Source organism: Phoenix dactylifera, chromosome 7 (assembly GCF_051530095.1).
Source record: "Phoenix dactylifera cultivar Ajwa chromosome 7, Ajwa_hap1_PhDact_Kaust_v1.1, whole genome shotgun sequence".
Classification (NCBI taxonomy): Eukaryota; Viridiplantae; Streptophyta; class Magnoliopsida; order Arecales; family Arecaceae; genus Phoenix; species Phoenix dactylifera.
This window is the reverse complement of record NC_143196.1, coordinates 29706680-29847462: the sequence shown is the minus strand read 5'-3', so window position 1 is coordinate 29847462 and position 140783 is coordinate 29706680. Positions and strand designations below refer to the sequence as shown.

Sequence of the window (140783 nt, the reverse complement as noted above, 5' to 3'; positions counted from 1 at the left end):
ACTTTGCAAAATTACTTGAAAAAAGCAATCCATCTAATGGGATATTGGAATAGCATTAATGGAGAAAACTTTCGACATTTTGTACATTTAACTTGAAGATTAGCCAATGGTTTGTATGTTTAAGATCATGTGGATAAGCAGATTAGCCAACAAAAGCCCAATTTTTCCCAAATAAAAAAACCATAGCAGTACAATATATTGCATGAAACCAAAGCCTTACGTTTGCACAACCTTTTTTTTACCTCGATTTGCAAAATATATGGTGGTGTGTATGCATTATCTGAAATGTCATCCTCCCACATCTCTTCCTTTGATAAAATTCCTATGCATAAACAACTTCAAGAAATGTTTTCTCCAAGCCTCAACTTGCTTTCAAAGCACCAATGAAATATATATCTTTAGTGCCCCCAAGACCCAATTCACTTGTAACTGGAAGCTTTGCCTTACAAACCTTTCTACTTGTCATTTTCAATTTCTTCATTTTCCTTTCCTTTTGTACTGCAAGACCCTTCAACATAATTTTTCCTTACCCACATTCACATGCGTATACCTTACTTTCAGAAGCTCCTAGAACTTCTCAAGATAACATTAAACAAAATGGTTGACTAAACTTGTATATGCATTCCTCCAAATTGAAGGCATAAAGACAAGATAATAACACAAAGTATGCGTATCTGCTCAAAATAGAACCCAGTGACTAGAGGGGCTCAAGTTTGTTCTATAGAAACAAGAATGAAGTGGCAAGCTTAAAATAAAAAGTTGAAATCTGCGACAAGGCTTTACAAAAGCATTTAACAATATCGAATGTAGCAATTAATAGGAATAAATGGTCGAAATTACTCATAAAGACAAATTTAATTACTTAAGGCTTGATGGCAATCATATATGCTCTATTTGTGTATAAGAGATAAGGTATAGAGTTCTATTTAAATGCAGTAAAGAAAAATTGGTTGTTGAGCTAGACATGAGATGCTATATATGACCGAATTAAGTTGCAAAGATTCAGTCAATACAAAAAATAGGCACTGGCTGCATGTTGATGGGGGGAATACATTTTGATCTTAAAGGCTCACCTAAAGGGATAAAAGACTACTGGGAAGGCCACTGCTCCATGACATCCGTATACTACTGGGAGAGTGTGGCTCCTATCAAGCCACGCATGTTTACAGGAAAGCAAACAGTGCTGCAGACTGGGTTGCCTCCTTTGCGGCTCACCACTCTGGAGACTTTCTTTGGGCCAACCACAAGTCTGTGCCCGAGCCATTGTGTGACCTTTTTTCTGATTTTATTGGCCACATTCACACCCATTGTGTGTAAGCCACCATTGTACCAAAAAAAAGAGATAAAAAAGAAGAGAGGTAGAAGCAATAGAGGAATAGGTATAAGTCCTTAACAAGAAATTTGAGGAAGTCTATTATAATGGACAACATGGCTATAGATAAGTGGATAAGCAGGAATCTTGGAGCTAACATAGGCTAGCTAACTATGGTTATGGCATCAAGCATCGAAAAGAGTATACATATATATTCAAGCTTGGTGTGGCAGCATGATTGCTTGGATATGAGATGTGCGACCTAGGAACATAACGAAAACATAGTACACTTGGTGCCAATCAAAACTGCAATAATCAATGTTGCCTACCAAGAGCCAAAATTTATGAGATTAACTGAGAGAGTTTTCACTGAAAAATATAGATTCACATGAAGCTTTGCAACATATGATAATTAAGTCACAAGCCAACACTAAGCTAAAGCATGTAAGCTTTGATCCTCTAGAATTGATGATTATATCAAATAAATAAATAAAAACTCAGCAATAGTAAAGAAAAGCATCTCCTGCACCCAATAGTATACTATAATTTCAGACTAATTGTTGCATTGGGTGCTTTTGTTTGATTGGACTCTTTGGCACATAGTTTTCACCCTAGAAATGAATGTGATTCCTTATATCAAAACTTGTCATCTAGCTCTATATGCTGTCTTTTCATGTCTAAGGGAGTTTGGAGGCTTTCTCCATATTGCATGTGTTTAAACCACAATCAATAAAGTAACTCTTCTCTGATTGTCAAACAGCATTTTAGGTTTCATAGCAGTCTCCTCTCTTGAAGTTGTGTTAGACAAGAATTGAGCACTAATTCTTGGGAAGTTGTCAGCTTGAGTTGTAGTCATGAAAATTTGTTCAGGACTCAAGTCTTCCGCAAAACCTGCTTGACATAGATGTTGCTCCGTTGTTGGCCCCATTTAGGTGGGAAAACACTCGGTATTGATGACGATAATGATTTTCAAAAAAGATAACAAAAACTATCCATCATGAGCAAATTACTTAATCTTTAAGGATATTATGTGATCAAAACATTGTTGAAAGGCAGCAATTTAATCAGATGCTTATGTTTATAGAAGAATAGAAGAAACAACCACTACAACATTCTAATAAGATATGACCATTATCGATGGATATCGAATCTAAAATACAAGCAGATAAGAGAAAAAAATATGCACTTTGGGGAAGCAGAGTCCTCCAAAACTGCCTGCTTTGAGGAGGGTAAAAACTTCCTAAGCTAAGCACATTTCAAATAGTTCTTCCATTCACTCCTACTATAACTCCTACTAACTAAAAATAGCTGGAATTAACAACCAATAGCTACCTAGAATCACTATAATTAATTTATTTTACTTCTCATAAGAACCGAGGTTCAAACTCTTCAAGAAGAAGCAATATTGGAGCCACCATCATGCATGCAAATGCTGTCAAGAAAAAAGTTGGCCGCCTTAGCAGGGGTCTTTCTGCCAACCTTTTATCTTCACAAGGCTCATTCTTTCATTAAACCGACAACGTTTGGCCTAAGAAGTGCTCTGTTACCAATTGACATATGTCCATTAAAAAATAAAATATAAAATAGATAAAAAGGAAGAAGTGCCCACTTTGGAGGGGAATGGATCCTCCAAAAGTGGCTAAAATTGAGGAGGGAAAATAATATCCAACAAGCCAGTCCTGATTCTAGACTATTTCATTCCCTACCAAGTCATAAAATGTCAATGCAAAGAGTATAACAAATGACCAAACATAAGTGGTCGAGACTGAAGAGAAAAAATACCACTCATATTCAACAAATAACTAATTTGCTTAGTTCTAGGAGTAGAAGGTGAGCCTTGGCGTAACAACAAGGTTACTCCATTGTGATCTGGAGATCAGAGGTTCGAAATATAGAAACAGCCTCTCTGCATGTGGAGGTAAAGATGCTTACATCTGACCCTCCCCAGACCCTGCAATAGCGGGAGCCACATGCCCAAGGCTGTTCTTTTTTTCTAGGAGTTACCAATATTTGCTGAAATTGAGAAGCTCACAAATTAAAATAAAAAGTATAATTGAGGAAGACAAAATAGTTCATGCTTTTAAAAAAAAGTACCTCGAACGAGCCAACCCCATTTCAGGCTAGACTTTTCTACCAGGTCGTGCAGCATTTACTATATGTCGAATTTCCATACAAGAAATAACAGGAAACAAGTGACTCTAACTACAAATAACTGTAGATACCTAATTTCTTCAATCATGCAAATAACCAGTGCGATATTATAAGGAAATAGGGCAGTGTCAGCTTTCTAAAATTCTACTCCAGTAGGTTCGAAAGTACCAAGCAGTTTCAAATCCTTAAAAGAATGTTCGTCTCAATAGTGAGAGGAAACATAGAACCGCTAGGAAACAATAGAAAAGAATTTATAATTCAGCAATCCACCATGAAATCAATGAAGTTTCCTGATCTCCGATTCCTATAAAAATCTACAGACCCTAATAGATCCAACAGACAAACTAGTTACCAATTAAAACCAGAAAACATTGAAACAAAGCATACAAATCAATACGGAATTGGAAAGTCTCGCGAGAGAAATGGATGAATCGGACAGGGGAACAAACCGAACCTATAGAGTTCCTCGAAGCTGAGGCCGCTGGCGTTGTGATTATATATCTCATGGATCGCGTGCTCCAAGATCTTCCAGGTCTTCTCGGCGTACTTGGGATCGACCTCGACCCGGTGCTTGAAGGCCTCGATCTTAAAGTTCCGCTTCTTCTGGGCGCTCATCGTCCCCGGCCGCCGGAGCCAATCCTCCCCCAAGTCGGGCGTCCGAGACCGCCTCAGGTGGCGCCGTAGCCAATTCTTCCGACCAAACCGGTCGCGAAGATAGGGCGGGAGCGGCGAAGGCCGCGTCGGATCGAGGGAGGGGGAGTTAGGGTTTCGGGAGATGGCGGGCGTGCGAGGAGGGAAGAGAATAGAAGAGAGGCGAGAGAGACGGGGTGGAAATTGGATAAAACCAAATGATCTCTTGTTTTAGTATTGTCCCCTGGCTTCTTTTGCTTCCATTCTTTCCTTTCTTGCGCTGCTCCCTTCCGCTCCGGTTTACTTCGCGGACGGGGTTTTCGTTCGGTTGGATTTGGTTCGGCGAGCGGCTCCAATCATGATGGGCCATGAATCGGATTCCGATTATCAGAGAGTTTAAAGACGAGCATGACTGATCAAGACCGTTTATTTGATCAAGGAATGATTTTCGGTGTAATTCGATGTCTGATAAATATTTGCATAAAATTTTTCTTTAAGCGTGAGTGTTCATTGATCAATTTATTTAATTTTTTGGTAATACAAGCACATGCAACACATATTTAGAAAGATATATAAAAGTTAAAGTGTATATTTAGAAAGTGCAAGCCGCCAAAGTTATTTACCGGCTTGTAGTTGGAAAATCTATGACAACTAAAGACACCTATGACTCCTCAGCATCAACTACATCCTAGATAATCTTTTTCACTTAGGGCTTGTTTGGTTCGCGAGAAGTATTTTCCTCCCTAGAAATATAATTTCTAGAAAAAAGATTTCGAGGAAGAGGATGTCTAGAAAAATACTTTTGGCATATTTGGTTGACCATCGGAAAGTGACAAAGTTCTAAAATGCTTATGTTTGGTTGATCATCCACTTTTATGGGAAAGTTATGTATGTTTTCTATTATACCCTTAATAAAAATTAGGTCTTTAGTGCCTCTTTAATGCTTATTTAATGCTGAAGGACCTTTTTGGAAAAAAATAAAACTAGAATAATTCCCGCCTCATGGAAAAGTTAAATGTGGAAATCATATTCCCATGGGAATACAACTTTCTCATCTCTCTCCTTTGAAAACTCCAACCAAACAAGAGGCATCTCATTACTTTTCTGTTGACCACACTTTCCTCCTTTCTTTTCTCGCGAACCAAACGAGCCCTTAGAAGCATCCACCCTCGTTCCTCAAAGAAAACTTTGTTAGTAGCAGAGAAGGTGCAAATTTTGTGATCACATGCTCTGATTCTAGATTTATTGCTGGAAGATTTCAGTTATGCAAAGTTCATCCTTAGAGCTGACTGTATTCATATTAAGGGCGACTCAAATAGATTTTGAGGCGGCCCCAACTTGTGTATGGGCCTCTTTTACTAATAGATGTCTTTAAGATCGCTACGAGTTGCACTATATTTTGAGTTATTTGTATCTATCCAGAGATGAATAGTATTATGGATTGGGTAGTTTTCTACGCGGCCAAGCACTCTGGTAACACTCTTGGATTGATTTTGTATCCATTCATTCTCTATTTTGCGATATATTTTTTTTCCGATTTTATAGGTTGCATGCATACTATAATAGTATTATATTTCCATTCTACCAAAAAAAAGTACAATTATGAATCCTTAAAATATATTTATATAGATTGAAATTAAAAATAAAAAATGAAAAATAGAAACATGCAATGCATGTTTAAATAGTTAAAAATAAATTGAGAACGCGAATTAAGTTACTTTGTAATTTCTTCTTTCCATGGGGCCAATTTCTCACATTTTCCCTCATTTTTTTGCCATTGAATTATTATAAACAAAATTATTTAAAGTACATAAGTTGAATATATAAAATCTAAAATCAAAATAAAATAAGAAAGAGAAAGAGAAGGGAGGACTGGAAGTTGAAGAGAAAGAGAGTTGGGGCATCTCTAATGTGATAGAGCAAGTTAATATTTTGTTAAAGGTGAAGATAAAAGATATAAAACTAAATTTTGGTTTCGAGATAAGAGATAAATATATGTAAAGTCGTACTTCTTCTAAGATACAGCATAGTCTTCTTTCATTCCATAACATATATATGTTATGGACCTTCTAGTCGCCTAAATTCTAATACTATGTAGCATTATACTTAAAGAGGAAATTGATATTTATGCATATTGGTGCACAAAGATATATGTGGGCTCTTTATGATTCTTGCATGTAAATTTTATCCTGTAGTATTGAATTCAATTAATGTGCAAAATTTATATCAAGGTGCCTCAAATATGTTTTTATCAACTTTTGTTATGGTATAATTACAAATTCTTATCAGAATTTATCTGTATATCATGAGCCCAAACATCAAAAGGAAGTGGCCTAGAGAGGCTGCAAATTACATGAGAGGGGAGGGGTAAAAATATACGACCAAGTGGAAAGATAGGATACAATGAAGTAAAGTTTTAAAACAACCATATAAAATTCAACATGGATGACACAATGCTATGCATATAATGAAGTAAAGTTTTCCATGAGAATCTTTTGTTAATTAGAAATGACTTCAGTCTTCAAAGCAACCATATAAAATGATCGTTTAAATTGTGAGTATATTAAAAGATGGTTGAAGTTTGTAATAAGGAACTTTCAAATCTGCTTGCATATGTGGAAGCCATGAAAAATACTAAAGTTTATGTCGCAAAAAATGAGTCTCAATGTATTGACCAGAAGCAAGCTTAAATGTATCCATTAATTTTCAATTGATTCCAATAGAATAATTTCTTATGTAGTTAAGCATGATTTAGATCATTGATAAATTACTCTTAACTTTTCTAAGTGCGCCATTAATGCTCTAACCAATGCTATTTTCTACATTAAAGAGAAAAATTATTTTCCTCAAGATCTCATCTGAAGTCATGAGCTATCTTTATAGAGGCAAGGGAAATATTTTATTAAATTGAATGAGTTATTTATTCTCTATGGCCCATCTACATCTCTTTTTTTTTTTAAAGAAGGAAAAGATATGTGCGAGCTATGAGAATTGAAATGACCTATCGAATTAATACATATTTATCATGACTTTTTTTAATGCAAGAATGTTGTCACATCCACTTACATGCTTTTACATGATGACTCTCAGTTCATGAACAAGTAAAACCTTCTAAAATGCATGCCCATCGCATATCAATGATAAAGCATCCTAAAACTCATGTTTTGCCACGTTAGTGTATAATACGGGATGCACACACATGTACATGTTATTATACATATCACTAGCATCAGTTATGAAAATAATTTCAGTAAATAAGCAATTTATTTTTCATATATATCTTAAATTAGTTATTAGCATTTTGTTTGCCACCATCAAAGTGGCACAAGGGAAGCGTGGTGGGCCCATAACCCATAGTCCCAAGGGCGAAACCTGGCACTCGTAGAGAAGCTTCCATAATTTTGTTAATCTTATGATATTCTTTCAATCTTATTTTTACATTATTTTTTTCTTCTCAATCTTATTTCTAATAATATTTTATTTCTTTATTACGATCCTCCCCCACTACATTCTTCTTGCCCTTCCCACCCTATTTTATTCCTTCATCTCTCCCTTCCCAACCCGCTGAAACCCTCCGTTCTGATATTACAGGGTAAAAGCTTTCTTTTATTTCAGTTTTTCTCGAATTAAAATTTTTCTTCCAATTTTTTACCTTTTCCCCTAAAATCTTACTTCTTCAATTACACCATCACACTAATTCCTGCCTTGAATTGGTTCTCCCTCTTTCTCTTCTTAGATTATAGATATTTCTTGCTGTTTTATTTCGAAAAATCGAACCATCTAACGTAAATTAGTAATAAATCACTTATTTTACTCTACCAAGACAAATTAAAAGTCTGATTTTTAGAGTTGCTTGTTCTTTACACAGTGTTAAAGAACATGACTTTTTTTTAATCTTATTTTATTCTTTTAATCTTATTTTTATATTCTTTTTTCCTCCCAGTCTTATTTTTAATAATATTTTATTCCTATCCTCCCCCACACCATTCTTCTTGCCCTTCCCACCCCATTTTATTCCTTCATCTCTCCCTTTCCACCCCGCTGAAACCCTCCGTTCCGACATTGTACGGTAAAAACTCTCCCTTATTTCAATTTTTTTCAAATTAAAATTTCTCTTCCAATTTTTTACCTTCACAATCTTCTTCTAAAATCTCACTCGTCCAGTTACACCATCACACTGATTCCTGCCATGAACTGCTTCTCCTTCTTTCTTCTCTTAGACTATAAATATTTCTCGCTGTTTTATTTGAAAAAATCAATCCATCTAATGTAAATTAGTAATAAATCACTTATTTTACTCCACCAAGACAAATCAAAAGCCTAACTTTTAGAGTTGCTTGTTCGGTACGCAGTGTTAAAGAACATTACTTTTTTTAATCTTATTTTTATATTTTTTTCTCAATCTTATTTTTAATAATATTTTTATTCTTTTATTTCGATCCTTCCCCACTCCATTCTTCTCGCCCTTCCCACCCTATTTTATTCCTTATCTCTCCCTTCCCACCCTGCTGAAACCCTCCGTCATGTTATCACACGGTAAAAGCTCTCTCTTATTTTAATCTTTCTCAAATTAAAATTTCTCTTCCAATTTTTTACCTTCACTATCTTCCCCTAAAATCTCACTTTGTCAATTATACCATCACACTGATTCCTGCCTTAAATTAGTTCTTCCTCTTTCTTCTCTTAGATTGTAGATATTTCTTGCTGTTTTATTTAGAGAAATCGGACCATCTAACTTAAATTAGTCATAAATTACTTATTTTACTCCACCAAGTTAAATCAAAACCTAATTTTTAGAGTTGCTTGTTCTGTAAACAGTGTAGGACCTCTGTTTTGATATCATATTGAAATCACCACTTATCCTAAAAACTTAAGCTAATAGGATGAGATAAATTTATTTATATATTTTATATTTTCTTACACGTTTCGACATCACATAATGAAAGCTCTTCCTTATTTTAATTTTTCTCGAATTAAAATTTCTTTTCCAATTTTTTACCTTCACTATCTTCCCCTAAAATCTCATTTGTTCAGTTACACCATTACATTAATTCCTGCCATGAATTGGTTCTCCCTCTTTCTTCTCTTAGATAATAAATATTTCTCGCTGTTTTATTTGGTGAAATCAAACCATCTAACATAAATTAGTAATAAACTACTTATTTTACTCTACCAAGACAAATTAAAGCCTGATTTTTAGAGTTGTTTGTTCCGTACCTAGTGTTAAAGAGCATAACTTTTTTTAATTTTATTTTATTCTTTCATTCTTATTTTTATATTCTTTTTTCCTCCCAATCTTATTTTTAATAATATTTTATTTCTTTATTTCAATCCTCCCCCACTCCATTCTTCTCGCCCTTTCCACCCCGCTAAAACCTTCCATTCCGACATTACACGGTAAAAACTCTTCCTTATTTCTTTTTTTTTCGAATTAAAATTTCTCTTCCAATTTTTACCTTAACTTTCTTCTCCTAATATCTCACTTGTTCAGTTGCACCCTCACACTGATTCCTGCCTTCAATTGGTTCTCCCTCTTTCTTCTCTTAGATGATAGATATTTCTTGCTGTTTATTTAGAAAAATCGAACCATCTAATGTAAATTAGTAATAAATCACTTATTTTACTCCACCAAGATAAATTTGGACCCGTTCTATTTTTTCGGATTGGATTCGTGCCAACCCAATCTCGAATTGATCTGGACCCGACCAACCTATTTTTTTGGATTAATTTTGAATTATTTACTAAAAATCCTGATCCGGCTCGATCCGAGTCGGGATTACTTTTTAGACCCGCAGGCCCACAGCCTGTAGCCTTAGGCTCGCAGCCCGCAAGGGGAAAAAAATCAGCTTAGTTGAGAGGGCGTCTTATCAATCAGCCCACAAGGGAAAAAATCAGCCCGTCTATTTCATCGCACCCAAGATACCGAGAGATTTTCTGTTGTTGCTGTGGTGTTCGATTTTAATTTTGGTTTCGATTTGGGGCCGTCTCTGATCTCTTTTAGTCACCATCTTATTCTATATCTTGTCTCCTCTTCTCTAGGGGTTCGCTTCTTTTCGCTTATCCTCTCTATTCCTCCACCAAATATAGCGAGATAGAGGGAGAAAGAAGGGGAAAAAGGAACCACCGAGGTGGTAGCGTAGACGGAACGGGGCTTTGTTTATACCGGTGTGGCCCAGGTTTGAAACGTGCGGATGTTGATTAAATATGGGAATTGGATGCCCTCCACCTGAATGCACTTGATGGGAGCATTTCTGGTTCGTTGGTACTGAGGTGGTGCTGGGGTGACATACTCACACATGAGTAAAGGCCCTGTTTGGGGAAGCTGTTGGCAGTAGAGCTGTTGGAAGTAGAGCTATCTGAAGTAGAGCTTTTATAAAAAGCTGTTTGCTGTTTGGTAACTATATTTCTAAAGTGCTGTGGCACTTTAACATGTATTTGGTAAACAAACTGAGAAAATACTTTTATATAACAAAATTACCATAAAGAACATTGCATAGTATTATACAACAGAGCATAATAAAATATAATATATATTAATATATAATATACGATATAGTATAATATTACTGCAATATAAAATAATATTATTATAATATAGTAATATGACATTGTATAGCATAGCATAATAGTAATATAATTATTAGAGTAAATTAATTTTTTATAATATAACATAATATTAAATTATTCAACATAACATATTCATGTATTATTATATAATATAATATATATTATATTTATAGTATAATACAATAATAAAGGTTTAAAATATTATAATTATTAGTGTAAATTAATTTTTAACCCTTCTAATGACCATTTATCTCTTTAACAAATTTTCTACCTAGGTGATAAAATTGGTTAAATGATTACTAATATTTTTATTTATTTATTATTTTATCTCATTTAAATATATTTATTTATTATCTTATTTATTTATTTATTTATTCGTTCACTTATATACATATTTATTTATGCATTTATTTATTAATTTTTTCTTTTTTTCCTTTTTTTCCCTTTTTTTTTCCTTTCTTTTTTTTTCCTTTCCCTTTTTTCTTTTTCTTTCCTTTTTTTCTTCTTTCGCGAGGCCGGCGGCGCCGGAAGGGGGCTGGGACGGCGGGCCATGGCGGCCGCGGAAGGGGGCCAGGACGGGGACGCAGCGGCCATGGCTGCCTTTTCCTCCCCTTCCTCCTTTTTTTTTTGTTTGTTAACCTCCCACCGCCCGACGGCTGGGGTGCATCGCAGCGGCGAGCCGGACGTCGGTGCCGGCTCGCCAGAGCGACAGGCCATAGCAGCGGCCAGGAAGGCGGCCCCGGGTGGTGGCTGCCTCCCAAAATGTAGAAAAAAAAAAAACATGGGCTGCAGCGTTGAGAAGAAGGAGATAGAGAGGGGGAGAGAGAGAGGGAACAATGAGGGAGAGGAAGAGGCGTAGGATGAAAGATTTTGGGAAGAAAAATAGATTTTTAAATAAGGGTATTTTGGTTAAAAAATAGATTTCCGATAAAGCTAAAAACAGTATTTTTGGAAAGCTCCAAAATGGAGCTTCTTCCAGAAAGCTGTTTTTAGCTTTGTCAGAAAGCTGTAACAGCTTTCCGAAATTTTTACCAAATATATTTTTTCATCCAAAAATACTTTTAGAGGGCGAGAAAGTACTTTTTGGCCCTCCAAAAGCTCCCCAAACAGGACCTAATTACGGATTGGAGAGAGTATGAGTGTATTGTCCCTCCATATCAGATATTCCTTGGTGGAAAGGAGGCTAGTAGGGGCTGTTATGCAGGTGAGGTTGAAAAGAAAAGAAAAGAAAAGAAAAGAAAAGAAAAGAAAAGAAAATGAAAGTCTGTCCGTACGGTTATCCAATCAGACGCCTCCTTGCCTCTCTCTTGTTGAAGTCCTTATCCGAACTCCCCAAATACCGCCAAGCCCCTATGTCTTCTATCCTCTTCTCGCTTTCTCTATTCCTCCGCCTCTAATCTCTATCCTCCGCAACCGTTTCTTTTCAATTATATCTTTTTGGGTGGTGATATTTTCTCTCTCCGGATAAAGACCGGGCCGATTGAGCTGTGGAAACCCTAGACATCGCACGGTAAAAACTCTCCCTTATTTCATTTTTTCTCGAATTAAAATTTCTCTTCCAATTTTTTACCTTCACTATCTTCCCCTAAAATCTCACTTGTTCAGTTACACCATCACACTGATTCCTGCCATGATTTGGTTCTCCCTCTTTCTTTTCTTAGATGGTAGATATTTCTTGCTGTTTTATTTGAAAAAATCGAACCATCTTACTCCACCAAGACCAATCAAAAAGCCTGATTTTTAGAGTGGCTTGTTTTGTACGCAGTGTTAAAGAACATAATATTACCTTTTCTCCCATCCGTTTAGTATTTACTATTTATCTTTCAATTAGTTACTTCAGTACCACGAATTCAAGTAAAACTTCTTTTTAGTAGGTTGATTTTATTGTGTTTACTGTTGTAGTGGTTGTTTTATTTTGGGCTCATCTTGAAGCACTTGTATTATTTTGTTACATTTTGCCCAAATGATTTTTCTTTTGTATCTGGTTAATTGCACCACTGACAATCATAGCCTAACTGTGATTGTCGAGCCCGTGTACTGACTAGTTGAATTTGGCTTTAGATTATATATTCACCGATTATTCCTATTAAGGATCATATCTGATGTATCTATGGAAATCTTTTCACAAAGATTTGAGATTTTCTTTTTACCGTGGCCTCCTCAGATTTGTCGTACATACCCATGCCATCCCTGTTAGTTCTCTATATTCAATTGTTTTTCTTCCTCCAAAAAGCTTTTACTTTTGAATTTAGTTTACAGCAATTTTCTCATCCAACAAGAAATCATTTTCACTGAAATGGGTTCCAATTGCCTTCAAATTTCTAGAATCATCATTAGGCAACCGTTTTATGATTTCTTGCTGAATATTCTAGTGATTTGGATTCCCGAAGAAGGGAGTTTGTAAGAAAATAGGTGGTGAAATGCCTGGAGATGATTGCTTAGTGCGGCCCTTATTTGGAGGTGCTATAACTAGTTGCTTCCCTCCAAGGTTTCAGGTAGTTCCTCATCTTCTTTTCTTTCAATTGTAACAATTTTGGGTTTTAGTTAATCCAAATATAATAATAGAAGTGGGGGAACTAATATACGGCTTTGCTTCGGACAGGATGTAAGCAACATACGAGAAGTTCCCGATCATCAGGTTCACTAATAGTTTTGTTGCTAAGCTTTGATATTTCTTTTTTCAATTTGATGAAGTTTGGGTTTGTTGACACAATTCTTGTGTTCTTGAATCTATATAGGAGGTCTTTGCGGATCCTAGCCGTGATGAGAGCCTGATTTTTGAGCTGTTAGATTTGAAACATGAGGTTGGAGATGATGGAAGTGCTGTCTGGTTTTTACGTGACCTTGCCAATGAACAAGATGCTGCAGAAACCATGGTAACTTGTTTTCCCATTACTGTTTTGCTAATCTTGATTATGCTTAAGGCACGGAGCTGTGTTTAAGAAAACAAACTGCCATGCTTGATGGTGTTTTAACTTCATTAGTGTCAAGGGTCTTGAAGTTGCATTATGACTGTGATGTAGTTTCACAAGGCCCAAAGTGCATTTTGTTACTAAAAGATTACATGGTAGTTTCTACAAGGCCAAACTGCATTTCAAAACATAAAGGCTTGTAACTGTATGCTTATATGACAACCTGATAGAGGCAGACCTTTTAAAAATTATTGGCACAACAAGATAATGATACATGAGGACTCTCTCTCTCTCTCTCTCGCGCGCGCGCATATCCTCTCGTTTTGGTGGTGGTGATGGGGGAGAGGGCGGAGTGTTTTGTAGTTTAAATTTTAAGCCAGCTTCTTCCCACCCCCGCCCCCGTGAGGTCATGTTTGGTTTAGGAATAAACCAGAATAAAATATCTCAGCCTGACTTGATTCCTCCAAGCAGACATTTTTTCCTCCGGAACAGCATTGTAGGGGCAATATGGAGATTTACGAAAAAGCTTCTACTCATTTTTCCTAACCTGAATAAATATATTTAGACAGAAATAGTACAATAGATATTTTCTGGTTAGCATCTGCCCATCCTTTTTGATCTAAAATAATTCCTCTTATTATTTTTGACCCAGATAAAATTAGTCCTGAGCCAAACTGGAAGAGCTAATATTTATCAACAGCTGATTTTCTGAAGGTAAACTGTAACTATTTTATAAATCTAGCATAAGGGAAGGCCAGGGCAGACTCTGACCAGGTTTCTCTATATCTTTCTTCTATTGGGGCTGTAAATATGTTAATTGCTCTATTAATATTGTCGGTAACAGAGCTCATATATGGTCTGTGTAGCAAATTAGCAATTACTTTTCAGGGTGTAGCTGTGGACATTTTGTATCATTCGCTGCTGATTCTGACTCTTATAGTGATGATGAATAGCCATGCAACGGATAGTGAAGCCTTGAGAGATATTTAGGCCTCTTTATAATCTTCTCAAGGTTCTTTAATCAGCAATCAGATCCCTTTTTATTTTCACAGATGGTATTTGAAGTAGAACTTGTTGGTTAATACATGAATGAAGACACTTTTTGTGGTATTTAAAACATTGATATGTATTGTTTGTTAGCCATTTGATGTCTTCTGTTGAAAGTCTGTCTAATAGAAGCAGTAGGCTTTGATGTTATTTGATTATAAAAACTGCGGGCAAAGTTATTAACTAATTGATTTTTTTGTTTGCTTGTTAAATAACCAGGTCCTAGAGCATTCTGGCACTCTCGAGGCAGTTGGTTTAGGTTATGGAGGTGGACCTACAATAGTTAAAATGGCTGTTGGTCAAATGGTGATATATTATTCAACATTTATGTTCACATGTTACTTTGATTACTTAATTTATTACTATTATTATTATTATTATTGGTTTCTTGTTTCTGGTGTTATTTATGTGAATTCTTCATTGCTATTTTTGTGCGATCTTATTATGCATATTGTGGTGGGAATGGTTCCAAAATTTGGATCTTGGGATCGGATTGTTAATGCCAAAAAATTCACTTCCCAGGTGGTTTTTTTTTTTGTTTTTTTTGGGGGGGGGGGGGGTGGTTGTCAACTCGAAAAAACTGGTGCAAGTTATAACAATTTTTGACTTAGACAATGAATAAAAGGTTGGATTATTTCATTTAATCAAGCAATTAATGTTCAACTAGTATTACTAATATCCAAATACAAAAAATACCTAAATATCCTCATATATTTTGTGTTGTCTATATAAAGGGGAACTAAGATTAATGCAATCTTTAGATCCGATCATTCTTCTATCTTTTGAATTTCGAACATCATAGGGTTGTGAGATTTTAAGTGGAAACTTTATGATATTATTTTAATAGTTTTGAAGATGTATATGCACCACTTCTGCATTTAGTTGTTAGTGAAAAAGGCTGTTGCAGTGTTCCAAGTGCCAGCTTTTGCCGCTCTTTGTTGGTCATCATGTACTGTGCTGGTCAGTATTTGCACAAGACATGGCTCAGCAGGCTTCTATTGAATCTTTTTAATATTTTTTTAATTAGAAAAAGAGATTTTAAGTCGTTTTATGGGGCATGGAGTGACACATTTGCTGGTATGCATGGTATGCATAAGGATTTTAGGCCTTTTACGCTTGTCCCCTACAATTTGTCGCAACTTCTTTTGTGGCAGCATGCACATATTGGAAACTGAAATCCCTAGATCTTTACGGTGAAGGAGGCAATCTGAATTATTGAGTAATATGTTTGCTGAAATATAGGAGACAACAATGTTGATTTTGTTTATGGATGTAATGTTAACAAATAGGACTGGACTATGGGTGAATGTCAAATTGAGTCTTAGAGGAGAGTTATATATGCTATTAAACCAAATTAAGTATGTAGGATGGAATTCTGGGAATACATTATGAAATGAGGTTCTAGTCAAACTTTATGGCCTTGAGATACCATAATTTTAGAGTGGCAAAAATTGAACCAATCCAATACCCTGATCCTAACTTGACCTGATGTGAGCTAGATTGAGGCCATGGTTATTTTATTTTGAGTTGAGTTTGGATTAATTGACTGCTTGCTCAGTGTTGGTCTTTGCTATTGCATGGTTTGCAATATTAAAGGGATCTCATTTAAGGCATTTGCCTGATAAGTTACATGCCCACCAAGCAACTACTGCAAATAATTGGGCTTCAACTAACTTACATTCTGAAACTTGTATATAAGAATACCATCTACTAATTACTTGTTAAAAAGGTGGTGAGCTTTATAGATTTTACCACCAGTGTAGAACATTTTCCAAGTCATGTATTTGTTTGAGGAAACTTTCTGCTTTTTAATGTTGTTACATGATAACCATTGACAACGAGCCTTTTCTATTTGTATTGCATCTTTTCTCTTTTGCAATATCTCTTCACCTTGCGTGGTGATTGAATCTGGTAAACCATCTCCGTCAGGCCCTCCTTCCCTCTCTCGAACCTTTTTATATACTCAAAATAGGTTCCGTTTTTCTTTTAGCTTCCCCCTCTCATTTCCAACAAGCAAAATTAGCAAATACTTGACAGGATCACAACGAGCAGAAAAAAATTAGCAACGTAGTTTTTGGGATTTTACTTGTACTTGCTGTTTTTAATTTTGAGAATTGCTGAATGCATTCTGAAACATTTGGATTTTTCTCTCTCTCTTTTTTTGTTTGTTTTATGGATCTCGTCAGATCACATGCTCTACATGCTGGCAGGTATGGTCACAGGACCAGCAGGTCAGTTCTGGTTTAGTCAAGTCTGATTATAGGAGGCTGACCTGGTCAGAGCTGACTTGACTATTGTTACATGTTCTGTTCTTATCTTGGATATGTTGGACATGAAAATTGAGAGATTTTTGAGGACATAAAAAATTCTTAACTGGAACATTCATTTCATAATTAGACCCATGTTTTGAAAAACTTGCTGATGGTACTTGATTGTTGGGAAACTTAAATAAATGTGAACACTCCGCATGACATCTTATGGCCTTGGAATCATACCCAACAACCACTAACATGCCATGAGACAGCCTAATATTAGCCACATCACAATGAATATATCTTCTTTCTTGCAGCTCAAAACTTCAGATTGTGAGAACTTCCCATGGTGCTAGAGTGCACATATGGTAGAGTTACATAACTTGATGTGGATTTCAAATTGGTGGTTTGATGGGTCTGCAAGCATGAGAAAACTATTGGAGTATGTAAAATTATCCTAACTAGAGTCAGAAGAAAGTTTCCATCCTCAGGGAATTGGGCACACGAGGAGGAGTTAAACTGCAGTTGGAAGCTGAGGGGTCTGATGAGTTTCTTGTTGTGTATGTGTCTGCAAAACCTACATGATATCACATATGCCTTAGAGCTCTACTTTTATGCACTGCTAAATGTATGAAGACATTCCCAGCGGGATTGTTGAACGCTTCATGTAGTGACTTTTACATGATTTAGCCTATTTTGAATTCAAACATAGAGCACATTATTAACAACACTATTATAAAAGCAGACTTTGATTGGGGGTTGGGTGGCACTGAATGATTTTGTCATGCCCAGACTTCAAGGCATGAGCCAATTGCATGGCAGACAGCCGCACATCCTTAAGGTTAAATTCCTACATGTAAGGCTTGCCTTATATATATATATATATATTATAAACTCAAAATCCAGGTAGTCGTATTATTACAACAAAACACTTCTAGCATAACGAAATTTAGAATGATTGTCTGGACAATTCTAAAGTAAAAACATACAATTGTCTATCAATTCATTAACTTAAGAATTTTACATATAAAGTCAACTAAATTCTAATTTTTCTTTCCGCTCAGAAGGAAACTACCTCTGAAACCACATGAAAAACATGCTTGCAACCACACATGCTGGTGATTGCCCCACCAACATGGCCCAGATGGGAACTAACTCTTGACTACAATATGTCGTCAATAGCATCATTAGTGATTGCCCAATTGGAGGTCTAGAAGGAGACTAGATCCTCTGATCCAAGTGGGTTCGGAACTCCTTATTCATATCTTATGTGGTGCGGCTGCAGGTAGGTGGGTCTACCCTAGGGTTTCACAAGCACTCGAGGAGTAGGCGCGCGCGCGAGAGAGAGAGAGAGAGAGAGGGGCAAGAGAGAGAAAGAGAAATAGAGGAGTGAGAGCATGAGAGTGTGGGTGGAGGGACAGGTTCAACCTATCCGTGGGAAATAGAAGGAGAGAGAGGGGATGCCGGTGGTCGGGCCTTTGGCTCCCAGCCGTTGAGAAGGAGAAAAGGAGGCCAGGAAGGGCCCTTGGGTGGTGAAACAGGGATGGCCCTCTATCGTCCTTTCTATGGTCGAACAAGAAGGAAAGAAGAATAGGAGGATGAAGAAGAAAGGAAGGAAGACTTACTGGTCGAAAGCTCAAGCTGAGACTGTGGTTGGAAGGATTGGTAGGCTTTCGTGATGGCAAAATGACGATCCGCGAGGTGAGACACAAGGTCTTTGTAGGATGGAAGAAGTAAATGGTAAGGAAGAGAATGGAACGTTGGTGGAGGTGGGGGGAGGGGGGTGATCCATTTAAATAGGGAGCAATGGTGGTGAGGGAAGGTAGTGGCTTTCCAGGGGGCAGTAGAGAAGGGAGGCGATTGCTGCTGACCAATGGCGAGTCCCAAGGTTGACGCCACTATTTATGGCATATGCTGCACTCCTTGGTGGGCATCACACTCTTTGGTGGTGCTACATTCTTTTTTTTTTTTTTGCTAATTTTGAATTGATATTTGCAAATCATTTGCCGATCTCCCTTTGGGTGAAGTTGGCAAATCACCTGCAGACTTTTGCCGAAGTCGGCAATTAATTTGCCGACTTTGGCTGAAGACCAAGTTAGAGCTGGTTTCATTGGACCGGCTCTCACAGGTTTTATAGCATGTGAGTAAGGCTGTGACTGAAATATATAACACATATGATGAGTGTGAGAAGTATGAAATTAGTTCTGAGCTTCATGTGACGTAGATATCATCCACATGTTTTTTGAGTATCTCTTTTGTTTTTATTTCTCTCAAATACTCTCCTACTTATGAAACCACCATAATAGTTCTCTGGAGGCTTTTGTCCTGAAGACTTTTAGACATTTCAAGATATGCCATTGCTGGTAACCATTTGTGTTGCACTTGTATTTCAATTTTCTGAGCACTTTGAGTTAGTGCAAAAAATTACGCTGTCAATGCGCCAGGAAAACTATTTTCTGCAATGCCAATTTCTGAAGATGCAAAACTTATTTATAAACTTAACCACTGAGTATTCTGACGATACATAATTACTGATTATCCTTATTTCATGAAATTGAATTCTTATACATGACAATTCTTCAAGTCCTCATGTATCCTTTTTTTCCAAAATCATTTGAATTGATGAATTCATTTGACTACTGCAGGGGAATATATATATATATATATATATATATATATATATATATATATACATATATATATATATATATATATATATATATTTATATATATTTATATATCCTGTCATTTGTAAAATTCTATACTTCTCTTTTCAGTTCTATACATAAGTAGCTATGACACGAATTGTTATCGGAAACTTTTTCTGATTACGTGGGTCTTGATATGCAACATGTTTGACAAAAACAACATTTGGAGATCTACTGCGTAATGCTATTATATTAATGACTTGAGATACTACCTGAGAAAATAAGACAGAAAAGTGATACAATATCTGATGCTTCTATTCATTCAGTAATATTGATACACTGGTTGGTAAGTGTTGCTCTTTTAAGACCATTTACAAAATAAGCGCCTGCTTCTTATGGTTCTGTTCGTGTTGGAACTCCAGTACCTCTGTCCATTAACAATGGCATTTTTCATCATCTCCTTGATAGGCCATATCGAAAGGAAGACAAGGAAGGGAGGCGCAGAATCTTGTGCGGGTAAGTGCACTTTTTGGTTCTATCACTATGCTTGCAAATGATGATACATGGTGTCTTGAACTGTTGCTTGAGTTCAGGTATATCTGGCAAATTTGCGTCTGAAGGAAGTTTCTACTGATGTGCTGATTACTGCACACGAGCCGATATTGATCAAGTAAGTGCCAAGCATAACTTTGTAGGTCAAATGTCAAATTTATATAAGGTCTATTTCGTGGATTTAGATATGCTCCACCCTATATTAGAACTGAACAGCCTGCTTGTTATAGTCGATTGCCAGCCTTTGACATTCAATTGAAGTTCTCAGATTTGAACTTAAACTATGCTATAGCCAGCAGTATATCCGTGGTTATTAAATAGCTTTATTCATGTGCATGTAGGGATGTGTTCTAGTGCACCATACTTCTGCACAATTGCCTTGTAACTCCATGCTTTCTTTGGCCGATTGATGCCTTGTAACTCCATGCTTTCTTTGGCTGGTTGATTCTACGTTTTGTAAATTGTTGATGGTTTTCTGTTTGCAATTGTTTTTCGGTGATGCAACATGTAAATTCTTGAGCAGGAAAGGAACAATCAGTGCTTATGTTTAAAATTTTAGTGATAGAGTTCCCCATTTCTGTACTTTTTTCTTTATCGCTGTGGCATTACGCCCAGGGGCTTGCCAGGCAAAAAGTAAACCTTTCGCTGCCAATATCCTGAAATACTCAAGTTGATAGCAAAAATTAGTTTGACAGATGGCGATCAAACATTGCTTTATAAACAAGAGTGTGAACTGATGCTATAGTTTCATACGATAATGGTCTGGCATCTAGAATTTAGACTACGCCTGAAAAGCATGCTTTCTACTCCCTTAATGAATTTTCTTTTAATCTTTTGAGAAGTTAGACCATATTTTTAATCCTGGAGTCTGTTGGATGAATGAAAATAATATACTAGATTTCTGGAAGACGATAAAGCTGGTTCTGCGGGTACTTTTCTTTTTCCCCAGTCTTTATATAATTTGATGAGAGGGGTTTAGAGCTAAATCAAGGAAAAAGTTAAGGGGTTCTGAATTTGGATATGAGGAAGATAAAAACTTTATTTATTTATCTATTTTTGGTTGGGGGAGGGGTAGGGGCGAGGAGGGGGAGGGAGATTGCATGCTGTGTCTCATGCTGGTGGTGGAATCTTGCGATAAAGAAGTGATCCTATATAATTTGGATACAAGGATGATTATCAGAACCATACTGGTTTTACTAACCTGCAACAAGTAACACCGAGCGTGCGCGAGACCTATTCACAAAGACATGTAGATGTGGTTGGATCTTGCTACAAGGTCTGGAAGCTATGTCAGGGAAGCACATGTAATGCATAAGATTTGGGAGATTGTGCCTCACAGCTCATGTTACTTTAATACACATGCTATTGAAGATGGGTGCAGTGCCCCAGTGACATTCATAGCCTCAACAGCTTTCTTGGAGGAACCTTTTTTTGTGTGTCAATTTTCACGAAGAGCTCATGGATGATGCACACATGTTTTGTAGATAAAAATGCCTATAACTTGTAATTAAACAACTTGCTTTTTCTTCTAAAATTCATCTATCAGTTATGTGGCTTAAATGGCTGATCTGTTGATGTATTTTGTTGTCCGAAATCTGCATGACCAACAGCTGACCTGTGCCGTGTTTTTGAAGTGCAATAACTAACATCACATCAGCATGCATGATCATGCTGGGCCTATTGGCATGCATGTTGGCCTTGTTAGAATGTGCGTTTGATTCTATTATCTCTATGCAGTGTAAAATCTCTCTATTTTTTACTATTATCTGGTACTATGTCTGATATCTTCTCGGTATACAAAATTTCTCTCACCTATGCATGCAAGTGATTTTTTCCTCTTTTATTGATCCTCCTTTTGGGGCTTTCTAGGTATATTTTTTATTTTAAAGGCTGTATCTTTTCTGTTATGATTTCAGCCCTTTGAGTGAAAGTGCTAGGACTGTAGGAGCTGGGCCAGCTGTCGCTGCTGCACAATCTGGATGTCTGCCGGTAGCTGAGGTCTTCAAGCTCGCTGTCACCAACTTTAAGGTCCATGACTGGAGTCTTTTTGGGTCAGGGGCGTGAGAAAATAAAAGCAGATAGGTATGTGGGTTATGTTATCAAAAAAACGTAACCATCTCTTCTACCCCATGAGATTTCTTCTAGAAATGGGCTAAATGTCTGTGCATTGTGTGAAGCATATCTTGATCATCTTGTAGAACCATTGAAAGACTGAAGGTATGTGCGAGTTGGTCAGGATTTATTCTAAACAGGGCCCGTGTTTCCAATAATCCACAGTGACTAATGCATATTTTAAACTGCCGAAGGATCTCAGCATTCAGGAATGGTCCAAGCCACATTCATGCAGTGCCTATGAATTTTCCTAGATGCATGTCTATAGTAAGAAGAGGGTATTCAGCAAAAGGGAAGAAATTACGGTCAGGTGCGGAGTCTAGTTCCAGTTCTAACAGGTCGCGTGCTGACAATGGGCCAGACTCTCCATATAAATTGATTCCTTATTCATCCTTGTTTTCTTAAACTTTGGATCATCTCTATTATCAGTTATAACTGTTGTGGTAGCAGGCACCGTCAGCAAACTAGGTTTCTGAAAAGTTGATTGGAATTTTACACTTTAACTAAGTTTTAGACATTGTTGCTCTTTGCTGCACCTGAAAGAGGAAATTTACAATGGGAATCTTTAGCTAAATCCATGAGATAGAAACCCAGTTCTAACAGCTGGAAAGAAGAGTTCTCACAGAAGAGGAAGTTAGAGGATTCCTTTTTTTTTTTTTTTAAAGTCTCTTGACATCAAAACCAGCAGGGTACTTGTTTGGCTTATTTCCATATTCATCAATTTGTTGTCGAGGTTTTCTTAACCTTGCTGTCCTCAATCAATTCCCAAATGCTAGTTAAAAAGTTACCGAGGGTTTTCCTGATCTATGCATCACCTTTTTCCCGTTCCCAAATTAGCAGGCACGACACTTATCAATTTTTGTGATCTAACTGCCGACACAAATCTCAGGACGTCTCTTGGAAGGCCTTGCATGATTTATACTGTGTTCTCTCTTTTACAGGCACATCACTTCGTCTGATGGTTACAGTTGCTGATGATGACCAAATCACCCAGGTAGATGAGAACATTGCCTGAATGTCGTTTTGAGGCTACAAATCTCTCCACTAGTTTTGAACCTTGGCTCTCAATTAGAAAGGTTGTTTGGTACGTCATATCGTTGGCTTCTTACCATTATTTTTGCTGTCACTGCTGTCTATTATCACTTACCAGTGCTGCTGCTGCCGCCGATCGCATTACTCTGTTCGCTAATGACATCAAAATTACTTCAGAGCTCCATGGCCGATTGGGTTCAAAGTGGTAGGCCCTATCTCTTGTCGGCTGCGAACTTTCGTCAGCCTCGCACCCGATCAATATGAGTGGTGGGCTCCATTGCTGCATCTGAGCTGGTTCCTCTTGTATATGTTAAAAGATGGCATCAATTTATCTTGCTCGCTACCAATAATTATAGTAACATGTGGGCCATGGTAGGTTGGAGCTTCACTCAAAAAAATATAAAAAAATAAAAAATGATTACAGTCAATCTCTACCGTACATATGATGATCCACAGATTGATCTGCGTCGCGGTGGCATCTATGGATGCGAGCTCGTCCGCCAAGTGGCTAAATATGGACCGTCAGGATGTTGAGTGCAGCAGGTACACCTGAGAGTCCGTTTTATTGGATGGTTGCAGGTATCATCGGATCAGGGCGGTTTCTGCAGTATGGGCCTTGGCCATTTTTGGGTAAAAACTCATGGGCTCAAGCACTGTTTTGGGCAGGAGGATGGGACCCACATTGGACGACAAGCAGGAAAGTAGCACGTGTCCTCTTTCAGCTTTGCACAGTTTGCCTCCTCCAATCCGAGGGTGGACTTTAGCGGTCGGAGAGTTGGATTCTGGTCACCCGAGGGTGAACGTTAGGCAGCTGCGGCCCAGCTCTCCCTCTCCCTTCAATTTAGCTACTCTCCTGTGTTAAGCCCATATTGGGAAGACATGTGGGGCCCTGAGACCGTGATCAGGGGGCTAAGACGTGAGTTTGCTCCTTTTCACCTCTTGTTGCAGGCAGTGAGTGGGATCTGTCAGGAAAATGGACTGCAGAAACTCCTAGTTCCTGATGGGAACAGGCCAACTCAAACTTGACCCGTTTTAGCTCAGATAGAGCCATTGATTAGTGCTAAATTAGGAATCACGACTTGTGCCGGACTCTACCTGACCGATTTGAACTCAGCTAGACCCATCTTAAATTGATGAGTGCTAAAAATGACTTGACTCAACTTTATTAGGATCAAAATATCAGTGTTGAGCATGTTGTAGTGAAGGTGGAAATAAGGATCAACAATTGATCTTTTGAGAGGGAGATCTGCGGATGTATCATTCAAGAATTCAAACCAAAGCCTTTAACTGCTAAGTAGAGAGGTGCGGCCGCTTGAACAAAATTTTGTTTCAAAAATAATACTTGAAATTGGAAGTTGCTAACTAATGTCCTTCCTCTTTTTTTTTGTTCTTTTGGCTTGTTGCACTTTATTTTCCATCGTTCCTATAATGATAGAGCATTGAAGGCGCTCCTCTTGAAGTATGGGGCATGTATGGGATCAGAATGTGAAATGGGGTTTGAATCTCAAGAACCTCTCGATTCAAAAAGTCTTTTGTATTATAGCTGCGAGGACAGATGTTAGTACTCCAATATAAATAATAATTAAACATTTTCCAGCAAATCGGTCGCTAAAGATACCCGACCCAGCTCAATCATAAAAGGCCACCTTTATAACTTGAATCAGGTTCTAAAAAGAAAAAGTAAAACTTGAATCAAGTCAAAGCTCCCATTCAACCAGAGTCTATTTCAAAATTTCGGGAAAAGCTCTTCACCTGAACAGTCGAACCCAACCAACATAGGTTAAAACATCCAAACCCAGGCCTGGCTCAAATAGTACCACGTTAGGTCAGTTTTGGTCACCCTTTGGCTAAGCTCCTCTTTATGCCGGCCATGCATGAATGCATGCACATCACAAGCATTTATCTGCCAAGACTTTTATCCTTTTTTTTTTTTTTAAATCCGCCGAGACTTTTATCCTTTTATCCTTTGGACACCAGGACATGCGCTTAATTATAGGAACTCTCTTCCTCTCTCTTGATGTTGATGGAGGCATGGAGGTGAGAGCACCGGATCCGTGGCTGGACCCGGAAAACCTTATCATTAGTGCTGGCGGGCAGCCAGTTATAGTCCGGAATACACGGGCGGGCCCCACGTGGCGGATGTGACTGAACTCGGCGTGCCAGTTTTTGTGAGGGCGGGTGACGTGAGCCCTAGGGATCCAGCCAGGAAGATTCCAACTGTCTGATGACGTGGCGTCCCAAGGCCACCCACCACGGGCCGTGCCTCCGAGAAGGACATTCCCTACCTAGCTGGACCCTGGGCCCCACCTCTGCGCTGTCCCCTTTTAGATGTATAGGCAGTGTAGCTCGGCTTCTTTGGCTTTTAGACCTCGTGGCTCATCATTACACTTTGTTTACAACTTGTTAAGTTGGCAATAATTATGATTTTGGTGAGGGTTTGTGACATGATTTTGTTTTTTTATTTTTTGTTTTTTTGTATATAAGTATGTTTTCAAGAAGGGCTCGGCATGTGGGGCCTAGTGACCTTGATGTATCTATGCCGGTCTTGGTAGTTTTTATTTTGGCACTGCTAGTGAGTTGACATTGGAGAGAATAACTGTCGCCCTAGTGTATTATTTGAGGCAAATGTCTCTCACTGACAAATTTGATATTTACATTTGAAGTAATGATTAGTTTGTATGTTGCTCGCCAAGTTACACTTAGACGTATGCCATGCTAAGAAATATTAAATTGGAGACTAATGTTTTGAATGCTTGAGGAGGTGCTAGCATCAAAGATGACACCTTTGAATAAGAAAATAAAGAAATCTAACTAGAAATGGAGATACCACTGTATTCAAATTATATGTCTGCAGCATTTTTGTTAAGTGTAATTATACTTAATTTTGTTAAAGTTTGTTTGCATTTGAAATGTTTCCATTAGCTGGTTATAGGAAAAAAAAAATCGGTATGGAGGATCGACAAGAGAGCATGCTAGCATTTATATTACTGCATTGCTTGAACATGCAACACCTAAATCAACACCAACATCTACGATGTGAATTATTATTGCATTTTTTCTAATTTTTTAGAAATATTGTGGTCAAAGGATACATAGTACCCATCACGTAGAGGCATGTCTAGACACTCCACATTCAATTGGAACAGTAGGACGAACGTTGCTTTCAAGCTTGCATCAAGTCTGCTTTCGATCCTTATATGGTGAAATGCAACTTCCTATGTCAATGAAATGTTCTCACTAAACTTTTAACCTTTTGCATATAACTTCAGATGATAGAAAAAGCTTTCCTGAAATTGACTATTTTTCTTTGCATGATAATTTAAAAGGGAAAAAGATTGGGGTGGAAAGGGTTTACACATATGTTACTTGTATGTTTTGATTTCCTATTTATACATGTGTAGGATCCTTCAAGCACCCTCATCCATATATGCAATAGTTTATACAAGGCATTATATATATCACCCATGCCTTTATGCATGCCTGGCTCATGGATCCTTTAATTCAGGCAATGCAACTGCATAATTTCAATGTGAATCCTATGTATGTCATGCACAAGTTCAACTTTAGTGTAATATTTATGGCCATGGTAAACCTGAGGTTTCTATGGAAGAATGTTAACTAGACGGCCTATGTTGCTAGAGATCTGTTGATAACGATCTAATGAGGCAGACGATCACCATCTACTCTACTTTTTTTTTCTTTTTTAATACAGATGGAAGCTAGAAGCCTTTTAATCAGATCCAACACTTGCTCCTTATGGGGCGATGCATTGCTTGTAGCTTTTTCTAAATTGTTCAACTATCAGATTCAAACTAATTTTGTTGAGGATTATCTTATCTAATAGTCGTTAGGATTTCACATTGATATTTACAAGTCTTTCATTGATCAATTGGCTAAACCATCGCGAATTCTGGATATATCTTTTTTAAATTATATATGACTAACATACAAGTCTGAGCTCATATAGAAGGAAAACCTAAAACAAAAGTCTCAGCTCATGCCATTCAATATTACTTTAATTATATAAAAACTTGTACCATAAACAGCTTTGCTTATTAAACAATTGGTGTATCATTGTTTGTTAGTTTTTCTCAATCATTAGTTATGAGAAAACTTCCATGATGTATTCTTTATACTTACCAAATTTCTTGACGTTTTGGACATTTATGTGGGGGCTAGCACAGTTTATGACATTTCAAATCATGTCATTATTCTACATGATTAATGCAATCTTGTTATTTCTTGCTTGCTTGTTGAGCCCCATTGGAGGAATCTTCTTATATTTGATTTCCTCTTGCCTCGGTTGAACTTGGAGTGTTGGCTACTAAACATCCACACCCTTTTCCATTCCCTCTAATTCCCCTACCATCCCCATGCTCCCTTAAATTCTGGTTCTTGTCCCCCTTAAGACCCCAATCAATTGCCCCATCTCTTTGTAAGGGAGGGATAGGAGCATAGGAAGGCTATGTATAAATTTAAGTTTTAAAGCTAAAATATAGATTGCCATCTTTCCTCCCTTTTTTCTATCCTTTTAAAAATCTTGTAATTATCTTAAGACCAATTAGTCTTTAGCAACTAGTACCATAACCTTTAAAGGAGAAAAAAAAATAATAATTAGCGATAGACTGAGCACTTGGAACATTGTTACTGCCCAACTAACAATCATTTTTTTGTTTTCTCTCCATTGGTTTTGATTCTATTGCTACAAAAGTTGCGGACTTCCTTATTTAACACCCTTAAGTAAATTACTAATGATAGCACAAGGGAATACTAATGTTTTGCATAAGGTCCTTAAATAAAGGAGTATGTTTATTACAGATTACGTGCTATATTGGAAGGATAGACTTATGCTACATAGAGGATGAGTACTTCTCGTGTTTATTAGGATATTTCATGCTACGGTACCAATAGCGAAATTACATATTGTATGGGAAGGACTGACTTATGCCACATAGAGGTGGAGTACTTCTCATATTTATTTAGAGGCGGATTTCTTGATGGTTGTTAGATGATTTTTGGATCCACCTCTTGCTGATGCCAGACTCCATCCACTTTTACATGATTGCTAATGAAGGATATGTATCTTGCTCTTTATTAAGATTTTATGTGTTTACATGACAGCTAATAGTGCTGCAGACCGATGATAAGCTATGTGGCAAATCATATTGGAACTACACTTTGGGATTCTTCAACGCACCTTCTGCCTTAATTTTTGAATATTTCGTTCTCTGATTTCTGCGAATGTGTCTACACTCATATTATTTAATTTATCCGACTTACCAAAAAGAAAGAAGCATGTTTCATTAAAAAAGCATTGTTTGGGGCCCTACCAACATCAACTTGTTCCCACAGAGTATAATTGAACCACCTTTGGCACAAGTCCATCAAGTAATGGACAGTGCACAGTTTGGACATGGATTATTGGACGTGGTAGGAGACATGTTATTGAATTTCATTTATCACCATAATAGTCCCATTTGATGACCAACATTTATGTTTCCGTAACCCCTCTCCAATTTGGCACCAAAAAAAGAAAAAACCTTGGGGTGACATGTTCTAATTCATATGGTTGAAGGGCTACAGATGTATTGGAAGAAAGCCTTCCTGCAGAAAGTGGACCACAATTCATTAATTAGAAAACAGCAAGCGTCACAAAAAGAAAAGGCGGGCATTCCTTCCATCTATTCTCCCACCTCTCTCCAATGGTAGAACAGCTCCCGCTACATCTAAGCCAATGGCCGCAGCACATAACCATCAAGACGATGGCCAAACCCAAAAAGAGAGCACTACAAGGAATACAAGGATAGGAGGAGGAAGCCAAGATTTAACACATCAAAAAGTTGGATGGTTCTGAAGTAGTCTTGTAGCTCATGGTTTTGGCAACTTAATTTGTCAAACATGGGTCTTATATATATATATATATATATATAGGACGTTAACCAATAAAATTTAAGGTCTGAGATCTTATGACAATGTGACCCTAGGGTCCATGTAGTATCTTTTTGAGCAATTAGAGTCCATGTAATATCATTCCACTTGCCACTACAAGCATTTACAATTGACTCCATCCAGAGTTATCCTCCTCCCGTTCGCATGGAGTTCTTATATATTGACCCCACGCACTACTTGAGCCTTAGCTAAAAGAGGCTTAGGAACCACAATCCCAGCCAAGGGGAGTTTGGAAGGATCTCATCCTGGGATCCCCGGCCATGGTTAGGAAAACAAAGGCAAAGGCAAAGGCAAAGGCTAACGGGGAGAAGGCAGCAGAATGATTACTGATATGGAGGGGGACCCACCAAATTATCTTTTCTTTGCAGTCTCTCGTTTTTTTGACTTGGTAAAGGGGCCCACCACGGCCACTACTGTCTTTATGGATTGAATGATAAAGAGCACCGCACGTGGAGTCTGAGCCAAGTGACTGCCCCGCCACAGTAAAAGGATTGCGGAAAAAAAAAAAAAGAGAGGAAAAAGAGAAAGACCTGAAAGAAAAGAGGAGGGAAGGAGGGGAAAACAAAAAAAAGCTTGGTAAAGCGAACATTTCCCCCAAAACCATTGCTTTCCATGCCACCATATAATTTCCACTCATTGTATTTGTTGCTTAAAGTTTTCCTTCTCCTCCCTTATCCTCTCAAGCCCCTTCTCCTTCTCTCTTTAGAAGCATGTAAAGAACGGAGCTGTTAACTCTCTTCTCTATCTATTCCTTATTCTATCTGTACTGGCTTAAATTTGAACTGGGTGTCCTACAATCTCCCCAGAATAGTTGGCTCTCTCTCTATCTCTCTCTTCATCTACTATCAATTAATCATCCTTCTTTCTCCGCACGTCAAAAACTTGAACTTGGGTGTCCTTCAGGCTCTCTCTCTCTGCTCTCTCCCTCTCGCCCCCCTCCCCCCACCAATCGATCTATTTTTCCCTCTCTACACAGATCACACGCTTGGGTGGAATAGCTTGATTCTACTTGTTTGTATTGACAGATTCTTCTTTCTCTACTTGTTTGATCGATTTTCCCCATACCATAGTTTGATCTCTCCGCCCCCCTTCCTGATCATATCCACACACACACACAGAAAAAAGAGATTGAATTAGATGTCCTACCCAAACTCCATAAAATGGTCTCATCTCTCTCTTTCTCTCTCTCTCCCCCCTCTCTGATCCCTCCATCTCCATAAATTCATGAAAATTGGAATTTTAGGTGTATCATCCTACAAACTCCACCAACGAGCTAGTTGGATTGCCTATCCTTCCCTTCTCTCTCTACAACGTAAGTACTTGAATTGGGTCCCCTGCAAGCTCCTTAAGAACTTAATCTTATCTCCTATCCTCCCCTTCCCCACACCCATCAAATCAGAAACCATTATCATGGTTTGATCCAATATGGAGGGCGACGCCGCTGGAGGATCCAGAAGGCCCAACTTCCCCCTCCAGCTCCTTGAGAAGAAGGAAGAAGACTCCTGCTCCAGCTCCGGCTACCCGTCCCTTGCCATCTCCTCCGGCCCCTCCACTGCCGCCGGCGGCAGCGGTGGTGGTGGCCACGAGCTCGCCGTCGACCCCCCACGAAAGCCAGCCCCCAAGCGGAGCTCCACCAAGGACCGCCACACGAAGGTCGACGGCCGGGGTCGCCGCATCCGCATGCCGGCCCTCTGCGCTGCACGGGTCTTCCAGCTTACCCGCGAGCTGGGCCACAAGTCCGACGGAGAGACGATCGAGTGGCTCCTCCAGCAGGCCGAGCCTGCCGTGATCGCCGCCACCGGCACGGGCACCATTCCCGCCAACTTCACCTCCCTCAACATCTCCCTCCGCAGCTCCGGGTCCAGTGTCTCCGCCCCGTCCCACCTCCGCGCCGCCAACTACTTCAGCTCTCCCTCTGCCCTCGCCGCCCCTCCCCTCAGGATTGGCGGCTCCAGCTTCCTCTCGGAGGGCCCGTCATCGTCCTCGTCATCCTTGCTCCTCAATTTCAACTCAGGCAGTTGCATCGCGGCCGACCCATCATCGGACGCCGACCTCGGCAGCAACATGCGGAAGCGCCGGTGGGAGCAGGAGCTCCATCATCATCACTTGCAGCAGCAGCAGCAGCAGCAGCAGCAGCAGCAGCCGCTGCAACACCAGATGGCGGGCTACGGCCAGGCAAGCCACGGCCAGATGCCGGGACCCTTGTGGATGGTGACAAACCCTAGCAGCCAAAGTATACCAAGTGGCGAGTCGTTATGGACGTTCCCACAGATGGGCAGCGCCGCCATGTTCCGAGGCTCCATGTCTAGTGGGCTACATTTCATGAATTTCCCTACCCCCATGGCTCTATTGCCGAGCCAGCAGCTAGGCCTCGGCTCCGGCGGCAGCGGAGGCTCCGGCGAGGGGCACATGGGAATCCTCGCGGCCCTCAACGCGTACCGGCCACACAGTTCTTCCGAGCCGATGCCGACCGGGTCCCAGCAAGCCCATGGCGGGGGGGACCGGCACGACACGATGAGCACGAGCGACTCGTAGGTTCGGTTGGTCTCGCGTCCATGCATGCGATGATGTTGCTCTCCCTCTTTCTCTTTTCTTCTTCTTCTTCTTCTTCTTTAATCCTATCATTTTTCTATCATCTTTGAATCTCATATTTCTGAAGTATAAAACATGCTCGCAATACATCATGCAAGCCATTCTTTTTTGTTTGTGAGTGAGACTCTCAGCTAGGGTTTCAGTGAGGGAGGAGAAGAGTGAGTGAGTACTGATGAGTTCTTTTTTTCTTTTTTTTTTGAACTATGGTGGTGAGTCTTTGGTTCAACAAATTCAGTGCTGTCACACAATTATCATATTCTCAGCATATCATTGTTCCTCGTTTCTCCATTCCCATTTCCATGGTTGGGAGTATTATGTTCATGAATCTTCAACCAACCATAATATACTTGCAATGCATCCAGACGCTTTTATGAGTGAGAGAGAGGCCATTCAGTTCAACGGAAGATAGAGATAGAGAACAGCAACGAGTGATGACAGCACTCAGAATAGAAGAAACCTGAAGTTCCTAGCCAATGAAGACTACAAGACCCATTGAGTCCAATAGTGAGTAACTTAAAATTTTAGCTCATAGCATCATCCGATCAATGATTTCGTTCTCCTAGAATGGGCTTCTATGGTTCTTTCTAGAAGTAAGACACATAAGAAAGTCTTTTGTTTATACTTCTTATCTGTTAATACTCATACCTACTAGGTATGAGTGTTTTAATAGTCATTAAAATAGCATTGAAGGTGGGGGGAGAGAAGTTCTTGGCACAAAGGGTGCCTTCTTTATTCGAGTTGTGCGTTGGTGTAGTGGTTCCAGGGTGTGAAAGCTGAATGTGAACAAGAGAGCATGGAAAAAGCCCAAATGGGTATAATACAATGGTGTAGCTGTCGGTTGTTGTTCTGTTCCATATTAGAGCTGTCACATGTTGAGCTGTGATGGGTTGCATTGAGTAACCCTAACCACATAAGCGGTCTTATCCTTTCGGTCTCTCTTTTAAGCTCTCCTCTCTTGACACTCCCTCTTCCAACAATGATAAGAAAGAAAACTGGACCACTTTCAGGAGTTACAGTCACCAATTCTAGAGAGAGAGAGAGAGAGAGAGAGAGAGAGAGAGAGTTCTGAGCAGATTTAACTGGAAGCATCTTTAGGCCCGCCTTGCCATTACTTCTAAGAGCTAGGACATTGCTTATTTCTTTTGTTTTTTTCTGGTAACTGCTTAGTTTTGTTGTTAGCTTTGTAAGGAAAACAGCAGCTTTTTTTTTTTTTGATAAAATATATTTTAGATTTTAGGATATTATACTTGGGCATGATGGATTTACACGACTATATATCGATCGGCTACTACTGATTAATTTTGTGCTGGTTTTTTTATATATTTAGAATAATTATTTATTTTATGCAAGGAATGCATTTATATCACTAAGATAAATAGTTTCTGAAGGTCCTGTCTTTTATCTCTTTACGCATGTTCATGAAGTCTCTAACATGTCAGCACTTTACTGTGAAGCGTATATTATTTTTTTATGGCATGCTTGTAATGTTTATAATCCCTTTTCTGGAAAAGTTTATTTCAAGTTTTCATCATCATCTGATTTTTCCTTTTTAAAAGAAAGTTTCGTTTCAGTCTTTCAAGCTTTCTTCACCTGTGGTTGTAATTCTTTTTCCCGAGATTGCTGCATTATTTATGTGCGATGGGATCATGATGGAAACTAGTATATTGGGTTATGAAATCCATGTAATTCCTGCTCACCTGAGAGGGTAGTATAAAGTTATAAAAATATTGTTTCTTGAGAAAACAGGCATGCGCTAGCTTTGAGTTTTAGAGACTCTTGTCCTCTAAGAGAGACTAACCCCAAAAGCACCTGCAAGGAGTATATGATGCCCAATTAGGCAAGTGCCTTGATTATTATATTTGAGATGCTTATCTTTCATCAAGGCAAAATTAGTTTGCTCCTCTTGCATCGAGGTACAGTAACAACACTCTCTTAGAAACCATGGCAACATCTATATATATGTGCTTATTGTAGCATAGAGCAATACTTTGACCAAATTATTCACTGTTTTTAAGGAAAAAGAGAGAGAAAAGTTTGAAGCTTCATATATCATTGTCTAAGGGGCTCCTTTACATTGGCATTCTACGGTTTTTCATCTCCACATTTAGTGGCGACTCTGTCATAGCTACAAGTTTTCCTAAAGCAACTCTCCCCCTATCCCTCTCCCCACTGGTGCACACAGACAAAATAGTCAGCCCAAATGCTAATGCATCATGCACCAAAACAAGATATATGAACAAAATATTCTTGTTTCCAAAATGCAAAGAAGAAGGGATCGCCATTTGATTTATGGATTTCATATTGCACGACAAATAACTTGTAAGACAAAGAATACATGATTAATTGATTTGTATGTATGATTTGCACTATGTATAGAGCTACTAAAATAATGCTGGCACTTGTCAAACACCTTGGAAACAAAATTATCTGATATAGTTTTTTTTTAATTTAATCCCTGAAAACTGTAAAAATCTTTCCTAAAAACTGATTCTCATTCACTTTAATCTCATATTCTGCAAATTTAAACTCAAATTTGAAATTAAACGACTAGCACAAAAAGGAAATTGTGGAACTTGGTAAACTTCAGAATCAGAGCCTGCCTCAAAGACATGAATTACTCTATCCATGCCCCTAAAAAATAGTCAAATTGTAAAATAAATGCTCTAAAAATCCTAAATGTGGTAGAATTCATGATTTGCATCATTATTGAAGAAGCTTGACTAGATACTCCTGCATGGACCATTTGGTCTCCCATCATCCTCCTTTGCCCATCTCTTGATTCGTCAGCACTCGACCATTTACATGGGAGTCAATTTCCAGTACTCTATCAACTTTGATGCATTTTGGGTGTAACTTGAAACGATTTATTAAGAATTACTTTCTACGTAGATCATAAAGCTGTTGAACAGGTGGCCTTCCAATTAACATACAAAAAAAAAAAGGAGAAAACTATTAGAGATTCTCAACTATGGCTTTTGTCTCTAGCTAAGAGGCTAAAGAAGGATTCTCTCGTTCCTTTCTTCGTTTTCTTTCTCTTTTTTTTTTTGAGAAATCCATCATGTCAGTGTAGGAGGTTTTGACAAGCTCCGCCTACATGGACTCCAACCTTGTTTTTATTTTCTTTCATTTTTGCTTTTGTTTTTAGTTGGTGTGAAAGTTTAGGAGGTTTTGACAAGCTCCGCATACATGGACTTCAACCTTCTTCTTCTTCTTTTTCTTCTTGTTTCTTGGAACAATAAAATGGTAGGATCACATAAACTCATCTTGCCTATTGAAAAAAGAAAAACGAAAATGCCTGAGAAGACTGAAGATCATGGGATTATGCATGATGGTGCTCAGGTGAAGAGCAAAGAAGAAAACAATTTTGAAGCTTTAAAATGTTGTACATCTATGTGAATAAGGTCCTTTAATTCAGGGATGGAACCACTTGGAAGGAAACTTTTTGCAATAAGTATTACGCCAACAGATAGCACAATGACAAGCTTGGTAACCATAACTTTCTGCCTTCAAGCCTTGCTCCAACTACTTGGGGCTGGTTTTATAAGTTCTCACTTGCCAGTCAATAACTCTATATCGTAAATCCTCATTGTATTAGAATTCATTTCATTGTTTGATGTGCTTTGTACAATAAGCTGTCCAAGCAATATGATAGGTGATGGGAACTCCATTGTTCTATATTGTAAGTCATCTACCCTCCATCTTTTCCATCCAAATTTGGAGTGGATTTAGGTTGTGACAATCACTATAATTTCGAACTTCATTGGAGATTTGGTGATGGGAATATACTAATTAGTTATGTTACATTTTTTCCTCAGAAAATTATGTTATATATTATATGATTGTTTGTTATTAAAATTTTTCATTTGGTCATTTAGTTATTGAAACATTTGTGAATAACTAATATCTTTGATAATTTAACGATTTGCTTATCTTTTTGGTCTATGACTGCAATTGCCGAGCTATAATACACTTTCTTAATCCTCCTTTCTTATGGGATTGTACATGTTCCCCTCCACATTGCTTGAATGAAAAAAGTTACATTCCATTGACATAACTTATCCTTCTATCTACTTGCGGTTGTAAATATAGATTCTTCATGCTAGGAGGACAGAGACCGGTAGAGTGTAATTCTTAAAGGAATCCTTTTAGGTTGATAGCTTTTGAACTAAATGTAATATAATATCTTGAGATTTGTGATAGACTATGGTTTAATATTTAACTACCCTTTCCCACATGTGATGCATATAACTGAATTTATGGATTGCTATGATTGCACCACTTGTGATATGTCCAACATATGGAAGTTTTTTGATGGATGGTTATAAGTACATTATCCACTTTCCTTCTTTTAATATTTATGCATGAGTAATGTGGCACATGTTTCCATTATATGGCATGCTGAAATTTAAATGAATTAGGTGAACAATCCATATTTGATATAGACCTATGAATTGGCTTGTGTTATTCAATTAGAAGGGTATCTTGTTTAGTTATACTTTAAGAGAAGCCATTTTTCAAACTAAAAAGAGTAATCTAGAAGAAAGGGGTTCTCATGAAGAATTAAAAGAAGAGGCGAGCACATTACCTAGCACACAACAACTCCTTGTATATAGTGAAATTAATCTTTATGTGTGCAAATGTTGTTGGTTTATACATTGGTGGAGGGGTTATAAAAGATAAATTCTATTGGATTTTTTTTTTCTGTGAACTAGGATGGGATAAATCCTGGCCAAAACTGACGACAAGATTCAGACCCAAAAATGTTAGTATCAAAGACCAAAAACTTTACCAACTAAGTCTCTTAGCACCCTTAATTAATTCGAAAGCCTATTGTAACTACACTTTCCTATATGCTAGCATGTGGCATAGTTGATGTACATACCCAATTCCATTGATATCCATGATCTCATTACGCACAATACATTCTCATTCAAATATGTATTTGATGGATAATTATTAACATGATTTACCACTATTTTCTTTTTGTTTTACATAAACAATGTGGAATATAATTTTTCATATGGTTGTGATTGTACTGATACAATCACCAATAATTCATATGAATGGATTTTATTATGATTCAAATCTACACATATTGGAACTAGTAAAAATTACAAATTTTTTAAAAAAATTATACAAATGATTAGAGTAAATAGATAGTAGAATAACAAATTCTCTTACTTCTCCGAAGGCAAAAAGAAATCTAAAAACATTAACTATGAGGTATCCGAAATTATCAAAAATAAAAGTGTAAAACATATCAATGTTGATCCGATCCATGAGGGGGAGAGAGTGCTTATCAAGGGAGATTATTCGTAGGCTAGTAGAATTTAAAACAAAATTGCGATCATTCTTTTATATAAAATATAAAAAAGAGTTGATAAGAAAATTAAAATTTTAAGATTTCTAAAGATAGTGGTTAATATTAGATAAATTTTGAAAAATAAGTAAATTTGTGAAGAAAGAAATGAAGACTACAAATTGGAATGGCAAGCTTAGAATGGATGAAGCTAGAAAACTCGAGCACTTTTTATATTATATTGGTGCTGGGCATGTACAATGCATATGAGAGAAAACACATATTATTATGATTCTTACATGGTTATTCATATGTACTGCTACTGCTTTATGGCATATTTCGAAGGCTAGACAATTGAAGATCTTTAATGATGTCAACCTCTCCACACTTCAAGTTGTGAATAGGGTAATTTCTCACATTCAAATGAGAAGCCTCTATTCCCTATGGATTAACTTTAATAGCATGCTCATCTATTATTCTCAGCTCAAATGATCTTTGGGATGCCTCTCCTTTTGGTTGGGTTAAATGTAGTGTTGATTGCATTTGGAATATGATGGGCTCTAGCAATATGGTGATAGTAAGAAATTGCACTAGGAACCATAGTCAAACATCCCATTATCAATTGTTGAAGAAGTAAAAGCTGAAGCTTTCAAACACTTTCGTCATTGCATTTCTTAATTTCCATACCACATGCCTTTCTAGAGATACTAGATGATTCTTGATATCTCTTTCTAGTAATGTATTGTAACTTTTCTACAAGACTAGTAACAATTACATTATAAACTCCCATAGAGTCATCTATAAACCATCACTAGTGAAAGACTACAAACTCTATAATTACATTTATGTAACAAAACAAGTATTTAATCCTTAACGACCAGCAATTAACTATCTATAAATACTATCTGACTAGACTTTGACTTCTTGATTTAGACTAATATATGGGCTAGGTATATGGATTTTTTGGATTGTGCTGATCTAAAATGATTGGTTCGTTACCCATATGCTTTTGTTGCATGAAACTTGTCCTTGAGTTCTTTGATTGCCAATGCTTTTTAGGATTTCTTGTTTTCTAAAAGTATTGTATTTATGATCTTCTGACTTTTTAAAACTTTCATTCAATAATTGGCATTTTGCTAGAGGTTGATGATGAAATCAAAAAATGGTTGGCCTTGGTGGTTTAATAGGGAAGTATGGATCTTTTCAAAGATATAACCATATAGTTCATGTACATGGTTTTAGAATTTCTAGACTTCATCCATTATGCTTCATCCATGTGTCTCTTGCACAACATTTGGTTCAATATAAAGATTGAAATGGGATTGGAATTCTAGCTTTGACCACATTCTGCTATTTGATTTGGTTCAATACAAAGCATTTCTTCTTTTAGGAGTGATATAGTATATGAAGGAGTCTCATCTAGCTCAAGTTAGCTTGGTTGCATTTACGAATGAAACATTTTCTCGGGAGTAACACTACATATGTATGAATCGATATGATGCATGAGAGAGAGGGCAAGCGCGCTTTTTTATAGTGAGAACAACATTGAGAGGGATACCATATTCACATGAATGGTTATGATGTGGAATAGTGCATCCAGATGAGAGAGACGGAGAGAGGGGTGATGGCAAGGGAGAGAGTCGTAAATGCACTTGAGGTGGGGGCCGAAATCCACGTGAAAGCACACGCTGTGAGGGTTTAAGCTGATAATGCCATACAAAATCATAAGGGGTGGATATCATAGCAGACCATATATGACGAGATTTTGTTTTACCGCACTTTCTCCCATATTTCTCTCAAAGAGGAAACCAAAAGTCAAAAGATAGTCCTATTAATAAAATCGATCAATTTTATAATTAAAAAAATCATGCATTTATAGAGACTATATGAAATAAATAAATAAATAAAATGGTCGTATCTTCTTTCTTCCTCATCAAATACTATACACTCATTGACTTTCCGATACATATTGTAAAACTTCTTTCATACACACCAAGTAGCAACCGAATATGTACATGTAGGTAAATCGTTATATAGTTTTTATAATAGATATTCACATTACAATAGTATATGGCTAATTAACACACACCTAGCAATATGGTCATTCAAATTATAATACAAATCTCAAAATAAATCGATGCATAATTTTTATGATATAATGCTCACCAATACACACTACACGGTCAAGTATACACATTTGTCGGCTTTCTGATATACACTGTGAGCTTTTTTGATATATCCAACAGTAACCTAATCATACCTCATGTAAATCGATACATAGTTTCCAGAACATGATATTCACCAGTATGCACTGCATAGTTAGGTGATACATACCTAGCAAAATAGTAATCTAGTGTTCCAATACACATTTTTAGGTAAATCAATATCTAATTCTCAAATGGAAGGGAGAAATAAACTTGGGAGGAGAAAAAAATTTTATGAATATGAGAGATGGTTTGATGAGAAAGAGGATAAAAATGAGAAGTTTGACGAGGAAGAAAGGTGTCATAGCCAATTATTCTTCATGGATAGTCTCTCATGATGTGTGGTATGGACTGATGGACTTTCTTAGTAATTTCTTATCTTTATTTAATTTTAGATTTTTTGTATGAATACTCTTCTAAAATTCAATTTTACGTGAATATCCTCTTAAAATTTATATTTAATTCTGTACCCTCATAAAATACTGTTTTTGCATAAATGTTCCTAATATATCGGTTCTTCTAATACCGTTAATAAAAACGATATTTATTTTAATTAAAAATAAAATAAAAATTTGAAATTACTTTTTTATCCTCTATCATGAGATCGCCTTATAAATATTTTTTTTGCACATTCACCTATTAAAAGTATTTTAGTTATTTTAATTTGAAACCATCAATTTTTTAACGGTGTTGGATGGTGTGGATACACATACAAAAAAAGAGGATAAAAAAATAGAATAGCAAAAAAAAAAAAAAAAAACTCTTAGGTTTACTCTTTAATATGGCAAAAAAAAAAAAAAAAAAACACGTGCCCGATATTACGTTCTATGATACCCGCCCCAATAGTACTCGCCACCCGCTACCGCGTGCAGCGTTCCCACCACGCTCCCGATTCCAATTCCTATTCTCCCCAGAAATCCAGCCAATACCGCTTCCCCACTGAAAAATCATTAAAAACGAGGAAAAATTAACTATAGAATTGGGAAAATTCTCTCTTTCTCATTCTCTCCCACGATCCCCAAATCAGCTCAAGGCTTCAGGTATTTGCTTCTGATCCTATTCCTCTGCAATCTTAGCTCTTTTTTTCCCCTTTTTCTAAAAAAATCCTTCTTGATCTGTGGTTTTGGTTTTGTTGTTCGATTTGCGGTCTTGTTTTCTTGATTAGGGTTTGAGAAAATTTAATTTTCCCCCAAAAGTATGATTTTTTTTTGTGTGTGTGTGTTTAGATTAGAGTTATAGGTGTCGAGAGTTGAGTCTTCGCTGTTTGATTCTATCAACCTTTTTTTTTTTTTCCGCCGTTCATATTCAAGTTTTGGCTTAATCAATTATGTGTTTCTTGATTTTATTTAGCAACAGTAATATCGTTACTCAAAACAGATAATATCTGGTTGTCTACCCATTTGTTTTCTTATTCTATTATTGTCATATGTGGCAAGAAAACGAATATAAAGTTTTGAATTCGCCCTTCTTGGTTAAAAAAATTATTTTGAATCATTTTAGACATATTGTGCGGAAAAATGGAACCTTTATGAAAAAAGTTAGTCTTCATGGTTGGTTTTTACATTATGTTGTCCCAAATTGTTAGCTTAGTGATTACATTTGATTAGATCTGGTTGAAATTTACAAAAAAATGTGGCTTAGGTTTTATCCTGTGGGTATACTCTGAAGCTTGAATTTATTGGCATCTGATCTTATTAGGTCGATGGCATAATTTTATGCAGGTTCTGTAAGTTTGATATGGTTACAGAGCCCCTCTCATCGATGACAAATGAGGAAAATGTTATAACTGAGCAACCAGTTGGCAGGTTGGTATTTATTGGTTGTCCCCAGTTAGTTTTACAGAGTTTTCATCCTTGGAATGGATTTACATGTGGTAGATGAAACTAGAAAACATCTATACATTTTATGACCATTTAGTTTCAAATGTGTAGATATTGTTGCTTATGCCTGCATTTTGTCCATTTTATATATCTTCTCGGTCCATTAGAATGAGCTCTAGCTTACTTGGATCGGTGAGTTGTAAGCTTTGCATTTATAGTCTCTTGGCATTCATTATTTTCACCCTTCCCCCTTCAGCTGATCAAGTTTGTGATTCTTTTTTCCTGGCACTGGTTATGCAATGGGGCAGTCTTATATCTTAAATAATTTGGTCTGGTGAAACTTGTCCTGTTCTTTATGTTGCATGTTTGGTTATTGTCACAGCTATGCAAAATCTTATCAATGTTCATTTCTCTTTTTTATTCGCTTTAGATTTCGCTCAGTTGGCCTACTGCAGTTATTGGGCTTTAACTTGTCTTGGGCATTGTTGGAAAGATATACGGGGACGTGAGGAGGCAAGTTTGTATTGCATATCTGGGAATAGTGCTATGTGAAGTAATTTTGCCAAGCTCAGATTCAGAAACACCTTACTTAGTGAGTTGTTGTGGTATAGGATTTTATGAGCAGCTCTGGTACTCAATTCAGAAGCATCTGATCCAAAACTTCCTTATAAACAAAAATCCCAGAATTTACTTGCCACTAAATTTAAGCCCAACTATACATATTTTATGTAGTCAGATATCAAAAGGAAAGTGATAAATCAGAACATTGGTCTAAAAGAAAAATTAGAAAAGAATGGGGCTTGAGGAATAAGGTTTTTGAAAATGTTATACGTAGTTGTATATAGAAAAGAAAAGGAAAATGTGAAGTAACAAATCACCAACAAAAATTTGTCCTTTATAAATCAGAATCTTTACTGGTAAAAAGGGAAATCATTTATTGCATCTGTGCATCCATATATCCTTATAGGATGCATGAATAAAGTTATGCATGCTGGGACTTGAGAGTCATTGCCCGCTCATATACATCCACCAAAGAGATAGGCCAGTGATTAGCTCAAATCACATTAGACAAGGTAAAATCATGTTTGTGATGATCTCTTAACCGATGCAACTATCCATGTTTCACCTAAGTTAGGGCTTATATTCCTTGCTGGAATCGTTACTTGCTATATGGATGCATGAGGCAAGTTTGTATTGCATATCTGAGAATAGTGCCTTGTTAAGTAATTTTGCCATGTTCAGGTTGAGAACCACCTAACTTATTGAGTTTTTGTGGTATAGGAATTTATGAGCTGCTGGCATACTCAATTTGGAAATGTCTGATCCAAAATTTCCATATAGACAAAGTACCCAGTATTTACTTGCTCCAAATTTTGAGCCCAATTGTAGGAAAAATTGGTCGAAAGAAAAATTAGGAAAGAAAAGGGCTTGAGGGGTAGGCTTTTGAAAATGTTATACATAGCTCCAAGTAGAAAAGAAAATGTTAGGTAACATAACAAAAAGTTGTCCTTCATAAATCAGAGTCTTTTCTGCTAAAAAGGGAAATCATTTTTTTGCATCCATGCATCCATATATCCTTATAGGATGCATGAATAAAGTTATCCATGTTGGGACTTGGGTTCATTGTCAACTCCAAGACGTCCACCAAAGGGATAGGCACGTGATTAGTTCACTTCACAGTAGACAAGTTAAAGCATAATGTTTGTTATTATCTTATAAGTCATGCAACTATATATTTTTTTCACTTGAGTTAGGGCTCATATTCCTAGCTGGAATTGTTACTTGCTATATTGGGCCACAAGATATGTTGGATTTTGCATCTACCAAGCTGCATTATCAATCCCCCTAGTATGGAGTTTTAATTCTTCTGTTCTTTGGACCGTGACTAGGGGATAATTGTGCTTATTAAGAGATAGTAGTTGTAAAAATATTTTTGTTTCTGTTGCTATAGTATGTACTATGTACACTATATTTCATAATTTTTTTCTTTTTGCTTGCTACATTGTTCTTCGGCCTTGATTTGAAAAGGCTAGTATTTGAATTATTGTCTGTTGGATACTCCTTGCTGAACAAACCCAGAGCCTAACAGAAGAAGCTTCATTTTAGATATTGTACTCCCAGTGCCTGTTTATGCCTTCTGTTTTCTAGCATGTATTTAGTATTTAGTTTCTTAAACTATGCTGCAAATCCTCCATGAGACATTTGCATAAAGTTTAACCCCATAACCTTGTGTTATTCTTCCACTCCAGTCATAGTGCTGCGGATTTCTTGGTGTTTTTGCTTAATCATCACTATCCTAATTCTTGATATGCAATTGGTTCTATGTTTGCTCTGTTATCTGGTTGTTGCTTCTGCTTTCTTTGCTTGGATTTCTGAGAATTTTCCTGGTGCAGGTTAGTCCCCAACAAAAAGAACACGGGAAAAGTCCCAAAGAAAGAACACAAAGCTAAGAGAGAAAAGCTGAAACGTGATCATTTAAATGAGCTCTTTTCGGAGCTGGGCCATGCTCTTGGTAATTCCCCCCTGTTATCTTTCTTTTTTTCCAAAAATGTTCAGATGGCATTGTCGTTGTAGCTCATATGTGTTCTGACTTTTTTCAACTAATTTAAATTACTGTTATTCTGTTGAAAGGAAGAGTTAGAATAAAACGTTTTCTGCTGAAGAAATAGGACAACGCTTCCTTTGTTCTTCTATTCTTTTCTATAAACTGATTATGGTCCAAAGTGGAAGATTGTTTCTTGTTTTAATTCTGTCTTGCTGATTTTCCTGGGTGTTTAGACGCAAATGGTTCATCATTGGGAAAACAAATTGAGATAGGCTGGTATGGGTTCATTTGATGCTACTCTTCCAGCATCATCATATTTCTGCCCATTCGAAGTGCTAGAGGCTTCCATTAAAGAAAGATAGTCTGCATCAACTTCTGGTATTGCAGTGGAACTACTCCTTGGATGTGGACCACCTAATGTAACATCTGATAAGCAGAATCATAGTTGTGATAACTCTTTTCTATAGGTTGTCCATTTCACATTCTCTGAACAATTTTAATACATATGTTGTTGTTCTTGAAATATGAAGATCTTTTATAATTTTGTTTCGACGTAATGTGTTTATATACAGAACCAGCTAAGCAGAATAATGGCAAGGCCTCTATATTAGGTGATGCCACTCGGTTGCTGCAGGATCTTATTGCACGGGTAGGATCTCTCAGGAAGGAAAATGCTGCCTTGGTGTCTGAATCTTGCTATGTAAGTTTCTCAAACATAAAGTCTTAAGTAATTATAATTAAATCTGGTTTCTAATTGTCGCTGTCCTTCATCTTTTGGAAAATATTATTCCCATTTGGAAGAAGAGAAAATATAAAGAAGATGCTTCAATAAATTCTTAAATTGAGTCTTGTCCGTATTTGGAGGACGATGTAATAAAAAACAACTATATTTCAAAACCAATTTGTTCAGACTTCAACATCTCTGTTATTAATTATTTGATTATTGGTGAACTTGATTTTGCTCATTAAAGCTTAATTTCTGCTTGTCAGAAACCTATCTTAGTTTTCCATATGTGCGATTTGTGGTCTTCTTCCTACTTTTTTGAACCACAAAATTGCAAATATGTTACTTGTGTTCATCTTCCTACCATTTTTGAACAATGAAGAGCAATTTTATCAAAACCAATTAGTAGTAATACAAATATCAACCAATACTCCAAGCTGATACCTTTATACTTCAGTTCCTGATTGCTTTTTTTGATAATTTTTCTGTCTGAAGATTAAGCTTTTTCGGAATCCTTCATGATGGAGTCTTGATCTTGGATCATGAAGCCAGTAGGTTGATCTAGATTTAAGAGTAGTTGATGTGTATATGATGTGATATTCCAAGTAAATTGGAACCAGCATCAGGATAAACTTTGGAAAATTATTAGTCAAAGTGATTTACTTGTACTTCACGTTTAACAACAGAATTGGTCTGAAACTGTGACTAGGTTGCTGTGGAAAAGAATGAGCTTATAGATGAGAATGCTGTCCTTGGAGCTGAGATAGCGAGACTGCGAAATGAGCTACATGAGAGGATGCACACCAATACTGTGTGGCATAATGGAGCAGAGGTGGCTCCTCCCACTCTACCACAACCCACAAGTGCAGTTCTGCCAGTGCAGCAGCCACCTGTCGGACCCCTCTATGTCACCCCCCTCCACCAAGATCTGCATCCGTCCTCAGACACTGGAAATATACCAACTTCGAAACCCCCTTCCCATGTGAGGAGGCCGCATGCCAGATATCCCACACCGTCAGACTCCTGGCCATTAGAGCTTCTTTCGAGGCATCAAAGAGCAGCACATGAAGCACTGCACAACAGCACCACCACCACCACCACCACCACCACCACCATATTGAATAGTAGGGAAGAAGGCACAGATAAAGCGGATGGATCCATCTGAGAGATATACATGAACACCCTGACTCTCAGATATCTCAGTATTGAGAGCATTAGTCATTGGAACATGTAGCATCACCATTGATGATGATGATGATGATAAAATGCATCGAGTTAATGAGAAGGGATTTATAATCATATGCATGTAGCTGGATCAATGTATCTTTGTCATAAGATTTTGAAATTTGAATTCGGGGATGTCTGCATGCAGTTCTTTTGTCATTCATTTTACAGTCTTTATCTGTTCTTGGCGATGGTAGGAGTGAATACTGGTGTGTGCAGGCTTCAGTTGCTTTGCTAGGACCACGAACTCTTTTTTTTTTGCCTTTTAACATTACGTTCTCTGTAATACGTGTCATGCATGTCTGCATGCAGTTCTTGTTGCATTCTTTTTACAATCTTTTTATCTGTTCTTGGTGATGGTCGGACTGAATCCGGGGTGGTGGCAGGCTTCAGTTGCCTTTTATTTTTTTAAAAAAACTGGGAGACATAGCAGGCCCTGACTAGTTCTGAACCCTTGTCAAGGTGGTCAGGTAGGGATTTATGGCGAGACGTGTGGCAAGGCATTAGGACACGGGATTCCCCTCCGGGACCGACACTCGGTAGTTCATGCCGGGATGGATAAGCTTGAAGAGCATTGAAAAGTATTAAAAAGAAGAGAAGAATCTCTCCAGCCTCTTTTTTGGACTCGGATTGCGAGGTTGTTGCGTGGTGGTCAAGGGAGCAGAAGGGACCAACTTTAATAAAGACTTGGGCCACCTGTGAATAAAAAAATAACAAAAAAGGACTTGGGCCACCTGTGAATCAAAATTACTGAGACAGGCAACGGATTGAGAACCGGGAAGAGTCAGGACAAGATAGAAGAAGGCGTATTATCAGAGCAGAACCATTAGATCTTTCTACTTCTATCTGAGATTGGTTTTATGAGCAAAAGGCCAAACCCAGTGTTAGAATCGTTCAAAATGGCTTCTCCCAAGGTTAGGATAGTTCTGATGTTATTGTAACCTTTATGATAGTGATTTCCATGTTTGATCCCTCTCTTGCTAAATCCACTGGTCAAGATTCGAGTCTCTGTTACTTGTGTCTTACGGGACCTCCCTAGATCTTCCTCGTATGCATGCATCCTATTTTTTTGGTTAATTTATTCTTGAGTGGCAAAACACCTGTAACTCCTTTAGTATACTTGAAAGTTAACCGAACCATTTCATTTTCGAGAACTTTCGCTGCTTCGTGTTGCAAACTGACGCTTTAGAGTGATCTTATGTTTCCGGAGGGTGCTGCTTCTAAATATTTGGAAGGACTTCCCGTAGGGCTTGCCGCTTTCTGAGTCACTCACGTTCTTCGAGAAGTAAGTAGTGCTACTAACTGAATTGCTTTCTTTGCTGCGCATCATTTGAAAGAATTCTTTTCAAAAAATCTTGTGGTTGTTCCTTCCATCCTTCGTCAACTCCTCTTGTCGACGGATAAGTCTGGGTGCACTCACGCCCGTGTGGCGTGGGTCGCCGATGTATCCAAAAAAAAAAAAAAGTTTGGAAAGGGACAAAAATACTGCCGACTAAATACTAGTGGGTAATGGACTTGATCATAGTAGGTATTTCATGGGAGCAAGAGAACTATTAGCAATGGGAGGGATGATGTATGAACGCATCTGATATATGAGGTTAATTTCTTAAGATAATTGCGGAGACAATTCAACTACCCATCTGGCTGATTATATTTTTTATTGGTAGGCATGCATCCTAGGTCAATGATGAAAGAATGGCAAGATGAATCTTAAATGCCACCAAGCACTAGGATGGTTTCACTAATTTAATAATGGAACGTGTCGTAAGTTTCCAGTAGTGATGTGCAACGTTAGTTTTCGTAAGAGATCTGCTAGTGCCATCTGTTCGTGATTTTATATAGTCATATAATTATATATTTAAGAGAAGAAAATAATACAATAGTACAACCTAAAAGAGAGAAATGAATCGAGGTTGCAACTACTCATATTGCTCTCTCATGCACACGTTAGATTAGTCCATCTAATCCTCAAGAAGCAGCTAAAAGAAGAGAGAGAGAGAGAGAGAGAGAGAGAGAGAGAGAGAGAGAGAGAGAGAGTATGAGTGGCAATAATTTAGGCCATGCCCATCGAGATCTGTTTACCTGCACCCAACTAACATGATCTAATACATCTAATCTTCGTTGATCAGTTAAGTTTACCTTGAATTAGGTTCGGACCAAAATATGCTATGCTGTATTGTACGATATTGGACGTACTGTACCATACCGATTTGGTACCGACACCATTACGAATGATGTACTGACCCTCAGTACGCTAAAAAAGAATCTATATCGTACCGCACCGACATTATGCTAATATGGTATCGGTATGGAGTCTAGTATCGATACGGCGAACCTCGGATCAAAATCTCTTAAATTATTCTATCGTAAACATATACCCATTTTCGTGTTTTTAAAATATAAATGTCATAACTTATATAATGAGCGACATAAAACCATTAAATATTAATTGAATGGTACATAATTTTTTTAAAAAAATTGACCATTTGATATAACTAGAAGGATTTAATATTAACATCTAGTACAAACAATCCAAAAAATTAAATGAAAAAAAATAAATAACAAGTTAATGAAATAGAAATATCCAAAACTAAATAGGTGTGAATAAATTAAAAGGATGGGGTTAGATAAAAGTCAGGCCGGTTTGGCTCAATCTGATCCGTCGCATTGCCACCCTCAGGACAAAAGCAAAGGATGGCTTTGGTAGGTGGAGCTGCAACTGCCCGCATAAAAAATATCGTCGGTCCGTCCGCACTCCAATTTCCGACGCTAAAAGATCCTCTCTCTCATCCCTGGCGAGAAAAGGTTACCTCTCTTTTCGGGCGAGTCGAGAAACCGAAAAAATTGAGATCGAAGAAGAGAATGGGTTCAGGATCTTTCCTCAAGGTCGTAGCGAAGAACTTCGATGTTCTTGCCGGGTATGATGATTCGCTTCAACAACGAAAAAGCTTCGATTTTTTTTTCCAATTTTTATTCTATTTTTCTGCTTTCCTTGATCATACTCAAATATAAGGATTCACTTTTTCCGGTGATTTTGTTGATAAAATTTGTTGGTATTAAACTACTTCTTGTGTTTGATTGCTACTTGCTATCTGCTATTGGGGATACTTCCTCCCCTTCAATTCTTTAGATCCTAACAATTAGGACCGATTTTATGGTAACTCTATGCTTTTGCTTCTAAAAAAAAAATTAATTTTTATCCAATTTTCTTTGAGTAGCTTGTGGGTCTTGTCCTGTTTTGTATCAATAGTTTGTTTTGCGCAAAAAATATGTTTCTTTTACGTAATTTACTGCAGGAATTTGTGGGTCTGGTTCACGGAATTTTGGAAACATATTTACTGCAGTTAATTAGAATTCAAAATTTCTTCCTTTTTTTCCTACTTTTTTGTGCTAATATGCATTAAAATTTTCCCCTACTTCCTCCCGTTATTATAATTAGCAAATTTCTTGTGGGTTAATATCTCGAGTTCTTTGCCCTTCTGCTTTTAAAAGGTGGTTCTCTGTTTCCCTCGTTGACAGGTCCCAATTAAGATTTCCAAAGATGTTACTATCCTAGTTTAGGCTTGCCTGCCATAAACAACGAACTCGGGAATTCAGATACACACTGTCATGTGAACTATGGTGCACTGAAGTGTGGATCACGGAGTGTCCGAATCCCAAAGTCCCTGCGTGTGGCAGGCAGACCCTCAGCGGGGGCTCAATTTCCACTTCACAGCTGACCTAAACCGCATTCATTTAATTGAAAATATTGATGGTGCTTTTCTCAGCATTTTGCCACATAGTTTCAAGCAAAACTGTTGTCTTTTTGTCCAGTTCTTGAGACTCTTATTTAATATCAACCAGAAATTTTCTAATATAAGTTTCTTTGGTTATGCTTTGCAAAATATCCTTTTCAAAGTTCTGAATTGAGTAACTTTGGAACCTTCTAATTAACAAGGCCTTAAAATTATTTCCTCCTCAAACTGTCAAACTTGCTGTTTCCAGTAATTTAGTAATGAATTACCTGGATATTCTCCTATATCTGAAGTTCATAATCAGTTTGTTTATGGAAGTGTATTGACCTATATCAGGGATGTAACTAATCATATTTCATCAAATTCCTGAGCAAGAGTTTTTTCTATTATTAATTTAGCTCAGCTTCAAATCAAAATGAAGACAGACATATCTTCCTTCTCGTAAGCTGTAATATAGAATCATAATATTGTCCAATGCAAATCAATTTTTAGGTCTGAGTACATATTTGCATATTAACTTATTAATTAGTAAGTATGAATAGATACTTTTGCAATAACTTACTAAAAATTAAGAAAACAAAGACAAACAAATCTTCCCATTTTGAGGGGAAATCCTGGATGACAATGATAATGAGATTGGTTGATGGGCATTTCTGTTGTAACATACCAAAGTTCTTTAAAAAAAAGAGAGAGAGGAATCTCATAACCAACAGACTGCTTTTCTTTGTTTTTATCTGGGGTGAGACCTTGGTTTGTATCTTGGCCTCTTTTACCTTATATGATATGAATCGATAAATCCCAAGATTTTTATCTGATACAATATCAATATATTATCTGACATTTTCCAACCACTTTAGTTCGTTAAATTGAACTTTATTTAATAACTGTCAAAATCAATTCTTGAAATAATTGTTAATCCTGGATTTATTACATTGGCAGAGGTTTTGATATCTCAGTCCTCAAATATAGGTAGGGATCTTGGAAAATCTCAGACCTTTTGAATTTTCCACTTTCCATATTGGCCGTGATAAACCGAGATCTCGGTTCATCTTGGTCTCTGTCACCCACTGAAATGACCAATATCTCGGTTATTAAAAACCTTGTTGCTGCTGGTTGTACCTAGATATGAAACACTTTTGTAGAGCAGCTGATGTGGTGTCACCAGCGTATGCCGAACCAGCCCGTACCGGCCGGTACGGGCCGGTACAAACCGGTCCGGCCAGCTACCGGTACGGCGGAGCCGTGGAAACCGGTACAGGCCGGTTCCTTGCCGGAGACGAAGAAGACGAGGAGAAAAAGAAGGAGCGCGGGGAAGAGAGGGAGGGAGCCCACCTTCGGCCGCCATCGGAGAGCCGCGGAGGGGCGTCGGAGGCCGGTGGGGGGCGGCGGTGCCTGGCGGGGGACGGGGGAGCCCGCGGGGGTGCTGCGGAGGCCGCGGGGACGCGGCCGCATTTTTTAATTTAGGGATTTTAAGTGAAGTCGGCAAATCGGTTGCCGACTTCACTTAAAAATTCCCAAATTTTTTAATTTGGGGATTTTTAAGTGAAGTCGGCAACCGATGTGCCGACTTCACTTAAAATCTCCAAATTAAAAAACGCGGCCGCGGCCTCCGCAGCGCCCCCGCGGGCTCCGCCGCCCCCCGCCGGCCTCCGCCGCCCCCCGCCGGCCTCCGCCGCCCCTCCGCGGCTCTCCGATGGCGGCCGAAGGTGGGCTCTCTCCCTCTCTTCCCCGCGCTCTCTCTGGTTCTCTTCTTCTTCCCCGGTTCCGACGGGGAAGAGCTTCCCGGTTCGTACTGCCCAGAGCACGGTACGAACCGGCCCGTACCGGTCCGGTAGGCAACCGGTACGCCTACCGGACCCAGTACGGTGGACCTTGGGTGTCACCTTTTTCATCAACAAGGCATCAACTGGGCTTATAGAAAGAAATAATATAGTACCAAGTAGAAGTGTAATTTTATATGTAAACCTGTGAAATCTATCTCTTAAATAACCCCACAAAACATTTTCTTTACTACCAAGCCTCATTTCAACTACTTGGATTGACAGTCTTCTTCCCATTGATGCTTCTGGAGTGCCTATTGTAGCTTGAGTATATTATACATGATCGCTGGTCAATCTATTGCCAACCCTCCACTTTTTTCATCTGTATTTGTAACTAATGGCAATGTTGTTAGAACTAAGAATTTCATAGTAAGTGGTGGAAATACCTGTGATGTAGTGAACATCGATCTTGTTGTGGATACATGATAAGATCATATCAAACTATCTTGCATAGGTCTTTGTGCTTTTTTAATACATATAACTGTTATTTATGCCCTTGTTTCAAATCATTAGGTACTCATCCAGGACAACCACACATGAAGTCATCCCATGTTAAGTTGTTGGCATTTCCTTTAACCAAGATTTTTAAATAGATTTTGGAAGTGTCCCTTGTATCTGTAACAACTTTTCATGCAGCCTGAGAACTTGCTGATGCTGGTGTTGAACCCATGCAATCAGAGATGAAAATCTACATGAATCGAGCTTTTGAGATAAATTGTAATCTTAGAGCCCACAATTTGAACCCAGCCACAAATTTCAGAGCATACCAGGTGCTGCAATTTTCAGAGAGTATTACAATCCACTCTTGAATACTCATTATAGAAAATCCAAAAGGTGTCAGCTATCACAAGGGGCTTAGGCAAGGTCATTCCTTGTTGAACCATTGTTATTTAGAAGTATAGCTGAGGTTTGAAAAGTATGATATGTTGTCAGCTGCTAGATGACCCTGGGTCTTATATATGGCCTGCACTTGGAATTGTCATGTCTTGTGATGTGCACCAATTAGTTTACTTTATGTTGGGCTGTGAATCAAGAGAGAATATTTTTGAGGGTTCTGTAAATCCATCATAGTTGAGTGGATTTGATGATAGAAACCAAGTGATGGTTTGTATCATTCAGTTTTTTCACAGTCAAATATTCGAGGCTGCTTTTTGTTTACTATGTATGGCTGGTTATCTAATTTCATCTTATGGATGTCACACTTTGTGTCATATGTGTGGCAAGTTTATTGAGATGTATACTATAGGATAGAATCGGTTTCTCGTGCCACTGTTGGACTGGAAGCAGGTATCAGATTCTTCTCAGCAATCAGGATTTTTTACGTCCAACTGTCGAAGCATCTAAAACTAACAAATAAAAGAACAAGTTAGGGGTTCTTTTACATTTTGACAATGTTTTATCTTAAACATATGGAAAATTACATGCTTCATTTTTTATATCAGTTTTTCTTATGTTCCTGACAATTTTTTCTGTGATTGATTCACAGGCCTGTGGTGACACTTGCTTACCCTTTGTAAGTGGCATTTGTAATTGGATTTTCCCACGAAGCAATGGTGTCTCTTTTTTATTATTCTTATATTTGCACTTTCGTGGGATTTTGACAGGTATGCTTCAGTCAAGGCAATAGAAACCAAATCTCCTGTTGATGATCAGCAATGGCTCACTTATTGGGTCTTGTATTCTTTTATTACTCTGTTTGAAATGACTTTTGCCAAAGTGATTGAATGGTATGTTACATTTCTGATTTTTTCCCAATTTATCTCCAATTTATTTTCTTCTTGTTAGCGATGCTTGATATTACTTGATTTTTCATTTATCATTACTCAAGTATGATCTTTGATTGTGATATAATGTGTCTTCATCACTGAGGGCTGAGGCAAGGTGCAAATCATAATATAAAACATTGATTAGCTTAAAGTAATCATAGTTTACCTCCACAATGTGAGAAATGGGTTATCATTAGTTATCCATATATCTCGAGTGCAGAAAATAGTGTATTTAATTCTTGCCAAATAATGAAGTTGTGATATGCAGGGACTATGAAGTAAATTAAACACTATATAATTCTGTACATAAGCGTCAGTTATGGGGATGAACTGGGAGGTCCATTCTAAGGTTATAATTTCATCATTCACATGACAAGCTGTACATTAGAGCTGAAAACAATTTCGTATGTTTTATAGTCAGCATAACATAACATAACCATTAGAGTAGGGCGTGCAATTATTTCCCCCTCTATTTGTACCTATCATCCTGAGTTAGCTTGGCAATTAAAGTGGGACATGCAACTAATTTCCCCGTCATTTCTGCTTGTTGTGGTATTTTGGTAACCTTTCTTAATTTTGCTAAAAAAAAATCTTATGATTGATTATGTGATTTTTCCAACTTACTGGATTTATCCCCCCCCCCCCCCCCCCCTCTCTCTCTCTCTCTCTCTCTCTCTCTCTCTCTCTCTCTCTCTCGTGTTCATTTCTCTCACTGTCTCTCTTCAGAATATCATTTAATTTGAATAAGAAATTATCTTTCATATTGCATGTTAGATGACAATTTTGGGGAGATTTACATGGTCCATAGTCATGCTTTGCATCTAATTTCCATAGAACAAAACAAAGGATTAAAGTATCGCATGTTGGTGCTGTGCCAGCGTAGCCCTGACTATGTATTGTGTCATGTTGTGCCAGTGTTTGGCATGCAGATGCACTGCCAGCATGTCAATTAACGGCTTCATGCCAATAAGGCACCAGAACATTATGGGCCAAGGCACTACGATCTATGCGATTATGTCTTGCTTCTCATTATTTATTTTATTGTGGTAATTTGTTTTTTATTCTTCTATGATGTGCTTGCACCTCTCATAAAAAATGACAATTTTTAGCAGTACAATTTGATTTTTGGCATCCTGCTTACATTAATTTCATGCAAGACTTAGTCTCATGCTTTATCTGTGCTGCAATTCACATATATTTCTTGCAGGCTTCCTTTCTGGTCCTATGCAAAGCTGATCTTCAACTGCTGGTTGGTCTTACCCTACTTCAATGGTGCTGCATATGTCTATGAACATTTTGTGAGGCCGTTGTTTGTCAACCAACAAACGGTAAACATTTGGCATTTCCCAAAGAAGATGAACTTCTTCGGTAAACCAGATGATGTTTTATCAGCTGCAGAAAGATATATTGGAGAGAACGGACCAGAAGCATTTGAAAAGCTCATGAGCAAGGTAGGCTTGATCAGGTTCCATGATACCAAAGACTTTAGCTTATACTCCTTTTGGATGCATTTGTTTTAATTTAGCCATCAGCTTTGTTGCAAATTTGTGTGTTCTGCTATCTGATGTGAGCTTCTTGTGCTACAATTTCTGTCGGTTCCTACTGCACTAAAACATTCTTTTGTTACATGCTTGTTCGATTGTCTGTTACAATCTTTCAAATCAATATCTCAGATATCAACTCTTGGTGTTGGCTTACCTAAGGCAGAAACCTGAAGCTGAACTTCTTCTATGTACTATATACTTCTTTTTCTTCTATATTTCTTCTAATTTCAACTTATAACAGAACTCAGATTAGCCTTCTTGTGTCTAGCTGCTTCTTTCTATTCTATATAAGTTTTTTCTTGCCTACATTGAAATTGTAAAGCGAGTCACCACTCTTTATTATTTATTTGATGCCAAATTGTATGTTTGCTGGTAAGTCTCTTGCAAAGTCGAGTATTTCCTTTGTAGTTTGTATAGTAACTCAAGTTGTTGCCAATCCCAAATAATTGGGGAAAACAGCTGGATGGTTATGGTATGCAGTAACTCAAGTTGTTGTTTTGAGGCAGAAATTTGAACCTGAAATCACAACATTCAAGGAGATATCTCCTGTTCCTATTTCTAGTACTGAGCCCCCTTCCCCCTTCTAAATGTCGTTGAGTTTTTTGAATAATTTATAGATGTTGTTATAAACCAGTGACAAAAGAGCTACTCCTTTTCTTTTGTAGAACGGCAACATCTTTTTGCTGTGGCATTTCTCCAAATCAGAAATACAGTATTTAATCATGGTTTTATTTTTGTGTTTCCCTCTATTGTCACATAGATTGGCAGTATGGATTTTTTAGCTCTCATCAGATGGAGGATACTTACTGGATCAAATGTCGTGTTTTGCAGTCTGAGAGGGTATCGAAGCCCAGGAATAACCGCCGTTCAATTTTAGAGGAGGTGGAAGCTGAAAGAGGATCAAAGTCCGGGAGTGAAAATTATACGATCTTTGATGGCGATCATCGATACTAAAGCCAAGATTTCTTAGGTGAGCTGAACAAATACACTGATCCTATTGTATTAACTAGGAATAACCTTTTGCATACTTCACTTCCTTTTTATTTTTTTAATTATTATTAAATACATTATGAATATATGACAATCGAGTTCGCTCAACAGTGTACGAGAGCAGGCGCGATGATGGGGTTTATCATCGGTCTCAGAATGGACTCTTACCTGTCTTGACTTCATGAGATAGTTACTGTTTTGTTTTCTGTTTGATATATCTGTTGTCCAAGATGTTGATGCATTGTGAATCAAGAACTCCCTTTCTTGTGATTCTAGTCTAGAACTCAGTATATATCCTCTTTATACTCATGTAACTATGTTGTGTTTTCATGTAACTCATAATCAATCCAGATACTTGATGAAACTTTAAGTAGTTTGTTTGTGCTCCTGTCTCCTTCATCACAGTGCTTTGACCTCTAAAAGCACTGTTTTTGTTCCAATTACTTGCTCCTTATGGAAAAAGAACCCAAGGTGAATGACTATTTGATAGATGCAATGAAGAAAATAGATGCTTGCATAATTATACTATCAATACCCAATTCCATGACATGTATGTTTTTGCTTGCCTTGCAGGCCCTCAGTTAATATAATACACAAACAATATGGCATTGCGAATAAAATAGCTCAGCGAACACTAAATTGATAAAAAGATGATAAGTTGTTCTTTCCTTTATAAACAAATTGGAGATCGAATGTGACAGCCTCACAGGGCTTATGCTGCCTATTGGGGTTTTTTTCGTGGCATATGTCATCATTATTTCCAGCTAGGGCTGCATTAGATTCTCTTGGACAATTGTCCTCCATTTCTTCCTTTTTCCTTGACTCTCTAGAACAGTTCTGCTTTCCTTTGTCGCCTTCCCCCAAGAATAAAGATTTATAAGGCCTATGGCCACAAAACATTGATTTGCCTTATTAGAATTGCAACATGTTGCATAGGATATAAGGCCTATAGGCCTACCGATCCATCATGATGATTGGCTCTAATGCAGCAATTCAGTACGAGGCAAATTGCTACAAGGACAGGGAGAGAGAAAAATATAATGTTAGGTAAGCTGCAGGACGTAGTAAGGGTAACGGCTAAAGGTAAATCTAAAGCTTGCATAAGATCTACTTGCTGAAGAAATATATATAGCATCAAGTAGATGCATTTTGCTTGTAAAAGACTTCTAATTAGTTGAGGCTAGGTGAGGAAAGAGATGCATTCCGGGTTGCCTCGTGAACCTTTTTGAAGCCATTGTTGCTACCGTCATAAAAATAACAACCGTTTATTCGTCTAGTTCTATCCTGGACTGAAGTTTTCCTAGGAATCAAATAACAACTATCATGAAAAAAGTTGTTAGCTGAAATGCCAGATAATAATGTTAGAACAAAATGTTCTTTAATAATGCCATTACTCTTTTAATGAATTGTGAAATATTGTAAGTAGGCTGAAAATGCCAAATGGTAGATTGTTGTTTCCATCATACGGTAGTTACAAGATTTAATTGACTGATGTAATAGCTGATACATGGTCGGTTTAACACAAGTGACGGCTGTTATTTTTAATTATGCTATTTTTCTACTAAAAAAATATTTAAAAAATAAGTTTTGCACCAATATTCTTACTAAATTTTTTTTACTATTTAAAAATAAATATATTTTTTAGAATAAAATTATTATTATTATTATTACTATTATTTTGCTACTGCAGATGACTTATACATTTTTAGTATGGATACAACCAGAAAAGTCAAAAGACAACATATTACGGAGTGCTATAGGCAACTGTCTATTTTTGATCTACAGAATTTTTTCGGAGTGATCTGCCACGTATGAGGTCAGCCAGTTCATAACCCCATTGGCCTCTCTATAAACATACCCAATCCGAAACTCAATATCGTATCTCATCCTGGTCCGGATGTTCCGGAGTAAGAATTATTTTTTTGTTTTCGTACGTTCGTTCTTCTCTACCGTGATGCCATTATAACAATTGTTATAGTATATACTGATCATTTTAATAAAAAAATAATGGTTTATGAGGGGGTCCATCCTAACATAGTAAAACTATCATTAAGATCTTGGATAGCCAGAGATTGCAGGTGTTATAAGAAAATCCATTTTGTAGTATAGAAATGTAACGGTCACTCCAAGTCTCCTAGACCGTTACAGTGCCCGTTGCTTTCAGACAAAGTTTAGTGGCTTAGTCAAGAGTCAGCTCATCGTACGTTCGAGGACCCGCGTCCTCGTTCGAGCCTCCGAAACTAATTGGACGATGGCACTGCGCGCGTGATCCCGTACCGGGACTCTATGTTTGGACTGCCTCGATCCGTCACCCATCACGGGATCGACGCTTTGGAGTCTTGTGCTTTGTGCTTCTCCGGGTTCTCAGACTCGTAAATCTGACTCCGCCTCGATCATCATTACGCGGCACCAGTCACCAGGCCCACCCAAAGCGGGCTCCACTCATGATGTGTGGCTGCTAGAGTATCCACGTGGATTGCCGCCTGCGAGTTTTTGTTGGTATTGCTGTGGGCCCTCAGTGAGGTCGATGGTTGGCTTTGGCTCCAAGGGTGACTGCGACGTGGATGCTTGAGGCGTTGTCCGAGCTTTCGCCGAGGAGAGAGGGCTACTTCATGGCCGCTAGAAAACAATGTCATGTTAATATACTAACATGACCCCGAGCAAATTACCCAAGGACCGCCATATCTCATCCAGAATAGATATTAGTACCTTGAAATTTGTGATTTATAACCATATGTATTTTTGTTTTCGATTAATAAGATTTTAGAAAGATAGCCCGGAGCCTCTGCTGGAAATGGTAGCTTTCAGTATGATTAGTTTTTACTTTTGGTTTTTGATATGTAAATAGTTTTTGCATGTATTAGAAAACTTCGAGTTAATTATATAAGTGTGTGTTGATGAAAGTTCAAAGAAAAATTTTGATTTGTTTCATTTAAATCTCCAAAGATTTTGATTGTTTCTTTTTTTTTCCTTCTTCTTGAGAAGTACGATCTTATGTGATTTGGAGGAAATTACTTAATTGTTATTAAAGAGTAACTATAATGAAGTTATTGCTAACTGCACTTGAACATCATATATATTTTCTTGTCATCTCTAATGTAGCATTTTATCTAAATTATATATTTTACCTCTTGTTTCTATTATAGCATCTTTAGTATTACCTCACTTTCCTTGTATTTTCACCAACATCATCTAAGAAGTCCATTATATGATCCTCCAATATTATCATGCCATCTCCGCTATCTAAAATTTAAAAAATAAGACAATGAAAATGATAACATCTTTAAAATAATGTAAATCATGATATTATACTCTATTACAAAATAAATATGTGGTTTTAATTTGTTCTTCAAAAACATGATAATTATTTATAAATGATTTGCAAACACAAATCTATCGGGTGTTATTTATAGTATATGCATGATTATAAATGAGAAGCCTCTATAAAAGACTAAAAAAAAATTGTTGACTTTCTAAATGAACATTACATTTTCAAACATTTGCCATATGGATAAAGCATATATATTTTTCCAAACATCTCAATGGATATATACCAATAATGTGATACATTTATACTTGCACCCTGCTTGGTAGCCATGTAAATACCTGTAAGTTCTTTTTTCTTTTACAGCTTTTTGTCAATCATTGGACCTGATGGCCATTCCTGGAATTCTCCCAATGACAGCTAAAATTTCTCTTTATCCAGTCTCCATCCGCTCCCCAACCAAACTCTCATTTCCAGCGGGCTTTCGGCCGCTGACGTGTAACGTAGCGCCAGAGAAGAGAGAAGGGGAGGCGCACGTTAGCCTCTCTGGGAGCCCGGGATTTCGCTTCCCCCCTCTTCGTTGTTTCTTTCCCTTTTCTTTATTCGGTTTTTTCGGCGAAGCTCTCGATCTCTTCCTCGCGGTGGACATCCCCAACCCTCCGCGATCCCATGCCCCATTCCCTCCGCGAGCTTCGCCAATCCCTTCTCCTCTCCGATCCGAGCCGAACGATCCCAGATTCGAGCGGAATGCCTGCGCATTAGGGCATCTCTCGCCGTTTCTTGGAGGTGCGGTGCCCCTTCCATCGCCACTGCCGCATCCGCGAAGCTCTCCCCGTTTTGAATCGATCTAGAGGCTTGTCTTGCTGTATCTTGTAGGATTGGAGGACTTTCAGTGCGACTGCCAGGTCCTAGGGTTTCTGTCGAGGGGTTTGAGCTGTTGTGGAGCTCCAGAGCAGCTTTGATGAGCATGGATTTCTAATATTCGTAGAGAAATTTGGCTTGGGAGGCGAGGTGGGAATAATTTTGCTGCAGAGGATTATTCCATTCCTTGCTTCATCACCGATTCCAGGGTTAAAGATTCCAACATTGGAATCTGTTATCGGTTGTGTTGTTCCTTTCTCGGTTTCCATTGTTGAGAAATCTTGTTCGTGGTGAATCAGTGGCTATAACTGCTGTTAATGTCTCGGTAGTTTGGGTCCGGGGAATGGGGATTTCTTTCCTCTTTCTGTGTTGTTGACATAAATGAATAATCTGGACTCGGATTCTGTGGATTTTAGCACACTGCGCGTTCTTTTATGGGGCAGGCTTGGACATTTTCTCGAAGAGGAGATCATTCTTTCCGTTGTTCAGATGAGGTTTGCTCTTTGTGCGTGCAGTACCTGACATCAGAACGTGGATGGCAGACTCTTTGAGGAATGGTCCCGTCGAGAGGGATGTCGAGCAGGTGAAAACTGTTGCAATTATTAGTTCCATATCTGTCTATTACCATGTTTAGGATTCCGTTAGTGTCTCTTTGTAATTTGAACTAATTTGAACAATAATGCGTTTGCCACTGAAAATTTGAAAGAAAAAAATTACATGAGAACTAATGTAAATGACTAGTGTCATTTCATTATATTGGTCATTTTACTGTATTGGAATTATGAATCCGAGTTCTTTATTAGTTGCAGCAAAGCTGCAGCTTCTGAGATAAAAATTTCTTTAGATATTGTTTCTCAATATTATCCTCAAAGTCTTCTCTGGCCTCTCCCAACTTTGTTTTGTCCCATAAACTTATACTTGAGAAACCCTTCCTTACCTGTGATGTTTGCTGCCTATGCTGCATTTCACCTGACTAGACTAGATCAAACGATTTTTCTCCCACGATCTTAAAATATTGTCTTTATCAGCTTTCTCTTATATATTCATTCCTTGTCATCGCGAACTTACAGTATGATCGCCTCACTCTCTTATTCTCATCTGATGGCCATGAGCTTTCCTTTATGCCTCAAAGTATGGCCCATATAATAAGGTTGCTCTAATGGTTGTTTTGTAAAAATTTTCTTAGTGCAACACTACAAGTAACATCTCTTCTTTATCCGCTATGCTATGATCCTACTAAAGGCATGGTCTTATCTCTCCATCCTTTGGCAAAATTGTGTTACTTTAGTCCACCTGTGATGGAGTTATATCTTTTCTCCACCATGTGCAAAGTGATAATAGACTATAGTGGGATCATTTTTTTCAAAAGGCTTCATATCAGTGAGATATAGAACCTATTCATATGATATTATGTGGCGTCTGGCAAGGGAAAAGAAATGAAGCAAGTATGCACAGCCAATTCGTGTCATTCAATAAGCATTCAAAGCCAGAAGATCTCTGGTATTATAGTGTAAACACTTTCAATTGTTTTTCCATTACAGTTGATGGACCTTTTTGGGTGAAATTTGCTTGGGTGAACATTTGATCATATCCATCGGGTACTAGTGCATGATGTTTCATAATCAGTATATTGTGCATCACCTTTGACATTATCTATAGAGATGCCTCTTTTAAACCTGGACTGATCTCTGTGTGGATTATCCTTCTTTTTCAATGTCAAATGCTCCTGTAGAGGTCCTTTCCATCAGTTGGAGTAGTATGCACTGCAATGACTAGTCACTGGGAAAAATCCACTCCTTTTAGATGGAAAGTTTTGGAGATTCGAGGCCTTCTTCACATGCTTGTATGCTTAATCTTGAAATCTTTATAAGCAATAAAAGCTTGAGCAACTGCAAAATGAGTACTTGATGATTTCTTTTAAATAGAGATGATGTCTCAAGTGATAGCTGGAAGATGAAGATGCTCTTCAGTGAGGAAAACTTGCCGATGGAGCTCTTGTATTGCTTTCAAGGGGGAGGATAAGCTTTCCGAATATAAAAATTATGCTGAGATGCATGAGAGTTAGGTTGGGATTGGGTGTGGCATTTTTAGCCATGTTCAACCTTGATCAATTTCGACTTTCAATTGTACAACTCGAACTCCATCCCTAGGGTTTGGATAAGTCTGCATTTTCAGGGCCCTAGGCTGCCTTAAATTCTATGGTCTGTTATTTTGTGCTCTTCATGGATCATGTGGTGTCTAACTCTTCTTGATAGACTTGTATGCCATGGAAATTTATCCAGGTTTGAGACCCAAAGATGACTGGAGGCTTGATGTTTCTATTGTAACTTGGGTCCAAATCAGGTCAGGCTTGGTACTGTAGGCTGGTCTGTACATCACAAGATGATAAACTTTTTCAAATTACATAAACCTTGTGATTTTGAGTCCTTTTTCCTTGTTTTTGTAGCTCTATGTACTGAATCATGGATTTCGGTGGAGAAAAATCAAATATTTTCATATTATTAGAATATCATACCGATGGTAAATTTACAAATAATCCTTTTACAAATAGATCTCATCGATCTTCAACTTAAGGCGTTGTAATATGTCACTTTGCCACAAATAATCATTTAATATTTTTGTATTTCAATTACGCTTCTTGAAGTATCCAGTAGTTCTTATTTTGTAAATTTTTACATTCACATGTTGACCTTGTCATAACTAATTGATAGCTAGTATTAGATCTAAAATGAAGCATATGATATTGGATGACGAAGCATCGAATTTCACATATTTTGTTTTGTCAAGCAGATCATGTTACTGTTTCAAAATTTTGCTGGTTCGTTGGTCCCATTCTTCAAAATGTAACAGTGAGTATTTTTTGATATAGCAAGTGCCTTATGAGTTTTATTGATTTTTTTATTGTCTTTGGAATGATCAGGCAATTACAGCCCTAAAGAAAGGTGCTTATCTACTGAAGTATGGGCGCAGAGGGAAGCCAAAGTTTTGTCCTTTCAGGCTTGCTAATGTAAGTACTCTGCGAACTTTACATATATTTGTATTGTTTTCTGTACATTCGTGATTATTTTCTTTTCATGATAGTGGCTCAGCTTTTATTTTCACATATTGTTGCACAATCACTTGGATCCGTAGTAGTTTTTTTTCCCGTATTTTCTTAATGCTGTACAGTGGCTCAGTGGCTGCATTTTTATTTTTAAAGATCAAGTCACCCAAGTTTTCATTATAATAAGTTATAGGTAGTACATGATTATCTTAAAAGTAGGGTTCTCTTTTAGCATAATTTGTTTTATCTTGTTCATGTGTTTACTGGACAGGATGAGTCTGTACTGATCTGGTATTCTGGAAAAGATGAGAAGCAGCTTAAACTTAGTCAGGTTTCCAAAATCATACCTGGACAGCGTACTGTAAGTGGATGTACCTTGAGATATCTTTTGTATGAGAAAAAAAAATATGTTGCTTCCATATGTAAATTTGTCATCCATTGTCTGTACATATGCTGGAATTATCTTTACTTGCGCAAAGGCCACTTCATTTGCTATCATGTTTCATATCATTTTCATCTGCGACTTTTCAAGTTTATTCTTTTTCTTTTGTTACCAATCACGTTTAATCAAAATTGGTTAATGTTATTCTCTACTCATATATAGATGATGAAATTTGTCCTTTTCCTTTTTTATGATGTCATGTGTCAGTATTGTCAGTATTTTCATGTTAAGTATCATCTTTTCTTTTCTTTTCTTCTCTTTCCAAGAGAAATGGAGGGAGAGGCACCTGCATTTTAATTACCCAGGCCAAATACTTGGGAATGCATGACCCCATATTCAAACAAGAACCTCTGGTGGCTATGCAGAGGATGTTCACTATTATCTTTTCATCAATTCTGTCTGAGTCATTTAATATTTCCTGTAAATATAGTGAAGCATATGCAATCATGGTTACATGTTTGTTTTATCTCTTCCTTTCAGGCAATATTTCAGCGATATCCACGGCCTGATAAAGAATATCAATCATTTTCTCTTATGTACAGTGACCGATCATTAGATTTGGTGGGTATTTCTCTTTTGTTCCTCATCATCTCCCAATTTTCAGCCATTTGTATCTTCTGCTAGAATTTCATACGGCATTTGTTTTGTGATGACAAATGTATGTTCTGCACATGCTGCAATGCATGCCATGTCTTTCCTGAAGTACATCTTAATAAAATATCCCCATTTGACATTGAACATAACAGATATGCAAGGACAAGGATGAAGCTGAAGTCTGGTTTGTTGGTTTGAAGGCATTGATTTCTCGTGGAAATTGTCGGAAGTTGAGATTAGACTCAAAAAGTGACAGAACTTCATCTGATAGTCCAAATTCAAACACTCAAAAAAATTCTCCATTGACATCACCCTTTTGTAATAGCGACATCTTTCATAAGGTTGGACATTTCTGAAGCATTAAGAATTTTTAAAGATTTAATTGTGATTTAAGTTAATCTTTCCCTTCCTTTCTCTTAAGGATTCTGGAGATGCCCCGCAAGTCCACATTCCGTATGAGAGCCATCCGGTTAATGGTTTTGGCAAGGTACTTTCTGATGTAGTACTATACACTGCAGCGGCCAAGAGTTCGTTTCATTCAGATTCAATAAATAATTCTCTCAGCTCATTCTCATCTGGAGGAGCTGACAATTCAAATGGGTGGGGCTCTGCATCTGATAGTATCAGAGTTAGTTTATCTAGTGCAGTAAGCTCATCCAGCCATGGATCAGTTCATGAGGATTTTGATGCCTTAGGTGATGTTTTCATTTGGGGAGAAGGCATAGGTGATGGGGTGCTTGGTGGTGGTTCACATAGGCTTGGAAGTCTGTCTGCCACCAAGATTGATGCACCTTTGCCAAAAGCACTGGAATCAGCAGTAGTGCTTGATGTTCACAATATCGCTTGTGGGAGTAGGCATGCTGTTTTAGTTACCAAACAAGGGGAGATCTTTAGCTGGGGTGAAGAGTCAGGAGGCAGGCTTGGGCATGGAGTAGATGCTGATGTTTCCCAGCCAAAGCTTATTGAATCTCTGGGTGGTGTTAATGTTGAACTGGTAGCATGTGGAGAATATCATACATGTGCTGTAACTTTATCTGGGGATCTCTACACATGGGGTGACGGCACTCACAGCTCTGGCCTACTTGGGCATGGGAGTGAGGCTAGTCACTGGATTCCTAAGAAAGTAAGTGGTCAACTAGATGGTCTGCATGTGTCATCTGTATCTTGTGGACCTTGGCATACAGCTGTTGTAACCTCAGCAGGCCAGTTATTCACATTTGGAGATGGAATATTTGGTGCTTTAGGCCATGGAGATCGTAGAAGCATAAATATACCAAGAGAAGTTGAAGCTTTGAAAGGACTGCGTACTGTTCGGGCAGCTTGTGGTGTTTGGCACACTGCAGCAATTGTGGAAATTACAGATAGGTCTTCTGATTCTGGTAGCTCTTCATCAGGAAAACTATTTACATGGGGTGATGGGGATAAAGGTCGACTTGGACACGGTGATAGAGAACACAGACTTGTTCCAGCATATGTAGCATCTCTTTCTGAGCCAAGCTTTTGTCAGGTGGCCTGTGGCAATGACATTACTGTTGCTCTAACAACTTCTGGACGAGTATATACAATGGGAAGTACTGTTTATGGACAGCTTGGTAGTACTGAGGCTGATGGAAAAGTTCCCACTTGTGTTGAAGGAAAGATTCAGGATAGTTTTGTTGAAGAGATAGCATGTGGTTCTTATCATGTTGCAGTTTTGACTTCTAAAACAGAAGTCTATACTTGGGGCAAGGGAGCAAATGGTCGATTAGGCCATGGTGATAATGATGACCGAAATACTCCGACACTTGTTGAAGCTTTAAAAGATAAGCAAGTAAAGAGTGTTGTGTGTGGTTCAAGTTTTACTGCTGTAATCTGTCTTCATAAATGGGTGTCTGGCGCGGATCAATCTGTATGCTCTGGTTGTCGTCTCCCATTTGGTTTTAGAAGAAAACGTCATAACTGTTACAACTGTGGCTTGGTCTTTTGCAAAGCATGCAGCAGCAGAAAATCTGTAAAAGCTTCTTTAGCACCCAATATGAAAAAGCCATATCGTGTATGCGACGAATGTTTTATGAAACTTAAGAAGACCATGGGTGAAGGAATGATTCCGCGATTTCCAAAAAATCAAAATGGAAGTTTAAGTCATATGGCCAATGAAGTGGCTGAAAAAGATAATCTAGATCCTAAACTACAAGGACAGTTCTCCAGGCTTTCTTCTGTTGATTCCTTCAAGGGTGAAAACAGACTTTCCAAGCTGAACTGGAAATCTGAAACGAACAATAGCCAATTTCCTTTGACATATCAAAGGGCTTCAATGTTTCAATGGGGAAGCTTTAAGCCATCAAGCAACTTGAGTTCTTCAAACATCTTGTTTGGATCATCCAAGAAAATATTTTCTGCATCCGTTCCGGGTTCAAGAGCAGCTTCTCGTTCATCATCTCCTGTATCATGTAGGCCAAGTCCACCCCATTCAACTATTACACCAGTTGTTACTGGTCTTTCCTCCCCTGAAGCATTTTCTGATGACTCAAAGCAGACATATGAGAATCTAAGTCAAGAAGTTGTTAGATTGCATTTACAGGTATCTATTCTGTTGATGGAGGATATTATAAGTTACTCAGCTAATCATCATGCATTACTTCAAATTATTTGCTTTGTTAATCAGTCATATTATGTTGTATGTAGGGTACGCCGTATCAGTACCGGTAGGCGTACCGGTCGCCTACCGGACTGGTATAGTTTCGGTTCGGATCGATTTAAACCGGTACCGAACCGGAAAAGAGGTAAAAACGCGCGCCCCACGTTAAATGTAAATGCCACTTTGTGGCATTAAATATCCTCCCACGCGGGTGCGGTTCCCAGCGTGGGGAACCGCGCATGGGCGCGCTGCCCCGCATGGGGGCCGGTGCGAACCGGTCCAGTTCGCACCGGTATGCAGCGGAAACCGCTCGGTTCCAACCCCATGAGGGCCGGAACCATTTTCCACAGCTGAGCCAGACCGGTCTGGTACGGGCTGAACCGGCCAATATGGGCCGGTTCTGCATACCATGGCTGTATGTAATTCATATGTTATGTTTGTGAATACCATAAACTGTGATCTGCAATGCCAGCTCCTGTGTTTGTTTCAGAAATGGTAGTTTCTGGTAATCAATGGCTGCTTCTTGCATATGCAAGTATCATATGGCAAAAATACCGTTATTTGTATCTCTTGTTCAATGTGCTAGTCATGTAGTGGCAAAATTGATTAATTGCTTAAATGCTTGGAGTTCTCTAAATAGTCCATGGACTGGAATTTTCTGTTCTGTAGGTGGAGGAGCTAACTCGTAAATCTGAACTTCTAGAAGCAGAACTGGAGAAAACAATGAGACAGTTGAGAGAGGCCACAACAGTGGCAGGTGAAGAAACTACAAAGTGCAAGGCTGCAAAGGAAGTAATCAAGTCTCTTACTGCACAGGTAGATCCTGTTTCTTTATAAAAATTTAATCTTATTGTGCCTCTTGGTCTTAGAAAATTAATTGATTGGACTTATGGTGCATCTTGAGTGAACAAGTTCTCAAGAATAAGTAGATCTATTTTCATCATATTGTAGATTAAAAGGCTCTGTATATAGTGCATTTCTAGTAACTTTGTTGATTAAGATATGCAAGTTTTATTTCACTTCATGGTCTTCCACATGTTGAGTTTAATTTATTACTGAATACTCTTTAAAATGAATCATCAAGTACTTTTTGTGTTTTTTCCAAAGTATTGTGGATTTAAAAGCTCTATCTTTGAATATTTGGAGCATCAGAACTCTAAATTTCAGTAGTAGCTTGGAGAAGGGAGGGGGAGATTGAGCACATACAGAGATACATTTAGGGATCCTAGTGTGAAACATAAGGGCCTAGCTCTTATCAGGTTTATGAAGTGAAAAATTGTGTCTAACTATGTATCTAGGTATAATTTGAATAGAAAATCATATAATATGGATGATTGAAAGGAGGATTAGGTTTTTGAAGTTCTTACTGTTCATGAAAATTAGGTTTGTCATGGACAATAGGGAAAAGGGAATTTTTAATGTTTTCACACCTCAAGCTTCTTTATACCAAGTTTAGTGAGAATAGAAATGAAGACGTAATATTAGTTCAGATTGATAGAAAAATGATACCACAGAGTGACTGTTTTTGTTATTTTGGATCTATTATAGAAAATAATGGGGAGATAGATGAAGATATGTGTAATAGAATTAGGGCTGGTTGGATGAAGTGGAGAATGTATCTAGAATATTATGTGATACGCCCATACCTTGGAGACTTAAGGAAATATTTTATAGCACAATGGTAAGGCCTACAAGGTTTTATATCTCGGAGTGCCAGACAATAAAGAAAATGCAAGAAAACAAATTGAGTGCGGCAGAAATCAGAATATTAAGATGGATGTCTGGTAAAACTAAGAAGTATAGATTAAGAATTAAATATATTAGAGGAGTTGTAGGAGTTGTACAAATTAAGAACGAAGTGATGGGAAATCGATTGAGATAGTATGGATATATATAACGAAGATCTGAGGAGGCTCTTATTTGGAGAGGTACTTTGGTTTATATTGAGAGATTGCAAGAAAAGAAGAGAAAGACCTAAATTGACATAGTTGGAGATTGTGAGGAAGAATATAGAGAAACTTGGAATAGCATTAGAGATGGACCTATATAGGAATACTTGGCGAATAAGGATCTATAAAGATGAACCCAAATAGTTAGGAAAAAACTTGAAATTTATGATTTCAAACTTCTTTATAACAAGTTTCATCAGTAAATCTCAGGTACTATGTAAAGGAGAGGTTGTAGATCTGGAGTTTCTAAGGACTAATGTGACACACGATGTAATATATATGTGTGTGTGTGTGTGTGTGTTGAATTACTTATTTATCTACCTTTTGATGAGGGGCTAAGAAGAAGATTCAAATCATGACTTTATTCCAGCTTTGTATAGACTTCTAGATGAAAAGTAGATGGATGAAGAAGGGAATGCGAGGAGAGAAGAAGAAGAGATATCGGAAATATGAGTACAAAACGAGAAGAAGGAAAGTCTGCAAAAGAGAGATGAGACATGTGCTGTAATTTGTTTTTGCTTGGTGTTATAACTGCTGTTGGCTGCTGTTGGTTTGACAATGGTAGGAAAGAAGGTAGAGGAAGAGGAAGAAAAGAGAAGAGCGAAGGTACATCTGAAGTCTATCACAATAAACAAAATCATGTTTTTTTAATAATCTCATACCTGCACGACAATATATCGAGCTTCCCTCAGCTCTATGTTGAGGCGAAAAACTAATCAAAGGATGATTCTAATATTTTAACGACATTCTAGTATAATCTATAAACAGTTATAGCATTTTTGAGCTAAATCTTCTTCTTCTTTTTTATTTTGAAAAATAACGATTCTGAATTAATTCTTTGTAAGATGGTACTTCTCGTGACACTAGAACTGTACTTATTCAATAGCTCCCTAGGCAGCAAAATTCTTAACTTTTGCTTAGCACCAACTATGATTATTAATAGTCATTATAGATTTTAACCTTTTACTAAATGTTATTTAACAAAACAATGGATTTTTACTTGTTGTCACTGCACATCTAACATCTCCAAAGATCACTCCACTAACCTTTCTGATTAAGGTACTGGGTTGCAGCATATTTTGTCCAATAACCAGATCATATGATTTGGTTTAGATTATAGAGGGAGAATGGAATAACCTTGGAATTTCAAATGTTAGATAGATTTTGTGGAAAGCCTGCAATAAATAAAAAGGTTAGCAGATATTCTTGTTACTTTGTGAGAAAAATGATTTAGTGGTTATATTAGTCAGGAACAGTAGGTGAAGACATTAGCACGATCGTCGATCTACAATATTTTCCATACTTTTTATTCTATGAATACCTGTGTCAGCTGAGACTCTTTGCAGCAAGTGTGTCTTGTGATCAAATTAATTTTATATGAATGTGCAAAATATCTGTAAAAGAAACATGGATTAACATGGTGTCTAAGATTCAAGTAGGGAACGTATACCCATTGTTTGGTGATTTCATATGTGAAGACCTCTTCATCGTTGATCATTTGATCATCTCTTAGGTAAGCCTGCTGAATGCAATTTCTTATGTGAAATAAGCTTCTTAAAGAGTCTTTGGCTCTTTGCCATTGGTTTCTGATTTCTGATGGTACCTTGTTGCTGAACATTAAATTTATTTTCCGACATCATCTAGATCAAGATGATGTGTTTCTTTACTTTCGCCAATCTAAATATCGATTATCTCCATTATGCCTGGTTTCTGGGTCGGTCAGCTGAGAAGCCAGGAATGCATCAAATTCTCTCTTGTCCTGCTGTTATTACTGTTGCTATCGTACCACACACTACTTTCTATTTGATTCTACTTAATGTTTCAACCTATGGCAGCTGAAGGATATGGCTGAAAGAGTACCTGAGGGGCATATGATTAACATGTATGGATCTGGTCATGTGTCTGATTCATTAGGACTTTCTTCCATTGAGAATACTAGGAGCAACTTGTTAGCTTCTCAGGCTCCAGAGTCCATTGGGGACTCAAGCAATCTAGAGTCGTGCAACGGAAACAGGACGTCACCAGAAGAGGCAGAATGGGTTGAACAGGCTGAACCAGGAGTTTACATCACTGTGTCCTCCTTGCCTGGAGGTGATAAGTATCTCAAACGAGTGCGCTTTAGGTATGATCAGTTTTTTTTAATCCCAGAAACATCATGAGAAAGTTTTATTTTTTCATGAAACTGCAGCTATTGTAAATTAGTTCTATGGCATGAGAAATAATGACACTAATCATTACATTCGATATTTAAAACTTAAAGATCACAAATTTTTCATTGCTGTTGTATAGAATGCATATTTTTATGCTTTGTATGATGCTACTATGCTTTTAAAAGATCAATGATTCATGATGTGTTTATAGCATGTATTGGACACCCACCAGAGCCTGCAATATGCATTTTGAAGAGAGTAGAACAATATTGAACATCTAGTGTAAAAAGCTCATGCAGATGAGCTTGAGTAGGTTTAAGAATGAGTTTGTATTTCAAAACTGAATCTAAACCATGTGACTTTCTAAGCTTCAGATGGTAGTTATTTTAAGATCCATTAGACTTGTGGGTAGTTCAGAGTAGCTCAATGAGGCTGTTTTAAGTGTTAAACATTTCAGTGTAGATTATTTTGTCACATTTATCTACTTCTGTACTCAGAGAGCATCAATATTTTGGATATAGTTATTCAGATGATTAGAAGTAGTTCCAAATTGGGTTGAGGTTTTATTCATTTGCTTCTCTTATAAAGGATACAATGCATAGGGGCAGATAAAAATGCTATATTATGATTTATTCTCATATCTCAGCATGACTCCTGTTCTTCCCCTTGCGTCGATTTACGTCAACCATCCATCACAACAAAGCTGTGCTAGCTGGTAGCCAATTACTAATTTTGCAATCTCTTTATTTGGTTTTTGCCCAAAAGGATAGGAAAAAGAATAGAGGATGGCAAGCCATGATGGGTATCTGACAAATGTTGGAGGGCATTGAGCCAAACTACCTAGCCTCAAGAAAAGAAGCTTGCAAATTTTGAAGATATAGTGGTTTCATGCATGACAACCTTAGATGACAAGTTTTGCCTTATTCAATTTGAACTCCATTTAGGTTTAGCCTTGAGGAGTCTCATCAGACGTAAAATTTGCCTTTTCCTCTAGTGTCCGTTATTTGAGGGTTAAATATCATGGAAAAGTTGGTCAACTTTCTCCTTGACCAATTTACCTATGTTCTCATGCTCCTCTCAAAAAAGTGATGTTGCTAAGTTACTTTATCATGGGAAACATTTACCCATGAAATGGCCAAAAACGCTTACCTACTTGGGAGATGGGTAAATTGGTTTCCCATCAATTAGTAAAGTGGCCCTCTTTATTTTGTTACTAAAGTACGTCCCTTATGATGATACACTAACAAAGCCTAATCTCTCACTTGCTCTCTTCATCTATAATGAACCCTAACCCAAGCGGCACCAATGCAATCCTCAGCCAATTTTCGGTCACAAGATCGGTGGATTCTGGTGAGTCTTTTATATTTTTTTCTTTTTGATTAAATTTCTACGATTGATTTAGTGAGACTAATGCAATTTTTATCTGAAATTGGTGTTGATTAACAGCAGGGAATAAAAGATTGCTTTTAAAAGTCCAATATTTTCTTATACCATTGCTCACATTTGGTATGACGAAATTGGCTTCAATCACAAAGGGGCAGTACATGGTAAGTGTGCAAATTGGGTCTGGAAGCATAAAGGGTATTATGGGAAATATAAATAAATCTTAGCAACTTACCTGAAAAAGCAGTAATGCAAAAGAAAGTGGGTAACAAATTCTGAAGCCACTTTCCAATACGTAAAAGAACATGAGTAAATTATTTTTCTGTCTAAGTGTTGTTTGGGTAACACTTATCCTGGAAACAACAGATTTTCGGGTAAGTTTCATGCCTCCCAACGAACAAGCCCCTAAAGCTATCCTACACCTTTTAAGCTAGAGCTTGTTGTAATAGTTGAGCATGAATTAAGAGGATTGCGTATCAGCAGATTTAGGAAATGTTAGCATGATTCTTGTGAAGAATCTTTGGTGAATTGTGGTTGATGTCCCCCCTACATTGGTCCAAGACAAAGCCTCTGAGGATGCAGATATCTTTGAAGGCAGGTGTAAATAAAGTATCATATGGTATGCCAGAGTTCCAAATAAACAAATGGGTCAAATCAACATGCATTATCAATTGAGAAAACTTATATCCTTTCTTTGCAGTCATCTCTTAATTCCTAGGACCAATAATTTGCGAGTGTAGCCAACCAACCAAGGCCATAATGATATATGCATCAGACTGATGAAATTTTGCATGTCGTCAGGAATACCAAAGGATCGATAATGTGCGCTTCTTCCTTCTCATCCCGAATATTTGATCTCGGCAACCATTTATTGCAATAAGATTAAAGAGTCAGCCTTTAAATTTTATGTAAATTGCTAGATTTCATATAAATTTCATGTAAATTGCATCGGTTTATATACATGCCTTCTTAGAGAGTCCTAATTAGAGTTTAAGAATGATCTCCAGAGAATCATATCTAGTACATAAATAAATCTAGGTCATGAACCTTGATGATTGTACAAGAGTCCAATTTGAGGTTCTTTTGTGTCTCCCTTGGAGGGTTTTAGAGGCTTGGTGATTTTTGCAGACCTTGTTCAAATTTACTTGTCAAATCTGGAAGGTTTTTCACAAAAGTCAGGTACAAAATGTGTTCTTATGAATTTCCTTGAATTCTAGGGTGATGCTTTACCAAATTGAGCAGATATTTTCTTGTGGTACCTGATATAAGAAACCAATTGTTGAGAATTGTTATATCCCCAATATAATTTATTTTTTCTGATTTAATAAGCCTTAAATATATTAAACAAAATAAAATATTCGTTCAATGTTATTTGATCGAGTTTCTGTTTTAGATGTTTGTGATTTGTTACTCAACTCAACAAGCCTTAACCCCAAACTAGTTGGGGTTGGCTGTTTTTGTGATTCGTTATTATAATAATTTACTAAGGCATTATAATAGTGTTCCTTAAAGGTTTTTGGTGGTGAGATTTTAACTACAATTTCTAGTGAAAGTCATGGATGTATGTGCTTGAATAGTCATTGCATTTGGAAAATGGCCAAACAGCCGTACACCTTGTGGCAATGTAAAACATGAGGCTTTTGGGTCAGTTCAAAAACATGAACAATTTCTAGGTTTGACCACTCAAAGCATAATATACGTGACTGCACACATAGAAACAGGATAGATTTCTTGTTGCAGAATTCAACTCAATATCTACATGAAGTCTTCTCAAATAGGAGTCTTGCTGTGAGACTGATTTTCTTTTGATGGAAAAAAATTTGGAGGAAGAGGAAGAAGGGGAAAGGGAAAAATTGGGCTACGCTACTATTGATTATGGAGCTTCAGTCTTAATCATCTTTATATGCATACATGCAAGTTTGGACACTATATTAAAAGCATTTTTATCTTATTATAGTTCTGCTAATTCTGGGTTCTTTAGAACTTGGTATGAATGCCGAGTATCTGAGTATTCCAGAGTGTCAAGGAATGCACGTCATTTTTTTGATGCTTATGTGAAAAAGAGATCCACAAGGGGGAGGAGAGAGGTAAATGTTGTTTAACTAACAAAATAACAGAGTGGTCATGAGCTAGCAAGTATTTGAATAATGTCATTTCAGGGGGAAAATATCTATTAGGAAGAAAGAACAGCCCAGAGCCACAAACCTTTAACATGAGAAAAATGGCTTTAGGAGAGCAGATCTTGTTATAAGAACTCACCATATCCTTAAGTTGTTAAAGGTTACTTTAGATGTTTTAAGACACTTAAGTTGATGAATGACTGTGATGATATATTAATAACATAACAGCACTTGCTTGGAGTGTCCAGCACTTGAAACTGGGACTTTCCTACAGACTCCAAAATAGAGTGTAACTGTGTTGTAACTGTCCAAAAGCATCAGCAGGCAAAAACCTTAAAAATATTGTCGAAGGAACACAAGCTTCTGAAAAAAAAAACCATAACTTTCTTCTCCCAATCCCATCTCCTATCCAATCTCTTCCCTCAGGCTTCTCCGCATCAGATCTCCACCTGCACTTGAGCCTTATCTTGATCCGCCCCCGCCCCCACCCCCATCCAAATTCTTGAACATTGTCCCAACTCCCATATCTACCTCCTTTCAATCTCCAGCCCATATTCCACTGCCAGCAAAACTCAACCTTCTCATACTAGTTTGTTGTTGCATTATCCTGTCTTCATCCTAGCCAAGCAATTCCACTGCCTCCAACTTATCTCTATCCCATTTATCTATCTCCATTGCAATCCAATCATTTGATTCAGGTGTTGAAGAGCTTGTATAGAGGTTCAGGAGGAAGGTGTTGGAGGCTCGGGTGCATGATTCTATTGCAATTGCAACTGGAGATGGTGGCACAATTAGAGGAAGGGGACCATATACTGCTGAAACCCACACCCCACACACACACAAGAAAAAAAAGTTGAGCTGGTTGGTTCAAGCATTCTAACCACTGTAGTTGCACCTCTTTAATATGGCCAAGTTATCAATCAACAGAGAAGGGGAGAAGCTCTATTAAAAGGACAGATGGACAATTTCTATCTTTCTTCACTTATGCCTCACCCTTGCCTACCAAGCCATTGTTGAGGGGGCCATTGGCCAGACCGAGAAAAGAGGGGATCTGGAGATATGAAGCTACTCTTCTTCTATGGCACAACCAATCTAGGAGGATGAGAGCTCCATTGGCCATATTTGCTTGGAGTATTGCCTACCCAGATGTACAGGTAGGAAACATAGTATCTCTAAGATCAGAGAAGAGGAATACTGTCAACATTATTTGGAGGAGGGGGTAGTCACCAATTCTAAAGAGAAGCAGCATATTTCAGTTAGATCCAGGAGGGAGGTCATGGTTGCAACTTTTTCCTCCTCTCCTCTTCATTTTTGGCAACGAAACAGAGGTCTGGAACAAGGGTTTTGGTTTCTTGGTGAGCAAACGTGTGAGACACCATGGAGGTGAAGGAAGTGCTATATATTTTAGCAGAGAAGAGATGGGAGCCCATCTGAAGACGGCTTTGGTCTAACTTATTGAACTGTAGTTGATCGTGGCTAAAGTGATGACCTGTCTTCTGGTTGTCAAACTATTTGGTCTAGGCCACTGGTTTTAGACACCGATCGTATGTAGTATGGATCTCTTAAATTGAGAAGATAATAGTTACCTGATAACCAATGGCAGAAGTCATTGTGGCAAGATGCAGAAACAGCATTAAGATTCAGTAAAGGTCCCATCCATAAAATAACTTCCCGATATGCCTAGAACTTAGTGACTAACTGGAGGGTGTACTGGGAGCAGTTATTGTGTTTACCATGTCACAGGGTCTTCAACATGTTAATTTGTCTATATTTAGTTTAACAGTTGTCTTGATGTTCATATGATAATTGGTGAGCAGCATTCTCCTCATCTCAAACATGGCAGCATATCCGTGTAACAGGCAGCTATAAATGTTGATGCAATGCTGTTGATCATTCATTATGGTCTAAGTAATTGACAATTTGCTGTTTCAAGATGTGCCTATGCTACAAATCACTCAACAGAGAATCCAATTGATGAACCATATATGGATAATTCCTTCCTTACTGGAGTTGACAAGCTATGTTTGTCGATATTCCCCATGCCTTGGCATTTGTTATGTGCAAGAGTTTATATCTCTAGCACTGACTGGAATACACGTGGTGACTGTCATCCAGTTCATATGTGTTTTGCAGGAAAATCCTTGGCGTGAGAGTGATTTGTACAATGTCAGCATATGGGCAACAGAAATATTGAACTCAATACAATAATTACTGCCAAGGTTGGACTCAGTGGATAGCATAAATTATGTGAATAAATTTAGGTCCATCAACGATTTACTAGATAGCTTTGTTAGAAGAAGCTAAACCACACTATTCAAGTGACATTGCTCAACATTTGATGTTTATAAACCTCAACGCTCTTTGCATTATTGGACAAAATGCATGTCTTTATTATTAAAAGAAACTATCAGACTGCTGAATTCTGACCCAATTTCACCTGTCCGTTGAGGGATGTGCGTGTGTGCGTGCTCATGTAAGTGACTTCTTTCTTCAGTTATGATAATGCACATGAATGTACCCATCTTTTCTCAGACATTATAGATTGCGAACATTATATGTTATTAATTCAAGTAATTCAGTTCTTATAACAGAAATTATATGTAAATGTACTTTTTTTTGTATTGCCTCACAGGAATGAAAAATTTTATCACTTTTGTTTCAACTTGTGGGGAACATAAATGCTAGTATTTTTATTTGCAAAGGTTTTGCATGTTCACAATATTTGGAATTTCTGTCATCTAACCAATTTTCTACACTACTGAATAATTATTTATCACTTGATTGGTGTGCAGTCGGAAAAGATTCAGCGAACAACAAGCAGAACAGTGGTGGGCTGAAAACAGATTACAGCTTCAGGAGAAATACACAATTCTGACCGCAGAAAGTTCTACATCTGGCCCTGCTTCAGTGTCTGACAGAAAGGATGACTTGATAGGCTGAGTACTGAATTACTGATGTATATAGTCACTCCTTCCACTGGTAATGTAAATTCTTTTTTTTTCCTCAACCGGTGGATACTGCACGCACCTCATGGGCTTGTTATAGCAGAATGCAGCAGAATGAGTAGAGATGGGATGTATCTGCACAAGCTGAGGTATATGAATTTCCTCTGCTGCTTCCTTTGAGCTTGTACTCCTGCCTTCTTTTCTTTGGACTCCTGTTCAACAAAATGACAGGCTTGCATGCTCTTTTGGTCTTTGCCCATCATTTTTTCTTTTTTTTTTTTACCGGCGATCCACATCATTTTCATGCCTTTTGTCTTCAGTTGCTGATTGTACTGGAATTTCTTAAAATCATTAAATTTTGAGAAAGTAGTTAATTTCCTGTAGCTGATGATGCTATTCTTTGTTCCGTCGTTCTTGTTCCCTCTCTTTTGTCACCATATTGTTCATCATTTACTATTATGCGTACATGTGAAATATATGATAGGCAAGTGTTGATGCAAATTGTTCTTAGCTAATTCTGACAGTGGGGCCCATGTGTTCATTACAAGATCAGATTAATTGCATTATTGCCACTTTTCAGGCTAAACATGTTGTTGTCCCTTTTCTTAGGTATTGGCATACGGATTTTTTACAACTGGTTATGCACTGATTTAGGACCAGTTTTTATGTGACATCAAAGTCTAACATTGCGAAAATTCTTAGTGGAAGGTCTCCAGTTGCTATGCCTAACGTGATTTTGCCACTATAATCCTGCACCCAAAGAATCAGAAAGCAGTTGAAATTAGCCAGTGTATCATCAAAATTGACATTGGAAATGTTTTGTGGTTTGCCCTTTTACTTTAACCTGAGTACTGCCAGTCGTCACTCTCCTTCCCCCTATCTATCCAAACTATCCTGCTGGTGGTCTAGGAGCAATACTCAGCTCCTCTCTCATGTTACGTCAAAATCCCTCCCCCACCAATCCACCAATACCAGGAAAGAGGAACCGATTCAAGTAAAACCAAGAAGCCTGAAAAGGTTGAACCTATGCCCAAATTACCTCATAATGCTATTTTCAGGTGGAAACCTCGGCTTCCCTGGCTTTGAGTAAAGGGGTCACAGGCTGGGGAATTTTGGACGAATCACGAATAACCACTACACCGAACTCCCAACTACGTCTCAGTTGCGAGCTGGGTATTGCTCCAAAAAGTCCTGACCGTTGCCTCTTTGTTCTTGATTGGTGCATTTAGAAGGATTCAAGCATGTTTCCTGGCTGCTCGGATCGTTATTGGTGCATTTCAAGATTTGAACCAGCGTAATTATAATAATTAATGCGTCTCTTTTCCCTTTGTTCTATGACAAAAAGGGAACATGCTTCAATCTTAAAAATTAAAAATACAGGGAACTAAATTGTATATGACACAGTATTGCAAAACAATAACTTCTTCTAGAAAGCAAAGTCAACAAGAGTTTTTTTCATTCATTGACTTTGAACCTTTAACACCGATCCGGATTACAGCAATGCAGATTATGAAAAATATCCTGGCGGCGACAGACAGTCAGCAGCCTGAAATTAAAAAAAATTTACATTTATCTTCCAATAAAGCATCTGTTGGCCTTCACATCTCAAGTTTGCAGGGGCCTTCTAACCGCCTAAGACCTCCCTCACAGTAGTTGCTGATATCAAAATTTGTCACAGCATGCACACCTCGCAGTTCAATAGCTGCAATGTCATAGGCTTCTGCAGCTTCTTCCTCGGTATCTGATTTAATGCAGAAAGATATCAGTAATCTTGATATTTCTCAACCTTTTACAAAACCTATCTAGTATTTGATCAGGAAGAGTGAGGATAGGGGGCATAATGCTTACCAAAGGTTCCAAGGTAGATATCTTTGGCATCCCTGCTTTCACCAACGCGACCAATTCGAGCTTGCCATTTACCATCTTTCCGTCTTCTCAACCAGAATGCCCCACCAAGTGTGATGGGGCGACAGATTTGATTAGTATCAACCTCAACACATTATATGAAGAAACATTTAAAAAATAAAGGGACCAAAATGTATGGACAACCTCGTCACTCCTCTGTAAATCGATGCTCCCCTTGAGAAACAACTGCTTTTTCTGCCATGATAAAATGCCAGCAACAAATTATTATATTAGGCAGTGGTGAAAAAATTGGAGATCAGTTGGCTCCACCATGCATACCTCCGTACGTAGGCAACATACTCTTCCTGGGACATGGTCTTCATTGTCTCAAGCTCTTTCTCATAATCAGAAACCTGAGGATCAAGAAATGAAACCAGCAGTGTCATTCTCACATGCAGAAAATCCAAGGATGAGTTAACATATATAATCTCCTGAAGATTTGCACACACACACACACAAGATTGCATTAGCAATCTCACAGCACACACAAGATTGCATTAGTAATCTCACAGGGAAATTTAGTTTGGCATTTGTGCTTGGACCCCAGTATTTAAGAGCTGCGAGATCATGTGCTCTTGCTGCTTTCTCCTCAGAATCATAGCTGCCTGCATGAGAAATCCAAAGAGAACTGAATGAACTACCCTTTCTTCAAGCAAATCCAATGCAACACTAACCAAATCATCAACAATACTGCTTACCTAGATACACTGAAGGCACCACCGCCACAGCAATCAAAAGCAACAAACCCAGCGATAAGTGTGTCCCAGAAAAAAAGAGCAGACAAGGTAGAAGAATAGTTAGTTGGCAATACATCTAGATGGTACTGAATTCAAGCTTTCAGCTACGATAAATGGTCGAACTATTTAGGGAGGGATAAAAATGAATAAACCAGTGAAAAGTGACAAATAAATATAGAACAACCAGAGAACTCAGCACAAAGCTAATACTGCATATGCACCACTATGATTATTACCAAGGTCCGCCGTACTGGTACCGATCGGCGTACCGGTGGCCGGCCGGGCCGGTACGGTACCGGTCCGGTCCGGTACGTACCGGCCGGTACACGGTGGTTTCAAAAACCACAGCGCGAGGCGCTATGGTTCTAAAAAAAAAAACGTACCGGTGCGAACCGACCGGTACCAAGCGATATCGGCCGGTACCGACCGATACGGGCTCCGTACCAGTCGGTTCGGCTAAAAAACCGAAAAATACCGGTTTTCTTGTGGTTCCGGTACCGGCCTAGGACCGAACCGGTACGTACCGGCCTAGGACCGAACCGGTACGTACCGGCCTAGGACCGAACCGGTACGTACCGGCCGGTACGGCATTCCATGATTATTGCAAATGCACTTAAATCACATATAATAGCAACCAGTTCAACATTGACTAAAACGAGGTAACACTCAAAAAGGTCTTTAAGGATTGTTCTTTGGTGGGCAGATATCATCGGAAAGTTAGTCAACTTTGACTTTCCTATTGACCAACTTACCCATATTCTCATTCTTCTTTAGGTGGGTAAGCTATTTTCCCATGGGTAGTATTTACCCATGAAATGAGAGGAAGTCTTACTCAAATGAGAGGTGCGTAAGTCATTTTCCCATCAACCAGTAAAATAACCTTTAATTTTATTTCTAAAATACCCCTACCCTAATAATAATATAATATAATATACAAAGGGTATTATGGAAAATATGGATAGATCCTAACAACTTACTTGGGAAAGTGGTAATGCAAAAGAACATGGGTAACATATTTCGGATTCACTTTCCAATACATAAAAGAACATGAGTAAATTATTTTTCTGTCTATATGTTGCTCGGAAAATACTTATCCAGAAAAATATAGATTCTCAAGTAAGGTTTTTGCGCCCCCCCCCCCCCCCCCAAAAAAAAAAAAAAAAAACAAAACAAAACAAAAGTAGGGCCTTAAGGAGGAAGAGGTGCCATACTAGTAAAGCTAAATAAGTTATCTATAACTTATAGTTGAAGTGGTGAACATTGTTACTTTAAGGGGGCAAAAGAAAGGAAAAGAAAAGAAAAAGAAACAAAGATTCTTTTAAATCAGGATCGGAGCAGTTACAAGGATATCCTAGTTGCTGCCACTTTCCATGTATTCTACAGTATAATATATTCAGGGTTCTTGTTTGTTACCATCTTCAAAGAATGAGAATATATAATACAGTAGCATGTATGAATGGCTGGCAAATATAGGGACAATTTTAGCAAAGTACTGTATCACATAGCAGCATCTCTTCTCACTGCCTACTTGAGATCAAGAGATGGAGAAAGAGAAGCTGGGAAGTGAGGAAGTTATCAACAAGTGGGAGCTCAACTATTCTGGAACTAAGTTAGCTGGTTGTTGATAGCAATTTATGTTAGAACTCCAGCCTAAGCAGCAAATCAACTGCATGCCAATTATAGAGGGAGTCTTTAGATGCACAACATAAGAGGTTGACATAACTCAACCAACCTAGAAGACATGGAGAGAAAATGATAATCATTGGCATCTAAGGAAAGGAAAGACTATAGAGCAGTTAAAAGACTATCGAGGACTTGAGATATGCCTCTCTAGTTAGGTTCATCTTAGCTTCTCTTTATAAATATTACCCTCCTTTGAAAGGGTGGCCTTATGGGATCACTGAAGGACCTAGGTCCACAGTGAAGCAAGAAGAGATGTTGCTCATTCTCTAGATGGAGCACAGGCCAGGAGTATAGTCACATCTCGTCTGCATAACCAAGCTTGTTTCTTAGTTGACTCTGACATGACCGCTATCCCTCTTGGCATTGGCACATGAAACATGAAATATTAAGTCATCTTGCAAGCATGGAATCCACAAAGTTAACATGGGTCACATACAACATCTAGTTTTGCATGTTGAGATCCATCCAGTTAAGGAGGCAAATTAACTCCTACATGACTTCCCCCGTCAATTCTGGTCCATAAGTACCTTGCAAAGGCATATTTCGTTAGCAATGATCAAAACAAAATATTTTCCACCCCACAACTACGGGGATCTAGCATCAAAGTCAATTGACTCGAAATCCAAAACATAAAAGTAAGGTAAATTTCCTTGTAAGAAGCACAGGGAATGAGTATAAGAGGTAAATTTCCTTGTAAGAAGCACAGGGGATGAGTATAAGATCATTCCAACTCACATGAAATGAATGTTTCCATATGTCTCGTTTAGACATCATTGTCATTTATAAACTTGGGAAAGTAGGAAAGAGAATTTGGAACCATTTTTACAATGGATTTCTTGCATGTATCATCACAGCAGAGAAGATTCATGAAGTAGAGGATAATTGATAAAACTAGAAGCCACAATACTATATGACCATCGAATCCTACAAACTGGTAAAGTTTCTTAAACATTGTCTGGGAAAAAAATAAGAAAAATTCTGTACAACTTGAGCTCATCATGGCCCATTCTTAGAGGGCAGACTTCAAGGAGCACTTCTCATTGCTAATACCAACAAATAAATGACTTGCATTATCGGGTCCTCAAGAGGCAAGCCATGGCAATTGGTAAGGTTTCCCCATTGTGACCTCGGGATCCCAGGTTCTAAACATAGGACAGTCTCTCTGCATGCGGGGATAAGATTGAGTACATCTGACCCTCCCTCAACTCAGCAATGATAAGAACCTCGTGCACCAGGATGCCTTTTTTTTATTCTTTGGTCCTAACAAATGAAATCACACTGAAGTTGACATATGAACATTCAAAGAAGAATTTCATATGAACCTCATGTTGATGAGATTCCACAACATCATAAATACAACCAAGATGGCAGACAGGTGATGGAAGGTTGGAAAAGCCCAGCAAATCATTTTCAACCATTCTGCTCAAAACTGCCAATAAGATTGCAAAGGAGCCTATGATAGTGTTTACTCTTTACTCTGAACACTAATGTTTTATATTTTGATGCAGTTTGCAGTATTACTACCTTCCTAAATTTTTTCTGACCAACATCTTAGTGCAATCACTTCATAAAATCCTCGACAATGATAATGCCATATAAGTGCCTTCTGATTTATGATTTATTATTAATAGTTCAAACTTTACAAAGCAGAAAACAAGAGAAAAGGACAAAATTAGAACGAGTGCAGGCATACCATGTTTGCCTTTCCGTTTCCGGCCTTCCACTTGGCTTGCGTTGTCCCACAGATGAGCCTCAAATTTCCCGCTCCATTTCAGCCTGCAATTGGACCACCAAATGCCACAACAAACAATAGAGATTTGTATCCTCACAAAGATTGAAACTTTTCCCAGATGAGAAGTCCCTCTAAACTTACTTAGTAACTCCATGATAGCTCGACGACCGCGGGGCAGCATACTTCTTCATTGCCGCAGCAAGAAGAGTACCCACCTTCTTCTCCGGACTCTTCCCAGGTGCAGCCATGTCAGCAACTGATCGACTGCCATTGGCGACCTCAATGTACTCGGTCTTCTTCTCGGCAGCAGGGCTGGTCGCATTAAGCACTTCACCGCTTCCCGCACTTTTCTCGGGCGCATCCATGGAAACAACCAGACCACTGCCATCGGTTGCCTCGGAGGAACCAGCCTTCTTCTCATTATGATCTTCACCATTTATCAACAGCACTTCCGACCTAACTGGTTCGTTTCCGACTGCAGCATCTTCCAAAGATCCAGCCTTTTCTTCAGATGTGACTTCTAATGGATCAGATTTCTCTTCAGCAGCACTAACAGCCACGGAATCCACTTTAGGGGCGGCGTCTTCTTGAGGTCCCGCAGTCTCCGGGGGTTCGGCAACAGTCTTTTCGCTGGCGGTGGTGGCATCCAAGCTCTCACCACTGTCGTTCAAAGACGGCAGCAGAGGTGCGGGGTTCTTCGGAGCCATGGCATCTTCCGACGGATCTGGCGATCTCTCTGCCTCGCTCATTTGTAAGAAACCCTAGCGCTCTCCCTTCTCCGAATCCTAATCTCCCTTCCAGTCCTTAAAACCCCGGCCAACTAGAAAAACTATCCCAAGATCTGCAGAGAGATGAAGCCCGAAATAGACGCAGAAGAGGGGGAAAACTATTTTTTATCGTTTCCCAGTAGATCTAGAACTCCGGAGAACTCAAAGAAATAGAAAAAAGAAAAAAAATCTTTGTTTATCTCGAGATTTCGAGGAAAAGTTCTGTGTTTAAGATTGCAATCGAGGAATAAATCATGGAATTACTAAGGAGAAAAAAATCGGAAACTTTGCCCTAAAATACGGTAGTACGAAGAAAGCAAAGAACAGACCGGCCGGGGTTTGGGTTCGAAGAGAAAAATAGAACAAGAGATAGGGTTGTGGAAGGATGAGTGGGGGGGGTGTGAGATTACCCGACGGGTATGGGATCCAGAGAGGAGTGGAACTCGGCTTCAGCGTTACGCTACGCCTCTTGCCGCCACAAGGAGTCGCTCCCATCGAGTGCGCACCGTACAGGGAAATGCCGTGCTCCGCGCGCACCTGCCGGTCGATCGTGTCTCGCGCGGATCTTAACGCGCTGGATAGTTCGGCGCGCCGGGATCAAGCGCCTGGAGAGCCGAGCACCAGCTTTGGAGAACACGCGTCACGTGGGTTGGCACGGATCATGAGGCGGGTCTGGAAGCGCGAAGTCCACTGGTTGCTCGGAGATGAGAAACTCGTGATGAGCTTTTTATCGCGCAAACGCACGAATCTGAAGACGGTGGCGTAAAACCTACGGAGACTGCAGCGATGCACGTTCCCTTGTTATGGCGGCTCTGGTGCACAGTGTTAAGAGATGGATTTATGCAGTCAACGGCTATGATTCAATGATAAATAGGGGTTTGCTTGAATTCGTAGGATGGAGGCTCAGAGTCCACAAGTGCTTGGTTGGATGGTATCATTCTTGCCATTTAGAATTTATTTGGTTCAACGTAAGAGGAGAAGAAAAAATATAGCCAATAAAAAAATAAAGAAATGCCTTATGTTTCTTGAAGTTTTCAAAATAAAAAATAAAAAATAGTTTTTCTATGACAATAAAATTTTTACAATTCATAGAAAAAAAATTATATGGAACATGAAAAAGTCTAATTCCTACCGACCGAAAATTAGAATAATTTTTTTAAAAAATATTCTTAAGTTTTTAGATAAAATAAGATTGAATTTTTCTCTTGTTTAAAGGCATAATAGATATTTTATACAACTTTTTCAAATAAATTGTTGCCTAATCAACTTCAAAAGATGGGTTTTAAACCTAACTCAAATTTGCCTTCAAAACGGAATGGAGTTTTGTCTGGCCCAAATTTTTTCTAAAATTTTGGGCCCTCATAAACCATCAAATTGCTGTATTTAGCGCCAAAAGTTCCAGATTTACACCAATTTAGGGGAGATTATTAACATAATAGCATTTCTTGAAGAATGGGGTGTGTATATAATAGAGGTAAGGATTAGCCCCTTTTAACCTCTTTTAAAGAAAAAAAAAAAAAGGAAACTATCTTGGAGTTTTAAATGGTGTACCTTCAAATATTTAAACTTGAATAATTATATTACAAATGAAAAAGAAGGGTCATTTTTGTATATTATTTTTTGTATTTTTATTCTCTACAAATTAATGAAATACACCACAGAAATTGGTGGTGAAGATGACAATTGCAGAAAATTTGTGCTATCCCTTGCTTATATTTTCACTTTTTCAAAATACAATAAATATTTGGCAAAAGATGCTGAAGAATTTAGAAACTTTTGTTTAAAACAGAAGATTATTTTTTCTTGAGTTCTTGAAAATGGAAACAGGAAACTAAAACAATGCCAGATGGGTTGACAATCATGCTTACTATTTTAGGTTTTAAGCCCGTTTATTTTTTAGTTATAAAGAGCGTGTGGAGGAATATTCATTAAAAAAGAATTCTTTATAATGAGATAAATGGATAGTTGGCTCCATAACAAACCACCAAGATTCATTGAATTGTCTTATAAAGCAGGCTTCACTGATTTGCGCTATAAGAGTAGAGGTAATTATAACCGAGAAATGGAATCAAAGATTTATTCTTAATACAGCCATCATTGATGGCCAGAAGAGAGATTGAGAGAGAAGGTTGTGGACTTTAGGGATGAATGATCTGAAAGCATGCCTTTTCATTCCTATAACCTTGGTTTCTGAAACTCATTTCCTTGGTTGTACACACTTATTTCACTACAAGATATTTAAGAAAATCTATACTTCTTATGAACAAGCACTTATGGCTGACCAGTATTATCAGTTCCTCTCTGTTTGTGCGACAACTAGAATTTATGGCCCCCTACCTTGTTTTCACAAGCAAAGCTGGGCTTACCATTATTATAAGATATAGGATATAAGATATACTTCCAAGTTTTTTGCCAGCCTACAGCAGCCAATATTGTGAGTCACATGTTTACCCTATTCATCCATCCCATTTTATTGTTTGATCACTATATTGAGATAATAATTATCACTAAGGATTTGCCATTATTTTGGTTCAAAATCTCTTCTCCATGCATGTATTTTTTAAATAAAAGGTTCAGCTAGTTTTCTGTAGACTACTTTTTTTTTTCAAGAGCATTTTCCACAATACTCTTGCCCTCAATGTATTCCAATCTCACCAAATGATAGTGATCCACAATGAGCTAAAGGTTTGAGGATAATGAAATGTCAACTATCACTCTTAACATATTGATCATGCTGTATCAGCTGCAGGTGTCTGAACAGTGTGGTACTTCTTTGGGTGTTCCAGCAGCAAGGTGCTCTTCTTTTGAGTTGAAACTCACTGAAACATTGCACATCTCCACTCAAGCATGTCTAATCAACGGATCGGCCACAGAGTACTTGTGTGCAGAGTGATGAGTTCGATCTATATTTCTCTTCCAGCCTGCAATTTCTCCTATTATGATTATAGCTATACCCAGACCTTCTAGGCTTCTTAATGATTTGGGTTTGGTCATGGAAATCCTCATTTACCAATTGTCTCTATCTATTCCATCAATATAATCTCAAGCTTTTTTCATATCCTCACTCACAATATACAGCCATGTTACTGTAACTCTTTCCCCCCTTCTTTCTCTATCCTTAAAGAAAAGAGTACTACCTTATCGTAGAGGACCGCTTGGAACTTCGTTTTATTTGTTCGTATTTATCTTATATTCTTTTCATCTTCCCATTTCCTTCAAACAAAGAATTGATTACCTTTTCTCAGGACCACCTTCGGTCTACGTCATAGGTTTTATTGTACTATTTGGTTTTTAATCTCATTATTTCTTATTCTCACAGCCAGCTGGTTTCCGATCTTTAGTTTCTCACACTACGGAGGTTCCCGCTTCTTGCATGGCCTTGTGAAGGTGAGGCACATTCGTGGCTTGCAGCAAGTTTAAATGGGAAATGGAACTAGGATTCAATTTTAACTGGATGGTGGCCATCTGACCAAGTTTGGCATATATTTTCGCCGAACTTTGTGATCTTGTGGTTGATCAAGAAGATTGAGCACAAGTCTTCGGAACAGGGATGGCTGGCATCTAAATTTCAGACAACCATCTGGAAAAAATTTAGTAGAAGAAATTAGTGGGCTAAACTGTGAGATATCGTAGTAACAAGAATGGCTAGCATCTAAATTTCAGACAACCATCTGGAGAAAATTACAGAGAGGATATATGGTGGTTCTCACTGTGAGATGGTAGCAGTGGAGATTGTAGTTATAATAGAGATGGCAGCAGCAGGATGGCACGGTGGAGGTTTGCGAGGCCTATCTATATTTACGGAAATGTGCTTGATCCTTCATTACAACATGGAGGACTGAGTTCTGAGGCTGCTAAGACAATATGGCAAACTAGGATCCCCTTAAAGCTCAGATCATTTGGTCTCTCTCAAAAGAAAAGCTGCCAGCCAAGGATAACCTGCTTAAGAGGAATATTCAACTAATTCCACATACATATAATCCAACATCCACCATTCAAAAGGTCTGCTTCAAGTCTGCTTTGCAGCAGCAAAATCAAAAGTTTCTGCTGGATTATCAAAATTCCCGTCAAACACCTAACATGAATATGCAAGTCCAGTGATACATGATGGCAGACCCCCCAGTCCTCAGCCCTACCCCTTCTGCAAACACCTAAAGCCACAACCTTTTACTGACACCGCAGAAAATGTGGCTTCAATGTGTTTGGTTTTGGGCGATCAAAAGTATTGCTCAAGTTACATAGTCAACACCCCCCCCCCCCAAAAAAAAGGCTCTTCAGCAAGAACTAAATAAAGTAATGGATAACAACAGTTTCAAACCCGTCTTCCCCGTGTTAACCAAAATTTCTACTAGAATTTTAAGCATCAAGCAACTACCACCCACCCACAGCTCTAGGCTATAAGTGGTTGCTTCCAGGTGAAACATTGATCATGGTCCATTCTGAAAATGGTTGCACAATCCCACTTGTTCAAGAAGAACCAGGGGAGGGGGGAAAAGAGAAAGAGTCTTTAGCGTACCATTTAAAACAGGTTCTGCTTGTTTGCACACATGAACAGCTTTACTGCCACTGGAATAGACACTCACCATCGAGATATAATGATCTAGCGGTCCTAAAGCCACCATGAAACAAGTGCAAGCATTTGTTCACTCTGCTTCATCTGCGAACATGTCAGGATCCACTGATCTGCTTGCAAGTTCTTGTGCTTCAGCCAAAGGAGAGTCTTTTGCATCAGCGGCATACAGAATCTTGCGGATTGCTTTTGTCATCTGTTAAAAAAACAAAAGAAGGTTCTGAGTTCAACATGCTTGCTCGTCTTTTTAGTTCATGCATATTTTATGCATACAAATCTACATCGATAAGGCCCATGCAGGCAATGTATGTCTTTTGCATTCACATCATCCATCAGCATGTGCACTATAGCCAGCTCATTTTCAGTTGAGCTTTTCTCCTACAAGAGTATTTATAATATTTGAGCCATTGATCCTCTCGCAAATTTTTCCCACTCTCTTGAAAGCTGCATCAGCAAGACAGTATACGGACAAGAATGATAATTATAAAGTACAAGAAAATATAGCTTATAGTGGGTGTTACAAGATGCAACATTTCATTTCTCCGAGCAGTACAGATGATCAAAGTGGTTGTGAATGTTTTATTCACAATTTGTTACCAGATTATTCATCTGGTTTAAAGACAAACGAACAGTCTACAAGAGTTCTTCCAGGGGTAATGAATGAGTAGATTTTCAGAGAGAGAGAGAGAGAGAGAGAGGAATTAGTGTGCCATTATCATAGGCACAAAATGGCAAGGGCTTCATCTCAGATAAGGAATCCTTAAGTATTTATTGGAAAGAAACAATAAGCTAAATTAGAGGAAGTGTCCTATAAACTGAGTAAGTAAAATCACTTACTGCCAACTTGACCTGTTGTAACATTTACATCAATAAGCTTGAGTTCATCTAAAATTATTGGAATTACTAGTAGGTAATAAATCCAAACCTTTAACAACAAAAATAATGTTTATCTTGTAGAAAAAGCTGTTGGACTCTAAGGTGCAAACCAAGATGTCATCTTAATATATCAGATGTCTAGCTTTGGAAGTCATGCATGTGTGCTTGAATTCCACAGTAAGTCAACAGAAGCTTCATCTATGCAGAAAAATTCTTTTATACAGTAACGAGACGGAGTTTTATTGCATGTTTTCACATGACTTCACATGACTTCTCCAATTGCCATAAGGTGTGTTACAAGGATAGAAAACTGGGAGAAATCATGCACAGATTTTTAATTCTAATGTGTAGCTTTAGCATCTCAATTGCATTAGTTGCCACTTGCCAGTTTGGCACTATAAGAAAAATGGCATGTTCCTAGATGAGAACCTGCAAGAAGCAGCGATAACTAGGTGCAAAATGGTGGCTGTAATTTTTCAGTTATATCCAGAAAATCACTCAACAATGGAAAGAGATTGAGATCAAATATATAGACTTGTGATTCGGTTGAGCTTCCTCATTTTCAAGCAATTTCACTAATACAGTTGCAACAGTTGAGACAGAAAAGGGTCCCGCTCCTTATTAAGCATTGTTAGAAATTGTCCTGGCCAACAAACTTGTAACAAAACCAACATCCTTGCAATTTAAAATACTAGAGCAATAGCATTAGAATGCGTAGTCAAAAAGTAGAATGCAACTGTCTCAAAAATTAATACCCATAATGCTGATCCTCTGTGTAAATTATGCTTGTCTTGTTTTTATACCTTGGTAATCATACATCATCAGTCCCTTAATCAGCAGCAATAAATGCTGGGTCCATGTTTGAGAAGTATAGTTTGACAGTGATATTCACGATGACTGATCGATATTGAAAGTCCTATATTGGTAGATTTCTGCAAGTTGCCAAAAACAACTTGCCGAAAGAGATACTGAGGCTGACGTCATGAACATATGCCCAAATTGCAGATGATTTCAGGTGTTCAATAAAAATCTGAACACTTAGTGACCAATGCAGTGTAAATGGTGATTGTATCAGGACTCACATCAAGCCTAACGATGACTCAGTTTTTATATAATTAAACGACAACATCCTCTCAGAATCTCTAGATACTCAAAAAAAAAATGCAAATGCTGGCAGTCAATTCTGAATGAATAATGATAGTTGGTACTCGAAGAAAAGAAGTGGTTGTACATGATGAAAACACTAGACAATAGCTGCAATAGTTCAGATATTTTGATGATGTACCGGTAGATGCTCCAGCTCAGGCCTCTGGCAAAGAATCTCGATGTCCCGCAATTTTGCAAAGTAGAAGTCCCTTTCCTTTTCCATATTGTCAACCGAAAGTTTAAGTTCTGCAATCTGCAAAGCAGTGGCAAAAGTCTAATTAGCATATTGTCAATACAGCAAAAGACTAGTCTACAGGTCAATCATTTTAATTTAATGAAAGATTGAATTTACAATTTTTTTAAGATTAAAATTCTTTTATTTTGTAGCTATCAATGTCTAACTTATTGTCTAGACCAGAAGGCCTAGCCATATTCCAGGTTAGGTTTCATATGCACGATAGCTTATGGTCATGTTGCAAGATGAAAGACCATCAAAAACAACATTTCTGTAGATTTTCTATTTCTTTTAGTATGAATCACAACCTGCAGTGGTGTGATATGTTTACTTTAGCAGTCAAAAATATAGGACACTTCAATTCTATGGTGCAAGTAAAAAAAGGTGCTACAGTAAACTGCCACCATGAGTTCAAAAACTCCAATGATTCAAAGTTTGTTTCCATTAGTTCCAACAATGACAATCATGGCTGTTAACTTATGACTGGACCCAAAATTTAAGTTTTTGGCATCTAGTGGTTGGCATAGTATCAGAGGAGCCAATGGTTATCAGTTCAAATCCCATTAAGGTCATTTTTCATTAATTCAGTCATTTGTTATCTTGAGTCTTTTCTTCTCTTGTGTTGTTTCCAGGCTGCACATGATGGAGGGTGTTAAGCCATGATATATATTGTTGACCACTTCTCTAGCAGCTCAAGATTTTAGGGTCTAGTGGTAAGTTAACAGTGGGAATGTAAAAGAACACTGCAGAACTTCTAGGATTGGAATATTTGGATTTACATCCATTAATCAGAATGATATCTGCATGATTACTGGAAGGAAAGAAAAAACATTATTCAATCAACCAACTAAACCTGAAATCTACTATTGCCAAATGGGCAAACAGAAACATACAGATGTGGTGTCAAAATGGCAGTTTCAGTTCCGAATTTCTTTTACCTTCTCAGACAGTTCCTGAATCTGGGCTGCAGAATCTTCTGCGCTAGACGTGGCACACACTTTCCCTTGCTTGGAACCTGCATCAATACAGCAATATGCTAAGCAACATCAAACAACACATATCCATAAGCAACTCAATCTCAGAAAACGATGCAAGGAAACCAGAAGAATTGAGGCTACCTCCATCTATAGAACCACGATTTGGTAAGCTGTTAACTTGTAGTGATTTGGATGATTTGTGAGAACCCCTCAGATTTCGTTCTTTCCCTCCCTTGCATCTTCTCTCAACAGGGTTATAGTTTCTGGAACAATTAAAAATGTCTGCCTGAGTGAGTTTCTTCATAATTTATCAAAAACACATAGTACATTAAGAATTTAGTTCTTAAAAGAGGACGTACTCATTCATAATTCCACCATTTACAGAATCACAGTACCGTTTCAGCCATTGTAAGAACTCCAAGTTGTCTAACGGCCGTCCTTTAACAAGTTTATTGACTTCAATGTGCTGTAAAAGAAGCCAGTCGCAAAAGGAAATAAACAGATTTTTTCAAAACTTAACAAAAGATAAAAGGTTCATGTGTCAATTATGTAACTTTGATGTATGCATATAATTAGACCAAGGTCAGAAACCAAAACAGGTATGCTCAAATGCACATACGAGTCAACCATAAAATAGTTGAGAACTTGCCTGTTTTACATAAAAGAATCTTGGGAATTGGTTAAAAATGCTAGAATAAATTCTGCCTTCATGTCACGGGTAATGATGTAACTTCAATAATCACACTTCTAATCAAGCCAACCCCATAACCATTGAGATAATCGACTACTTAGGAGCTAGGGTTGCTACTGTAAATCCTTCTTTGCCCACCGTCCACTCCCCCCCCCCCCTCTTCTGGATATGCTTCTCAATTTTCATGATTCCGAGTAACCTACTTTAAGGCAACTAGCCTTTCATTGATTTGAAAGAATATCTTACATTCTATACTTGCAATATGTCGCCAGGTAATCCATTAAAGAAAGCATATATTAAAAGTTACTTGAATGAAAAAGTTCTTAGAGGAGCATAAAAAGAAATATATTACAAAACAGCATGCAAAAATATAATACTAAGTCATCAAATGGCCCAACATAAATCCAATGACAAACTGCATCATTAACATTACCCAAGCCTTTCCTTGTCAAATAATGTATTTAGCTATTGAGCACAACTTTATGTTGATAAGGCTGTAGAAAAGGATTTATAAATTTTACAGTCGTCCACATAACATCAACCTATTAGAAATTAGCATCACAGGGGCAAGAAAAACTCAACTGAGAGAGGGACCCAACACGAAACATAAATGGCCAATTGACAGGTACAGAAATATACCTTTTTGGTCACAATTTATCCTTACACAACCAAGGAGAAGCTCTCTGATGTTATCCATAGACTTGAAAAGAATGCCTAGATGAAGTGAGTGTTAACTTTTGATAAAGGGAGCTGGCAGCTTTTTTCATCCCTAAGGCACAAATAAGCCAAAGAACTCATTGGAATGAAATCTATTTAATATCAAACTTGAAACCTAATAAAATCAAATTCAGATCCAATTTTCTATCTTGGCATCCCATCGGGATTGGGCTCATGACCAGGTGAATCATGTCTTATGGGGTTTAAATGTAGATCCAGCATGCATCTGACTAAAGTCCTAAGAATTTTACTTATCAGGGCTGCATCAAATATTAATTCTAGATGCCCATACCATCTTAATCAATTCTCACGCACTTTTTTTTTTTTGATTTTTCCACACTTGCACTTCCTCATATTCAACCATCGCTTTTTTCTTGATTTAACCACAATATCCATCTAGCATTCCAGTCTCTTCTATGTTCATGTTATGCTTTCCACCACCTTATTGTTCAACATGTTATGGCATAAGTCATTGCATGGCCTTTGTTGTTTCCTTCAAAATTCTCACCTGTCTCCAACACATGCTAGTCAAATAACAAAGAAAGGAACTTCTATGTAATCCATGTTATTGCACATAATTCTTCATCTCTAATAATTCCGAGTTGTCTTAGATGATTGCAACAATGTATCACTTAGCTGTTATTTTCTTCAAGTTCCCTTTCCAATTATATAACCAATTTTCCAATTGAAAATACATAGCATGCACCTCATTTTCACTCTACTAATTTGTTAGCCCTCACCCTGTATAACTTTCTTCACAGGTCCAAATCAGAATTCGATCCTGTTCTTATGTCATCATTTAACACTATCATCTAATCATAATTCATCCTTTTTTATAATTTATTTCTGTTTATTAATACAAAAAAAAATTCACTTATCACACTAAAACTACATCAAAAGCTTGTCCTTCTTTACCTCCTTAATTTAGAAAATGGTTGGGGAGAAGTGACAAGACATGTATGTTATACAGGGCATGTATGTTATACGGGGCATGACACATTATCTAAGGCCTAGTCAGCCTGCAAAGGTAGCCCCAAATCCTTGGCAGGAGATAGACGGAATGTTGATCCTAAAACATGCCAAAGTGATTAGGCAGACCTTCTAAGCCGGATGGGTTTGTCATCCAATAGCCAAACCCAAAACACTTAATCCAATGTCAGGGCCGTCAGCCATTGTTGTGGTGGGAAAATCAGGGCCAGCAGTGAGAGGTATGGCAGAGTGTGGCAGTGGCAAAGCAACAAGAGCACAGAACTAGATAAATTTTTCGTCCTTTTCCCTTGTTTCTTTTCTTTTATTCTGTTGCCCCCTCTGTATTCTTTTTTATTGTTGCTGCTGCAGTCCTTGTTCCATACAAGGCCAGCTGTGACTGTTGTTACTGCCTTCATTATGTTCAGCAGTTGCTGCTGACGCTGCAAGTGCAGCCACATGCAGCAATTGCTGATGCTACAACTGTCTTGACCTCTAGGTGCTTGCTGGGTCTTGGGTGGTTCCATGTTCAGCTGTTTATCTCCCACAGTCTTTGAAAACATTTTATCTTATGCATGTCATTGACAATTTATGGGACCATTTGTAGACTTCTTTCCTAATGTCCACCTAATTAACATTCATGGTGATCTAGCATGTAGCTTCTCCAAGTATTAGTAAATCATGTCAAAATTGTCAAGTATTAGTTTCTCCAATGTACATTATCTTTTGTATTTTTGCCATTATTTATCCAGCATAAACTCCTAGCATACTATCGATGATATCAGCAGACATACCAACAGTTTGAACCTTGTTCTTCTATAAACATCCATATACACACATACATACATATATGTATGTATGCATGTATGTATCTATTGACATATTAATAATTTGAACCTTGTCCTAGTTTCACACATTAAAGAAAAACATAGGTATGATAGACTTTTCAGTACAAAGACAGATACCTTCTCTATTTTCAACTTGGTGAATACTTCTTGAAGAAGCTTGTAATTCTGAATCATGTCATACTCAGTCTTTGCATCAAAATTCACCTGTAAGAAATATGAGCATTAAGCACATCACCCGAAAAGCATTGGAACATAAAGGAAGAAAAGGCAGGGATGTACCTTGTGCATGGGGACAACTCCTGGATGGACCATATCCATCATCTGGCACTGGACAGCACCTGATGCAGCCTGCAACAAAACCATTATAACAAGGGACATGCTTTCTTTCATTCCAATCCACGGAGTTAAAAAGTTACCAATTTGCTCCATAAAAATTTCAACTAATGACATAAACCAAAAGATGAGAAGATTAATGTCCAGAAATAAGCATCAAACTCCATTGTCTTCAAATGTGAATCTTCGATCATAATCACGACTGACCTTGTCTTTGCGTCAAAATTTCAAATTTATTCGTTTGATCCCCCAATCAATCTCATATATTCCCCAGTAGTTTTTTTTTTATTTTAAAAATTTTAAAGAACACCTTTTCGCATCATTACCTCCATAGGGGTTTACCTCCGAAGGTAAATAAAAAATTTAATTCACCATTAGTTGCCAAAAATGGAAAGATTTACCTGAAGAAAACCGATCAAAATACAATGCCGCTAATGCTTTAACTTCCCCGATAATTCCCCACAAACCCATTCTTGAAGTGTGATCTTGCAAGAATCTGGCCGATACTCGATTATTTTAAACCCATTTCAAGCAAAAAAAAAAAAAAAACGAAGAACTAATGCTACACGCCTACACCGGATCCAAGAGAGAAAACAAGAAAAAAAGGTCACTAAATCGATGAAAACCCTAGAAGAGGTAGAAGAAGGACTCTAAAAATCGGGAGCGAGTACCTCCTCGACCTTGGTGAGGCTGAGCTGGAGTGTCGCGTTGATCCAAGACAGGATCTCGCTCCTCCCAACGAAATACGCGCTGTCCATCATCCCAATGTTCGCCGCCGCGAACGCCATCGGACGGCCGTCGCCGGGGAGAGAGAGAGCAGGGGGGCACCGAGTTCTATTCCTTCTCCCAACCGGGAGATCACGCTTTAATGATATACAAAAATAAATGCTAAATGGTGAGCTCCAGAAAGCCAAAAAAACACAATGTCGTTTGACCGAATGCCGAGATTGGGGCAGGGTTTAACCGTGTTTTAGAGCCTACTTTTTTTCTTTTTTGCCCCTCCTGTTCTTGATGAAATATATATTGTTTCGATTTTTTAAATTGTCATTTGCCTGAGCAGCGCACGGCTTGTCTTTATAGATTATTGGATTCAAAAATTTCCCATAACAAAAAAAATTATTTTATTAAAAGAAAAACTCTTCCCATAACCTTTCTCTTTGCCAAGTTCCACCATTCCTATCAACAAATCAAATCTCTATTCAATTTTATAAACTAGAATGGCTCATTTTTGCTTAATTTAATAGAAAATATAAAATAATTTATAATTTTTTGTCCTATCAGTTGAACCGGAAAGAATACCATCTTTTTTTTTTTTTAGCGCGCACGACACCCTTTGAATTGGAGAGGATAAGATATCTAGCATATTTTGGGATTTTTTGTTTGCCGATTCTATCGGCTATATTTTTACTCGTGTTTTATGATACGTCTGTTTTAAAAAAAATAATAATTAATTTAATGATTAATGTAATAATACTGTGGGTTATTATTCATTTATTCCGTTTGAGAGTAAAATATGGAGGAAAAGATTATCCCGTAATTAACGGCCGTTAATTTCGTGGCAACGGTTTTGGAGGGATTCTGAATGATAGGAGGATGTCAGTGTCATCGTTTATAGGGCACGTGAAAACGAAGTGGGGACGTCCTTCTCACTCAGGTACGGCTCGTTGACGGGACTCGGCATTAAATTTTTTCAAATTTTACTGCGTGGTCCCTGGCTCAGCAGGCGAATGCCCGGCTGGCTCTTCCCTGGTGCTACAGCACGCGAGTTGGAATCCTCTCCAAATCGTACATGGGTTGAGAGAGTCAGTTCACCGTTACGTAGGATTTTGATTGGTACGATGAGATTACGTAAATCCTATCAACTGTTACTCAGTTATGTCGAGTAGTGGACGATAGTGATTAGTGAGTGGAGTTTCGAGAGCAGAGCTAAGAACAGACGGACGTGGGAGGTAGGTTTTGAGAGCCGACTATATTATTAATCAGAGTGATCTAAAGATGGTGGTTGATTGAACCTAGAGCCGGTTTGATCAGGAAAGGAGTCACTCGCTACTACTTGATATTTGAAGAAACTTAAGGGAGCGGGCTTTTTCGCTGTCAAACGAGACTAGCGGCGCTGCTGGCTTAATTGTCTTGTGGAGTATTTTGAAGAGATGCTCTAAACGAACTTTGTAGTTATGCTAATTACTTTTTGTGATATTTTATTATTTGATTTTATGGAATGTATCCATACTAGATTTGTATCAACCATCGGTCCTTCTCTTACGACTATTATGGGGGATTTGATTTGATTCCTACAATATATATTTTCCATTTTTTATAGATATTGTGTGGGATTTGATTCTGTCATATTATGTAGGATTTGATTCTATACAATATGTATTTTTCATTTTTGATACATATTGTGTGGGATTTGATTCTATGATGTTATGTGAAAATTGATTTTGTTATGTTATATGAGATTTGATTCTGTCATATTATCTATTTTCCAATCTTGATGCTATTATGTGGGATTTGATTTTCTTTTCTTTGTATATATACGATTGTTCATGCCACATGAATAACACAGAAAATTCTCTCCTTTGGTGCCTTTCTTTACCACTCTTATCATGGTACCAAAGCATACATTATCCTCTAGCTTCTGCCATGTTCAACATCGAATCATCGTCTTCCACCTCTACCATGTCTGGCAATCCTTCCGTTTTCAATCAAACATTTCAACTAGTCATAGATATCTCATATTCCTATTTTTGTCACTCGGCAGATCATCCGGGTACTATCCTGGTCTCAATTCCACTTAATGGAGACAATTATCCCATTTGGAAATGAGCCATGAAGATGGCGCTTAATGCCAAAAACAAGCTAGGTTTCATTGATGGCACTCTCAACAAATGACTAGCTCTCTCGCTAATATCCAGCGTTGGGACCGCTATAACGATATGATTTTATCATAGATTATTTTCTTTTGCAACTGTCATTCTAAACGATTTTTATGTAAGAGAATAAGACAGAGAAATTAAGACCCGTGGGTAAGATGTCTGAATTATCCTTTTACAAGTATGTTTTTATTTTATCCTAAAAGGATAATTTTCACAGGCCAAAGTATAAAACCAAGCTCTTTTTCTTATTACCTTTTTGTTTTTAAAGATACAAAACTAGGCACTTTCAGGCATGTATTAGTTCTAAGTGCTCAAATAAGTTTGATCAGGGTGCCAAGATTAACGTTTCATGTCTATCGCATGTCCAAACAGGTTGATCCATAACATCCCACATGTTTGGAATCACAGAATGTTATCTCAACCATGCCGCTTTGTTTGGGTTCCATGGCCTGATTCACTCCATTGGAACAATGAACGAGATAGTTTCACATCCTTCATGGTCAGCATTAGCGACGACAACGTGTTATGTTAACATTGTCCTATGGGGCCCTACTAAAATGGGTCGGATTGGATCGGAGCATGTTTGAACCTAACTCGGTAGATTTCTGTTCGACGGTTTTCAGTGCTAGTTATCCAGTTGCAGAAGCGACCCCATAGTAGGGGTGGCAAAATATGACCCGACTCGCCAACCCGACCCGCCATAAACAGGTTTGGGTTTGGCCTAAACAGGTTCGGGTCGTAAACAGGTCGACCCGTTTAACCTGTTTATTAATTGGGTCGGATACGGGTTTTACCCATTTAACCCGTTTAACTGTTGGCAGGTTAAACAGGTCTAAACAGGTCGGGTTGGGCAGGTTAAACAGGTTGGGTTGGGCAGGTTAAACAGGTCTAAACAGGTTAAACGGGTCAGGTTGGGCAAACAGGTTAAACAGGTCGGGTCAAGTTGGATAAACAGGTTACCTGTTTATTAAACAGGTTAAACGGGTCGGGTCGGGTTACCTGTTTAATAAACAGGTCAGGTTCAGGTTGTAATTTCTGACCTGTTTAATAAACAGGTCGGGTTCAGGTTTATGATTTTCTGACCCGACCTGCATGTGACCTGACCCGTTTATGATCTGACCCGACCCGATTGCCACCCCTACCCCATAGGCTTGTACTTTCGCGTCTCTCTAAAATTGCAGTCATGGTAAGATCTTGGTTTATTCAATTTTCAAGAACTCCCAAGAGTCTTGATTTTAGAGCCAATGGATTATTTGGGTTGGGTTGACATCAAGTATGACTTGAACCTAACCTACAATGTTCTAAGTTTAAGTCGAGACAAATTTAGGTTAGTTCTACGATTTAGGCTAAGCACTTTGTCATTATTTTATAGCTGAAAATATAATAATTTGGTTGTTAATATGAAATTATTAAAATCTTTAAAATAAAACTATAAAGCTGGCTTAACCAAGATTATTCATTCAAGAAAAAAAATGTTAATTTGATCCAAGAAAGTGACCATTTATAAGATACAAGTTTAAAAAACAAATATCGAGAATAATATAAATAAGAACCTCAAAAACAAATATCGGATGTTTAAATAAAATTAAGTAAATGTAGGTGAGAGAAGATGGGCTATTAAGATGAATAAAAAAGGATGAGTTTAAACAAAGTGCGTTCGATAGATATCTAGGAAGAAGGAGACAACTTTTATATACTAATAGGTTTCTGGATCGGGATGGGTGGAGTTTGGATAGAGTTAGGTATATTTTTTATTAGCCCAAATTATATGTATTGAGTCGGGTTGGATAATACAAAATCCAGACCTGATCCAGTTTTGAACTCGAGTCCACTTTTCGATGCGGACCCATTGGTTTCCAAAAATACATCGATCGGGACTGAGCCAGGTCATGGGTTAACCTAACCATTTGCAGCTGTAAAACCCTAAACGAAACCCTATGGGCCAAGACACATGATTGCACTGTATGAAACTTAGTTGGCCCATTTATACTGGGCAATCCGGTCCAGTCCTCAATGCCTGCCAAGCCCAACGCTCGGTCATCCACGACCCTACCTAAGGTAGCGGGTTGGCCCTGTAAAATGGGGATCCAGGGTTTTGCTGTCGCTCTTCATCCCGCCAACTCCTCCTTCCCTTGGCATCAGACAGCGAGAGAGAGAGAGAGAGCCGAAGGCGTTCGCCGGAGAAGACGGCGAGGTAACCAGCCGTGGTCCACGTTAGCTTCTACAGCAACTGTGAGTCTCTTCTCCCTCCTCTCCTCGTCCTTTATCCCAGATCCTGTTCCCTTTCTCGCTAGACTACTCAATTTGAACTTATGAATCGTTGTTAGTAGTATTCATTATCATATGATATGCAAAGATCCATACAAGCACCATGATAATCAGATCAAGGGTAACATTATTAAATCTTTTTTTCATTGAAAATGCAATTAATTTTAAGCAATTAATTAGCAAATCAATCAGCTTAGGATTGTTAATTTCTTGTTCAACTGTGTTTAATTTAATGGCCTTTGTCAGATCAATGGCAACAATATGCTGGTTGATTTGCATGTGCCGTTGTCAGATAAGGAACCACGTAAAATTTGACCCAAGCTATGCCGATCATAGTTTGCCATACCCAAACCGGACAGTACTGTACCTGTTCGGTACCGGTATCCGTATGAAACTCGTACCGACACTTATTATGGCGAAAAAATTTCAAACCATATCGTACCGACATAGTGCTAATGTGGCACCGGCATAGTGTCCGATACCGAGACGGCGAATCTTGATGCCAATAGAAGTATAAAACCAAATTCTGCATCCTCCAACTTTTTTAGTGCTATGCAATTCATTTCTCCCACCGGGGAGCATCTTTCATGTGCTTTTGACACGGCAAAAGTCAAAAGAGGGATTAAGTCTTTTAGCTTTCCCTACTGGGTGTTCGTCATCCGTGAGGACATGCACATCTGACCCTTGTTTTATTCAAGATACTGCAGATCACCCAGAGGCTTCACATTGCAAAGACTTACAAAACATGATCACAGAGGCTTCAAAGCATGATCAAGAAAAACCTGTTGAGGTAAAAGTACAAAAAAAGTTCTTATTGATTCCTAATTGAAAGTAAAGATAATTTTTTTTATAGTGCATTCAATTTTGTTCAGGTTATGTTTCCTAAATTCTTGTTGTTTTTTTGCAGATTGCAGATACATTCTTCGGTATGGAATCTCTTGGTGACGATTTTCAACATGGGCCAACTATTGGTAGTTTATGAACATTTCTGCCCTAGGTCTAGATTATACTTTTGTATCTCGTCTTCCACATGTTCAACGTTTACTGTATTTCATGATTGTAGTGTTGTAGCTATATTTTAACCAAAGGCTTAATCACAATCTAAATGGAAGAACTGATGTGACCACTATATGCTGCTGTAGATGCCGTGCAATCCAAGCACTAGTAGTTCTGCACCTTATCTCTGCCTTCCAAACTTAATATTACCCAAGAACCTCTTTTTGTAACCAAAGAGCAAATGTTCCTTGCAGAATCCTGTTGGGATGGGCCTCATATCTCTCGGAGTGATGGTAATTTCCAGGCCGTCCCTGAGAAACTGGCAGAAGAGGTAATTCAATTTAAGTTTTTGTGACCCGCAATCTCTGGTTCACTTTTATAATTTATTTCTTCTAATGTTTTTGTTTTGTCATAGGTAATGATGATGCCTTTTGGCATTGAACCGCTTGATGACATTTCTTTCTCACCCAGCACTGCTGCTGGTAAGTAGGATGCTAACAGATATTTCATAACTTTTATTAAAATAATAATGGTTTACAAGGGTAAGGGAAAGCTACCAGAATTTATGGTATAAGAGTTGTTTATGATTACTCAATCCAACCCTCCCACCCCACCTCTTTATTTTTTTAAACCTTTGTGAGTCATAATTGATGATGGCAGCACACTATGTTTTTACTTTCAATTTACACCTGTTTTGTTGTTCAGTTGTGAAAATGTTTATCTTGACAGTAAAACAAGTAGGCAAGTTTCAGCCTAAGCTTGCATCACGACCAAAAGGAGGAAAAGCTAAATCAGTATCTTTTGCTCTTCCTAATGCTTGTGAAACTACTGCTCCTTCTGTGGAGACCTGTTTTGAGAGCAACTCCACAAGAACTGATCCTCCCTTTGAGGATATGATGAGTGATGGATATTTGGAAAACCATCAACACTCATCATCTGCAAACTATGATTTCAATGGAGATTTTCAAATGGATCATGAGAAGTTGGGAGAAGAGGTAAATTTCTTAGCTTCTTTTCGCTCAGTATTTTTAAACACTACTTATGTGGATGCTCCATTTGTTATTCAGGGCATGTCAGGGTCTTCAGGCCTTGAATCTTTCAACGCGCTTCTTTCTCTGCCAATGTCAACTGCAGGTATTTAATAAGCCATTATGAAAGGAATTTACTTTTCAACTTTGTCATGCTTTTTTTCAAGTGCGCATTGATTCTCCTTTTTCCCCTCTTTTCTATGAAATTTTGATAGCTCGATCTGCGGGTAAGTTCCAACCAAAGCCTAGCGCCAGAACAAAGATTGTCAAATCTAATGCTTCTGCAGTTAGAACTGGTGCCATAGATTCTGTGCCATGTGAATGTGATTCTCTTCCTCCAGAGGCTGAGTCCTTGGGGGGCCATGCTTCTGGCTTTCCAGCAGATCCTCTCATTTATTCTACATTGCCTATGCCATCTGAATTGGCTCAAGAGCAGGCTGAACTTTTCAAGACGTGTACACTTGAAGCTGCAACTTTAGGAGGCAGGAAGACTACACAAACTATTGAAATATTGTCAGAAGGAGATGTAAAATCCAAAACAATCATAAGCTATTTTATTTGTTTGTTTCAGAGTAGATTTTCTGAATTATCGGTTTATATTGTTCATCTGTTGTGCTTTTGTGATCTGTGCTTTCCAGAATCATATAAGTGGAGAAAGAGAACCAACAGAATTATTGCAGGCTAATGGTGTTCAGGCCCATTCCCCAAATACGGAAGAGCTTACTCAGCAGATCCAGGAAGAAAAACATAATTCCGAAACTATTGAAGATATTGCAGCTAGTAAACCATCAAGGAAATTGAGAAGACAACTCTACATGCATGGTACTGAAAAACCAGAAGGTGGAATGGATGTTGGTTGGAATGTTGAAGAGTCTAACATCTCTCAAATGGATGAGGACCAAAGTGATGATGAATATATGGGTGAAGATGTGCCCAAGAAGAAGAGGGTGCCAGAAAAATCAAAGAGGAAGATGGGTGAAACAGCGAAACCAGAACAGAAGCCTAAAAGAGCTTCTGGAAAACCTGATTCCATTGCAGAGGAACTACCAAAAAAGAGGTTCCCTCATGGAACACGGCGGAAGAGACGACAAGGTACTTACATCTTGGTGCATTTAAATGTTGAACTATCAAGTCTTTATCCTTGCTGTTGACATGGAACAAATAAGTTTGATGATTTGCCTTCTTTTACTTATCTAGTGAACAAGGTTTTGCTGGAAACACCTGAGGATGAGATTGACCAAAGGCGGCTTAGAATAAAAGATCTAATATTGCTTGCTGAGGCTAAGGAGCGAATATCGGTATGTCTACTTCTCTAGTCACTGTAATGTTACTCAGCTGAGACAGTATTTCATACCTAATTTTTTTTCTTAAATGTTATTTTACAGAATAAAGAAGCAGCAGCACTTACGAAATCCTTTCCCAATCAAAGGTATGAAAATTATGTAAGGTCCATGAGTAGAAAAAGTTGCTTACTCACATGGCAATTCATAATTAATTTATATAACCATATGTGAAGTTTTCTGCTGTACAAGTCGGGATCCTCTAAAAGTATTAAACTGACTTATATGCTCATTATATTGGTGTGGTGCATCTCTTAGCGTGTCCAAACAAGTATGAGAAATCAAAATTCTTCCTATTTAGGTAGATTGCTCCATTTCCACTATGATGGGTACATGTGTACATTGGGTACTATTTGTGTTCAAACTTGGTCACTTAATAAATATATGATAGCATTGACATGCACATACGCATACAAATTGCCAAATCTAGATGCTCCAAAGGCTTGGTTAATTTGAAATCTATATCAAATCCCTTAATAGTTCAGGGTTATATATTTTAGTGATTGCATTTATATGGCTTTTTTCACAATGTAAGTTCTAGAAAACAGAAATTATTTGAGCATGGTACTAATTGAGCAATGCATTTGTCTTAACCCTATTGTCTTTCCCATTTTTTTAAAATTTTTATATGTTCTTAGAAAAGACTGTGATCAAACTAGTATATTTCTTAACATTTTATAACCACATGGTTTTAATTTACAGTTGCCCTTTGTTCTTTGCCAAGCATCAATAGGCTCAATATGTTTGACTTTTCCTCACTTGCTAATTAAGCATTTGCTTAGGTAAAACACCAATTAAAATTTAATTTCATGGAAGTAGTTTTTTATGCATTAATCAATCCTACGAGAGAAAAACCTCTTTTCCATGGTTAGTCGTACTGGCCCAAACTGGACAGTACGGGGCACACCATACCGTATAAGTTTGGTACCGATATCTGATATGGGTGGCGTATTGACACTCGGTACGCTGAAAGTATCCCGTATCGTACCGTACTGACACTCGGTACGCCGAAAGGACCTTGTAGTATCGTACTGTACAGACACAGTGCTAGTGTGACACCACTACGGCGTCCGGTAATGAGACGACGAATTTTGCTCTTTCCTCTCCAAAAACTTTCCAAATAGATGGGAAAAAGAAAAGAAGAAATGAAACTGTATCGTATCCCCTGATCTAAATGCCCTTTGAAAAGAAAAGGAATAAATGAGAGACTCCCCCACCCCTTAACTCTGTGTCAGCATATACTAATATATAAGGAAACTTCTGTATCACTCTGACTTTGACTCATAATAATATGTTTCGCATTACAATTTCCACCCTTAATCGTTCTTTTCTAATTTTATGCTTTATGAATGGTGTGGAATGACAAAAATGCATTCTTTTCTTTTCTAATTTCACAATTTGGTGCATTTATATTTGTCATACCTCAAGTTAATGTATCATGTGCATTGCATATGATAGGATCACAAATACTGAAAACCATTGATGGAAGCATATGCCGTATTATACACTGAAGTTAAAAAGGGATGGTACAACATATGACCACAATTTAATTCTTTATCTTGGCATCTTGGTGGATGACATCCCAAGATGAGCTGAGATATTGGTTTATCTCAATTGAGATGGCAGTTTGAAGAATTTTGAAACTGGCTGAGATATTCCTTTAACTTGGTTAGTATTTAACGATTGAGACATCAAAACATCAGCTGATATTAAACAAAATCCACCTATAACAAACTCTTTCTTGTTGGTTAGTCTTCATAAGTCTTTATCTCTATACGAGTCGGATTATAGTTATTATGTTCCCACCAGCAAAAATTGTCAGGCCCATCACACTTTCTTTGATCAAGCATGAGGAAACATCTATAATGCCCATGCATAAGTTGATTAATGCCCAAAGCACTTATTAGTAGTAAAATACCCGTTATCATGACTTCTGTTGTAGCATATGACTGAGATAACATGATGTAACTTACCAGCATAATTATCTCATTCATTGTCGTTAATCTATGGTTATTGACAATATATTTCGTTTATTTAGTTGGACATGTTCGAGTTCTGTTTCATTCTAGATTTAAGCAGGACAATACCATAAGATCATTTGTCACTAAGTCATTTCTGTTAGATAATATGGTTTAGATGAGAAGTATTTTGGTCCATACTAGGCAAACTTCCTTCTCCCCTTCTTTCCTCCTCCCAAGCTTTGCTCTTTGTAGTTTCAATCCTATTCCCAGCCACTAGAACATTCTAAATACCTTTTCATACCTGAAGATATCCAATGCCCCTAAATTAACAAAGTTCAGTTTTCTAGGGATGCATCATTAAGAGCCAGCAAAGTCACTTAAAATGTCAATCGTAATTACTTTATTTCCTAAACTGATTTGTTTGTAAAATAGAACAAATAGATAGTAATCCCACTTAAGCTATGATCCATAACCCTACAAAAGGAATATAGCGTTCAAATCAATCAAAACAAAACAAAATTAAAATAAGATTGTAAGTGATCTGATAGACAATTGTTACATTGATATAAAAATAACATTGCTTTTTTTCCCCCATTTTTGCTCCTCCTGCCACCCCCTCAAACACATACATCAAAAAAAGAAAACAAAATCCTGCAGTCGTGGGACAGATGTTGTTTTGTCATTCACCTGAAACCACGAAGATAAATTATCTTGTCTTAGTCTTACTTCAGTTAGGGGTCCAAATGGTATCAATTTTGTGATGGCACTTCGCCATGCACATGCATAGAAAGATATGCAAGTCTTAAAAAGGAATTATGATTAGCATGCCAAGGTATTCCTATGTTTTATGACAGCCAATTTTAATGCTTCATACCGATTTAACAAAAAATGTTTTGAAACAAATTGGATAAATAGAGGATCATGAGTCATCCTAGATTTATATGCTGATTGCTATTTAACGAGTGTATTGAATAGTTCAAGTAAAATGTCTTGTAAACTAGCTTCGCACAACTGTATTACATATTAATAATGCAAATAAACTTCTACTTGTGACAAGACCTATGGAAGAATGTGTAATTGTGCATGTTAACAATACACAGTAGATTTATACACATACTACTTGTACTGTCACAGCCTCATATATTGGTTGTATTGTGTAAGTATTCATGCTACTGTTTATCTTGATTTCTAACCTTTGATTCAATGTAGAATATGACAATATCTTGTCATTATCATATCTAATAAGTAGAATGGTCCTTAAAATTCTGACAACAATATTAAAACAAAATAAAGTAAAAAAATTAATATGGAAGGGCTCAATATCATTCAAATAAAAATAAGCTTGTTCAAGATGGTTGGAAAGGGGTTCAACATTGGAAAGTAGGGTGCAAGCCACTGATGTCTATTGCATATCAATAAGGACTACCTGTAGGGTGATAAATAAGGAACCACCCACTGCGCTAACAACTTGCAGAGGCGGTACATTTTGTGGATTTGATATGATACTGATTTATACTTAAATTCCTTCTTTAACTACAAACAGTGTATAAGCTAGCATTTCTTTGCTAACTCCTCATTCTTCCCTCCATTCATGCCTTCTATGATAAAGGATAGAGTTCAAAATAAGGAGGTGATCATCTAAATAGAAAATAAAAAGGCAAGAAATTTAAGATAATGTTGTTATATGCAATGTCAGCAAAGATGGCCAAGATGGGGAACATCTTTTCTGTTGTGCTTGAAATATCAAAAAGAACGAAGAGTAAACTAGAAAGGACTTGGAAGGAAATAGTGAGATACATGTAATGCATCTGCTCTTCATTATTTTTGATATAAATGTTCAAAAGATCTATATATAGCTATCCCCTAATAATTGGTCCGATGGATCTTTCAATTTCAGGTAACTTTGGAAATTTATCAATTAATTTTACTCCCTTTTTTCCAAAAAGTCATCTTTTTTACTTTTTGATCATTACCTACTTTTATTCGCTAACATTTAGTTTCCTGTATAGCAGTACTGGTTCCTTTTCTAGTAGAACCCATCTTGATGAAGACAATTTTTTCGAAGAGGAGATAGAACAAAACCTTGATGGTGAAGGAAATCATAGCATTCAACCAAATTCTACAAAATTGAATTACCATTCCTACATGAATAGGCCGCAATCAGTGAGATGGTCAAAAGCAGATACAGAGCTGCTTTACCAGGTAACTGATAAATTAAACCATGTCTTAACTTTTTCTTGTGTTTATAAAAGATTTTATAATCTGAAAATCAATAACATGAACTTACAGTTTTTTCTTGAAGAAGTTGAATTTGTATTTAACTTTTTGTGCTTTATCTATAATATCTCAGCCTTTTTGGTTTAGGTTCCTGTCATGTTACATTCCATTTAGCAATATTGTATGTTGTGGTTATTTGTATTCTGATCGGATATGGTTCAGGCTATTCGTCAATTTGGAACAGATTTTGCAATGATACAACAATTGTTCCCTAATCGTACACGCCATCAAGTAAAACTGAAGTTTAAGAATGAAGAGCGCAAGCATCCTTTGCAAGTTCATGATTCTTTAGTCCATCGCTCCAAAGGTGAGGACACGCTTCATTGCTTCTTGTCATTGTTTAAATTTTCCTACCTATCAGCTCATGTTTGAATTTCACATGGAAGGCTAGAACTGACTCTGCTTTGAAATTATAAGGTATTTTTACTGACAATGCACTTTTTTTACTGGTATTGAATGTTAGATGATGCCATTGTGCTTAAGGACATTGTGTTCTGCAGCAAGTTCTTGTATGTTATCTTTGCCTGCAGGACCCTTCTAACAGTCTAATCCATCATAATATATGTATTATATTTTGATTGAAGAATTCATAATTTAGAATGAATAATCTGAGCTTAGTCTTTGTAATGAGATCAGGATCAGTGAGAAAGCTAACTGTACTGCTTATGTTATGCTCTGATATTGAAGGAGAGGTGGTGATGGTAAAGGATAGTGGAGGTACAGTTGATGTTGCCTGGTTAGGGGCAGCCCAATACATTTGGAGGCCTAAGGCGAATTTAGTGAATGAGGCCTTTTTTTTAATAATAAAAAAATTTAATAAGTATAAAATACTTAAAAAAATGATATGGAAATAGATAGCTGTCAAGTACACTATTTCAACAAAGATGCATGAATCTAACAATGATAGACAAGAAGCCTCTTCAGTTTAATATAATTCTTGAATGGAGGCACGGAAAAGTAATTACTCTAAAAGAAGGGCCTAATTAAATAACTGAGATAATGCTTGGCAATACTGTTTGCCATGTCAAGCAAGAGCCGAATAGGAAAAGGTTGTCCCATGGCACTTCATGGTCAAGGTAAAGGAAAGAAAGGGGCCTCTCTATAAGAGAAAGTAGGGGCATTATGGGAAATTCCCTCCATCTAATTAATAAAAGTCCCATCCCACCATCTCCCCTTCAAGTGAGTACCCCAAGCAGCAACTGCAACATCACAGCACAGCAGCCATTCAAGCCCCCCCCCCCCCCCCCCCCCCCCCTCTCCCTCCTTTTCTCTCTCTACCACCCAAGAGGGGAGAAGAAACAGAGAGAAGAAAATTAAAAGAATCTCCACCCTCCAAGAAGTCCATCTCCAATCCCCCTATCTTTCTTCCTGATGGCCCAGCTGGATCAGGAGTAATGTGAGGGAAGGAAAACCAAGACCAAAACCAAAAAAGAGAAGGGATGAAAGATAAGAGTGGCTTCAGACATGTGTATCAAGCCAACCAAATCCCTCCTCTCTCTTTCTCTCCACCCAAAACAAAACTATTGTCCCTAACTTCCCAAATTGCCCCTCTGCAGGCCAGGAAACTCTCCACCTCCCTTCCATCAAGGGGGAAGACTCGTAGCCAGTTCCTGTTCCCGTTTTATATGGGGCCTTTGCTTCCTTTTGGTCACGGTCAGACACAGAAAATAGGGCAAGGAACCTCCCTGCCCCCCCCCCCCCCCTCTCTCTCTCTCTCTATCTCTTTCTCTCCTCTCCTCTCTTTATTTCATCGCAAGTCGGTGCCTTTTTGCCTTCTCCCTTCTTTCTGTGGTTATCTTATCTTTGCCTCCCAGAGGCCTTCCTTTGGGCCGAGGGCGGTCGCCTAAGGCTAGGGCCTGCCCTGTGCCTAGTCATGGGGTTTGTCATGTCTATGGTGCAAGTTTTGAGCTTTTGCTTGTTGAAGTTGTTTGTGGAATTGTTTGATGGTGATGCAAGATTGCTTTGGGAAATGAGTGGCTGAAAGATATTGGTTCTGTCAAGGAAAGGAAGGATTTATCAAGAAGGTTTGGGTCTTCATTCTGGTTGGTACCACTGCTGATGGGATAGGCCCAGGCCTGGCTACTCTAATCCAGGTTCTGCCTTGAGTATCTGGGTGGGAATGCAGACCTGGCCCAGCCTCATTTTCTAAAATAAAATTAAAGCTAAAACCTGAACCAGGCCAAAGACACATGGCTTGATCTCAGTCTGCATTTAGCGGAAGGAGAATATGGAATCTTTCATGACAGTCTGTTTGCCTGTAGAGATAGTGGAAGGTAGGGGGCAAGAAATACGGAGGCAGAGAGAGGGGGGGGGGGAGAGAGATCATATAATAGGAGGGAGAGAAAGAGAGGGAGTGCTCTTTGGTGGCCAAAGCAGCGGTTGATGAGGTCCTTGTGATAAGTAGTGCAGCAGAAATTATGGTCGCCATTGCTGCAGATGGCAGAGGAGGAGGGGGAAAGCCTTTGTTAGACAAGTGGCAAAGAGAGGGAGTGTCAGGTGCTGCAATGAATTGGGGGTCTGGGACTTTGTTCAGGCCCTTTGTGCATCGGGAGTCTTCTACAGTTTGCCTACCTTTTGAATATTCATTCATTATGTAATGTCAATACTTTAGGCTATTTCAGGCTAGGCACAGGCCATGGGCTTAGGAGCCCAGGCCCTGCTAAGATCTTCCCAAATCTAGTCCAGAACAATTTTAGGCCTAAAATGGGCGGCCCATTTTGCTTCAGCTTGCCATACCTGGCCCAGTAGCAGTCCAAATAGTTGGAGAGGCTGCTAAAGGTGTGAGAGCAATTTGCTTTTCTGCCTTACTGAAGGCTAAGTTTAAAATTGTTGGTGTGTATGATACTGCATGATATCACTCTTTTCTGGATGTGATTTAGTTTGAGTGGTACAAATCCCCTTTACTTTAAGGAGTTTATGTTGAAAATTATTAGGCTGTCATTAGCTTTTATAACTGCTTGATCATGCTATTCCCTGGACATGCAATCTTGCAGTATCAGCATTTCATGCCTATGTTCGAATGAAATTGAAACTGTCACAAAAATATCAGCATGTGCACATACATGAGCCAAGTGGAGATGTATTAGGATTGATAGCATCACTATAATTTGTCTTCGAATGTTTTACTCAAAAAAGATCGTCTTTCATCTCCCTTTCTACTTCAGAATTTTGGAAGAAACTAGGTATAGAGGATAATCTCTTAGTAGCACCAGTTAATGTGCTTCTGCATTTTTTGGTGATATTAGGGTATTTTTCCTTCATATATATATATATATATAGAAAAAGGAGATTAAGGCTCCCTTCTATGAGACATCATTGCATCAGCCCGAGTATAATCTTGAAGATCCATAGGGAAGTCATCCCACCAGTGGAAATACTTGAGCTTCCATTGCATTAAGGACAAGCCAGTCAGCAGCTTTATTCCCTTCCCTTGAATGTGTGAAGCAGTGAAGGTTCTGATTGAAGTTGAAATATGCCAGATGTCCAGCAGACGAGGATATGGGAAGCTGTTGCACATGGTGGTGTTTGTATTAGGGGCTATAGTCTATTTTTATTGGACTCAATCAAGCAATTCTTTTCTTCTCTAATGGGTTGCACTTTATGTGTTTGTTATTTTGGTCCTCAAGTTATATATTATCAGGTAAGGCCTGTTTTCTTGTGCTTTTGTCACCACTTGTCCATCCTTTATAATCCTCTGCAGTTTTTTTACTTGTAAGAATAGAGAACCTTCCAACAAAATTCTGCACTTTATGCAGTTATGCTTCAAGGCTTATGCTTGCTAAACTAATCCAATATAATTCTTGCTAATGTCATAAATTCCATTTATGAGAGTGCCTATATTTATTTATGATGCAGATCATGCTCATTTTGAACGAGTAATTCAAAAGCTGCAAACTGAGGCAGAGCAAAACTCTTACAAAGAAACAACTGATGATCCACCTACTTTTTCAGAGGATGCGGCCGGTGAAAATGAGGTCCTTCCCCATCTAATCTCTCCCCACATTTAGTCACACCTTGACTTGTCAACAAATTGCCCTGATATTTTGCTCTCTTTTCATATCCAGGAAGACGGAGGGAAACTCACTAAAGAAGAGGAGGCTAATGGTTGGGGCGGTGAAGTTCAGAGCCCTGTGGACTCTGATTGGAAATTTGAGGCTCAGTATCCGCCAGAGGTTTCTGAGTATGAAACTGTTTTTGATTGGGATGCCAGTGCTTCCTATCCACATGACTTGGAAAAAGAGACATTTGATGAATTCTGAATTATATTATGGTTCTGTTGCTATCTCTCAATGGTGTTTCGTATTTAAATGGAAATTAGAGAAGGAAATTTGCCCGCAATATATTATGATATTGAGATCCGTATCTGTCATAGAAACCAAGATGAGCCTAAGCTCGGCATTGTGCCAGTTTAGATGCAGACTCCACTCTGGAAGGGAGTGCATAAGTGAGAGCCCCTCTTTCCTTCATGATTTAGCAAACAAGGCACCAGAAACTAAAACAGCCTGGTGCAAGATAAAAGAGACGAGGCCTCGAACAAATTGGAGCCTATTCTGAACAGTGATTTCACGGCTGAACCTGTTGCAACAGAGGTACCATGAGGCAATATATTTCAGAACCAATATATTCCAGTGATTTCAAATTTGAGCCTAAACATCATGATCCAAAGTTGTGAATGCTACTAATGATAGTGGTGACATGGAGTTGAATGGACCTTCTTCAGCGCCTTCTCTCTCTCTCTCTCTCTCTCTCTCTCTCTCTCTCTCTCTCTCTTTTCTAGCTGATAGTATATGCAGGGTCTCCTGTATAAAGCTAAATAGTTTATAGTAAAGTATCCGTCTGGGCAATGGCAACACAAATGTATGAAGTCTTCCGTTGTGCCAAAGTTTCTTTAGTATGCTGTTTGTGGATTTAATAGTCTCATGCACGATGAGTGTCAACAATTCATACCATCATTGGCGTAGTGATTAATATTTATTTCTAGGAAGCAACTGTAGCATTATTTAATGGACCCATCAGGTTCGTTTCGGATAATTTTAACAAATGATCTAATCTTACTGTTTATACCAAATATATGATTTTGGCAAAAAAAAGTTGGAAAAAAGATCTAATACAATGAATAATGTCATTTGGTTGACCAATCAGTTCAATCTTGGTTTCTCATGTTAATAAATATCTATAATTAACTTAATGAAAGGGTGGGAGAGCTGCCAGTACCGACTTAACCAAATCACTAATCAGAGCAATGCGATCGCTCGGACAAATCCAGTTCCTATATTTCTTAATTGCTTTGGCATTTGTAAATGGGAGTGCTATTAAAGTGGAGGAGTTCGTACAAGCGCAAATTGAGAGCAATTGCCATGAGTTCACCATAAGGGGCTGATGGAAAATAGAAAAGTTGTTCATTCAAATTAAATTTGAACATCAAAATATCTAGGAAAAAAAGGGGGGAAAGGTAAATAATGTAGCCCTTTTTTTTTGGGCCCATAGAAAAGATTTTAGAGCCAATGGATTATTTGGGTTGGGTTGACATCAAGTATGACTTGAACCTAACCCAAAATATTCTAAGTTTAAGTCGAGACAGATTTAGGTTAGTTCTACGATTTAGGCTAAACGTTTAGGCATTATTTTATAGCTAAAAATATAATAATTTGGTTGTTAATATGAAATTATTAAAATTTTTAAAATAAAACTATAAAGCTGGCTTAACCAAGATTATTCATTCAAGAAAAAATAGTTAATTTGACCCAAGAAAGTGACCATTTATAAGATACAAGTTTAAAAAACAAATATTGATGTACTTGAGAATAATATAAATAAGAACCTCAAAAACAAATATCGAATGTTTAAATAAAATTAAGTAAATGTAGGTGAGAGGAGATGGGTTATTAAGATGAATAAAAAGGGATGAGTTTAGATAAGGTGCGTTTGATGAATCTGAAAGATATCTAGGAGGAAGGAGACAACTTCTACATACTAATGTGTTTCTGGATCGGGATGGATCGAGTTTAGGTAGGGTTAAGTAGATTTTTTATTGGCCTAAATTATATGAGTTGGATAATACAAAATCCAGACCTGATCCAGTTTTGAACTCGAGTCCACTTTTCAATGCGGACCTATTGGTTTCCAAAAATGCATCGGTCGGGACGGAGTCAGGTCATGGGTTAACCTAACCATTTGCAGCCGTAAAACCCTAAACGAAACCCTATGGGCCAAGGCACATGATTGCAGTGTATGAAACTTGGTTGGCCCATTTATACTGGTCAATCCGGTCCAGTCCTCAATGCCAGCCAAGCCCAACGCTCGGTCATCCAAGACCCTAGCTAGGGTTTCGGGTTGGCCCTATAAAATGGGGATCAAGGGTTTTGCGGTCGCTCTTCATCCCGCCGACTCCTCCTTCCCTTGGCATCAGACAGCGAGAGAGAGAGAGAGCGGAAGGCGTTCGCCGGAGAAGACGGCGAGGTAACCAGCCATGGTCCACGTTAGCTTCTACCGCAACTGTGAGTCTCTTCTCCCTCCTCTCCTCGTCCTTTATCCCAGATCCTGTTCCCTTTCTCGCTAGACTACTCAGTTTGAACTTGTGAGTCGTTGATTTCAATCGTTTCAGGCTGCTTTTCTTGTTTACATTGGAAAATTTTGCCACTAAAATGGCTATGTTGCTTATGGTTTTGTCAATCTGATCGAGTTAGTCCTAATCGATGCGATCTCGACGTTTTTAGATGTATGCTTTATTTGGAGATTGTATTTTTTGATTTTTTTCTTGGATTTTGCGGAATATCTGTTTTGCAACTTTGTTTTTTGGATTCGAGGCTTTGTGCATTCGTATGCATATGCTTACTTTAAAAAATGAGTTTTTTTGCCCCCGATCGTGTTGTATTGATGGGAAAATAAGAAGTAGATCGCACTCGTTTAGAACCATTAAGTCTCTACCTCATCAATTTTTTTTTGTTATTTTGAAAGCAATAAAATTTCTAATCGATGGATAGGTATATGATTGTACTTTGTCTTTTAAATGATCTTTTCATCAAATATATTATGATTTTGATTAGTTCTGGTTGAATATATTTTCTTTTTGCATAGTTAAAGAGGATTTAGATATTGGTTTTATTATTTCTATAATGTGAGATATTTTTATGGAATAATGTCAATATGTATAGATGGGAAGACTTTCAAGAAGCCCCGTCGTCCATATGAGAAGGAGCGTTTGGATGCGGAGCTGAAGCTAGTTGGTGAGTACGGGCTCCGGGCCAAGCGGGAGCTGTGGAGGGTCCAGTATACATTGAGCCGCATCCGAAATGCTGCGAGGGAACTGCTAACCCTTGACGAGAAGAACCCACGGAGGATATTTGAGGGAGAGGCCCTCCTGCGCCGGATGAACCGGTATGGGCTCCTTGATGAGAACCAGAACAAGCTTGATTATGTTCTGGCCCTCACTGTGGAGAACTTCCTTGAGCGCCGGCTCCAGACCCAGGTGTTCAAGTCTGGAATGGCCAAGTCTATCCACCATGCTAGGGTCCTCATAAGGCAGCGCCACATCAGGTATATAGGACTGCAGTGTTGTTATTTACCTCTTTCTAATGTGTTTTGTTTCAATTTCTCTTGATTTGTACAGGATACATTTTTCATAAATCTGACTGGTAGTAAAATTTTGGTGGTTGGTCTGAGGTCCTGCTCTCAGATAGCAAGAATTCTGCATAATATTCTCATCTCTTAGGAACTTTTTGCTTTTTTTTTTCATGATATCTAAGTCAAAACTATGCACCATGTGCCTTTTTTGAGATCTTTTTGCTGAGAAGGTTGCATGTTGTCATTGGTTGATTTGTCAGAATGAAGTATAAATCCTTTCGATAAGTTGTTGACATTATGAGTCAAGTCCCTTTTGTAAATCACAGTTCATAAGTTTCAGTTCAAAGTTTCACACCTTATCCCTGACAGCTTTTAGGCCAAAGAAGGTGAGCGAATGTAGAAAAGAATTTATGTGGTTTGCACTTCAAAACCCTTGCTCCATGACATTTTCTTACAGAAAATTGACAATGGAATTTTTATCATATTTCTCAATATTTACTTCGATATTGTCTGCATAAACTTGACTACTCTATGAATACATGGCCGTTTAAATTTTAATGACCATAGTTTTGTATGACTTGCGCTTTTTACTCCAAGAAATCAAGACTTACTTTAGAGGATAGTGCAAATTGTTGATTTTTTAAATTGGTTATTTAATAAAAAATGAGGGCACATGTGTTTTAAGAGGATGCAAAATCTAACATACCAAGTGCTAGAAGGTTTCTTAGCTAGTGCAGACTATATTGATATATGCAGTTTATATAAATGCAGCTGTATGATCATAGAAACTGATATAGAAGGGACAGAAAGAGTTAATATTCTGGCTGGAGGGTATATTCAAAATAGGGTTTGATACTCAGGTCTGCTGGTGCGCATCATGATTGTAGGAAGGTGGCCTTAGTTTTTGTAAGCACGTGTACATCTTGAGGTCATGTTGCTCATTGCTTCCGGAATTCAACTTGGTGGGAGTCTTGAATACTTTGTGATCAAGGTGATACAAGTCTAAATGCATAGTGTGCTATGGCATATGGGTTCCAGTGGTTCAATGGAGTTCAATGTTATATATATATGTATATATTTTTAAAAAGTTGTATTGGCATCTCAAATACAAATTTAGATGGTTCCCTGGTATACGAAGTGTCTGACATCACTTTGAGGTGTAATGTACTGAGAGAACTTGGTGAGTGGAAAGGTTCTCTATCATTGCCAACAAGCTTTAGCTTGGGACTACAAGAGTATGATTATGTTAGTAAGGTGCTCTTTTGATGTAGATCCAACGTTAACTCTGCAAATAAATGTATATCCATGTAATCTAGCGTACCTTTAAATTATAAATTTAGGGGAAAATGTTAAATATTGGATAACAAAAATAAAGCAGTCCAATTAATTTTTAAATGTATTAAAATATAAATGGGATATGTAACCCTTCATTCTTTCGTTCATGTGATGCTGGTGTTGACTGCTAGACCCATACAAAGTGAATCGACAGCAAACTATTATAAAGTTACACATCGAGTTCTGTTTGATGGCCTGATTTCATATCATTTTTTTATTTTTCTTTTCCTTTATAGTTTCCCCTTCTTTTCCATTTTTTTATATCATAGATGCTCTTTTGCCCCTAATTAGTGCACTTAATATATAGATATACCATATGATGAGAATAACTTTTTATTTCTCACGACGGTCATCTGAGACACCCTTTTTGGTGTCTAGATTGATGCTACCTATTTTTCTCTGATGGTATCCTTTTTCTTCATAGATCTTTTTTATGCTTTTGATTTTTTTTTCCTTCGTTTATCTTGCTTGAGAGTTGTGGTGATGAATTTTTGTTTGCAATTTTCATGCTTGAAAGTGATGTTCCTCCTACTCATTCTGAACATTCCATAGTATCTCCATTTTGTGATTTATTTTAATTATTCCATTTTTCTAATGATTTCTTTTTGCGTGGGCACAATGAGGAAATAACATTATTCTTTTGCGAGATCCATAGATCTGTGAGTAACACTTAATTTTAGTCCTTTTCATTCTGAGTGTCCCATCTGTTGTTTCTGTAATATTTTAGCTTTAAAGTTATAAAGGATTTATCACTGATGATATTTATGTAATATGTTTGTTAGATTAGTAGAAAATAGGCATCCATCATTTTTATCTAGCATTGTCACATGTCTGTATATTTGTATATGTGTGGGTGCTGTGTGCATCCATGTTTGCTGCACAACCTAATCAAAGTATGTATGAAAATTCATTAACAACAGAAGGCTCAAAAATCTTGCTTACAGTTACACTATTTATTTACAAATAAATTCCTGATTATCTATTTTAACAGTTTCTTCTATCCTGATCAGAACTTTCACTGTTAGTATCTTTGAAACAATTTTTTTGTTCTTGACAAACACTTGGTTGGTAGTCACCAGTGTTTCACACTCATGAGATCCTTCCTCAGCCCTGAACTAGACAATCCCTGAGTCAATGCCTTAGGGCAATCTTTCAATATGATAATCAAGAGAATATACAACATAAACAGAGGGCCTTACACATAAGATGAATATCTACATCTCTCTTTAGGTCAAAGGTGATTCTCAGGTGGTCGTTTGTTGGCTGTCCCCCTACAACATTAATACTTACAAGTCTCACTTTCGCCTCAACAACAGTTTTATTATGTTTGATAAGCTATCCTCTTTTAAAGCTAATGATCTACCCAATTTTCCTGCTCGCTGGTTATCTAAGCTTGTTCTATGTAGCCTGACCAGAACTTGGGACCATGACTTCCCTCCCCTTTCTTGGCTCTAGCTAAGAGTGGTTTTTGCATGGTTCTTTTATAACAGTAGATTGTGTCTTGTTGGCCCAAAAAAAAGGATGTTTTAGGTAAATATTACAAACTGCCAGTGCACCCTAAATTGCATGGTATGAGAAGGTGCAATAAAGACAAAGACTTGGTTCGAACTTAGAGATATGGAAGGTCAAGAAAAAGGCATGGAGTGAGAAGATAAACTGGATAGGATTTGTAAGCAAGGAGATAACAAGTAGTGGTGTTGGAGGAAGAATTCATTGTCATTAATTCGGTAGTAATGGTGGTTGAAGGATTTATTAATTGAGCTACAAATTGCTGGGCAATGCATATTTGTTATTTTTTTTAAAATTTAAGATATTACTTGGTTATCTTATTCAGCATCTTGCCCGATCATTGTCACTTGTAGCGGTAATATACATTCTAATTTCGTTTTGGAATATCAAGTTTGTAGTTGGTTTTGGGTGAAGCCTGCATACAAGCTCTATAAAATGTGCTGTGTTTTGGTTTTTATGTAAAAATGCTATACATGTCTTATCATTTCTGGCTCATAGTTCTGAGTTATTCACCAAATAGCTTGGATTCTTGTAGGTTTCCTTCCCGCGCATCTACCTTACTTTGCTTGTTTAGCATCTTTGAATGTTCTAATCTTGTCTTGAAGGAGCTGTTTTTCTGTGGGTGTCAAAATTTGTAATTGTGACCAATACCAATTCTTCACAATTCATTAAGTCTGAACTAATATAAATATTCTCTGTTCCTCTTGCGCTTTGCAAAAGCTTTGGCTTTGTTTCTGTTTCTTGCTTCTTTCTTCTGTGTCGTTATTATTTTCATGAGTTCAGTTTGTTAGTTAAGCAGCATTCATGCTTTGCAAGATTTCTGCACTACAACCATCCCTAGTCCGCAACTACTAATCATGGTGCCATGCTTATCTTATGTTGGTTGTGCAACAGAGCATCTCTCTCTATGTATGAAAAGAAAGTTGTTTGTTTTTCTTCTTTTTATTCCTATTTGGGTAATTACATACAATGTTCTGATGGTTTCTCTATGAGTGTTAGTTCTGTAATTTATGTACTCTTTTGAACCTCCACTTGTTGCAGGGTTGGCCGCCAGGTGGTGAACATTCCTTCATTCATGGTGAGGGTTGACTCAGCTAAGCACATTGATTTTGCTCTCAATAGCCCATTTGGTGGAGGCCGCCCTGGAAGAGTGAAGCGAAAGAACCAGAAAGCAGCAGCTAAGAAGGCGGCAGGAGGTGATGGTGATGAGGAAGATGAAGATTAAGAACTTGATCATGGTCTTGGTAGCACATAATTGTCAGTTCAGGTTTGAAGGCTTGTGTTAGATTTCGCTAGGGAAACAATGTGTTCTCTCTCTTTTTGACTATTGCAATATGGAATTGTGTTGCTCCATTGACTCTGCTTTTTTTCAGATGTAGCACCACCCAAGTGGTACCTCTGGTTGCATTTTTATCATACTAAACTTTTTTTTCAGTTTGGCTTGTCTGATTTGAATTATTTGCTTCAATGGTAGTTTGTTGTTGCTTGAGTTCTGTTGTTCCATTTTCTAGGGGTTCTCTGTTTTCATCACTAATTCTCTGCAGTGTTCGTGCTTTTAAAGAGCGTATAAGCTGGAGGCGCAGCACTCCTGGATAAGGTGTGTTGTGCGGTTATCCTCCAGGTTGTGGAGGCATGAGGTATGTAAGGTTGTCGTGTATCAGTCTTTTGCACTTTAACTGGCTTCAATTCACAACATCTACCCTTGTGGGAAATGAGCTGCTGTGGAATAAATTGGTCTCACATCAGGGAAATATGAATTTGATGAGAAACAGTGTCTTTTTGCTGGTCTGGCTTTTGTTGGTAGCAAGGGTGGAGGTATTACTAAATTTTAATCGAAGAGAGATTCTTCAAGGCGGACAATTTTTTTTTAAAGATCACACGTTGAGGAGTTGAAGAATTAGATGCTCAGCCTGCTGGGGAACTTGTAACAGGTGGGGTTGGGGTGAGAGCTGAGGTCCCCAGATATGTGGTGACCAAAGTCCTAATCTTCTAGTCTCTCTCAATTCATTCGTGTTCCCCTAGTCTTCTCTTTAAGTTCGTCGAGGGACTTGACCCGCACTATGTTCATAGTTGGGCAGCAAGATCTCCTAACGACGAGAACTTGAATGAATCTCTGAGCCTATAAACTACAGGCAAACCTATACCTGATACCTTGGTCTGAAGAGGTTGGCCTCAAGGCAGCTGAACAAGCTGGTATATCTGCATTTAATGATGTATATTATTTCCATATCAAGGAGACATACTAGTTTCAGCTTCTCTACAAATAGCTATTCCAACGAGAGTAGGGCTTGTTTTTGGTTTGGCTGGCTTCCCAATCATAAGGATGGATCGAGGCAATCTCTATAGCTTGATGACAAGCTATTGTAGCCTATTGCAGAGCACATTTGAAAAAAAAGAAGTGCTTATAACAATATTTCATAAACAGCCTTTTGAACACACACCTGTGGATATGCTTTTCCTCAAAACATGTCATCGTTCCATTTGCAGAAGCATGTGGTTCTTAATTTTGTTTATAATTTCTTATGCGGAAGAAGACCATCCTACCACCACCTTAGTCCAAAAGTTCAAGCGCCAGATACGGATGGGACCAAACGGCCAATTAAATATGATACGTCCCAACAACTGGCATCTCACAACATGTCCATTATCCTGATCCACGCTTCAATCTCAACAACCTTCTAAAGACTTGGACCTGCTGCAAAACATGTCCGGTTTGAAGTTTTCCATCACAAAAACATATCTTTTATAATTATTCATTTCATAACTTGTCTTGCTTTTATTACGATCTAGTATGGATCATTCACTTTCCTCGACTTTCACGTAAAGTTAATTAGATCATCTGGACGCACGTCGCACGCTTGAAATGCAAAAAGACATGCAACCACAGAGACAACAATTCCAAGAAGAGAAGAGCCCATTGCCCATTGGGCCATGACCGGATCTCTCGCTAGTTTAAATCAGCAGTGCGTACGCTTTGGAATAAAACAAATGGAAACTATTGCTCGGAGAAAAGCAGTAAATGAATAATTCAATCATCAGAGAGTCAATTATTACGAGACTCGTAAGGACATTGAGAAGGTTATTGATGCATATAAATGGATTGATGGAGGAGAAATTTATGGTCATGGGAATTAAGTAGCTGCCCTCTCATATTCCGGAGACACCCGTAGCCATCACAGTCAACTCAAAGGAAGGAGAGAAACGCAGAAGAAAAGAAGAAAAAAGAACACAACATAAAAACCCACCGTCGGTCCAGTACCCTTCTTCAAAACAAGCAGCAGCACTTGTAACACTTGCGGAAGAGCAGAAGCAGAGAGAAAGCACTTCGGCCGCTTAATACACATCTTTAAAGGTCATTTTGCCGACGGCGATGCAGTTGCCAGCCATGTTCATCAACCGGTTATTGTGATGTTCCAGCGGGTTCGGAAGCGAGAATTCTTCGAAGCCGTCGTTGCAAGTGCTGAACATGGTGATGGCCGAGCTGAATCTGGTGACGAATGTCCCCACGTCGCGCGCGACGAACGCCTCCACCCCTTCCTTGGTGTTGTCCATGGCGTCGTTATAATATTCGAGGCAGGATTTGATGCAAGTGAGCACCTTGTTGGACGTCTGCCTCTGGGACATCGCTTTGGTCCTGGCGGCGACGACATGGATGCGGTCTTGGAGCGCCTCGATTAATATGTTGAACACGTTGGTGGCGTCGATGACCTGGAGCTTGCCGGCGTAGAGGCGGGCCGAGTTGATGCAGATTTCGGGGTGGTGGGTCTGGTTGCAGAAGGGGACGATCCGAGGGTCAACCGGGGGGAGGGGCTTGCCGTGGGAGCCGACATTGGGGACGGCGGCGTGGGAGGCGAGGGGGAGGAGGGCAGAGGAGATGGCAAGCAGGAGGAGGAGGGTGTTTCCTGGCCTCATGGTTGCAGCCATGGTAAAGTGAGGCCAGAGATGAATGGAAGGAGTGGGAGAAGGGGAGGATATAAGAGGAGGGGAGGGGAGATTTAAAATGGTCAACTTTCTTTTTCTTTTTCTTTTTTAAATGATAATAAAAAGAGTCTTACATACAGCCACAGGTTATACATTTTTATCAAAAAAAAAAAAAAAAAGAGAACGTTTGCAAACTTTACAGGCATACCATTCCCCAAAACCAATGGTTTACAAGGCGAGAATGTTGGAAGGCCTCAGTTTTGAAACTGCAATGCCCACGGCGACCTCTCTCTCTCTTTCTCTCTCTCGCCCGAAACCACCCATCTCCATGCCTACGTTCACTCTCGGACATGCAACGGCTAACACGTTGACCTTGACCACTTGAAATGCCAACCATCCATCTTTTATTGCTTGCAGTATTTTGGGTTTGACATAGCTTACGTAGTATATACTGTATAATTAAGAAAGCAACAATAAGCATGGCATCTAGTATTGGTATGTAGTTTAATTAGCACCATTTATTTTGGAGCAAATTAAGTGTATATTTCTTGTGTAGGGCGTTGGGTTTTGCTTCGAGAAATTACAAAAAAAGCAATTTTTGCCCTCGACAACCTCTGTTCTTGTTTTCTAGAGAGCGTCTTGCAATGCTATCTCTCTCAGGAATGTTTAATTTTGATGGAATATGGGAATTTCCCGTAGATTAAATCTTAGTGCTGTTGTCAGTTTTCAAAATAGGACACATGCAAGTGCTGCGAGGCTTAATTGCCGTTTCTTCTTACTGGTTGCAAGAAGAATTAAAAAAATTCAAAACATGCTGTTAAAGTTTTCGTTTCCTTTGATTTTTGAGCAAAGGAAGGTGACACTTCAGTCTGCTAGCTTCTGGCCGCGAATGCACTACAAGAATTCAAAATTTTAGAAATAACCTGTTAGTGACGAACTACAAGTCCAATCACAAAATGCCTCTTATTAAGTGATGAGACAAGAAGCGGTCATAACAAACTATTTTGGTCTATATCTTTAATAATGAAACAAAATACCGTCACCATATCTATATTTTTTGTAACTATTTTTCATTTATCATAAAAAAGTTTCATTAATATATCTTTTTAAGATGGGAAAATAAGTTTGGGGCCAAAATTAATTTTGGTCAACTCACTAAAGATGATTTTATGATTCATCATTAAAACCTATATTTTCAGTGATGACATTTTAAAATGGTCACCGTAGATATATACTTTTAATGACAAACTTGTAGAGTGATTAATACAAGTCTATAATTTTAGTGATAATATATTATGTTCTCATAATTTTGGTGTCAAAATTGATATTGAATAAATCACTAATGATAAATTTATAATTTATCACTAAAACTTATATCTTTAGTGATGATATTTTTTAAAACAATCATTGTAGGTATATATTTTAAATGACGGGATGATCATAAAGTGGTCATCAATTCTTTATCGACTCATCATTTTTGGGCTCTTTAACAAAAATTATTTAATCTTTTGCTACAAATAAAATCATCACTAATGTTTGCCTTTAACAGCCATTCGTATTTCGTCACTAAATATAATAGTTCTTTTGACGACTTTATATTTTCATCACTAAAACTTTTAGCCATAGGGCCTTTAGCGACCAACTTGTGACGAAATAATTTTGGTTGCTAAAATCTTTTAATGTCGAAAGTAAAAAAATTTGACCAAATTTTTCTTTGGTAAAACCCTAAATTTTAGGATTGCTTTATTATAAATTGTGTATCACATGTTCAAAATATAGAAACTATCTTTTTGCACACAAGATAAAATAGTGTATATCTGACTCTTCTCAGATTGCATAGTAGTGAAAGCACTTGAATTGGGATGACACATAGAAAAAAGCTTGGAGTGACTTTTGTATATCCAATGAGAAGTATCTCATATTTTAAATTTGAATTTTTTTCTCGCTTATCACCTTTATTCTAAAATATCTTTTTTGGGGTTAAAAAAAAGCTCTATTTACTGCCTGGATGGGCCTCCATTTTTTTTTTTTTGGTTACATGGGTAACAAATTCTTTTTTTTTTGTGATAAAATCATGGTAATAAATTTACTTCTCTTGTGTGAAAGGGCCATCGGCGAGAACTTTTCTTTTCCTCTCGGATCAAATTGAAATTTGTATTAAGAGAATCAAGATCAAATGAGGATTTGGCAAAGGCTAAGATTATTTAAGATTATAGATTTTCAATGTTTAGTTGTTTTCCAAAATGATCTATTTTCTCTACAAATAGCAATCTTAAGTGATTACTACTCTAAGACTTTCAATTAGAATTTTTAGCATAAAATCTGTCCTTATTTCTTACCAATTTGTTTTTTTTTTTTGTTTTATTCTGTTTCCTAGCAATTAGCATACATTATTCGTACCTTTTGCTAGTTTATAACGATTTGTTAGTTTGAATTGGCTCACGTACTGCATGAAAGATAAAACCACCAGGAAAATTCTTGAGAACGCGCGGGCTACAACATGCGGCTACGCTAATCCCCTTTCAATCCACTGGCATTTACCTTTGGGTTGTGTTCACCATATTCTCCTGGCTCTACTTCTTAAATTAATATCCAGTCATCAGCAGCTGCCATCTCCAGAAAACCACAGATTAATTACTTTATTGGTAGTTCCATATGGCTTACATATTGATTAATGCAGGAGATGTTTATAGCCATAGGAAGCGACTGCCTCTCCTCCAATAATCCCAAAACATCTACAACCATTGCAAATTAAATCGAAGGAGGACCTATCCACAAGCCCCAACCATTCCCTTCCATTTCTTTAATTGCACAAATATATAAATTAACATCCCCCCCTCTTCGGTAACAAGAAGCACTTGCAAGACTTGTGGAAGAGCTAATTAATAAAGGACACGGAACGGGCTTCCCCGCTTCAATTTTTTTTGTTATTATTTTATTTAAAGGACAATTGGCCGATGGCGATGCAGTTGCTCGCCATGTTCATCAGCCGGCCGTTCTGCTTTGCCAACGGGTTAAGACTCTCCATGAAGGCGTCGTCGCAGGTGCTGAACATGGTGATGACCGAGCTGAGTCTGGTCTCGAACGTCCCCTGGTCGCGCGTCGCGAATGCCTGCACCCCTTCGTTCACGTCATCCAGCGCTTCGTCGTAAAACGCGAGGCAGTCGCCGATGCCGTCGAGCACGTTCTTGTTCCACGTCTGGCTCTTGGACAGCGCGTGGGCCCTGGCTTTGACGACGCCGACGCGGTCCCGGAGCGCGTGGATCATTATGTCGAACATGTTGGTGGCGTTGAGAGCCGGGTACTTGTGGGAGTAGAAGCGGGCCGAGTTGATGCAGACTTTGGGGTGATCGGTCTGGTTGCAGAAGGGGATGACCCGAGGGTCGACGGGGGGGAGGTGGGGCTTGCGGGGGCCGGTGGGCCTGGGAGGGCGGCCGCCATCGGGGACGGCGTGGGGGGAGGCGAGAGGGAGGAGGGCGGAGGAGATGGCAAGCAGGAGGAGGAGGGCGTTTCCGGCTGGCCTCATGGGTGCAGGTAGAGCGAGGCCAGAAGAGGAGAATGGAAAGAGCCGGCAGAGGGGGAAGGATGTAGGAAGAGGGGGAGGGTAGTTTTTGGAAGTTGGCATGCTTGAAACGAACCGTGATACCTATATTCACTCTCCGACATGCAACGGTTAAGACGTTTGGCTACTTGCAATGCCAACCATCCACGTACCTTTTTTGCCTTCAATTTTTGGGTTAACAAACCATTTCAGCCATTAATAAGCTACCGAGCTCCCATTGTACAACAATTGCTGAGGAGATTAATGGGTGAAGCAGCAGGGTCCACCATACAAAAAAGAAGGCAATGATAAATATACTATGATATACATGTAGTGTTTATAGTTGAGTACTATATATTTTGGAGCAAATTTTGTATGTTTTGTTCTTCTTGATGAATCAATCTAGCTTCTCTTACTTTCTTTCTTCTTTTTTTTTGACAAAGAATTAATCTATCATCTCGACCAGGGGATCTGGATTAATTAGCTTAATTATATTTGTTGTCTAGGACTTTGGTTTTGCTTTGATATATCAAAAACAAAAAAAAACAACAAACTTGGCCATGCATGGGAGCTTTGTCCTTGTCATTTGGTGTTGTGTTGCAATGCCAACTCTGCAAGTTCTATTTAAACTGACAGGATGTGGGAATTCGATCTCAGTAGCTTTGTCTTTGTCATTTAGATTATGGCTAACAAAAATGGGTTATCTCTCACTATAATTCGCCAATCAGATCCTTCAATGCAGCATAATGGATCCCTTGCCCCCTTGGTCAGTGCTCCTGGAGGTGCTGATGCTGGCTAAATTCCTTCTACTTTGACTGAACCTGCATCGTGCCTCTTCTTGCGTAGACTCGAGCTTGTGAAGAAGCACTACATTATCAGGACGTCCATGAAGAAGTAGGAAGAAGATTAAGGAGAAAGCACTGTAAGTAAAAGGCCGACCGTAGATGACAAGATATCCAATTCAAGGGAGGAGACCAGATGCACTAGATGAAAATGGGACTTCACAAAATCCTAAAGAAGCTGGGAGTCAATGCCTACCTACTTCGAGCTTTTGGAAGATATGAGCCCAGACGCTAAGTTGGTGGCGGTCGCTGGAGTTCCCAACTCATCTGCCGTCCGAATCGAAGAGCACAGCAAGCTGGCAAGCTTTTATTGGTCGGCTCATCTCATCAGCATAGGCCGGTTCCGAAGTGTATCGGATCCTATCTTCAACATGTTAGATCTCACAACTTATTTTGGAAACCAGATCACTGTCGACAAGGTCTCATATGTCCAACTACCATCACTTGCTGAGCCCCCACCAACTTAAGTAAGAGATCGAGGTCTTGGGAAGCTGAAATCATATCTGCCCGGAGCCAGTCTCATCATAGGTTTTTAGCCAAGTAGCAAGGAAGGCCAAGTTCAACAACATTTACGAAGAGTACCAAAAGTGCAACATTCGTCCGAGCCAGATCTTCTCAAGCCACAGGAATTGATGCAAATAAGAGGCATTCCAAGCACTGATGATGGCTACTTCTGACCCTGGAAGTCATACCAAATCTAGGTGTACTTATAATGATCTGATGGCAGGCTATAGGCCATCAAAATGAACTGATGGTGGTTAGCTCAACGTCCAGCCCGGTGGACATCTGATGATGCGTATCTTATCGTCAAAACGAAGCCAACTGTGCCCACATCACCTTCAGAAGGAATTCTTTTAGAAGGCTACAAAAAGGACTCCTGCATGGACTCGGGCATCCATGCCATCCAAAGTTAGGATCGAGCACTTATCACTGTCCGAATTCGCAGAAATCATGCCCGAGTCAAAGACGAACACCATATAGGCTGCTTTACTGTCAAAAGGTATCAAATGGTCAACTAATTTCGTTCGCTAGTCTCCTGACAACATCCTTCCCACCATCATAAGGAAAACTATTCTAGAAGCTCTTTTTTGTTGAATTTTCTTAGTTGGGATGGCCTGGGATTTTAGTCTTTGGTTTCTTGTGAAGTTCTAGGAGGCTCCCATGCATGAGTTTAGTTTGATCCAAGACGCTTAAAACATATAAATATTCCCATGTATACTACTCTTCTCAACCATTGAAGCATAAACAAAATTTTCTCTTGGGGTCTTCTTAAATTCTTGAGTGGGGAGAGATTGCTTGAGATCCCCTGGAGCGAGGCTATAATTCAGGAAGAGACTTTAGAGGGTAGAGAAAAATATTACTATGACATTTACTGTTTAATATTGCAAAATTCTTTGATCATAATATTATGCGTTATAAGGTGAAAAAGGGCCTCCTTTTGGTATATAGAATGTGTTGGAGTTCTAATTTTTTTAAAAAATAAATCAATCTTATTTCCTAAATCCAAAGTTGGCTTAAATGTTTTAAAATATCCTTTTGTGAGATGCCTCTTTTTGAAGAGTTACGATTCTTTGGAAAAGAATATTGGTTTCGAAGACATATAGTATTTCCGAAATATCACATATCTTTGGAACCATCACATGTCCTCGATCACATGGATAAAGCATATAAATCAACTCCTGATATATCCGAAAACTAGATATTTTTATCTACTCTAAGATTGTTTCTGAGACAGAGAATTTGCTTGCATAGCATACTCTCTTCTTTTCTATCTTTTTTTTATTTGTTTTTCTTTTTCTAGCAAATGAAGAAATTTTTTGGGTCAAGCATCCTACCGATCGTGCTTGTTTGTGAAGAATCGAGCTAAGCCGAATTGTTATATCTTCAGAACGAGATCACCGCACACCCGCACGTAGGGACCGAATTACGTTCTTAAAAAAGTATACCTCACAAGTCTTGATCCAAACAAGATTTTTTCAATCTTCTGATTTTTTTTTTTTTTTGCAGTTTATTTTTTTTTATAGTACTATTCTAAGACTATAAAAACAGCAACATAGAAATTTCTAGGTATAATTTAGCATCTGAAATGTCATTCATTTTTTTGAGACTAAAGACAAGTAACTTGTGGGACATTCAATTAATTTCTGTCGTTTCTGCAGAAAGAATCAAGCACAACTTAGGAATACAGACATGGTAATATATTTCTATTGAGCACAAACGTATTTCCTTTGCGGGAGAGCAGTCCAAGCTCTGATTCCAGGGTTAAAGCCGCTGAACTCAGAAATTCGTGCTGGAATCGTGACTTGGGTTCATGTTACAAACATCTATTTCTCAGCTCCAGCAACCGGTGTTTTTCTCGCACGAACCTCAAAAGTAAATCAAAGTGAAGGCTCTTCTCCGCACGAACATCGACGTAAAATAAATCGTGGCGGGGCTCCTACGGGCGCGGCCGCTGGATGCAGAGCCCGCGTGCCCTCGATGGTTTCTCCTGGCCGTGACGTGGCTCGCCGTTACCGGCCTACGTGGCGACGTCATTCACCCAGCCCCGCTCCACCTCGCCCGTAGTGATCGAGATGTCCGTCTATCTTTCCGACCCCGCCCCCGCCGCCCTCCGCCCACCCGAAACCACCCCCACCCTCCATCCACGTGTCGCTTCAAATGCGCCACACGTGCCCCTTGGTCGCGTGGCTTAAAAGGAATGCCAAACCCTCTCCACCTCCGCTCCCACTCTCCTTTCCATAAATGGCATTCGCCGGACCCCTCTTCGGGCCCGAAAACCCTAATCCTAACCCTAGCTGGAGGAGGAGGGGGGGGCCATGACGGCGATCGTGATGGAGGAAGGGAAGGAGAAGGCGACAGCGACGACGGCAGTGGCGGAGGCAAGCAGTCGGCAGCTGATGCACAGTCAGGTGCGGAGGATACGGGAGGAGGAGCTGAGGATCACCAGCGAGGGGAAGCGGAGTGCCGGGGACCGGGTCGCGCTGCTCCATCCCCGCCCCCACGTCGACGCAACCTCGTGCTCGTGGTCGCGGCCAGTCCTGCCGTCTTCCCCTCTCGGGAGCAAGGCGGCGACCGGATCGTCCCTCTTCTGATAGCAGAGCCCGGAATTGGGTCCGTTCTCAATTCGGTCTTCTTTGCAATTTTCGCTTCATTTGTTTTCTTTTTCTAATCGGTCGATCCATTTTATTTAAAATGTATGTTGTAATTATACGATTTATTTATTTTATTTTATTTTTGGCGACATTTGATGCACCCACGTATACCCTGATGAGTTTATCCTTTATTTTTGAGCTCCATATAGAATCTCAACCGCCTCGTACCTGTCAAATGACCGATTCTAACTCTGGGGTTAGGTAAATTACCCTTCCACGTAGGGCTATGACAGTCATTTCATGTTCATATTCTTTTTTGCCCTTGGAATTTTATTTATACCCTCGACTCTCGTCGATTAACCGAACGGGCTCGGCTTTTTCGCGTGCAGGTCCGGTCCGGAAACGCACCTTTGCAAGCTTTTCAGAGTTACGGCCGCAGAACAGAGCAGAAACTCTTTTTCAGTTTTCCATCCTTGTAGAAAGTACATTGTGGATGTGCAGCCCAAGAGGTAATATTATCATTTTCTTAGGGGTATATGTGGAAAGAAGATTTGATTCTCTTTTCGGGCAACTTTCATCGCTCTTTTTTCTGTGCAACCGTCGGCTCAACAGACTTTCTGTGACCGCGGGAGAGAGAGAGAGAGAAAGAGAGAGAGAGAGAGAGAGCTCCACTGATTGACGGCGGGGACCACATTATAAATGTGGACCCCGCCTGTCATGGCTTGGGTTCTGACGCTCGTACACTCGGACGCTGACGCCTCGCGCCCAGTTCTCCGTCCTCTAACGCCGCCAGCCGTCCGATCTCTGCCCCTCGATCGGCATCTTTGTGGGACCCATCCTCCGTTCCGCTGCTCCGCCGGCAACACTTAATCCCCATCGGAAACCCAACCCTATCCCTATCTATCGGCTCCCATTGGTCACCACGCATTCTCTAGGCGGTTCCGGGGGTGCGCTGGAACAGTCTGAAAGCAAAGGGAAGACCAGCTTCTTTTTTTTTTTTTCCCCCCTACAGTTCGATATATAGCAAACCCATTTCACATGGGGGTACGGACAGAATTGGAGATTAGAAGCATCCATGAAGGTGAGAATAGAATAAAATAAAACATACAGACCGAGTAGTAGCGGAGGAAGAAGAAGATGGATTACATGAACTTTCTCAGCAGCGGTTGTTGGTCGGTTGCTGGAGGAGACAACTCGAGCCAAAAAACCTCGAAGAAATGTACATGGAAAAGAAAGAAAGCAAAAAAAAAAAGGGATGAAGGCAGCGCTAATGCTACTTCTGGTCTGGTCCTAAGCTTATATAAGTTGCACACTAGGAAATAATTAATAGCGATGATAAGGCTGACTTAAGACCGAAGGAGACTCCGGACGATCTCGGCCTGGGGGCTGTTGGTGTCCAGGGAGGCCACGAGGTCCGAGAGGCGGTCACTGAGGTCGTCGACCTCCCGGTGGAGGCTTTTGATGTAGTTGCATGTCTCCTTGAGCAGCTTCGACGCCGAAGCCTGCTTCCATGCATAAATATCATTAGAGCTCTAATTAGAGTTCATATCCCAGCTCAAGTTGGAATGGCAAATGGGCTGAGTTGGGAGCTTACCCTGCTCGCACCTCGTCGGCGGGCCTCAGGGAGTGCAGACTGGAGCTTGGAGATGAGCTCACTGATCTCCTCCTCGGTGATCCTGGACCTTCTGCTGGACATCGTCGAGGGGTTTGGATGGGGACCCAAAGGAGAAAAGGGGGGAAGGATGGAGCGGGGCAAATGGTGTGAGAGAGACAGAAAGGGAGATAAAGGAAGAGAACTTTATAGGGGGGGTTGGGGGAGAAAGGAGGTGGGAGAGGGAGGGAGAAATAGCTGGAGAGGCTTGTGAAAGCCAAGCTACTGATAACATATATATTAAGAAAGTTTCTGGGGACTGCATGTCCCTACCTGTTTTTTTTGGTGGGTCCACCTTGCTCATCTTGTTGTACGCACCGCTTCCCATGGATTCCAACCACAGTAACAAATTCTGTTCTCCAGATTTTGGAAGACTATGTGCATATTTATAAAGCAGCACTAGAACATTGCATTATTAGACAGCTGATTGAGTCCAGAATTCCTAGACGAACCGGAACTCCATGATGATATCATTATTGTTGGTGCCAGAGGTTTTAGCTATTAATTTGCTCTCTTCTGTGCTTGTTACTTACATAAATAATGCGGAACTTCTAATTCTAATTCCAAGTTTTACTAATTAGTTCCATTACCTTGTAGACGCATGGCAAATCTTTTCATTTTTCTTTTTCATGTACAAGCATGCCGAGCCAATTCATTCGTAAATTCATGCCGATTTCTCTAACTCGCGACATGTCAACCATGTTAATTAGGGGCATTGCCATGCTTGCCCACTTGGCCGTGGACTAAAGAATAATTTACATCTACTACAGGCTTTACATACTTGAAGTCATATATTAAAAAAACCCATTACGCTAGACCCAAAAGATGCCTTGTCTCCCTTTTGTCTGAGAATGGCACCACCGCCGGTCCTGTGCAGTGTCTTGTCATCTGGAGACCTCTCAGGTAAACATAATCTCCATCCCACATTGTTTGTAACTAAGGAAGCCCACAAAAGATATATAATTTATCCTGGGCCAGCGCTTGAAGACTAAGGCAGCTAACTGCAAGTGTGGAAGGGTCTGAGAGTTTAAGGTGGAATGATTATAATAACAAGCTCGAGATTTGGCTGCATTTACCGGACCCGGCAATTACGCTCCGCCCCCCACTCCCGACGATCTCTCCGTGCGACACGTGGTGGCCCCGGGGCCGGAGGCGAAGGCGCCCTCACAGGGTGGCCGGTGTGGTTGACGTGGACCCGCAGCGCCCCTTCTTGGGCCCTGCGGTGGGCCACGCAGGCACCGCGGGGTAGAGCCACGTGACCGGGCGCGGCATGCCGAGCCAACCCTGCGTGGGCCCGTGGCCCATTTATGGCGATCATGTGAGCAGTACAATCCCCCCGCTGTTGCGTCGGATCAAGGCCTCTTGCAGTGGTGGTTGGTTAGGGTGAAAAAAAATGGCACCTCACCAACCGCACCCCTAGAGCCCAAGCGGGGCCCCTCCTGTCCTTGAGAACTAATTGCCAGGGAGAGGCATAGTCCCGCTTGGAAGTAGCTCAACATGTGAAGAATTCCTCCTTAGAGCCACCCACATGCATGGGGCTTTCTACCAGAGATCTCATTTCAAGGGGTAACTCTAGCTAGGGGTGGGCATCAGTCCCATGTGATCAAGAGGAGACATGATTCCAACTTGATGTGGGGATAAGGATGTGGCCTCCTCTCACCAACATGTGTTGCGTACATATATCCCGGATGCTCACATGCAGCCTTAACTCCCATGTTTTATGAGACTAACCTGGTCCAATCAAGGATGCATGCATAAAACAAACTTCTGATACATCCACGGCCTATATATGTGCATGCATCGATCGTTCTCCACCTATGTATTTAAATTAGGAGAGACTCCACTAGGCCATACCTAATGCTTGTTGATGTTTTGCTGCCATCTTTAATCTTGATCAATTGGTCCTATTATTATGGGTATGTAGGGAGTGCAGGAATTGTTGGGTGGAGATAGCCAAATGGGAATGGGAAGAGGGCGATGTCAGAAGACTGGCGGTCAAGTTGGGGTGGGTCAAGTTGGGCGTACATCCATGCACGTCACCTTCAGACGTGATTGCATGGGGCGGGTTTGGGGGCTGCATGGGATGCTTCCCCGGAGTGGGCACCCACACGTGGCCGTGCTTCAGGGTGCACTGCGCGACCGGATAGCCTTTGAATAGCTCTGGAACGTGAGAGAGAGGGACTCTTTCACGGGCAGGCCGGTGGTGGGGCCCGCCCCGAATTTTGGACTTTACCAACTGTAAAAGGAGCCACCTGCCGCCGCTGGTTGGGTTTAGCCTTTGGTGCGGCTCAGGGCATGGTCGCTCTGAGTGGCTCGGAGGCAGGCCATATTGGACCATGGGAGCTGGCCGCCTGAGCAGAGGAAAGTTATTTCTTGGGCGTGGAGCTTGAGAAATTACACTTACACACCTCTCATCACGGCTGCTCATTTTTCTAGCAGTGCATCAAGATTATTAAGCTTACAGTAATGAGCGGCTATAATTGGCAGCATGCGTAGCTATATGATGCACACCATACGGGATATAATTTCTCGAAGAACTTGGATTTGACGTGTTGTTCAAAGTGCAATGTTGTTTTGTTGAGCGATCGAAAGGGTCAAATGTGTTACGTTAGACCTAACTAGCTCTCATAGAGAAGAACATTGTATCTGGACCTAGAAAAAAAAACCAAAAAGAACACTGAATGACGCTTCATAAGTAGTTGGTGAGGAAGATGACTCCCTTGCCGTGAGTTCTTGACTAATTTTAGTAGGAGTTTTTTAATTTTAACTTACTCAACCTTTGGTAGTATATCTCTTTGGTGTAATTGGACTAGTCCAATTTGAATTTTTCTTCCTTACTTTTGGAGAGCAATGATACGAAAAACACCAATCATTTCATTAAATTATGGAATGAGTTATCCATTATAAACATCTTATGATATTTCGATACGATTGGTCGGCCACATGGAATAATCTAAAGCAATCCAAAACCGAAAACAAATGATATTTGCTCAACGTGATATGGAGGCAACCAATCAATTAATATGGATTGATTCGAAATTTGATTCAAATTCAATACAGCACTTATGGATACATAAGAAATATATCGAATCGATTTCTTTTTAATGAATAAATTCAATCACAATTTTGAATATGGAAATAAAAAAGAGCCATATGCTCTGGCTGTTGAATATCTGAAAATGTGTTAAAAAATGCAACATGTAGTTAATTAGCACCATCATATTTACTCTCATTCTAGTTTTACCTTTATCCATCTCAAGGCAGTTGAAAAAGAAAAGGACATTGTGATTTCATCTAGTGCACATTACATGGTGCGAGGTTGGCCATGCATCCAAAGGCCCTTGTGAATCACCACGGCAGCCCTCCGTTGGATCACGCCCTTTATGAAACAAAATTAAGGATTCGTTTTTTGAGGGAAACAAATTAAGAATTCCAAACTCCCATAAATAAGCTCTGGCCACCTCCTCTCTCTCTCTCCCCCATCATTTCCTGCGTTGGGTCCAGTTCTTTTGCCTTTTGCCGAGAGAAAAGATGGCCTTGTAGCTTTGGGCTTATAATATAAAGAGTGTACTGCCATTGCTCCTGTTTGTTGATAATGACTACCGTAACATTTGCATTAATATAGCGACGGGTAGGCGGGTAGCCAACCACACAAAAAGGGACGAGGTTAAGAATGTTTAAGGCCGCTATAATGGCCGATGTCGACAAGTATGTGACATTTTATATGCATCCTTAATCAAAGAGCCATCATAACTACAACGTGAGTCTTTTAAACGGTACTAATGAAATCGACTGATTTGAGGTGCTACTAAAAGTGCTAACACGATGTAACTATGTCGTCGTCATTCACTCCCAAATTTTAGGAACAATGCCGGAGCCCATCTAATTGGCCTTCTAGGTCTCCTAAAAGCTCATCTTTGAACTCATGATGCATCGCCAGTAATGGAATATTATGACTCCTATTTAGCAAGAGAGGTTGTAAACCAATAATTTAGCTTGCTAATATGTAGGCGTACAACCACCGCTGAAATGGATAGGTTTGGACCTGCCTGTGAATGAAATCAAGTTACAAGGTTTGTGCCGTCGATAATTATCAGCACAGTGCATAGATCTAGATATTTCTACATAAAATTGTGTTTATGCTTGTTTTAAAGATGTTTAATAACCATTAATTCTAAAAGTTTAGGCTATTAAGGAAGGGATCAGCAATGTATGTTAAGTTTTAATCTTTACTATTTGTGTCATCCACAACTCTATAGAGAGAATAAGAAATAAAGACAGTTCTGATTTAACTTTCTTCCCTAAAACATGGACGGTGTGAATACAATTTCTGAAGGCCAACCAGAGAATTTTGTGCTCCTCTAGAGCTATTTTTTTTTTTCCAAATCACTTTTATAATAAGGGCAAAGCAGAACACCAGTTTTGATGAATTGATAAAATGATTTAATAGAGGAGCGATCAGCTATTAACTTCTAATCACCACTTCCATTGAGAGACTATCGGGGCATTCAACTTGGGGACATGAGAGTACGTACCAGTATAATGTCTTGCAACTAAGATTCACCGTCTTGGTACCAGATTTCGTACTGGTGTCACACTAGAATAGTGTTGGTACAGTACAATATAAATTTTTTTTGGCATATCAAGCGTCGGTACGCCATCCGTACCGGATATCGGTACCGAATTGATATAGTATGGTATACCCCATACCACTCAGTTTGGACTAATATGGCATACCTTGCTTGCAGCCATCCATCCTCCCAAAATCCAACTTTTTTGTCATTTTCCAAACTCAATAAAACACAATTTCAGAAGGCCGGCCGGCTCCTGTTCACATCCTTCTGGATTGGTGAGAGCTCGTCCATAGAACTCCTTATTTGACAGCCTATTCTTCTCCTGAAATAGATCAGAGCTTGAACGAAGTCGTTTCGAAAGGCTGTTATCCTGCACTAAAACCTCCCACGACCACTTAGGAAGCAGTGAAGCGTTCAAAGTTGCCAAAGTTTTTCACCAACATAATTAAAGATTCGAGATAGACAATAAATGGATGGTATGAAGAAAAAGTAATTACTCTGAACAGGGATTTAAATCCATTCCTCTCCCCTGATAGCAGGCCTATATTAGCTAACCAATTAATCTCAAAAGTTTATGCTCATGGGAAAGTGATCAGCAATGTATACGAAGTTTGAATAAATGAAAATATTTGCATTTGGATCTTCCCAATGGTGGATATCTCTTGTCACAAAAAAATGTCTTTCAATTTTTTTCTTTTCAATATAAAACAAGAAGTGCAAGTAACACTATTGTAAGAAATTTGAATTAAGCACCATTTGTCCTAAAAGCTTAAGCTGATAGGATGAGATAGATTTATTTATATATTTTATATTTTCTTACACTTTTTCTCTCATGTGAACCGAACTTTTTTTTAATGGGTGAGCCCAACATGTGAAATTTTTAATAATAAGGTTAAAAATTGCGGAGACAGAGTTCAAACTCAAGACTTCTATTCTAATACCATGTTGAAATGACCACTTTTCCAAAAGCTTAAGCTTATTGTATCTAATTATGCTTAAAAGGGGCTGGTCTCTCTCTCTCTCTCTCTCTCTCTTTCCATGGATAAGTACAACCTTATCGTTTATCAAAGCCAAGCAAACACACGTAAGCTTGTGCGCATGGAAAAATAAACTCTTTCCATGAATCTGGTACACAGATGTCCTCATGCAGTCATACTGTGTTCCACATCCAATATAAACTTTTCCTTTTCTCGAGCCAAACTCAGGCCCTCTCCCACAAGGAGAGAGAGGTTCCAACCAGTTTGATCGATTTGTTATCCTAGTGTCAAGCGCTGATTTGCAGAAAAGATTGGCTGGTATCCAACACAGTACAGCCTTTGAGAGACCAGATCTTTTCGACATTGGGGATAATCTATCACCTCACATCAGTCGGGCGGATATCTGTGGATAGAGTCAGATACGGATAAACATGACAAGAAAATTTCTTTAAAACGGAAGTAAGCCAAGTCGCAAATGGAAATTGTTGATATAACCATCAGCGGACTGGTTGCCCATCTCGCTGCCACATCTTTTTGAAAGGGAAGTTGGCACCTGCAACATTGCGAAAAAATCTCTCCAAGTGGGCTACAGTAAGATCCGGTGGGCCTCTTCCTGATGCTGAGGGAATGCCTCAACCAACTTTGAGAAAGACTACCAACTCAGGATCCTACCACTTTTCACCTTTGTTTATTGGTTTTATATATGCATCTGAGCTTAGTTCCTCTTTCTCTAGCTACTTTGTGAATTATCGTCACGGTATAGTCATAAGAACTGGAGGGGCTATGGTAATTAACGGGGACCTTTTTACAGTTAGTAGGATTCACAGGTCGATTACCATGAAGATTTGGACCATGTGCTAATGGTACTAGGGTTAGAAGTGATGTACTCATTGTTGTCGGGGTGATTGTTACGCTTGAGCCTAGTGCTCGGCGATGGTAGGGTCTAATGCCCCCAGAAGGTTAGACAGCCTCTGCAACCAAACTTTATTAACCTTCAATCATTGAAAAGCAAGAAATATGCAAGGATTGAAGATACAATTGTATATAAGCGCAAGTTAGAGTTTACCGAATTAGCCATTCGATGTTAGATCCAAAAGCTTTTCACATGGCATGCGGATTAGGAATGCAGATTCCGATGCTTTGCATATCCGAATCATGTGTAAATCTGGTTTCTCGGACAGCTAGTGTAGTAACAGATGAAGCAACAGATAGTCTTCCATTTAAAATTGACAAACATATTCTATGATTCTTTTTAGTGCTGTCATAAATTGGACAGAATCCAACATTTCTTGATCCATTAAACAATCCTCTGTGCAAGTAGGGGAGTTTTCAGCGAGGGGGGTAAACTCTGCCTGAGCCAAATGTGGTACGAATCAAAGAAACACGCGTTCAATTCGGTAATCTCGCATCACAACATACTTCACACTTTATTTTCCACGTTTCAGCTTAGAGTAAGACTCAAGTAGAGGAGTTTCAGTCGATAAATTGAGATCCTTGCAATGTAACTTATAATGATACAAAACAGAAGGACCACTAATTTTTCTCAGTAATTATATACTGTAAATACTGTATTAATCAAGCTGATCACGACCAAAATCTTGACCCAATGACTAGTACGTGAGCTAGCAGTTGGTGAGCAAAAATCAATACAACCATGAGCTCTGCAAGAATTACTAGTTCAATTAATAGCCATATATATTTTCAGCAGAAAGTGTTTCAACTTTCAACTAATGAATGCAAGAGTGCTCGTATTCACTCTATGCACCAAGACATCCAGAGCAGCATCAGCCACACTCAAGGATGCAAGTACTTGGTCCTTGTATGAGTTGAACTGAGGCTGGGGTTTCTATTTTGATTGGCTGCCTCAGTGTCCTAGGCTTACTTTCTATTGATTGGATTCAACTCACGGAAAGTCCTCTACCTGATCCAGTCCAATCGTATTGATTGGCTGTCACAAAGGACTCATCCCCGGTCCCTCAATCAACTTCTGAAACAAAGTCATCTTTTTTTTCTTTTCTCCTTGCAGAGTGCATGGACGACGTACACGCTGCCGCAGGGTGTCCGCCACAGGATCACGTCAGGATGGCATTCATCTTAAGACACCAGGAGGGACCCCTGTAGACCGAAAAGGGGGGCAATTAGGGACTCTGGCATCGCTGGTCACATGCTAATGTCTTTTTATAGCATGCTCTCTTCCAAGGGAGCTCCTGTTTCCACAAACCCTGGTCGTCATGGAGGCTCTAAACTATATAGCTTTTAAGAATCGTTCTTAGTTTTATTGATCATTTACAATTTTTGTTAGCTGAGCCATGTCCATCCTGCTCTTCGCATAATGTTCGATAATGATAAGTATTAGACCCCATAGAAGTACTATAGAAAAATGGAGAAATGCCGACACATATATATGTTGGCGCTGAGTAGAACGTCGGTAATTTTGGCTCCAACGTTAAAATTTGTCGACGTTCCTAAGTAGCGTCAGCAGAGATGAAACTAAGACGACGCTAATTAGCGTCATTAAGAGCAAATAGAAAAAAAAGGATCCAGACAACGTTTAAAAGCATTGTTGGAATCCTACCTACTGCCTAAACACTAACATAAGACGACGCTTACGAGCATCGTTAGAAGCCTAGAGCCTAAGACAACGTTTATAAGCATCGTCAGAAGTTTAAGACCTAAGACGATGCTTATAAGCTATATTCTTGCTTCGACTCGGTGCTCATGGGATGAAAGGAATAACACATCCTCAACTAAGAATCAACCAATCAAGTAATCCTAACAAAAGCCATCAATCTCTTTACCTCTCGGAAAACCTTAACTCCAAAGAAAAAGATGACCGGTTACCTCAAGCTCTCTGTACTAAATGGCCTAATCAGATTGCAATTTTATTTTTTCTTCCGATCCTTCCGAAAGGATGGCTTGTATCATTTTTTTTTTTATTTTTGTTTTGAGAAAATAAGATATTTTTCTTCATTTTTTTAATGATATTGGTGGAGCTTTTTCCTTCCTTTATATATATATATTTTTTAAATGGTCCAAGTACAACTTTCAGTTTCTTTTGAAAAAGGTTAAATTTCTAGTTACTCGTATTTAACACCCGGAATTTAAATTAGGAAGAGCATATCGAGGCCCGATCCATTGAACCTAAAGTACTTGTAATTTTTGCACTATTGTTGGAGTTACGCTTGCGCCACGTGAGAGGATTACACCATGGATGGTTGGGACCCATTACCTATTTAGAGCTCAGGTCTTCTCTAGATTAGGGTTTGATCTAAAAGCACCAATCTATCAACCATAGCGGTCATGCAGTACATGTATGGTTGTGGTCGATGAGTTGAAACTTTTTCTATTCAATCATGAGTTAGAGAGCCTTGATTAGTCTGATTAACCATCGCCCTTTTATTCTGCACATAGCATGATAAGTAACATTTTTTTGCTGTTGATTGGTTCACTTTTTTCTTTTATTGCATGCACCCGGCGTTAAGGAGGAGAAGAGCGTGCCTGGATGGAACTTTCATCTTCATATAAAATCACGTATTTTTGTTTCTCTCTCTTCTCGAGACTTATATGTACGCGTGCGGGAATGGTTGGGTTGTTCAGCATTCAGACACAGCCTAATGGTTGTAGGATTCAAAGGCTTCCAAGCCTTTCACCATTTAAACCTGTTCAGTGAGCTTCTGTGCTCTATTAACTTCAATACAGATCCTAGCAAATTCGAAACGGGATTTAGTAGTGTTGTGGGATGGGGTTTCGAACTTTAGTCCCATATCGGCTAATCAGCGGAAAGGTCTGTGCCTTATAATGAGGAGGCCTAAAACCTTTCCTCACGAGGGCTCTTTTGTGGGACAAAACCGTGAGGGACGCCCAAGTCCCCTGTACGAGCTCCGCGCCTGCAGATAGGTGCGCACTCCGTGCGAGCTCCGCGCCCGCGGGGCCCAGAGCGGACAATACCTCGGAAGGGACGCAGCCGCTTTCCCTGCTCGGCCAGTGTGCGGGCTGTTGCCGGGATGAAAATCCCGCAACAAGTAGAAATCTGCTTATCTTTCATATTGTTTAT

At 38.7% G+C, this 140783-nt stretch overlaps 13 protein-coding genes, 1 long non-coding RNA gene and 2 other non-coding genes across 41 annotated transcripts in view; 10 read left to right on the top strand and 6 right to left on the bottom strand.

The window, feature by feature from the left end:
* The window catches only part of LOC103720217 (cullin-3A-like), an 11658-nt gene extending 7254 nt beyond the window's left edge, over positions 1–4404 (bottom strand). For both annotated transcript variants that reach the window (XM_088701572.2, XM_088701571.2), the window contains exon 1: positions 3918–4404. In XM_088701572.2, coding sequence (XP_088557698.2) covers positions 3918–4078 — 161 coding nt within the window. In that variant the 5' untranslated portion in view covers positions 4079–4404. The remainder of the gene's footprint in view (positions 1–3917) is intronic.
* Positions 4405–11981: 7577 nt separating this feature from the next.
* On the top strand, positions 11982–24577 carry LOC103720218 (ran guanine nucleotide release factor, putative (Mog1/PsbP/DUF1795-like photosystem II reaction center PsbP family protein)). Of its 11 annotated transcripts, none has more exons than XR_005512157.3 (11): positions 11982–12170; positions 13033–13155; positions 13263–13298; positions 13399–13536; positions 14839–14925; positions 19988–20035; positions 20113–20189; positions 21988–22153; positions 22270–22288; positions 22378–22493; positions 23125–24577. XR_005512157.3 is itself a non-coding variant. In XM_008809824.6 (9 exons), exons 2-8 carry the CDS (start codon positions 13081–13083, stop codon positions 22133–22135), a joined length of 609 nt encoding a protein of 202 aa, XP_008808046.4. In that variant the 5' UTR covers positions 11982–12170; positions 13033–13080; the 3' UTR covers positions 22136–22153; positions 23125–24577. The 11 variants fall into 11 exon arrangements, 6 of the variants coding, with proteins under 6 accessions (XP_008808046.4, XP_026665461.4, XP_088557696.2 ...); XR_003388091.4 differs by having other exon boundaries at positions 22249–22288; XR_606116.6 differs by lacking the exons at positions 22270–22288; positions 22378–22493 and having other exon boundaries at positions 23125–23177; positions 23334–24577.
* A 5105-nt stretch (positions 24578–29682) lies between these two features.
* Positions 29683–32012, top strand: LOC103720220 (transcription factor TCP15). Its single transcript, XM_008809826.6, has one exon. The coding sequence runs from the start codon at positions 30590–30592 to the stop codon at positions 31697–31699; it is 1110 nt and encodes a 369-aa protein (XP_008808048.3). The 5' UTR covers positions 29683–30589; the 3' UTR covers positions 31700–32012.
* Positions 32013–40065: 8053 nt separating this feature from the next.
* Positions 40066–45735, top strand: LOC103720221 (transcription factor BHLH062-like). 2 transcript variants are annotated; one of them, XM_017845957.5, is made up of 5 exons: positions 40066–40299; positions 40958–41064; positions 43473–43591; positions 44197–44324; positions 45058–45735. In XM_017845957.5, exons 2-5 carry the CDS (start codon positions 40997–40999, stop codon positions 45511–45513), a joined length of 771 nt encoding a protein of 256 aa, XP_017701446.2. In that variant the 5' UTR covers positions 40066–40299; positions 40958–40996; the 3' UTR covers positions 45514–45735. The 2 variants fall into 2 exon arrangements, with proteins under 2 accessions (XP_017701446.2, XP_008808049.2); XM_008809827.6 differs by having other exon boundaries at positions 40120–40299; positions 40981–41064.
* Positions 45736–48272: 2537 nt separating this feature from the next.
* LOC103720222 (HVA22-like protein a) lies at positions 48273–55799 on the top strand. Its single transcript, XM_008809829.5, has 6 exons — positions 48273–48490; positions 52613–52639; positions 52731–52853; positions 54100–54343; positions 55268–55406; positions 55538–55799. The coding sequence occupies exons 1-5, from the start codon at positions 48435–48437 to the stop codon at positions 55388–55390; spliced, it is 573 nt and encodes a 190-aa protein (XP_008808051.4). The 5' UTR covers positions 48273–48434; the 3' UTR covers positions 55391–55406; positions 55538–55799.
* Positions 55800–59152: 3353 nt separating this feature from the next.
* Positions 59153–77201, top strand: LOC103720223 (PH, RCC1 and FYVE domains-containing protein 1). Of its 2 annotated transcripts, XM_088701567.2 has the most exons (10): positions 59158–60135; positions 62343–62401; positions 62473–62559; positions 62867–62956; positions 63518–63598; positions 63784–63972; positions 64053–66191; positions 66918–67064; positions 70033–70319; positions 76643–77201. In XM_088701567.2, exons 5-10 carry the CDS (start codon positions 63572–63574, stop codon positions 76788–76790), a joined length of 2937 nt encoding a protein of 978 aa, XP_088557693.2. In that variant the 5' UTR covers positions 59158–60135; positions 62343–62401; positions 62473–62559; positions 62867–62956; positions 63518–63571; the 3' UTR covers positions 76791–77201. The 2 variants fall into 2 exon arrangements, with proteins under 2 accessions (XP_008808052.4, XP_088557693.2); XM_008809830.6 differs by lacking the exon at positions 62343–62401 and having other exon boundaries at positions 59153–60135.
* Positions 77202–78201: 1000 nt separating this feature from the next.
* Positions 78202–84062, bottom strand: LOC103720224 (uncharacterized). The gene is made up of 8 exons (XM_008809831.5): positions 82994–84062; positions 82814–82896; positions 79399–79407; positions 79211–79305; positions 78980–79053; positions 78845–78895; positions 78644–78726; positions 78202–78536 (listed from the first exon to the last, which is right to left on the bottom strand). Exons 1-8 carry the CDS (start codon positions 83599–83601, stop codon positions 78394–78396), a joined length of 1146 nt encoding a protein of 381 aa, XP_008808053.1. The 5' UTR covers positions 83602–84062; the 3' UTR covers positions 78202–78393.
* Positions 84063–87627: 3565 nt separating this feature from the next.
* Positions 87628–95847, bottom strand: LOC103720225 (microtubule-associated protein RP/EB family member 1B-like). The gene is made up of 8 exons (XM_008809832.6): positions 95650–95847; positions 94925–94993; positions 94763–94849; positions 91783–91889; positions 91565–91686; positions 91385–91461; positions 90351–90464; positions 87628–88385 (listed from the first exon to the last, which is right to left on the bottom strand). Exons 1-8 carry the CDS (start codon positions 95764–95766, stop codon positions 88263–88265), a joined length of 816 nt encoding a protein of 271 aa, XP_008808054.3. The 5' UTR covers positions 95767–95847; the 3' UTR covers positions 87628–88262.
* Positions 95848–99869: 4022 nt separating this feature from the next.
* On the top strand, positions 99870–112449 carry LOC103703281 (uncharacterized). 13 transcript variants are annotated; one of them, XM_089924408.1, is made up of 16 exons: positions 99936–100086; positions 100830–100912; positions 101030–101093; positions 101186–101289; positions 101373–101449; positions 101534–101600; positions 101848–102113; positions 102186–102252; positions 102362–102672; positions 102785–103238; positions 103344–103444; positions 103532–103575; positions 107460–107649; positions 107887–108031; positions 111580–111698; positions 111789–112449. In XM_089924408.1, the coding sequence occupies exons 4-16, from the start codon at positions 101265–101267 to the stop codon at positions 111981–111983; spliced, it is 2061 nt and encodes a 686-aa protein (XP_089780534.1). In that variant the 5' UTR covers positions 99936–100086; positions 100830–100912; positions 101030–101093; positions 101186–101264; the 3' UTR covers positions 111984–112449. The 13 variants fall into 13 exon arrangements, with proteins under 13 accessions (XP_088557687.2, XP_038983194.3, XP_089780534.1 ...); XM_088701559.2 differs by having other exon boundaries at positions 100821–100912; positions 101265–101289; XM_088701558.2 differs by having other exon boundaries at positions 100821–100912; positions 101265–101289; positions 107457–107649.
* Positions 112450–114061: 1612 nt separating this feature from the next.
* Positions 114062–119620, top strand: LOC103703295 (small ribosomal subunit protein uS4y). The gene is made up of 3 exons (XM_008786108.6): positions 114062–114221; positions 114879–115260; positions 119173–119620. Exons 1-3 carry the CDS (start codon positions 114194–114196, stop codon positions 119354–119356), a joined length of 594 nt encoding a protein of 197 aa, XP_008784330.2. The 5' UTR covers positions 114062–114193; the 3' UTR covers positions 119357–119620.
* LOC113462621 (small nucleolar RNA Z161/Z228) lies at positions 116932–117031 on the top strand. Its single transcript, XR_003385384.1, has one exon. It is a non-coding gene; the product is annotated as a small nucleolar RNA Z161/Z228 (small nucleolar RNA).
* On the top strand, positions 117232–117324 carry LOC113462622 (small nucleolar RNA Z162). The gene has a single exon (XR_003385385.1). It is a non-coding gene; the product is annotated as a small nucleolar RNA Z162 (small nucleolar RNA).
* A 1844-nt stretch (positions 119621–121464) lies between the features above and the next one.
* LOC103705322 (pectinesterase/pectinesterase inhibitor 3-like) lies at positions 121465–122055 on the bottom strand. Its single transcript, XM_008788991.6, has one exon. The coding sequence runs from the start codon at positions 122053–122055 to the stop codon at positions 121465–121467; it is 591 nt and encodes a 196-aa protein (XP_008787213.4).
* Positions 122056–124987: 2932 nt separating this feature from the next.
* LOC103705333 (uncharacterized) lies at positions 124988–125578 on the bottom strand. Its single transcript, XM_008789002.5, has one exon. It carries the CDS (start codon positions 125576–125578, stop codon positions 124988–124990), a length of 591 nt encoding a protein of 196 aa, XP_008787224.5.
* A 3505-nt stretch (positions 125579–129083) lies between these two features.
* LOC120111008 (uncharacterized) lies at positions 129084–130536 on the top strand. Its single transcript, XR_005512158.3, has 3 exons — positions 129084–129546; positions 129737–129788; positions 129917–130536. It is a non-coding gene; the product is annotated as an uncharacterized LOC120111008 (long non-coding RNA).
* Positions 130537–130669: 133 nt separating this feature from the next.
* LOC103703303 (transcription factor ILI5) lies at positions 130670–131337 on the bottom strand. The gene is made up of 2 exons (XM_008786119.5): positions 131122–131337; positions 130670–131029 (listed from the first exon to the last, which is right to left on the bottom strand). Exons 1-2 carry the CDS (start codon positions 131221–131223, stop codon positions 130874–130876), a joined length of 258 nt encoding a protein of 85 aa, XP_008784341.2. The 5' UTR covers positions 131224–131337; the 3' UTR covers positions 130670–130873.
* Positions 131338–140783: the final 9446 nt, after the last annotated feature.

Bases quoted from the DNA above. Each gene is read 5' to 3' on its own strand.
- LOC103720218 (XM_008809824.6), top strand. From the start codon at position 13,081: ATGCCTGGAGATGATTGCTTAGTGCGGCCCTTATTTGGAGGTGCTATA. The intron at 14,926-19,987 runs GTGATATATTAT...TCTCCTTGATAG, and splicing joins AAATGGCTGTTGGTCAAATG to GCCATATCGAAAGGAAGACA. The intron at 20,190-21,987 runs GTAAGTGCCAAG...TTATGATTTCAG, and splicing joins CACGAGCCGATATTGATCAA to CCCTTTGAGTGAAAGTGCTA.
- LOC103720220 (XM_008809826.6), top strand. From the start codon at position 30,590: ATGGAGGGCGACGCCGCTGGAGGATCCAGAAGGCCCAACTTCCCCCTC.
- LOC103720221 (XM_017845957.5), top strand. From the start codon at position 40,997: ATGGTTACAGAGCCCCTCTCATCGATGACAAATGAGGAAAATGTTATA. The intron at 41,065-43,472 runs GTTGGTATTTAT...TTCCTGGTGCAG, and splicing joins ACTGAGCAACCAGTTGGCAG to GTTAGTCCCCAACAAAAAGA. The intron at 43,592-44,196 runs GTAATTCCCCCC...GTTTATATACAG, and splicing joins GGAGCTGGGCCATGCTCTTG to AACCAGCTAAGCAGAATAAT.
- LOC103720222 (XM_008809829.5), top strand. From the start codon at position 48,435: ATGGGTTCAGGATCTTTCCTCAAGGTCGTAGCGAAGAACTTCGATGTT. The intron at 52,640-52,730 runs GTAAGTGGCATT...GGATTTTGACAG, and splicing joins GTGACACTTGCTTACCCTTT to GTATGCTTCAGTCAAGGCAA. The intron at 54,344-55,267 runs GTAGGCTTGATC...CGTGTTTTGCAG, and splicing joins TTGAAAAGCTCATGAGCAAG to TCTGAGAGGGTATCGAAGCC.
- LOC103720223 (XM_008809830.6), top strand. From the start codon at position 60,088: ATGGCAGACTCTTTGAGGAATGGTCCCGTCGAGAGGGATGTCGAGCAG. The intron at 62,560-62,866 runs GTAAGTACTCTG...TTTACTGGACAG, and splicing joins GTCCTTTCAGGCTTGCTAAT to GATGAGTCTGTACTGATCTG. The intron at 70,320-76,642 runs GTATGATCAGTT...ATTGGTGTGCAG, and splicing joins CTCAAACGAGTGCGCTTTAG to TCGGAAAAGATTCAGCGAAC.
- LOC103720224 (XM_008809831.5), bottom strand. From the start codon at position 83,601: ATGAGCGAGGCAGAGAGATCGCCAGATCCGTCGGAAGATGCCATGGCT. The intron at 82,897-82,993 runs GTAAGTTTAGAG...GTCCAATTGCAG, and splicing joins AGCTATCATGGAGTTACTAA to GCTGAAATGGAGCGGGAAAT. The intron at 78,537-78,643 runs GTAAGCATTATG...GCATTAAATCAG, and splicing joins TATCTACCTTGGAACCTTTG to ATACCGAGGAAGAAGCTGCA.
- LOC103720225 (XM_008809832.6), bottom strand. From the start codon at position 95,766: ATGGCGTTCGCGGCGGCGAACATTGGGATGATGGACAGCGCGTATTTC. The intron at 94,850-94,924 runs GTACATCCCTGC...TATTTCTTACAG, and splicing joins GAGTTGTCCCCATGCACAAG to GTGAATTTTGATGCAAAGAC. The intron at 91,687-91,782 runs GTACGTCCTCTT...TAATTGTTCCAG, and splicing joins AATGGTGGAATTATGAATGA to AAACTATAACCCTGTTGAGA.
- LOC103703281 (XM_088701558.2), top strand. From the start codon at position 100,890: ATGATCAAGAAAAACCTGTTGAG. The intron at 103,239-103,343 runs GTACTTACATCT...TTACTTATCTAG, and splicing joins ACGGCGGAAGAGACGACAAG to TGAACAAGGTTTTGCTGGAA. The intron at 108,032-111,579 runs GTGAGGACACGC...TTTATGATGCAG, and splicing joins TTTAGTCCATCGCTCCAAAG to ATCATGCTCATTTTGAACGA.
- LOC103703295 (XM_008786108.6), top strand. From the start codon at position 114,194: ATGGTCCACGTTAGCTTCTACCGCAACT. The intron at 114,222-114,878 runs GTGAGTCTCTTC...CAATATGTATAG, and splicing joins CGTTAGCTTCTACCGCAACT to ATGGGAAGACTTTCAAGAAG. The intron at 115,261-119,172 runs GTATATAGGACT...CACTTGTTGCAG, and splicing joins ATAAGGCAGCGCCACATCAG to GGTTGGCCGCCAGGTGGTGA.
- LOC103705322 (XM_008788991.6), bottom strand. From the start codon at position 122,055: ATGGCTGCAACCATGAGGCCAGGAAACACCCTCCTCCTCCTGCTTGCC.
- LOC103705333 (XM_008789002.5), bottom strand. From the start codon at position 125,578: ATGAGGCCAGCCGGAAACGCCCTCCTCCTCCTGCTTGCCATCTCCTCC.
- LOC103703303 (XM_008786119.5), bottom strand. From the start codon at position 131,223: ATGTCCAGCAGAAGGTCCAGGATCACCGAGGAGGAGATCAGTGAGCTC. The intron at 131,030-131,121 runs GTAAGCTCCCAA...GCATGGAAGCAG, and splicing joins GCCGACGAGGTGCGAGCAGG to GCTTCGGCGTCGAAGCTGCT.